The sequence below is a fragment of the Apium graveolens genome, chromosome 4 (assembly GCF_009905375.1).
Source record: "Apium graveolens cultivar Ventura chromosome 4, ASM990537v1, whole genome shotgun sequence".
Taxonomy (NCBI): domain Eukaryota; kingdom Viridiplantae; phylum Streptophyta; class Magnoliopsida; order Apiales; family Apiaceae; genus Apium; species Apium graveolens.
In genome coordinates this window covers 21,180,396-21,324,574 of record NC_133650.1, presented here as the reverse complement: position 1 = coordinate 21,324,574, position 144,179 = coordinate 21,180,396, and the positions used below count along the sequence as shown (strand labels likewise).

General features: G+C 36.7%; 3 protein-coding genes and 2 non-coding genes across 11 annotated transcripts; 1 reads left to right on the top strand and 4 right to left on the bottom strand.

The window, feature by feature from the left end:
• The first annotated feature begins 9,119 nt into the window (after positions 1–9,119).
• LOC141722907 (small nucleolar RNA R71) lies at positions 9,120–9,226 on the top strand. Its single transcript, XR_012575904.1, has one exon. It is a non-coding gene; the product is annotated as a small nucleolar RNA R71 (small nucleolar RNA).
• An 80,009-nt stretch (positions 9,227–89,235) lies between these two features.
• On the bottom strand, positions 89,236–98,708 carry LOC141717890 (serine/threonine-protein kinase 12-like). 6 transcript variants are annotated; one of them, XR_012573831.1, is made up of 13 exons: positions 97,560–97,927; positions 97,206–97,472; positions 95,339–95,431; positions 94,664–94,747; positions 93,877–93,968; positions 93,651–93,771; positions 93,206–93,285; positions 92,922–92,984; positions 91,898–91,989; positions 91,725–91,813; positions 90,997–91,103; positions 89,598–89,789; positions 89,236–89,456 (listed from the first exon to the last, which is right to left on the bottom strand). XR_012573831.1 is itself a non-coding variant. In XM_074520123.1 (13 exons), exons 2-12 carry the CDS (start codon positions 97,452–97,454, stop codon positions 90,285–90,287), a joined length of 1,128 nt encoding a protein of 375 aa, XP_074376224.1. In that variant the 5' UTR covers positions 97,455–97,472; positions 97,560–97,939; the 3' UTR covers positions 89,658–89,789; positions 90,271–90,284. The 6 variants fall into 6 exon arrangements, 4 of the variants coding, with proteins under 4 accessions (XP_074376223.1, XP_074376222.1, XP_074376225.1 ...); XR_012573830.1 differs by having other exon boundaries at positions 89,236–89,468; positions 97,560–97,926; XM_074520123.1 differs by lacking the exon at positions 89,236–89,456 and adding an exon at positions 90,271–90,342 and having other exon boundaries at positions 89,658–89,789; positions 97,560–97,939.
• LOC141717889 (protein DETOXIFICATION 14-like) lies at positions 98,597–101,368 on the bottom strand. 2 transcript variants are annotated; one of them, XM_074520119.1, is made up of 8 exons: positions 100,996–101,367; positions 100,038–100,582; positions 99,830–99,916; positions 99,685–99,741; positions 99,307–99,545; positions 99,002–99,207; positions 98,821–98,866; positions 98,597–98,733 (listed from the first exon to the last, which is right to left on the bottom strand). In XM_074520119.1, the coding sequence occupies exons 1-8, from the start codon at positions 101,230–101,232 to the stop codon at positions 98,720–98,722; spliced, it is 1,431 nt and encodes a 476-aa protein (XP_074376220.1). In that variant the 5' UTR covers positions 101,233–101,367; the 3' UTR covers positions 98,597–98,719. The 2 variants fall into 2 exon arrangements, with proteins under 2 accessions (XP_074376220.1, XP_074376221.1); XM_074520120.1 differs by lacking the exon at positions 98,821–98,866 and having other exon boundaries at positions 98,598–98,733; positions 100,996–101,368.
• A 6,951-nt stretch (positions 101,369–108,319) lies between these two features.
• On the bottom strand, positions 108,320–108,426 carry LOC141722269 (small nucleolar RNA R71). Its single transcript, XR_012575288.1, has one exon. It is a non-coding gene; the product is annotated as a small nucleolar RNA R71 (small nucleolar RNA).
• Positions 108,427–118,194: 9,768 nt separating this feature from the next.
• LOC141718411 (uncharacterized) lies at positions 118,195–118,830 on the bottom strand. Its single transcript, XM_074520792.1, has one exon. The coding sequence runs from the start codon at positions 118,828–118,830 to the stop codon at positions 118,195–118,197; it is 636 nt and encodes a 211-aa protein (XP_074376893.1).
• Between the last annotated feature and the right edge of the window lie 25,349 nt (positions 118,831–144,179).

Genomic DNA, 144,179 nt, shown 5'->3' with positions numbered 1-144,179 from the left:
CTTTTGCCAGGTAAGGATCCTGCCTCTCTTTAATTCTATTTTCACTAAATCTTTTCTCCCAGTCTCACATGAATAGCTTAGAAAACTTTGTCCTACAGAAATACGAGGTGGCTGAGAAGAGTTGTCTGTGATCGTATGACCATGTTAGGTCACACAACACTGTAGAAGAGGGTTAAATACAGTGTTTATACAATCAAATCGATTTGAACACAAGTATGTAACAAAGATCAAGTATATTTAATAAACTCTGTTACAATATGAACTGTTTTTCTCTCTCAATGATGAAAAAATATCACTAAGAGCCTTCTAGGTTACAATGTATAATCTTCTCGATAATGATAACACATATAGTGTAAACCTTAAGCTGTGTTTATATAGTACACAGTTATAAGATATATTCTAATTGATATGGAATATAATTCCGTCTCCTAAAATATATCAATCAGATATCTTCTACAAGTCTTCTAGTCTTTTAACTCTTTCCATGCATATCTTCTATTGTTTTAGTCCAGATCTTCTCCTGTAAATCAGCCGCATTCCTTATCTGAAGTCTTGCCGTACTTAAGTCCTGATATGTATCTTCTGAAATCTTAAGTTCTGATATTAAGTTCTGACTTCAGTAAATTTTGATTTCAGTATGTCCTGATATGTCCTATTGTTAAGTTCTGAAAACTAAACATAAATCAGATTAGACATGACATCTCAAATATATCTAATAGTCTCCCCCAACTTGTAAATTATGCAAAATATACAAGTTAATAGTTTTGATGATGTCAAAAACATTTTAAGTACAAATGCAATAAGAGTTTAATAAGACAACTAACTATAACTTACAATCCTTGTAGCTTTTACCAATCTAACTGAGTCAATCTGAATCCAAAGTGATTCTTGACAAAGTTTGATATCAGCTTTTCTTCTTTATTCCTCAGGACTTGAGATAGTGTAGCTTTGACTTGCTTCAATTCTTCATTCTAACTTCCATTCTGGTAAATTGCAATCCTTAGTACTGAGATGTGGTTTCTTTCTAAACCATCAACAAGTCTAATTACCCTTGGACGAGAAGATCTTCATTATAGCACATACATTTTTCTTTCAGAATTACTTCAAGTTTAGCAGGATCCTTCTTCATTGGAATTTCACTTCCATCATCTTCAACTATATTTGGAATGAATTCTGTAATCCTTGAACCAGAAATTCTTGCTTTATCTCTTATGGTCTTCATAATGAAATTTGACCATCTCCTGGTAATCTCAGACTTTATCTCTAAAAGATAATGAAAGAATTGAAGTTCTTTCAGAGATTTGTTCAGCACATCTGATTCTGACATTTGATATGTCCTTCCATCTTCAAGAAATAGAATCAGATTTTCTTTGACATTATGCTTGTCATGAGCATCCAGTACCACTTGAACAGAGATAAACTTATCAAGGTGTTTCTATGTAACATCTTCAAGAGGTCTGTTAGTCAATAGAAATGGATCTCTAGTAGCTACTTCAACTCTTGTCTTGATCTTAGCTTCATCAAAACCTAGCCCTGCTCTGTCTTCTGGTTCTCTAGCATTTAACTCAATAGTCATGAAATCAGACATCAATTGGCTTTTCTTTGGATCTGATGGTTTGACATTTTTCCATAAAAGTTTCTTTTTATCAGCCACTTTCATCTTGTCTAAATCAACTTGAGCTCTGTCAGAGGTTGATGTCTTGATGACTTTATCAAAACTTGTTGTTTCTTTTGTAGCTTGTTGTTCTTCACTCTGAACAACTTGAGCTTTGTCAGAGGTTGTCTTAGATTCTTCATTAATCTTTCTTCTTTTCAGAGTTTGAATAGATTCATCTTTAGCAAGAGTATCATTATGAACTTGAACCATTTTGCACACTGATTTCATCAGGATTTGAAGAATTTTCATCTCCTGGGGCTTTATTGGTTTATTAACTTTTCCTTTCCCTTTATCTTTGGGATCAATCTCAGTTTGTAATCTAGTCTTGGGCTTAGATGCCTTAGTATTTGATTTCTCCTTGATCACAATGCCTTTTCCTTAGGCCTTGGAGGTTTCCTTGTAATAGAAGCTTTTGACTTTAGATTTGTCTTCTCAGCTTTAAATCTAGCTTCTTCCTCCTTGAGATTTTCTAAATCCATTCCAGGATTATATTTCAGAAATAATCTTCTAGAAATCTCTTCATCAAGTGTCTGAATCTTGGGATCCTTTTAGTAGACAGTAGTCTCTTTTCCCTTGAGCTTCAGAGTTTGCAAAAACTTCTGAGAATCCTTACTTCCTCATTGAATCAGAACATCATAATTTGATATCAGATTTTGATTATCAGCACTTGCTATCAGATTTTGAGTTTGAGCAGCTTCAGAACTTGTCTTCTTTTGAGTAGAAGATTTGCTTGCATCAGAAATTAGTTTCCTAGAAGAAACTGTGCTGCTTTGCCCTTGACCTTGAAACTTGCTAGCGTTTCCCTGGTCATCTTCATTATTATCCCTTTTCTTCAGTATCTGACTGGTTGAATATTTGGACTTAACTACCTTCTCCCCCTTTTTGGCATCATCTGGTAGTAGGAGAGAGAGAGAAGAAGTTCTACTGAAGATTGAATCTCATCTAATTGAGCTTTTTGAGAAGCTTGATTCTGCAGGACCTCAGTAATTTGGGCCTGTTGTTTCTCCTGAATCTTCTCAATTGCTTCAACTTTTTTAGAAATTGGTCTGATAAACCTCTTTTTATCAAGCTTGGTCTCCATATCCAGCTTTTCAGCTTTTTCCAGAAGTTTATCAACCTTTTCATGAGTTGACCTTGAAGAGACTTGATACTTAGAGTTGTGACTTTGAGTTGAGTCTTGAAATCAGAATTTATCATCAGCTCATCAGCTTTGGCAATGTGCTATGTCAGAACTTTAGAGCTTGGAATGAAATCAGATTCATTCCACTTCTTGGTCCACTCAACACCTCTATGAGTTTCTTCCCAAGGAAAATGAGCATCCTTTTCAACAAATTTCTCAATGAGTGCCTCCTTTCCAAGAATAGGAGCCGGAGTATCTACTGAAACACTATCTCCAGAACTTGAAGAAGACTTATTATCCTCTGATAATACAAGAGTGTGTGAGCCTATAGGAGATTCTGGTACAACTTCATCTAAATTTTGATCATCAGAATTTATCTCCAGAATTGGTGTAGATGGTATCTCATCCTGTAAGATTGGAGAATTAACTGTAAATGGCTGAGCTGCTGATGGAGCTTCCAGATAAAGAACAGTTGGAATGTGCAGCCTATGGATGTCAATTTCAGGACTTAATCCTGAATCTTCAACTGTTGTTGTTTTGACTGGAGAGACATGAGGTGTGATCACTGTTTCCTGAACAGTGTCTTCAGCCTGAGTTGGAGGTGGCAAAGATTCAATTACTATTGGCTTTAAGATCAGAGATTCCTGATCCCCTTCCTCAGCTAGTATTCTCTGATGGAGGCTTAGCCATATACCTTCCCGCCCCCTGTTTCTTTGATCTCCTTAATAGTGAATGAGTTTCTTGAGCAGCATCAGAACTTACAGTTCTTTTCCTCTTCAAGTATCAGAACCCTCAGTTTAAGTATTTATCTGATGGGTTGACCCTTCAGCTTCTAGCGTCACAGGTTCTGATGCATGAACCTGTGCTTCTTCTTCATCTGATTCATCCCTTAGAATCATCATTCTTCTCCTTGGTGGAGATTTAGGAACATATTTTGTTCTAGAAGGTTTGGATCTTGATGTTGTAGCAGATGGTTGTTATTGTTTGGATTGAGCTGGTTGGTAGTATGTTCTGATGGTAGGTTGAGTTGGTTGAGGTTGCGAAGTGGTAGGTTGTGTAGGTGTTGATGGAGGTTGGGATGGTTGTACATCAGGATATATGGTAGTATAGGTGTTTGGGTCAGAGTTTACTAAGACCTGTTTGACTGATTATAGAATTTGAAGGGGTCTTAGAACAGTTTTCTTATTATCAGTAGATAATAAGTCAGTAAAAGCTCATTTAGCACGTTTAAATGGCTGAATCAACTCACTAGCTAATTGGGGCTTATCAGAGCTACAAAAACTGTAAATAAGTTGACAGAATCTAGCAAAATATACAGTATTTCTATCTTCTGTCATCCTATCACCTATGAAACCTAGTACAGCACTAGCATAATCAAAATGAGATTGAGTAATTAGAGCATACCCAATTTGCTGACTAAGGATTGGAATTGCATCAAAGTTTGAACATTTGTTTGCAAAAGTTCTGGTGATGCAGTCAAAGAAGAAACTCCATTTCTTCCATATGTATGGCCTCTTCAATTGTCCCAGCTTGGACAATGATTTTTTATAACCCAGATTAGCCATCATCTGTTGAAGAGCCGGCTCCTCAACTGTTGAAAAAGTGCAGTCTTCTGGCAGATGTAGAGCTTGGCAAACTGTAGACACAGTCACCACATGTTCAACCTCCCATGTTGTGAAAATAATACTAGGGGACCCATCTTTTCCACCATCATCATAAACCCCACTCCTCCAAAACTCCAGTATCTGAGTTCCTGAGAGTGATTGAGGTTGGGTCAATACATACCCAATCTCGCTGTTAGCAAGGAAGTCCTGAACAAAGTGTAGATCTGATGGGGCTTCATCCTTGCTAAGAATAGCTAAGTAATTGTTAGGAACAAACTTAGCTCCATTGAAAATGATGTCTTTTGGTGCCATTTCTGTGAAAAATCAAGTGAGAATAGTGTGTACACAAAGTGTTTGATAAAATGCCTGTGAGAAAATAGAGCTTCAGAGAATATTAGTGGGTGAGAGAAAATAAGAGAGATGAGAGAATGAGAAAAGTAGGTAAAAGATTAGAAAATCTTTTAACTTTCTTATTTATACGGCCCACGTGACAACAACTATATTTGTGAAGCATGTCAGACAATTTACACCTGTCAACATGTGAACAGTTAGTAAATAGTTAAAGCAGTAGTTAGTGGACACGAGAAATAAGTAGTAATTATTGTGCATATGCAGTTTTTCAAGAAAAACACGTTTCCCACTAAACAGATGATTATGACTGTTTTTATCTCACTTAAATATATTCTGATAAAATATAACTGTTCAATATTACCACAAATAAGTCAAGTAAATAAATAATGCCACGTAAGCATCAGAGTTTCCATCAGGATTTAATATCAAAACTTGACTATTATCAGATTTTAACGGTCATCAGAAGATGGCTTCTGTTCTCAGAAAGTGAATGTTTATTTCTGTGATTCTTCATAAAAAAACTGACTTATTTCTTCAGAGTTTAATCATCAGAACTTCCATCAAAACTTGTCCTCAGAATTTATGCAAATGACACTTAACTGTTTGTCAAAAACAACTTAATCACCACAGTAATTTTCATCATTCATGTGGAGTGAGAGAGTGTGTGCATTAGCAAAATATCAGATAAAGATTAAAGTCTGATAAACTTCAGTACATCTTAGAAATAAGGCATAACTAAGAAAGGTGCTTAAAATATGTCTTTACTTTTGAAGTCTACTATAGAACAAATTTATGCAAGAGTCCACCTCAACTGTTTGTGCTCATTTTATGCATTTTTTGAAATTCCTTTTTACAGTGGCTTCTCAGTGTAAGTGAGTCACAACTGTTATCATAATTTATGCTATTATCAGAGTATTTCTCCAGTAATCAGAGAATGTGAAAAGTCACCAAGAAAAATTTATTTGCTTTTCTAATGCATATAACTTAATACCAGCAATGCACTTGGGTCTTCCCTTCCACATATTTACTCTAGATCTCAAAGGAGTACCCGACTTCAATTTTCTTTTCTCTCTTTTCTTCAGATAAGTGAGGCTTATCAAGCATGTGTTTCATCCTTAAGATTTACTTACATTAGAATTTGACAGATAAGAAGCAATAATCTAGTTTATGACTTACACAAAGTAAATTTGACTAAGCTCAAAATCAGAATTTGCTTGTGTTAATGAATTTCCACATAAACAACTAATTCAAACATGGGATTTCTAGTATGTTAAAGACTACTAGGTCAGCATCTAGCACAGTAATCCTCATTGGATTGAATAGTCACAAAACATTCAAAACACTATCAGAGTATATAAAATCACATCAGATAACAATCAGTATTTAATATATTACAATTTAAGCACATATTACATAGAGATAAGACAATCTGTAAACACTGATCATAAAGTCTGATGCATGAGAATAAAAACTAAGCAGATTTTGAGAAAGAACCTGAAACCATTCTAAGTTCATTTACCAGTCATGTAAAATTAGCTTCACATAGTGGTTTTGTGAAGATATCTGCTAGTTGTTGATCTGTTGGAACAAAATACAATTCCACTGTATCTTCCATCACATGTTTCCTTATGAAATGGTACCTAATGCTGATGTGCTTTGTCATTGAGTGTTGAACTGGATTACCTGTTATATCAATAACACTTTGATTATCACAGTAAATAGGTATTTTAGAAAATTCTAACCCATAGTCCAGTAACTGATTCTTCATCCAAAGAATCTATGCACATCAGCTTCCTGCAGTAATATATTCTGCTTCTGCAGTTGATGTGGAAATTGATTTCTATTTTTTGCTAAACTAAGAAACCAATCTGCCTCCAAAAAATTGGCAGCTTCCACTAGTGCTTTTCCTGTCTATTTTGTATCCTGCAAAATCTGCATCTGAGTAACCTATTAGCTTAAAATCTGATTCTCTAGGATATCACAATCCTAGATCAGCTATACCCTTGACGTACTTGAAAATTCTTTTCACAGCTATTAGATGAGGTTCTCTTGGATCAGCCTGAAATCTTGCACAAAGACAGGTAACATACATGATATCAGGTCTACTTGCAGTAAAATAGAGTAATGAGCCAATTGATAAGTGGATTTTATATCCACTTGGAATGCTTTATTATAAGCTTAAATTGGTGTTTTGGACTCAAGTTGTTGGTATTTTGATGTGTTTTTGTGTTATTGCATTTCAGGTATCAGTTAAATGAAGAAAAGAGCTTTTAAAGGAAATATGATGAAAAGTGATCAGAATTGGAAGCCAAGGCCATTGTCAAGTTGTAGAGAATCTCAATAGCTTCGCGTGGGCAGTTGAATTGCCTAATTCTGACGAGTAGAACTCAATTTATGGTCAAAACAAGATTCATCAGAATATTTTCCCAGTCAGTAGCTGAGCGCCCGCTCAGCCCCGCTCAGGAGAGCTGAGCGGCCGCTCAGGGCGCGGCTGGTCACTGATTTCGCTGAAAAAGCTTTTTTTGAGTGGAATTTGACAATTTTAAGGGTCCAGGTCCACTAGGGGCGTATATATACTTAAAAAAAAGGGTTTTCATCATCCGGGAAGATTGGAATACCAAGGAGAAGACCTAGAAGCACAGAACAACTCCGAAAAAGAAGATCTTGTTTTCAACTTATGATTCTTTGAATTAGTTGTAACTTTGGATGCTCGTTTTCATTCTTGTTGAACCTAGATCTCGTTTATTCGTACTTTAATTATTATTCAGTTTATTAAGAGCTTGTTTTATACCATGCTTTCATTGGAACCCATGGTGACGATGAGTTCGATTATGAGCTAATCGTTGTCATGGGGTTCTAGCGGATTTACTTATGGATTTCAATAGTTAATTGTTATGATATCTTTGTGTGTGGTGATTGATTGATATCCTAGTATTGGTTGTGCTTATTCGTCTTATGTGCGTAGCTAACATATAAGATAGCATGTTAATCTCTATTGAAGCAACAGTGAATATAGAGGTTTAGAACTTGCCATGCTAGCATAGGTTCATGTATGTGTATGCATGATTAGTGGGTAACTCTAACCGTTTTACTTGCCCTCTGTAATCAAGATGGATAACTTGTGCTTAAACCGTTATGTTGTCAAATTCTATAGACATATAGGGTCTCAATATAATTGGTGCCTATTCAGCTTCTATCTCTTTTGTGGATGTCTGGTAGAATGGTACTCGTGCAACGAAAGTTGGCGTTTATCAGTTTCGTGTTATCTGATTAGTGTCCTCACCATCACATGCTAAGGTTAAGAAGGAGAAGGCTATTGAATGAAGTATTTAATGAAGTTAGAATCCCATGTTTGTCATATATATTAATTTAACCTCAATTCTCTTAGTTAATGTTATTTAGTATAATCTCTTAGTTTAATAAAAACCCAATTTGTTATTTGTCTTAGCATTGAGCGATAATCATACATTGTTGCATAGGTGCATAAATTGAACTTAACCTAAACCAGTTTCTGTGGGAACGAATCTGATTTATATCTTATACTACTTGCGAACGCGTATACTTGCGTGAATATTAGCGCGTGTTTTCGCCCTAACAAGTTTTTGGCGCCTGTTCTTCAACTTCCCTCTTGCCTGGATTTGTTTCTGTATCACTAGAAAGCGTTCCTGGTGGTCGATTCAATAAGACATTAGCAATTTACCCTATTTGGTTCTCCAGAGTCTTGACAGAAATAGCATGGCTTTGGCATATAAGAGCCTGGTTTTTGCACATAAGCCTCAACTCCTCCAATTTAAATTTTTCATTCGAAAATAGACCTGCATCATGATTTTGTTGTTGAATTTGGAGTTGTTGTTTTGGTGCAATTTGTTGCTGAAAATCAGGAGGGTTGAATAGCTTATTTCCAAACTGCTGGAACGGCTGTTGCATCACATTCTGATTATTGCTCCAGCTGAAGTTAGGATGATTCCAGTTGTTAGGATGATAAGTGTCTGGAACTAGTTGTTGCGATCTCTGAAAGTTGCTCACAAACTGAGCTGAGTCACTAGATATAGCGCATTGTTCCGTCGCATGCGAACCTGCACACAGCTCACAAACACTAATTATCTGCTTAACACCATAGTTAGCCAGAGAATCGATCTTCATAGACAACGCCTTTAGTTGAGCAGTGATAGCCGTAGCTGTATCCACTTCAAGAACTCTTGCTACCTTGCCATGTGGATAACTCTGGGTTGGATACTGATATTCATTAGCAGCCATCAGTTCAATTAGATCATAAGCTTCCTTATAGCTCTTTGCCAATAGTGCTCCGCCTGATGCTGCATCGAGTATGGGTCTTGACTGTGCTCCCAACCCATTGTAAAAACAATTGATGATCATCCAATCAGGCATTCCATGATGAGGACACTTCCTAAGCATCTCCTTGTAGCGTTCCCAAGCTTCATATAAAGATTCTCCTGATTTCTGCGCAAATTGAGTAAGAGCATTACTGATTGCAGCTGTCTTCGTCATAGGGAAGAATTTAGTAAGAAACTTCTGAGCAAGATCTTCCCAAGTAGTAATCGAACCAGCTGGTAGAGAGGGTAACCAGCTCTTAGCCTTGTCCCTCAGAGAGAATGGGAAAAGTCTCAGCTTAATATCATCTTCAGAAACACCATTGAACCTGAAGGTGTCGCAGATCTCTATGAAATCCCTAATGTGCGTATTGGGATCTTCCGTTGGAGAACCCCCAAACTGGACTGAATTATGCACCCATTGAATTATGCCAGGATTGATCTCAAAGGTATTAGCTGTGATAGCTGGTCGGATAATGCTAGATTGAATGTCATTGATCTTGGGTTGAGAAAAATTCATCAAGGCTTTCATTCGTGCTGCTGGATCTCCCATTGTAATGAGTACCTGAAACACAAATAAATAAACCGTGAAAGTAAAAGAATTCGAGTCAGTGAACTTTAACGACCACTGATGACAAGCATATAAACTAAAAATTAATACCGAGCCCCCGTGAACGCCATCACCTTAAGGTCTGGAAAGGTCGCAAGCCCCCAAGTTCAGCAAGACGAAGAGCCTGAAAAATCTCAAGTTTCAGAAAATGCAGTTGTGGCTGAAGAAGAAGTGCAGAAGGAAGTAAAGGTGGAACCAAGGAAGACTACTGTGGAACACATTCCTCCTGAGGGTAATACAGGAGAGAAACAGATATATCCTCCACCTCCTTTTCCTAAGAAGCTGTAGAAGAAAAGGCCGGATAAGCAGTTTGAGAAGTTTCTGGAGGTGTTCAAGAAACTTCATATCAACATACCTTTCGCTGAAGCTCTTGAACAGATGCCTAGCTATGCGAGGTTTATGAAAGGTATTCTCTCTTGGAAAGTGAATCTCGATGACTTAGAGACCGTTGCTCTCACAGAGGAATGCAGTGCTGTGCTGCAACAGAAGTTGCCTCCAAAGCTTAAAGATCCTGAAAGCTTCACTATTCCTTGCACCATCGGAAACTTGTCGTTCGACAAGTGTTTATGTAATTTAGGAGCTAGCATCAATCTGATGCCCTTATTTATCTTCAAGAAGCTTGGTCTGCCTGATCCGAAACCAACATACATGTCATTACAACTAGCTGACCGTTCCATCGCTTATCCACGAGGTATAGTGGAGGATGTCTTGGTCAAGATGGATAAACTCTTCTTCCCTGCTGACTTTGTAATTCTTGATTTCGAGGAAGATAAGAAGATTCCCATCATCTTGGGAAGACCATTCTTGGCTACAGGCCGAACTATGATCGATGTGCAAAAAGGAGAGCTTACGATGAAGGTTTACGATCAAAAGGTCACTTTTAATGTGTTCAAGGAAATAAAGTTACCCACAGCTAAAGAGGAGTGCTTTAAAGTAGAGCAAATGCAAGTTTTGAATGCACCTCCGTGGAAGAGGAAGTTGGATTTGCCATTCGATTCTCTTGGGTTAGCAGAGCTGAAAATTTCTCAGAAGCGTTTTGAACCATTTATTCAAGAAGCTCCCATACTTGAGCTCAACCGAAAGCCAGATCACTTGAGTTATTCATTCTTAGGTGCACCCCTTGACAAGGGGTTGGGATATATCTTTGATGATGTAGAGGGTAGCCGAACGGATCCTCCAGTGCCTATAGAGGGTTCTTCTCATGTACAACATGTAGTTGATAGAACTGGTGTTGGTGATGAGCAGTACAGGCGAGTAATTAGGCGTATGGAGGCCATGCACAACATTCACCATCATTTTGCTGAAGATTTGACACACGCTTTCGGTACTATTTTCCGAGACACTAGTGGCGAGGTTGATTGGCCACCTGATCCTCCACCCGACGAGGGTGAATCTCCCGCTAATTAGGTATGCCTGAAATCCTTATTATTACCTTCAATGAGGATATTGAAAATTTTAAGTTTGGGGGTGATAATGTAAGGATTAGTAGTGTGTGTGTTTATATAGATTCATATAGATTCATGTTGCATGTTTAGTTGTAGTTCATTCATATTTTTGCATGATTTTTCATTTAGGACATATTTGTTTATTTTTATGTGATTTCATATAGTTGCATTTGCATGCATATTTAGCATGATCCCTTAAGATGAACTATGATATTTGATAAGTTGATGTTGATTTCAGTGTGGTGATGACGAATAGAGGGATGTTTAAGTCTAAATGAATTGATTTGCATGCCAGAAACAAATATTTTCATAAAGTCTTATAGGGTTGCTTTTGATCTAGATCATGATCATACTTGTTTGTTGTTGAGATTTAATCACTTGGTTATATTTAGAATTTGTGATATTCTCGTAATGACATAAAAACACTGATTTTTTTTATTTGGAGAAAAACTTGGATTTTATTGCTAGTTGTTGTAAGGCTAGGCGTCAAATGGCTAGTAGCCGGCTCATATTTTTATGAGTAGTCTAAGGTTGAATGAGATGGAGCGAAACACACTCATTCAGAAATTGTTGAAAAAAAAAGAAAAGAGAAAAAAAAGAAAAAAAAGAAAGAAAAAAGTATGTGTTTATGCATAATTGATCAAGAGTGAGCTCTTTAATACTCGAGTTATTAAGTTCTAGGGGACTTTGTGCCTAGTGACCTAAGGCTTTTATAGTCTGGGATCCGCTAACCTAACGCTCGCTACATGGGTATTATTGTATAAGTCTTTTGGGACCTCATTCATTGCACGATCAAATAAGCATCTTTGTTATGTGTTCAATAATAGTGTGAATCCTTGTATAACTCTAGTAGAAAGGAGGTGTTGTGAGTCATAATACGTTTATTGTCTATTCTATTTATAAACTTTTGATTGTTTCGATGATAAATATGTTATGGTTATTGATCTAGTATCGAGAGTATATCTGTTAAGCATCCACACACGCACGTTTCTGGTTTGTGAGTTGGTTTGTGGGATTTATTCGAACTCTGTTTCAAGTTATTGCATTCTTAGAGGCATTGGTTTATTCATTTGGTTATGGTTATTCTGAGGGGATCGATTGCATTATCATTTAGTTGCATTCACGTAGTTGCATTCATGCATTAGGTTTGTTCTGTAGTTTTGAGTCTGTTTATGCTTGAGGACAAACATCGATTCAAGTTTGGGGGTGTGATAAGTGGATTTTATATCCACTTGGAATGCTTTATTACAAGCTTAAATTGGTGTTTTGGACTCAAGTTGTTGGTATTTTGATGTGTTTTTATGTTATTGCATTTCAGGTATCAGTTAAATGAAGAAAAGAGCTTTTAAAGGAAATATGATGAAAAGTGATTAGAATTGGAAGCCAAGGCCATTGTCAAGTTGTAGAGAATATCAATAGCTTCGCGTGGGCAGTTGAATCGCCTAATTCTGACGAGTAGAACTCAAGTTATGGTCAAAACAAGATTCATCAGAATATTTTCCCAGTCAGTAGCTGAGCGCCGCTCAGAGAGCTGAGCGCCCGCTCAGGAGAGCTGAGCGGCCGCTCAGGGCGCGGCTGGTCGCTGATTTCGCTGAAAAAGCCTTTTTTGAGTGGAATTTGACGATTTTAAGGGTCCAGGTCCACTAGGGGCGTATATATACTTAAAAAAAAGGGTTTTCATCATCCGGGAAGATTGGGATACCAAGGAGAAGACCTAGAAGCACAGAACAACTCCGAAAATGAAGATCTTGTTTTCAACTTGTGATTCTTTGAATTAGTTGTAACTTTGGATGCTCGTTTTCATTCTTGTTGAACCTAGATCTCGTTTATTCATACTTTAATTATTATTCAGTTTATTAAGACCTTGTTTTATACCATGCTTTCATTGGAACCCATGGTGACGATGAGTTCGATTATGAGCTAATCGTTGTCATGGGGTTCTAGCGGATTTACTTATGGATTTCAATAGTTAATTGTTTTGATATCTTTATGTGTGGTGATTGATTGATATCCTAGTATTGGTTGTGCTTATTCGTCTTATGTGTTAATCTCTATTGAAGCGACAGTGAATATAGAGGTTTAGAACTTGCCATGCTAGCATAGGTTCATGTATGTGTATGCATGATTAGTGGGTAACTCTAACTGTTTTACTTGCCCTATGTAATCAAGATGGATAACTTGTGCTTAAACCGTTATGTTGTCAAATTCTATAGACATATAGGGTCTCAATATAATTGGTGCCTATTCAACTTCTATCTCTTTTGTGGATGTCTGGTAGAATGGTACTCGTGCAACGAAAGTTGGCGTTTATCAGTTTCGTGTTATCTGATTAGTGTCCTCACCATCACATGCTAAGGTTAAGAACGAAAAGGCTATTGAATAAAGTATTTAATGAAGTTAGAATCCCATGTTTGTCATATATATTAATTTAACCTTAATTCTCTTAGTTAATGTTATTTAGTATAATCTCTTAGTTTAATAAAAACCCAATTTATTATTTGTCTTAGCATTGAGAGATAACCATACATTGTTGCATAGGTGCATAAATTGATCTTAACCAAAACCAGTCTCTGTGGGAACGAATCTGATTTATATCTTATACTACTTGTGAACGCGTATACTTGCGTGAATATTAGCGTGTGTTTTCGCCTTAACACCAATCATACCTCTATAGTTAGTAATATCTAATGATGCTCCAGTATCTTTATCTAACTTGGTTGCAGTGGCCATGGGAGTGGATGCAGTTGAACAATCTTGCATTCCAAATTTCTGGAGTAAATTTCTGGTGTACTTAGATTGATAGATAAAAGTACCTTCTTCATTTTGCTTAACTTGAAGTCCTAGAAAATAGCTAAGTTCTCCCATCATACTCATTTGATATCTTGACTGCATTAACTTTGCAAACCTTTCACAAAGTTTGGCATTTGTAGAACCAAATATGATATCATAAACATATATATGTACCAAAAGTAAGTCCTTTCCATGGTTGAGATAAAACAGTGTTTTTATCAATTGTGCCTCTATTAAATCCACTTTCCAGTAGGAATTGAGCTAAAGTCTCATACCATGCTCTTGGAGCTTGCTTAAGGCCATAAAGTGTTTTATCAAGTCTGTAGACATGATTAGGAAATTTTGGATCTACAAATCCTGGAGGTTGTTCAACATATACCTCTTCTTCCAATTCTTCATTGACAAAAGCACTTTTCACATCCATTTGAAAGACTTTAAACTTCTTGTGAGCAGCATAAGCCAAAAAGATTCTTATGGCTTCCAATATAGCAACTGGTGCAAATGTTTCATCATAATCAATACCCTCCTTTTGAGAGTAGCCTTTAGCAACCAGCCTTGCTTTGTTTCTTGTAATTATGCCATCACTGTCAGTTTTTTTTCTGAACACCCATTTTGTGCCAACAATTGATCTGTTCTTTGGTCTTGGCAGTAGGGTCCAGACTTTATTTCTTTCAAATTCATTTAACTCTTCCTGCATTGCTTGTACCCAATCAGCATCTTGAAGAGCTTCTTCCACTTTCTTTGGTTCAGTCTGAGACATAAAGGAATGATAGAGACATTCATTTGATGTTGCAGTTCTAGTTCTAACACCCGCTTTGGGATCTCCAATTATTAAGTCAGATGTATATGATTTGGTCCACTTCCTTGCAGATGGAAGTTAATTTCTAGAACTGGATCCTCCCTCATGATCCATGCTGTCTCCATCAGCATCTTCTGATGCCCCCCTGTAGATATGCTCTCTGAGACTTCAGAATTTGAGTTGGATCCTTCAGGATTTGAAGAATCAGAGTTTCCAGAATTATCAGAATTTGGCTCATCAGAACTTGAAGAGACAGTGACAGGTTATGATGCTTCTTGAGAGTCTTGAGTTGTGGTAGGATCTTCAGCTTGCTCCCCCTGAACAGGTGCAATTTCCCTTGGAGTAGTTATCACAGTTTCAATGACATAGAATTTAACCCATCAGAACTTACAGGATCAGGATTTAAACCATCAGAATTGACAGAATCAGAATTTAAATCTTCTTTTTCAAATCTCAGCTGATATGATCATTGAAATCTTCAAGTCCAGTAATCTTTTTATCATCAAAAGATACATTGATAGATTCCATGACAACCCTTGTTCTTAAATTGTAGACTTTGAAGGCTTTTGTGGAAAGTGGATATCCAACAAAAATTCCTTCATCAGCTTTTAGATCAAATTTTGACAGTTGTTCAGGATGAGTCTTAAGAACAAAACACTTGCATCCAAATACATGAAAGTATTTCAGATTTGGCTTCTTTTTCTTCACCATCTCATATGGTATTTTTACATGCTTGTTTATGAGTGTAACATTCTGTGTAAAATAAGTAGTCTGCACAGCTTCAGCCCAGAAGTAGGTTGGTAGCTTTGCTTCATCAAGCATAGTTCATGCAGCTTCAATGAGAGTCATGTTCTTTCTTTCTACAACTCCATTTTGCTGTGGAGTTCCAGGTGCAGAAAACTCCTGTTTAATTCTATGCTCTTTGCAGAACTCTTCCATGATTAAATTCTTGAACCTAGTGCCATTATCACTTCTTATGATTTTAACAGAATCTTTGACCAATTTATGCAGCTGTCTGACATGATCAGTTAGAGTAGATGCAGTTTCATTCTTCTTGTGTAAGAAATACACCCAAGTGTATCTTGTGAACTCATCCACTATAACCATAACATATTTCTTCTTTGCAATAGACATGACATTGACTGGACCAAATAGATCAACATGTAGTAGGTGATAAGGATCAATAATTGAGGATTCTGTTTTGCTCTTGAATGAAGATTTTATTTATTTTACCTTTTGACATGAATCACAAAGGCCATCAGGAGCAAATACTGATTTTGGCAGTCCTCTCGTAAGATATTTCTTTACTAGCTCATTTATGTTTTTGAAATTTAAATGAGAGAGTCTCTTATGCCAATTCCAGCTTTCTTCAATTGATGCTCTACTTAACAGACAGATTGCAGAACCATCGGAATTTTTTGAAAGTATGGCTTCATAAATGTTACCATGCCTGTAACCTTTCACAACTACTTTGCCTGTAGAATTACTTACAACTTCACAGTGTTTTTCAAAGAAAACCACATGATAACCTCAGTCACAGATTTGACTCACACTTAAAAGATTATGTTTAAGTCCTGAGACAAGAGTTACTGATTCAATGATGACATTCCCAAGATTGATATTGCCATATCCCAGAGTTTTTCCCATGTTGCCATCTCCAAAAGAAACTCCTGGGCCATCTTTCTCCACAAAGTCTGATAGCAGGGCTTTATTTCCAGTCATATGTCCTGAACATCCACTGTCTAGAACTAGGATGTTTTTCTGTTGCCCTGCAATCACAAAGACCACTATTGGTTAGTTTTAAGGATCCAGACTTGCTTGGATCCTTTGGACTTTTTAAGTTTTTTTAGCATTTGCAGCGGATTTAATTTCAGAGTTTATGCTAACATGTTGTTCATCAGAATTTATATCAGACTTTGCATCAAACTTTACACTAGAAGGAATTAAACTAACTTTCTTCAAAAAAGGTTTTATTTGATAATAATCATAGTACAAACTATGATATTCCTTACAAGTATAAATGGAATGCCATAAACTACCATAATGAAAATAAGGATTTTGTTGTTTAAACCTAACATACCGACTCTTAACTCCTGATTTAGGAGGTAAAAAGTTTATATCTTTATTTTTCTTGCAAAAAGAAGCAAGATGATTAGAGTTTCCACGGTTATAACATTTTTTTCTAGGAGCATTAGGAACAAGCATATAATTATTGCTTTTATTCACACCTTCCTTTCCATTCCTATTTTTCCTAGCTTCCTTTACCTTTTTCACATTTCTAATCTCTTTTAGCTTATGCTTAAGCTGCTTCTTTGTCATTAAGCCTATGTTTATTTCTAATGAACATAGTTTTAAGATATAATCTCAACTCAGTAATATCATCAGTATGAAAAGCATAAGTTGTTTGAGGTACCTTCAATTCAGCAGTTTCAGTACTGCTATTTGCATTTGCCATCAAGGCATAGTTCACCTCATGTTCAGAATATGAAGTGTCTGTCCAGTTTTTCTTCTTTGTGACAAGTGCCTTGCCTTTGTCACTTTTTCCTTTCTTGCAGTCATGAGATATGTGGCCTCTTTACCAACAATTGTAGCATTTGATACTTGAGTTGTCTCCTCTGTCAGACTTTCCTCCTTTGCCTTCAGACTTTCTGAACCCTTTCTTATCAGAACTTCCACCTTTCCTGAAAAACTTCTTGCCCTTTCTGAATTTCCTGTAGGCTATCTTTGTGATACCCTTCACCATAAGAGCACACAGTTTCATCATCTCTACATCAACATCCATTTCATTTAAACTTTCAGCTTCTGAATCATCATCATCAGAATATGATGACTCTGAATCAGACTTTATGATGAGAGCCTTCCCTTTGCCCCTCTTTGAGGCAACCACTTTAGGAGATTTCTCCTCAGCTTTAAGAGCAACTGTCCTTGACTTTCTTCCATGCCTCTTGCTCCTTTGATCCATCTCAAGTTCATAAGTCTTGAGCATGCCATAAATTTCATCAAGAGTAGTTTCAGTAAGGTCATAGTTGTCTCTTATGGTAGTAGACTTCAAATCCCAATTTTCAGGAAGAGCTAAAAGGAATTTTAGATTTGAATCTTCAAGATCATATTCCTTGTCCACCAGTGACAGATCATTCAAGAGTTTGACAAACTTGTCATATAAGTTAGTTAATGACCCATCAGCTTTTGAGTCAAAGTGCTCATACTCTTGAGTGAGTATAGTCCTCCTGTTCTTTTTGATTACATCAGTTCCCTGGCATCTTGTCTCCAAAGCATCCCATATCTCCTTTGCAGTCTTGCATCCAATTACCCTGTTTGACATGACATTATCAATGGCACTATGCAGCAAATGCCTTACCCTTGCATCCTTGGAAATAGATGAGATGTCTTCAGCTGTGTAATCACCTTTCTCCTTTGTTATGGACTTTGTTGGTTGATCAGCAACTGCAACAGAGAGCTTGGTAGGCTTATATGGTCCTTCATTAATTCTGTCAAGGTATTCTGGATCTGTAGCTTCCATAAACATAGCCATCTTCACTTTCCATATGGGATACTCAGAAGGTCTCAGTATAGGAACTCTAATAATCTCATATTGACTGTGGGTTTGAGTGTTTTGAGTTTCTTGAGTTTTGGTGAGCTTAGTTGGGGTTTGTGTTTCATCAGACATGATTGTTTGGATCTTTACCATATGTTTGTTAACAGAAAAGCTCTGATACCACTTCTTAGGTCACACAACACTGTAGAAGGGGGTTGAATACAGTGTTTATACAATCAAATTGATTTGAACACAAGTATGTAACAAAGATCAAGTATATTTAATAAACTCTGTTACAATATGAATTGTTGTTCTCTCTCAGTGATGAACAAATATCACTAAGAGCTGCTAGGTTACAATGTATAATCTTCTCGATAATGATAACACATATAGTGTAAACCCTAAGATGTGTTTATATAGTACACATTTACAAGATATATTCAAATTGATATGGAATATAATTCTGTCTCCTAAAATATATCAATCAGATATCTTCTACAAGTCTTCTAGTCTTCTAACTCTTTCCATGCATATCTTCTATTGTTTTAGTCCAGATGTTCTCCTGTAAATCAGCCGCATTCCTTATCTGAAGTCTTCCCGCACTTAAGTCCTGATATGTATCTTCTGACACCATAAGTTCTTATATTAAGTTCTGACTTCAGTATGTTCTGATTTCAGTAAGTCCTGATATGTCCTGTTGTTAAGTTCTGAAAACTAAACACAAATCAGATTAGACATGACATCTCAAATATATCTAACAGACCAGAGGTATTCCTTTGTAAAGGTCTAATCATTGTAATATCAGCAGATAAAATAGTATTTAGAGAATTTGTACCTTGTGGAGTATCAACCATTGGTAGAGCCTTGAGCAGTTGTACCAAGATTGCTTCAATCTTGTCTTGAGAAGTGATCAGTATATCTGTAGAATCAGGAACAGCTTCATCAGGAATTGTCCTTGTGTCAGGAATGTGCTGCTTGTCAGGAATTGATCCCCTAGTAGAATTTGATACTAAGTTTGTAACAGTACTTTGAACTGTTGGTTCTTGTGTGACTTGAGGTGTAGAAGCTGCTTCAACCCTTTGAATTGAAGGTTCTTGTGTGCTTCCCTCAGAGATAGGATCATGGATAACAACATCCAATTCAGCAGTGTGCTTTTGATGAGCTTCCATGTCTTGTACTATCTTCATAATGTCATCAACCACATTAATTTGACTTCCTTGGACAATGTCAGGAATAGTCAGATGTGAGAATATGCTTGCACCTACACTTTGAGCATGTGGTTCTTGTGTACTGTATGTAATATCCGGGATATGACGTGTAATTATTTTTATTAATAAATAAATATTCTGTGATTATTATGTGAATTTTGGTGAATTATCTGTTGATTGGTATTTGTGTTTGGATATTTAAATGTGATAAAATTTGAGTATTTTAAATTCTATATATCCAAAATAAAGTATAGATAATTTCGATATTTTCCTATCAATTTATATGTTGTTATATGATTTTATAAAGGATTTATGGATTTAATAAATTATTTTTCTGAGTAATTATAAATTATTTTGTATAAAAGGGAATCACCCGACTTCAACTATTTTTACAACCCAGAAGTCTCGGAAAAACTCCTTTCTAGCCTAATTTGAATATTCCGGGCATTTTCCATGTTTTGACTTTTTCGATCCGGAGTACGGTTTTACCCATGCGGGTCCTGACACAAATTTTACGATACAACTTTCATTTTGGTAAATCGATAAAACCCGTATTTTCGAGAAACGGGATATTTTGATAAAACTATTATATTATCTTCTCATAATTCGTGTAACCAAAGTGCTGAGACCAAGACTGTATTTACAAAAAGCCTGGTTTTGATAATTATCCAAAAATCGGTACCGAATTGGATCTGATCCAACGGGATACCAATATTCCGTAATTATAAATAGCCCTTACCGTATTTTATTTTGTACAAATAATCATTTACAAACAGTAAAAATATATAATTTTCAGAGAAAAATCATAATATTCATAGTGTTCTTGAGAATCAAACTGAAGTTTGAAGGTGTTATTGATTTCGGATTTTGGAGTTCAAGTAACCAAAACGAAGGTCTTGGAGAGTACTATCACATTCAATAACCTATTTCACTGCAGAATCATATGGTATTTTTCTATATTTTTCTTTAAATTCAAATTATTTCGGGTTTACATATGAATTTTTGATTTGGATGTTGTTTGTATAATTTGATGATTGCATGTTACAGATCATTTTATTAAGATCATTTTGGTATATCATATGATGAATTTGGAGTTCAATAAAATATAGAAAATTGAGTTTGATTCTCGAATTATTAAAATTAGGGTTTGAATGTTCTTGATTCTTCTTGAATGAAAATTGGGCGTTTTTAACCCAGGGGTTATTAGTTCAATTAGTTAATATCATTAAATAGATCGTTTAACAAGCAATCGACTGAGATAGGTTTCATGAACAGAGGATTTTGGGAAGGGCCTCGCCGGAGTTTGAAACTCGACGGCGGCGTAAACTTCCGTCCTGATTTCCGGCTGATTCATTGTTTGATTGCACGAATTGTTTACATGAATGTGTTTCTAGAAACCAGTAGATCATTTCCTGTTAGTTTGGTGATGTTCTGGGTATGTTGCAGGCCCCTGTAGTTTTTCCAACCTTGCAAATATTGGATTTCTGTTTCAAATTTTTTAAAAAAAATCATATTTCTATTTAATTTATTTTCAGAAAATTATTTTTAATTATTTAAAATTCCAAAAATCATTATTTTTAATTCCAAAAATTATTTTTAATTCAAAAATAAATCTGAATTATTTAATTATTTAATTTTAGTTAATAGTTAATTATTTAATTGGTCAATTAATTTAAATATTAATTGAATAATTGATTTAATTAGTTATTAATTAATTTTAAATTGATTATTTAATTAGATTTAATTGTTTATTTTGATTTAAAAATTCCGAAAAATAGTTTCGAACTTTAAAATATTATTTAAAATTATGTTCAAAACTCGATAATTATTATTAAATAATTTTAAAATTAGATTCGGGCATTCGAACCTTGTTATTTACTTATAAAATAATTCTGGTTCCCATTTTAATTCCGAAAAATATTCAAAATTTTGTAATAAATAACAGAAATATTATTTTAACCCCGAACCTTCTTTGAAACATTATTTTTATCAAATACCTTACATACTATGTGTTAAATAAATGCCTATGTGTTTATTGTTTGACTGTTTTGATCTTAACTTTTAAATCGTAAATCGGATTTGGGTGAAATGAAGGGTAGATAAAAGCTTATGACGTCTATGTGACGAATAAAATAATATGAGATTGATTATTGATAGATAATTATAATGCCTAGTGTCAGTCGCTAACACACGCTAAAATTCATGCAAGTATACGCGTTCACAAGTAGTATAAGATTTAGATCAAATTCGTTCCCATAGAGACTCTTTGGTTAATTTAAGAATATGCACCTATGCAACAATGATATGGTTATTATCCAATGCTAAGACTATGTTAGGTCACACAACACTGTAGAAGGGGGTTGAATACAGTGTTATTACAATCAAATCGATTTTGAACACAAGTAAGAGTAAACAGATATATTCAATATGATAAACTCTGTTACAATGGAACTGTTCTCTCTTAGTGATGAACAAATATCACTAAGAGCTGCTAGGTTACAATGTATAATCTTCTCGATAATGATAAGACATGACATCTAAAATATATCTAACAATCTCCCCCAACTTGTAAATTAAGCAAAATATACAAGTTAATAGATTTGATGATGTCAAAAACATTTAAGTGCAAACGAAAATAAGAGTTTAACTAGATAACTTACTACAACTTACAGTCCTTATAGCTTTTACCAATCTCACTGAGTCAATCTGAATCCATAATGATTCTTGACAAAGTTTGATATCAGTTTTTCTTCTTTAATCCTCAGGACTTGAGATATTGTAGTCTTGACTTGCTTTATCTCTTCATTCTGACTTCCAATCTGGTAGATTGCAGTCCTTAAAGCAAATATATGGTTTCTTTCTAAACCATCATTCAGTCTTATTACCCTAGGATGAGAAGAATCTTCATTGTAGTATAGACATTTCTCATTCAGTAACACTTCAAGCTTAGCAGAATTCTTCTTCATTGGAATTTCACTTCCATCATTTTCAATAATACTAGGAATGAATTCTGTAACTCTTGAACCAGAAATTCTTGCTTTATCTCTGATGGTCTTCAATATGAAGTTTGACCATCTCCTGGTAATATCAGACTTTACCTCTAAAAGGTAATGAAAGAATTGAAGTTCTTTCAATGATTTATTCAGCACATCTGATTCTGACATTTGATACGTCCTTCCATCTTTAAGAAATAGAATAAGATTTTCCTTGACATTGTGCTTGTCATGAGCATCCAGTACCACTTGAACATATATAACCTTATCAAGATGTTTCTGTGTAACATCTTCAAGCGGTATGTCAGTCAATAGAAATGGATCTCTAGTAGCAACTTCAACTTCTGTTTTAATCTTAGCTTCATCAGAACATAGTCCAGCCCTGTCTCTTGGTTCTCTAGCATTTAACCCAATAGTCATGAAGTTAGACAGTAATTAACTTTTCTTTGGATCTGATGATTTGACATTTTTCCACAAAAGTTTCTTTTTGTCAGCTACTTCCATCTTGTCTAAATCAACTTAAGCACTGTTAGAGGTTGACTTGATGACTTTATCAGCACTTGCTATTTCAGTTATAGCTTGCTGTTCTTTACTCTGAACAACTTGAGCCTTGTCAGAGGTTGTCTTTGATTCTTCATAAATCTTCTTTCTTTTCAGAGTTTGAACATCTTCATCTTCAGAAAGAATATCATCAGTAACTTGAACCATTTTGTACATTGGCTTTATCAGGATTTGAGGAATTTTCATTTCCAGTGGCTTGATTGGTTCATCAACTTTTCCTTTCCCTTTGTCTTTGGGATCAATCTCAGATTGTGATCTTGTTTTGGGCTTTGATGCCTCAGTTTGTGACTTCTCCTTGATCACAATGCCTTTTACCTTAGGCCTTGGAGGTTTCTTTGCAACATAAGCTTTTGGCTTTAGATTTTTCTTTTCAGCTTTAAATCTAGCTTCTTCCTCCTTGAGATTTTCTAAATCCATTCCTGGATTATGCTTCAGAAATAATCTTCGAGCAATTTCCTTATCAAGTGTCTGAATCTTGGGATCTTTATAGTAGATAGTAGTCTGCTTTCCCTTGAGCTTCAGAGTTTGCATAAACTTTTGAGAATCTTGACTTCCACCTTGTATCAGAACATCAGGCTTTGTCATCAGACTTTGCACATAAGAACTTGATATCAGATTTTGAGTTTCAGTACTTTCTATAAGATTTTGAGTTTGAGCAGCTTCAGAACTTGTCTTCTTCTGAATGGAAGATTTGCTTGCATCAGTAATTAGTTTCCTTGAAGAAACCTTGCTGCTCTGCCCTTTACTTTGAACTTGACCTCTACCCTTGCTAGGGTTTCCCTGGTCATCAGATTCATCATCTTTCTTCTTCAAAATTTGATCATTAGAGCATTTGGACTTAACTATCTTCTCCCCCTTTTTGGCATCATCTGGTAGTAGGAGTGAGAGAAGAAGTTCCACTGAAGATTATATTTCATCCAATTGAGCCTGTTGAGAAGCTTGATTTGCCAGAACCTCAGAGATTTAGGCTTGTTGCTTCTCTTGAGCTTTCTCAATTGCTTCTACCTTTTCAAATGTAACTCAGGATATGTCGATTCAAATTTACCATTTGTTTGTCAAATCAACACAAATTATTAGTAACCACAATTTTAATCAAAACATTCATCAAGAAATATAGTTCAAGTAGATGAAGTAAAGATTAACAGGTTTTAATGAGAACATTCACATGCATATAATGCGAGATAAACAAAGACGAAATCTTGCAATCTAAAAAAATTTCATTAAAATATCCGAAGAATACATCTTATGAAATTTGTAGATTACATGCAAAAGATTACAAGATAATCCTAGTCTAAGATTAGTTCCTCCTGCTACTGACAACTAGCACTGCAAGACGGATAATCCGTTCTTGCTGAAGAAGAGCCTCTCTCCGTTCTTCTTCCAAGCGATCAAGATGGAGTTGATAGTCCATCTCAAAGAACAAGAGATTTATCCGAACCTCTTGTGAAACCAAGTTCCATATCTCATCAGGAATGGCAGTGACGTGCCATTCCTGTTCCCAGTCACCACAACTGAACTCGACGTTAAAGTTTTCATAGTTCATAAACATGTTTACAAGAACCATTTTTATGAAGGAAGAAAATGGTGAGAATTAAAAGAGAGAGAATGATTTTGTATGAGAATAGAAGATGATTTGTCTGAGATGAAATGTCGGTTAAATAGCCAATGGAATATCAAGGGACCAGAGGACTGATTAATGATTAAGTGTAGAGTTAATGATGCCTCGTCTCCGTAGACCGATGTGTAATAATAACAGTCAGTAAAAAGTTAAAGCAGGAGTTAATGGGCATGAGAAATAAGTAACAATTACTGTGCACATACAGTTTTTCAAGACAAACACGTTTACCACTAACCCAAATGATTATGACTGTTTTCATCTCACCTAATTATATTCTGATTAAATATGACCGTTTCAGTATTTACCACAAATAAGTCAAGTAAAAATAATGCCACGTAAGCATCAGAGTTTCCATCAGAAATTAATATCATAACTTAACTATTATCAGATTTTAACAGTCATCAGAACATGGCTTCTGTACTCAAAAAGTAAATGTTTGTTACTGTGATTCTTCATACAAATACTGACTTGTTTCTTCAGAGTTTAATCATCAGAACTTCCATCAGAACTTGTCCTCAGAATTTATGCAAATGACACTTAACTGTTTATCTGAAACAACTTGATCACCACAGTAATTTTCATCATTCATATGGAGTGAGAGTGTGTGCATTAGCAAAATATCAGATAAAGATTAAAGTCTGATATACTTTAGTACATCTTAGAAATAAGGCATAACTAAGAAAAGTGCTTAAAATCTGTCATTAATAATGAAGTCTACTATAGAACAAATTTATGCAAGAATCCACCTCAACTGTTTGTGCTCATTTTATGCATCTTTTGAAATTCCTTTTTACAGTGGCTTCTCAGTGTAAGTGAGTCAACTGCTTATTAGAATTTATGCTATTATCAGAGTATTTCTCTAGTAATCAGAGAATGTGAAAAGTCACCAAGAAAATTTATTTGCTTTTCTAATGCATATTACTTAATACCAGCAATGCACTTGGGTCTTCCCTTCCACATTTTTACTCTAGATCTCAAAGGAGTACCTGACTTTAATTTTCTTTTCTTTTCTTCAGATAAGTGAGGCTTATCAAGCATGTGGTTCATCCTTAAGATTTACTAACATCAGAATTTGACAGATAAGAAGCAAGAACCTAATTTGTGATTTAGTAATAAGATACACAAAGTAAATTCGACTAAGCTCAAAATCAGAATTTGCTTGTGTTAATGAGTTTTCACATAAACAACTAATTCAAATATGGGATTTCTAGTATGTTAAAGACTACCAAGTCAGTATCTAGCATAATAATCCTCATTGGATTGAATAGTCACAGAACATTCAAATCACTATCAGAGTATATAGATCCACATCAGATAATAATCAGCATTTAATGTATTTCAATTTAAGCACAGATTACATGAAGATAAGACAATCTGTAAACACTGATCTTAAAGTCTGATGCATGTGAACAAAAACTAAGCAGATTTAGAGAAATAACCTGAAACCATTCCAAGTTCATTTACCAGTCTTGTAAAAGTAGCTTCACATAGTGGTTTTATGAAGATATCTGCTAGTTATTGATTAGTTGGAACAAAATGCAATTCCACTATACCTTCCATCACATGTTCCCTTATGAAATGGTACCTAATGCTGATGTGCTTTGTCATTGAGTGTGGAACTAGATTACCTGTCATAGCAATAACACTTTAATTATCACAGTAATTAGGTATTTTAGAAAATTCTAACCCATAATCCAGTAACTGATTCTTCATCCAAATAATCTGTGCACAACAGCTTCCTGCAATAATATATTCTGCTTCAGCAGTTGATGTGGAAATTAATTTCTGTTTCTTGTTAAACCAAGAAACTAATCTGCCTCCAAGAAATTGGCAGCTTCCACTAGTGCTTTTCCTGTCTATTTTGCATCCTGTAAAATCTACATATGAGTAACCTATTAGCTTAAAATCTGATTCTCTAGGATACCACAATCCTAGATCAGCTGTACCCTTGAGGTACTTGAAAATTCTTTTCACAGCTATTAGATGAGGTTCTCTTGGATTAGCCTGAAATCTTGTAGAAAGACAAGTAGCATACATGATATCAGGTCTACTAGTAGTTAAATAGATTAATGAGCCAATCATATCTCTGTAGTTAGTAATTTCTACTGATGAACCAATATCTTTATCTAACTTGGTTGCAGTGGCCATGGGAGTGGATGCAGTTGAACAGTCTTGCATCCCAAATTTCTTCAGTAAATTTCTGGTGTACTTGGATTGACATATAAAAGTACCTTCTTCATTTTGCTTGACTTGAATTCCCAGAAAATAACTAAGTTCTCCCATCATACTCATTTGATATCTTGACTGCATTAGCTTTGCAAACCTTTCACAGAGTTTGGCATTTGTAGAACCAAATATGATATCATCAACATATATCTGTACCAAAAGTAAGTCATTTCCATGATTGAGGTAGAACAATGTTTTATCAATTGTACCTCTGTGAAATCCACTTTCTAGAAGGAATTGAGATAAAGTCTCATACCATGCTCTTGGAGCTTGCTTAAGGCCATAAAGTGCTTTGTCAATCCTGTAGACATGATTTGGAAATTTTGAATCTACAAAGCCTGGAGGTTGTTCCACATAAACCTCTTCTTCCAATTCTCCATTGAGAAAAGCACTTTTCACATCCATTTGAAAGATTTTAAACTTTTTTTGAGCAGCATAAGCCAAAAAGATTCTTATGGCTTCTAATCTAACAACTGGTGCAAATGTTTCATCATAATCAATACCCTCCTATTGAGAGTAGCCTTTAGCAACCATCCTTTCTATATTTCTTATAATTATACCATCACTGTCAGTTTTGATTCTGAACACCCACTTTGTGCCAAGAACTGATATGTTCTTTGGTCTTGGCCCTAGGGTCCAGACGTTATTTCTTTCAAATTCATTTAACTCTTCCTGCATTGCTTGCACCCAATCAACATCTTGAAGAGCTTCTTCCACTTTCTTTGGTTTACTGAGATAGAAAAGAATGATAGAGACATTCATTTGATGTTGAAGTTGATTTCTAGAACTGGATCCTCCCCCATGATCCATGCTATCTCCATCAGTATTTTCTGATGCTCCCCCTGTAGTTATGCTCTCTGAGACTTCAGAATTTGAATTGGATCCATCAGGATTGGAAGAATCAGAGTTTCCAGAATTATCAGAATTTGGCTCATCAGAACTTGATGAATCAGAACTTGAAGAGCCAGTGGCAGGTTCTGATGCTTCTTGAGAGTCTTGAGTTGTGTAGGATCTTCAGCTTGCTCCCCCTGGACAGGTGCACTTTTCTTTGTAGTTGTTACCACAATTTCAATGACATCAGAACTTAACCCGTCAGAACTTACATGATCAGAGTTTAAGTCATCAGAATTTACAGAATCAGAATTTAAATCTTCATTTTCAAATCTCAGTTGATCATAATCATTTAAATCTTCAAGTCCAGTAATCTTCTTATCATCAAAAGATACATTGATAGATTCCATGACAACCCTTGTTCTTAAATTGTAGACTCTGAAGGCTTTTGTGGAAAGTGGATATCCAACAAAAATTCCTTCATCAGCTTTTAGATCAAATTTTGACAGCTGTTCAGGATGAGTCTTAAGAACAAAACACTTACATCCAAATACATGAAAGTATTTTAGATTTGGCTTCTTATTCTTCACCATCTAATATGGTGTTTTTCCATGCTTGTTTATGAGTGTAGCATTCTATGTAAAACAAGCAGTCTGCACAGCTTCAACCCAAAAGTAGGTTGGTAACTTTGCATCATCAAGCATAGTTCGTGCAGCTTCAATGAGAGTCCTGTTCTTTCTTTCTATAACTCCATTTTGCCGTGGAGTTCTAGGTTCAGAAAATTCCTGTTTGATTCCATGCTCTTTGCAGAACTCTTCCATGATTGAATTCTTGAACTCAGTGCCATTATCACTTCTTATAATTTTAACAGAATCTTTGACCAACTTATCCAGCTATCTGACATGATCAGTTAGAGTAGATGTAGTTTGATTCTTCTTGTGCAAGAAATACACCCAAGTGTACCTTATGAACTCATCCACTATAACCATATTGTATTTCTTCTTTGCAATAGACATGACATTGACTGGACCAAATAGATCAACATGTAGTAGGTGATAAGGCTCAAGAATTGAAGATTCAGTTTTGCTTTTGAAAGAAGATTTTCTTTGTTTTGCCTTTTAACAAGAATCACAAAGGCCATCAGGAGCAAATACTAATTTTGGCAGTCCTCTCAGAAGATCTTTCTTTACAAGCTCTTTTATGTTGTTGAAATTTAAATGAGAGAGTCTTTTGTGCCAATTCCAACTTTCTTCAATTGATGCTCTACTCAACAGACAGATTGCAGAACCATCATAACTTGTTGAAAGTCTGGCTTCATAAATGTTACCATGCCTGTAACCTTTCAGAACCACTTTGCCTATAGATTTGCTGACAACTTCACAGTGTTCTTCAAAGAAATCCACATGATAACCTCTGTCACAGATTTGACTCACACTTAGCAGATTGTGTTTAAGTCCTGAGACAAGAGCTAATGCTTCAATGATGATATTCCCAAGATTGATATTGCCATAGTTTTTCTCATGTTGCCATCTCCATAAGAAACTCATGGGCCAGCTTTCTCCACAAAGTCTGATAGCAGGGCTTTATTTCCATTCATATGTCCTGAACATCCATTGTCCAGCACTAGGATATTCTTCCTGTTGCCCTGCAATCACAAAGACTACTAATGGTTAGTTTTAAGGATCCAGACTTGCTTGGATCCTTTGGCCTTTTTAAGTTTGTTAGCATTTGCAGCAGATTTAGTTTCAGAGTTTATGCTAACATGCTGTTTATCAGAATTTATATCAGACTTTGTATCAGACTTTACACTAGAAGAAATTAAAGTAACTTTCTTCAAAGAAGGTTTTATTTGATAATAATCATAGTACAGACTATGATATTCCTTACAAGTATAAATGGAATGCCATAAACTACCATAATGAAAATAAGGATTTTGTGGCTTAAACCTAACAGACTGACTCTTAACTCCTGATCTAGGAGGTAAAGAGTTTATATCTTTATTCTTCCTGCAAAAAGTAGCAAGATGGTTAGAGTTTCCACAGTTATAACAATTCTTTCTAGGAGCATTAGGAACAGGCATATAATTATTGCTTTTGTTCACACCTTCCTTTTCATTCCTATTTTTCCTAGCTTCCTTTACCTTGTTGACATTCCTAATTTCTTTCAGCTTATGCTTAAGCTGCTTCTTTGTCATTAAGCCTATATTGACTTCAGCTGGTTTATCCTGTTTTAATTTGTCAGAAGTAGATTTTTCTTTTACTTCTATCCTAGATTCTTTCATCTTTTCAGAATCAGACTTTACAGTTTTTGCTACAAATTTAAGAGAATTTACCTTTAGCTTAGCAGTCTGTTTAACAATAATTGGCTCAATTTGTTCAGTTCCTTTTTCACTTTTATCATCTCCATAACCTAAGCCCTCTTTCCAGTTTCCACTACTTAATAAATTATGAGTTGATCTTCCAGAGTTAGTCCAAGTTCTGATAATCTCTCTTTCTTTTTCTAAGTCAGCTTTTAGAGATTCATTCAATTTTAACACTTCATCTCTAACATATAAAGCATCATCTTTTTCTTTCTTAGTTTGATGAAGAATAACTAACTCCTTTTCTAAATAATCATTTCTCTTTTTATAAGAAGAATTTTGAGATGTTAATATTTCATATGTTAAAGTCTGATCTCTATAACTAATAATCATGGTTTTAAGATATAATCTCAACTCAGTAATATCATCTGTATGAAAAGCATAAGTTGTTTGAGGTACCTTCAATTTAACAGTTTCAGGACTGCTATTAGCATTTGCCATCAGGGCATAGTTCACCTCATGTTCAGAATCTGAAGTGTCTCTCCAGCTTTTCTTCTTTGTGACAAGTGCCTTGCCTTTGTCACTTTTTCCTTTCTTGCAGTCAGGAGATATGTGGCCTCTTTCACCACAATTGTAGCATTTGACATTTGAGTTGTCTCCTCTGTCAGACTTTCCTCCCTTGCCTTCAGACTTTCTGAACCCTTTCTTATCAGAACTTACACCTTTCCTGGAAAACTTCTTGCCTTTTCTGAATTTCCTGTAGGCTATCTTTGTGATACCCTTCACTATAAGAGCACACAATTTCATCATCTCTTCATCAACATCCATCTCAGGTAAACTTTCAGTTTCTGAATCATCATCATCAGAATATGATGACTCTGAATCAAACTTTATGATGAGAGCATTTCCTTTACCCCTTTTTGAGGTAGCCATTTTAGGAGATTCTTCCTCAGCCTAAAGAGAAATTGTCCTTGACTTTCTTCCATGCCTCTTTCTCCTTTGATCCATCTCAAGTTCATAAGTCTTGAGCATACCATAAATTTCATTAAGAGTAGTTTCAGTAAGGTCATAGTTGTCTCTTATGGTAGTAGACTTCAAATCCCAATTTTCAGGAAGAGCTAAAAGAAATTTTAGATTTGAATCTTCAAGTTCATATTCCTTGTCCACCAGTGACAGATCATTCAAGAGTTTGACAAACCTGTCATATAAGTCAGTTAAAGACTCATCAGCTTTTGAGTCAAAGTGCTCATACTCTTGAGTGAGTATAGTCCTCATGCTCTTCTTGATTGCATCAGTTCCCTGACATCTTGTCTCCAAAGCATCCCATATCTCCTTTGCAGTTTTGCAATTGATTACCCTGTTTCACATGACATTATCAATGGCACTATGCAGTAAATACCTTACCCTTGCATCCTTGGCAATAGATGAGATGTCTTCAGCTGTGTACTCACCTTTCTCCTTTGGTATGGTCTTTGCTGGTTGATCAGCAACTACAACAAAGAGCTTGGTTGGCTTATGTGGTCCTTCATTAATTCTGTCAAGATATTCTGGATCTATAGCTTCCAGAAACATAGCCATCTTCACTTTCCATATGGGATACTCAGAAGGTCTCAGTATGGGAACCCTAATAGTCTCATATCGACTGTGGGTTTGAGTTTTTTGAGTTTCTTCAGTTTTGGTGGGCTTGGTTAGAGTTTGTGCTTCTTCAGACATGATTGTTTGGATCTTTACTGTATGTGTGTTAACAGATAAGCTCTGATACCAATTGTTAGGTCACACAACACTGTAGAAGGGGGTTGAATACAGTGTTATTAAAATCAAATCGATTTTGAACACAAGTAACAGTAAATAGATATATTCAACATGATAAACTCTGTTACAATGGAACTGTTCTCTCTCAGTGATGAACAAATATCACTAAGAGCTGCTAGGTTACAATGTATAATCTTCTCGATAATGATAACACATATAGTGTAAACCTAAGTATGTGTTTATATAGTACACAGTTACAAGATAACTTGTAATTGATATGGAATATAATTCTGTCTCCTAAAATATATCAATCAGATAACTTCTACAAGTCTTCCAGTCTTCTAACTCTTTCCATACGCATCTTCTTTTGTTTTAGTCTCAATCTTCTACTGTAAATTAGCTTCCTCCCTTATATGAAAGTCTTCCCGCACTTAAGTTCTGATATGACCTTAAATTCTGATATTAAGTTCTGGCTTCCAGTAAGTCCTGATTTCAGTAAGTCCTGATATGTCCTGTTTGTTAAGATCTGAAAACTAAACATGAATCATATTAGACATGACATCTCAAATATATCTAACAGACTATTAACAAATTGAGATTGCTTTTAATTAAACTTAAGCTAACAACTATAACTAAGAGAATAAGAATGGTTGAATTAATATATATGACAAACATGAGATTCTAACTTCATTAAGTACTTCATTCAATAGCCTTTTCATTCTCAACCTTAGCATGTAATGGTGATGACACTAATCAGATAACAAAAAACTGATAAACGCTAACTTCCGTTGTATGAATACCATACTACTAGACATCCACAAAAGAGATAGAAGCTGAATAAACACCAATTATATTGAGACCCTATATGTCTATAGAATTTGACAACATAACGGTTTAATGCACAAGTTATCTATCGTGATTACATAGGGCAAGTAAGATGGTTAAAATCACCTAGGAATCATACATACAATAACACATGAACCTATGCTTGCATGGAAAGTTCTAAATCCTTAAATTCACTTTCACTTCATTAAAAATTAACACGCTATCTTATAAGTTTGCGACGCTCATAAGACGAATAAGCATAACCAATACTGGGTTATCATACAATCACCATACACTAAGGCATCGAAATAAATCAACTAAAGAAATCCATAAATAGATCCGCTAGAACCCCACGATAACGATTAGCCCATAATTGGACTCATCATCAATGTGGGTTCCGATGAAAGCATGGTATAATAAACGTAGTCTTTATAAACGAATAATAAACAAGTACGAAACAAGAGTATAGGTTTAAGAATAAGAAAACTAGCATCCAACGTTACAACTTAAACAAAGAATCACAAGTTAAAACTAGATCTTCTTCGCGTTGGTTGAATTATGCTAAAATGGTCTTCTTACACCTTCTCCTTGTGCTCTGGTACGTCCCTCTATAAAAAACGAGCTTATTTCTGTATATATAGCAGCCCCATGCAGAGTAGAAGTCTTCTGGATCAAAATCAGAATAGAAACATAATTGCCTTTCTCGACCTGGCGCGGGCGCGCGCTTCAACATCGCGGGTGCGCTGGGCTTCTAGATTGGGCGCGGCTGAGCACTATCACAGCGCGGGCGCGCTGACTTCCTAATTAAAATTCTGACATCTTCTTTTTTTTCTTGCTGATTTGAGCAGGTCTTCCACGAGCTTTTATTCCAAAACCATCCTAACACCCAATTACCACTAAAACCATGCTAATTCACCTGATTACCTGGATAATGCCTGAAAATGCAAAAACACTAGAAAACACATTAAAACATCAACAACTTGAAAACAAATACACCACTTCAAAGTTTTACGGAGCGTAATAAAGTGTCATAAATGCCACTCAACATACCCCCAAACTTGAATTGATGCTTGTCCTCAAGCATAAACAGACTCAAAGAACAAGAAATAAAAATGCATGAATGCAACTAAATGAATGCAACGATCCCCAAAGAATAACTAAAACAATCAACAAGCAACATCTCAACAAATAAAGTTATTCACATAAAGATCAATCAAACCCTACAAATCAATCTACAAACCAGAGACGTGCGCGTGTGCAACTGCTTACAGATATACTATTGCAACTAGATCAATAACCATGACTCACTACTCATCAAAGTAATCACAAGGTTATAAATAGAATAAAAGCTAGACTCAAAATAACTTATAACACTTCAATTCTTATTTTGCAATTTTGCATGGATTCACGCTTTTGTTCACAACAAAACAACACAAGTATGCTTATTTGACCGTGCAATGAGTGAGGTCCACAAAAGACTTGTTTTTCCCTAACAATACAACAAGAATTACAGAAGGGGGGTTGAATGTAATTCTGGCTTCTTTTTCAAGATTTAAAAAAAAAGTTCTTAACTCGACATATATATATGTGTTTTGATTTCTAAAGTGTGGAATGAAAGGATTAAATAAATCAAACACAAAGTAATAAAAACACAAATCTTTAAAACTTTATGGTAGATTTGAATGTATCGACCAGATATATATACATATATATATATATCGATTGGAGAACTCTGTGAAGCTCAAATTGGCTCACAGCTGCTTTACAAGTTGAACAAACAGACTACAGAGAAATTCTTGACAAGTACAGCTTTTTCCATTTCTCTCCTAAAATGTGTTTGCTTAGTTATTTGTTATACTAGCTACACTTGGTTTATATATCACCAAGTTTACATGGTAATAAGACAGGATAATAAAACAAAATCTATCAAGTCTAACTTTATGCTGCTTCATTACTCTATTCCAGCATCTTTAAAAATCTTCATACCTTGCATGGAAATGGTAATGCTTCTTTGTTCTCAATTTCCTGCTAAACAAGCTGCCACATTCCTTTTACAAACACCCAACGTATGTGACTGTGTTGTCACTGTCAATAGATATTTGAATTGATCATCCGTCAGGTACATGCTTGTTATCCGTCGGGTAGCTTTGTTGATCATCCGTCGGGTAGCTTTGTTGATCATCCGTCGGGTAGCTATTTGAGACTTGACTCCATTTCACTTATGCAGAATTACAAGATATCTCATATTTATAATTAATCAACCTATTATGCATATCTACTAGTAGTCAACATGACTCATAAGCTCCTATAGAATCTACACAAAGTTGTTTGCAGAAATGTGCTACACTACTTATTATTACATAAGCTACTCACTCGATGGATGTCAAATCATCATCCATTGGGACTATATTGAATCATCCATCGAGACTATATTTGATCATCCGCCGAGTGCTACAAAATTCACTAAGTTAAATCTACTAAGGTGTTTTGCATAATTTATCATCAAGTTCATAACATATTTCTAACAATCTCCCCCAATTTATGTCTACTAGAATTATAGCCATAAATTAAGAGAAACTTGATGATAACAAAACACTCTAAGAATACAGATTGAAAATAGTAGATAAAACTGATAAGTGCTGCAATATTTACTGAAAATTGAACAATACAAAGTATACAAAGAATAGCTCACAATCATTATCAACGTGCTCCTCTAGTCTGAGCAGATAAGTCTATTTCCTTGATTTTCTAGGTTTCTTCCCAATCCTCATGTTTTTCTCTTCTATCTGGTTTTGGAGTTGTCTGTGGAATTCAAGTTCATCAGCTTCTGAGAGATCTAGCATTCCTTGCATTTCCAATAGAGTCTCATTGCTAGAGATACTCAACTGGTCCTCCAATCTGAAAATTCTTTTAACTGCCTTTTCATCCCTGAATTCCATCAACCAATAAGGCCTTAAATGCACTCTCTTTCCTGTGAAGGGAATTGATAGAGTTTTTGGAAGTGCATCTTTAGCTTTATTACTCCTCAGCTCCTCAATCTTCTTTAGAACCAGTCTCCTTGCAGTCACATTGTACCCAAAGTTCTATTTGAAGGATGAGTAGATCTTTATTAGAACAGATTGGCTTTCTAGAAGGATCCTGTGAAGTGGCCATATGATCTCTTTTCCTCCCTTGTATTTGAATACCAGCCTTTCAGGTAGATCTCTGTAAGCATCAATTCCTCTAACTTCTTCCAATTCATCTAAGTAGAGGTTAATGTCAGAAAATTCTTTGATGTCACAGATGTACAACATATCTCCTTTGTTGACCGTGGATTGAGACTTGACTAGGGTCTTGGATTTGAGAGCCACTGGTTTCACCTTCTTACTTGATCTAATCTTTGTCTTCTTTGGCTTGAAGATAGGAAAGTTCAGCTTAGGAATTGGCAAACTATCCCAGTCCACTGGCTCATCTTTCAGAATTATGGGCTCACCATGAATATTCCTAGTTGGATCCACCACCTTGAATTCTTCAAATACCACTGAGGGTTTTGATGTTTAAGTTGAAGTTATGGACTTTTTAGGAATTTTGTCTTCCATTTCTTCATCACTAAAGTCCAATTTTCTCTTGGAATGGAGCATGTATTTGAATCTTCTTTTCTACTGTGATTCTTCTTGCACTTTCTGATCCTTAGGTTTAGCAATATTGGTTGTGCAGGAATTTCTGTTGTGGTTTTTACAACTTGAAGCTTGACCAAGATAGCAGCTTCTTCTTCTTTTGTTTAAGCTTTTTAGCATCCAGAGCAGCTTGCTTCTTTTCTTGCCTGATTCTTTCTTTCTCTTCCTTCTTAGCTTCCACAAACATGGGGTGTCCAGCCACCACACAAATTTCCTTACCATTTCTGTAAATCTTGGCTAATCTTCTTTTGAGTGCAGAATCAGTTAGATCTTTGTAAAAGACAATTGACCTAGCCAACAGCTTCTTCTCATCTGACCTAGGTGTCTCATACACAATATCCATAGGATTTTTTTCTGAGAACTTTGAGTAGTTCCTTTTAGGCTTCATGATTAGACTTGCTTTTGGAGATTTGATGCAAGATGTTTGGCCTTTTTCCAGATAATTTATACTCATTTCATTCACAGAAATGTTCTTGACTTGAGAGTGATGAATGAATGTTTTGTCTGGCTTCTGAATTGGCCCAAACTTTTGTTGAATTTCTACATCTATCTTTCTCCATTTTTCTTTTAACTTCTTCTCAGCTGTTGCTACATCAAATTTTAGCAGTTTGTCATCTGTGTTTAGTCTTGCTGCTGGCAGATTTATTATGTCAATGTTGTCCATAACTGGTGGCTTTATGAAAGCAATTTTTGGCACAATTACTTTGCTGACTTGGATGTTTAGCACTTTCTGCTCCCCTCACTCCTTGATCCTTCTTGACTAATTGGGACAATAATGCTTTCTTTCTCCCTCTTTTTGTTATCAGCAAGTAGAGTAGAAGAAGAGGTTTGTGCTACCACTAGCTTTTGAAGCAAGTCTGTTTGTTGTGCTTGATGTAGATGAATAGCTATTAGAGAAGCTTCCATAGCAGTCATTCTTTTATCCAAGGAATCCACCTTGGTTGCAAGATCAGTGTTCTTTCTTAGCTGTCTTTTAATATCAATCATTGTAGCTTCTGGGAGTTTGGCATCTAATCTGTCAGAAATATCCTTTTTCGCTTGATTGATCTCTGTCTTGATATAAGTGATTTCCTGGTTGTGTTGAAGGCCTTGAATTTGATGCAGTTGCAGAGAATTTAGATGTGCTTGTAAGAGCTGCATGGTGCCTGCATCTGTTGTAGATTGAATAGTATTGTGTATTTCCTGAATTTGATGAATGAGAGTAACCTTATGATGTTGAAGATCACAGTCCTCGGAGAATGCCCATGAAGGAAGGACAGATCTAGAACCGGTGCCTGCTTCTCCCCCTATGGTCATGAGCTCCTCACTTTCACCATCATTTCCAAAGAAATCAGCAGATTCCCCAGTCCCATAGTCAACATCATCATCAGCTCTAAGTGGCATAGCTGTGATGACATCCTTAGCTATTTGCATTGACTGGGTGGTGTGCACCAAGTTCAACATTATTTCTGCATTTTCATTGCCCTGTCTGGCCAAAATTTGATATGCTGAAATAGGATGAGTAAATGCCTCAGCATCTAAAGAGATGGAACCTATAACAGCTTGATTATGCTGAGATAGTTTCTCTATGTCTACATCATTGACATTCATTGACTTACTAGCAATGATGTCCATCATTATCCCTCCTATACCTGTATTTCTCTCAATTTCTCTCTCTTTTTGCATCAAGGGCTCCCCTTGGCTCCCCAACCTCACACCCTCACCTTCACCATCTAAGGCGGGACTCCTCTCACTCACTTTTGCCAGTCCTGAAGAAATGGATTGCATTTGATCACTCTTATTCTCTCCTTTTGCATGGGAGCAACCCAGCCTCTCACTCAATTCACTCCCTTCCCTCAATCCTAAGAGTGATTGTACTACCACTAAGTCTTCTGCACTTGTAAGAATTGAAGAAATTTGAAGTTGTGTAGAGACACCAAACGGATGAGGAATATCCATCGGGACAATAGTATGGCTATCCGACGGATGACTGCTGTCAAGCTTATCCGTCGGGATACAATCACTACTCGACGGATGATGAATATCCATTGGGATAGAAGAAATGCATAAGTTTGGAGTGGAGACTATTGTAGACTGTGCAGATTGATGAAAATTTTGGCACATATGTCTCAACAGACTTAGAAAGAAATGGCAAGTGAGCCAACAAATCATCTAAAAGATGATGCTCACTTGCTTGGATTTTTGGCTTCTCCAATAGAGTTAAAAATGGAGAATTTAGAAGTGATGTATTGATCACGTCAACATCTAGTGAGTGTGTGGGTGAATTTGGTGTTTTAGGTGCTTCAATTGTTAAAGATTTTGGCTGTGACTCCACATTTATTGGAGTCACATCAACCTGACTTTGAGATGGTTCAGTGACTGGGTCTTTAGCACCAGTTTGCACTGTGTGTGTGCCCTGTGCATCCCCAAGGGTTTTTGATTTTTTCTTTCTAGCATAAGTTTGTGGTGAGCTAGTGTCCCTACCCCTCTTGGCATGTGCTCCTGGTTGAGAGCTTGTTTCAATAGTAACATCCTTTTGGGAGGATGAAACTAGAATTGAGCTTATTTCCTTATTAACAACCATAGTTTATTGGGAAACTGTGGTGTGGCTAGGTTTGGGTACACTCTTCTCACCAGCCTTATCCTTAGGGTTTCTTTGATTTTCACCCTGTCCCTCACCTTTCTCACTCACCTTCACACTCCCCTATTTTTGTTTAATGGATTTTGCAACTGGTTTTTTTGAAAGAAACTAGAGGGGGCTTTCTTAGATTTGGATTTTGAAATTTGTGATTTAGTAGCTTGGGTAGGCATCTGTTGGGTCATTGACACAGATGCCATTGCTATATTTGAAGGCAAAGAAATGTGTGAGGTTGGAAGAGTGGATACAGTAGAACTTACCTCACTTACCTGAGGTCCCTCCATAATTGGAAAATAAAAGAGAGGCACCTCTTTGTGGTGGTTTGTCCTGTTGAGATCTGCAATAATCCTTCTTTCTTGAACCCAACAATTCAGCTTGTTAGTTGGGTTCTTAATCACAATGTTCTCAATGAGATGGTTAGCAAACATCATAAAGAATCTAGCATAATAGACACTTTTACCTCTCTTATTGAGTTCTCCTAACTTAAAGCCTAACTTAAACAAGACCAAGTCACTAAAATTAAAGTAATTATCAGTAACTAGCATGTAAAGCATGTTAAGCATATAAATGTTAACATAATCAAAGTTACCAATCTTACCAGAGAATACCTTAGTTATCACATCACATATAAAGCTCCATTCCTTTCTAAGACCTAACCTCCTAATTTCACTTAACTTAGAGGTAGTAAGTGCATAGCCCATGGAATTTAGCATGTTAACTATGTCAGTGTCTGTGTGTGGAGCAGTAGCAGTATTATCAGGAATTCTAAAGCATGCTTTGACAATGTCACTATTTATGCAAAACTGCTTACCTTTTAGAGTGAATGTAATGGTCTTGTCAGTAGAGTTTTACACTGCAGTTGTCCATATCTCCTCTACAACCTCACAGTAGATAGTGGGAGATTCCAGCATAGCATAACTGAGTTTGCAGTTCTTCACAAAATCCATCATCTTGTGAAACTCACCAGACTGTTGAATCTCCTTGTTCACAAGAGTTGTGAAGTTGTTCTTTTCATAGATATATCCAGTTTGAGACATGATTTTGACGACTGGAGCCATTGTTAGAGATTGGGAAATTTACAGAGAAAGTATTTGCTTTTGAGGAAGAAAGAAGTGAGAGCAATTGATTCTTGAGAATGATAAAAGATTAGAATAAAAATGAATTTAGCTTTTATACTATCTCAGAAATAAACTGATAAAAATAATAAAGTGAAATAAAGAGACCAATAAAAATTGCCCAAAATAGCCGTTTAAAAATAAATAAACTGTAAAAATTCTGTCACTTATCCATCGTGCCATGCTTACAAACTGTAAGTATACTCGATGGATAATGTTCAGAGTTTTAACGGCTAGGATTGAGACAATTCGACGGATGAGGATAAATCAGTTATCCGTCGAGTTAAAAAATACTCCAGAAAAATATTTGATTTTTATTAACAATTAATATTCTGACGGATGATCAAACTCGATGGATAATGAGCATTCATCGGGATGTAAATTTTGACAGCCAAAATTTCATCCAAAACAGAAAAATCAATTAAATTTCTGGCTACATTAAAAACTTGCAAAAAAATCTGAAATGATTCAGGAATAATTAAGCATACCTAACTCACTTACCAACCTTGAAAAGGTGGATTCATCAAGTGGCTTGGTAAATATGTCTGCAAGCTGCTTTTAACTTGGAACAAAATAAAGTTCCACAGTACCATTCATCACATGTTCCCTTATGAAGTGTTACTTGATGTCTATGTGCTTTGTTCTTGAATGTTGTACTGGATTTTCAATGATGACAATTGCACTTGCGTTATCACAGAAAATGGGAATTCTATCCACTTGTAGACCATAGTCCAACAATTGGTTTTTCATCCACAAAATCTGTGCACATCAATTACCAGCAGCAATATATTCAGCTTCAGCTGTAGAAGTAAAGACTGGATTTTGCTTTTTACTGAACCAGGACAAAAGCCTGTTCCCTAAAAATTGACAGGTTCCTGTTGTACTTTTTCTGTCTATTCTACAACCTGCATAATCTATATCTGAATAACCAGTTAGATCAAAACCAGAATCTCTAGGATACACAATGCCAAGTTTTGGTGTTCCCTTGAGATATCTGAAAATTATCTTAATAGCTACTAGGTGAGATTCTCTAGGATCAGCCTGAAATCTAGCACAAAGAAAAGTAACAAACATTAGATCTGGCCTACTAGTTGTTAAGTACAGAAGTGAGCCAACCATGCCCCTATAGCTTGAAATATCCACAGACTTTTCAGTAGTGTTTAATTCAAGCTTAGTTGAAGTGGCCATGGGAGTTTTTACAGTTGTTTAATCCATTAGATCAAACTTCTTTAAAAGATCATGAATATATTTTGTTTGACTAATGAATATTCCATCACTAACTTGCTTAACTTGCAAACCAAGAAAGTAAGTTAGTTCTCCCATCATGCTCATTTCATACTTACTTTGCATCAATTTGGCAAACTTTTTGCAAAGTTTTTCATCTGTAGTGCCAAATATAATATCATCTACATAAATTTGAACAAGTATACTATAGCCATTAACATTTTAAAAGAATAAAGTTTTATCAACAATACCTCTTGTGAAGTGATTTCCAAAAGAAACTTTGATAAAGTGTCATACCAGGCTCTAGGTGCTTGCTTCAGTCCATAAAGTGCTTTCAAAAGATAATACACATGATTTGGAAAACTTGGATCTTCAAAACCAGGAGGCTGACTTACATAAACTTCCTCTTCCAAATCTCCATTTAGAAATGTACTTTTGACATCCATTTGATAGACTTTGAAATTGGCATGAGCTATATAGGCTTAGAAAATTCCGATGGCTTCAAGTCTTGCAACAGGAGCAAAAGTTTCATCAAAATCTATTCCTTCTTGTTGACAGTAGCCCTTAGCAACCAATCTAGCTTAATTCCTGATTAATATGCCATTTTCATCCATCTTGTTTCTGAATACCCACTTGGTGTCAATTGGATATTTTCCTTTAGGTTTGGGTACCAACTTCAATACTTTATTCCTTTCAAATTGGTTTAGCTCCTCATGTATAGCTAAAATCCAATCAGGATCCAACAAAGCTTCTTCTACCTTCTTTGGTTCTTCCTTAGATACGAAGCTGCTATATAGACATTCTTCTTGAGTTGCTCTCCTTGTTTGAACTCTAGAAGATATATCACCAATGATGAGCTGGAAGGGGTGATCCTTAGTCCATTTTCTTTGTTGAGGTAGATTAGCTCTAGATGAAGAGGCCTCATTTTTGACTTGATGTGTGACTGAGTTTTAATTATTAGAAACTCCCCCTGAGTTTATGAAACTTTGATTTGAGAAAGGGGAACTTTCTGTAAGTGACCTATTCTGACTTTCAGCCTCTCTTAATGACCCGACGAATGATGCACTTTGTGTCCCGACGGATGAAGCTGATTGTCTCCTGACGGATAAGGCAGATTGTCTCCCGACGGATGAAGCATTTTGAAACTCGACAGATGTTGAATCATGTGCTTCATTAGTTGTATATTTTTCTGCATTATCCTTATTCACTGAATCTTGATCACTTTCATCATCACTGTCATCACTAACCATCTCCACATTATCAAACTTGAGACTTTCATGGAAATCTCCATCTTACAGTCCTTCAATATTTTTATCATCAAACATAACATGTATTGATTCCATAACAATGTTAGTTCTTAGATTGTAGGCCCTATATGCCTTTCCCACAGCATATCCAACAAAAATTCCTTCATCTGCTTTAACATCAAACTTCCCATGTTGATCAGTTTGATTCCTCAAGATAAAACATTTGTAGCCAAAGACATGAAGAAAATTCAGAGTTGGTTTCTTGAACAATTGGTAGGGTGTTATACACTTTGCTTGATTAATCAAAGAAATATTCTGAGTGTAACAGGCAGTATTCACAACTTCAACCCAAAAACATGTTGGTAACTTTGATTCTTCAAGCATTGTCCTTGCAGCTTCAATTAAGAGATCTGTTCTTTCTTTCCACTACTCCATTTTGTTGTGGAGTCCTTACTGCAGAAAACTCATGCATAATCCCATTCTCTTCACAAAATGATCTCATCATAGAATTCTTGAACTCAGTTCCATTGTCACTCCTGATTCTTCTTACTTTAAAATCAGGATGATTGTTGACTTGCCTTATGTGATTGATAATGATTTCACTAGATTCATCTTTAGACTTTAGGAAATATGTCCAAGAGAACTTTGAGAAATCATCCACAATTACTAGGCAAAATATTTTCCTTGAAATGAAAAACACATTGAATGGTCCAAATAAATTCATATGTAGCAATTGCAAAGGTTCTTCAATTGTTGAATCAAACTTCTTTCTGAATGATGCTTTAATCTGCTTTCCTTTTTGGCAGGCATCACACAATCCATCCTTAGAAAACTCCACTTGAGGAATGCCTCTAACCAGTTCTTTCTTGACAAGCTCATTCATGGTCTTGAAGTTTAGATGGGACAGCTTCTTGTGCCATAGCCAACTTTTATCTTGACTTGCTTTACTGAGAAGACAAGTGACAGATTTTGCATTAAATGAGTTGAAGTCAGCTAGATACACATTCCCTTTTCTCACTCCAGTGAGAACCACTTTGTTGCTTCTTTTATTTATCACAAAACAAGCTTCTGAATTGAAGGTTACTGAATTGCCCTTATCACAAAGCTAGTTCATACTCAACAGATTATGCTTGAGACCATCCACTAGGGCAACCTCTTCAATGATGACATTGTCTTTTGAAATCAAGCCATATCCCACTGTAGAACCCTTGCTGTCATCTCCAAAAGTAATACTTGGGCCAGCTCTTTCCTTGAACTTTGTGAGTACAGTAGAATCTCTAGTCATGTGCCTTGAACAACCACTATCCAAGTACCAAAGATTCTTTCTGTTTCCTTGCACACATCAAAACCAAATCAAGTTTATTTTGGTACCCAAATTTCCTTGGGTCCTGCCTTGTTAGCTTTCTTCTTTGGTTTCTTAGGTTTCATCTCATTTGACTTGAGAATTTCTGATTCATCCTTAGTCATTTGAGTTGGACCTTTGAAACCATTCATTAGGACAGAATTATCATGCATATTTTGGTTGACAGGAAAAGGCATGATATTGGAAAATATATTATTCCAGTAAGGCATGCTAAATGGCATTTGTGGCATACTAAATGCAACATAATAAGGATTTGGTGTAAATGGCATATTAGCAAATTATGCATTCATATTCTGAGTAGACATAGCATTCATAGGCATGGTAGGCATAGCAGTCATGTTAGAAAAAGAGGGAGGCACAGACACAGGAGTAGGCATGGAAAGTTTGCAATTAACAGACAGATGATTAACACTACCACACTTAACACAGATTTTTCTTGGTGCATATTTATCAAGTGTGTAGTTGTTATGCTTGTTAATTCCTACTTTCCCATTTCTATTATTTTTCTTTTTAGTTTCTGTTTTAACCTCAATCTTTTCTAATCTGTCATTCAATTGCTTGATGGACAGATGACCAATATTAACTTTCTTCTCCTTCTTCACTTGACTTGATTCTCCTGAAACAAATTTGTTGGAAACTGATCCATATTTCTCATTTAGTTTGGCAAGCTTAGCTTTGCTCACAGGTTTACTCACAGCCGACGAATGTGGCTCTTTGTCACTCGACGGATAATCCTTTTGGTTATTTGATGGATGATTTTCATCATCCGTCGAGTCCACATCTGTCAACAATCCTTCAACCAAGTTGGATTCCAGTTTCTCCTTTACACTTTTTCCAGGCTGCATCACAAAAGGACTCAATACCTTGAACTTTGGTGATTTGAGCATGGACATCTCTGGATGATTTCCATGCTTTAATCACCTCATGTTCTCGTTCAAGCTGCTTCTTTAAAATCTCTTCTTTCTTCAAGGACTCAGTTAATTCATCATTAACAATCTTACACTCAATTTTTCAAATTCAATAAACTGAGACTCTAGCACATTGTTCCTCTCACTTAAAAACAAATTATTTTCTTTAATATTAGCATTTTCCTTAGTGAGAGACTTAATTGTAACACGCAAGTGATATAATTCTGTAGACATGTCATTGATTTCATCATTACACTCAGCTTTAGATAAATGTGCTAGGTTAGTGGCGATTACCTGATTACTTGAAGAACTTGTTTCTGTTTCATCAGACTTGGCCATCAGGGCTAGATTGACATAGCTTACATTTTCATCTTCATCCAATCCATTAGTTGCCCAGTCATTTTCCTGTGTAATGAAAGCCCTTTCCTTTTGCTTGAGCAACTCCAAACATTTCTATTTGTAATCAACAGGCTCAAACTTCTTTTTGTTGGAATCTGACTTTCTACACTCATTGGCAAAATGCCCTGTCAAGCCACATTTGAATTTGATTTGCAAAGTACGGAATGAAAGGATTAAATAAATCAAACACAAAGTAATAAAAACACAAGTCTTTAAAACTTTCTGGTGGATTTGAATGTATCCACTATATATATATATATATCGATTTGAGAAATCTGTGAAGCTCAAATTGGCTCACAACTGCTTTACAAGTTGAACAAACAAACTACAGAGAAATTCTTGACAAGTACAGCTTTTTTTATTTCTCTCCTAAAATGTGTTTGCTTAGTTATTTGTTCTACTAGCTATACTTGGTTTATATATCACCAAGTTTACATGGTAATAAGACAGGATAATAAAACAAAACCTATCAAGTCTAACTCCATGCTGCTTCATTACTCTATTCCAGCATCTTTGAAAATCTTCATACCTTGCATGGAAATGGTAATGCTTCTTTGTTCTCAATTTCCTGCTAAACAGGCTGCCACATTCCTTTTTAAAACACCCAACGCATGTGACTGTGTTGTCACTGTCAACAGATATTTGAATTGATCATCCGTCGGGTACATGCTTGTTTTCCGTCGGGTAGCTTTGTTGATCATCCGTCGGGTAGCTTTGTTGATCATCCGTCGGGTAGCTATTTAAGACTTGACTCCATTTCACTTATGCAGAATTACAAGACATCTCATATTTACAATTAATCAACCTATTCAGCATATCTACTAGTAGTCAATATGACTCATAAGCTCCTACAAAATCTACACAAAGTTGTTTGCAGAAATGTGCTACACTACTTATTATTACATAAGCTACTCACTCGATGGATGTCAAATCATCATCCGTCGGGACTATATTGAATCATCCGTCGGGACTATATTTGATCATCCGTCGAGTGCTACAAAATTTACTAAGTTAAATCTACTAAGGTGTTTTGTTTAATTTATCATCAAGTTCACAACATATTCCTAACAAGACTTATACAATAGTACCCATGTAGCGAACGTTAGGTTAGCGGATCCCAGACTATAAAAGCCTTAGGTCACTAGGCACAAAGTCCCCTAAGAACTTAATAACTCGAGTACTAAAGAGCCCACTCGTGATCAATTATACATAACACTTAAATATTTATTTTTTTTCTCTTTTTTTTCTTCTTTTTTTTTACAAATTTCTGAATGAGTGCGTTTCGCTCCATCTCGCTCAATCCTAGACTACTCATATATGAGCCGACTACTAGCCATTTGACACCTAGCCACAAAACTAGCAATGAAATCCAATTTTCTCCAATTTTTTAAATATCCATGTTATTTTATTATTAAGAGAATATCTTAATTCTCAATTTAAACAATCGATAAACCTTGACAAACAAACAAACCATGATCATGATCTAGCACTCAAGCAACCTAAAATACTTAGTGAAATACAATTATCTCTAGCATACAAATTAATTCGATAAGACTTAAAATCACTAAATACGACATCACTACACTAGCATCAATATCACAAGTCAATCAGAAAAATCATCTAAGGGATTATGTTATTATGCAAATGCATGAAACTATATGAACAACTATCATAAAAACTACCAAAAATATTATAAAAAAAACTACATATGGTAAAATATGCAACTATATGCACTAAACTATCATGAATATGCAAACTATATGCGACTCACACAAAACATATACTCCTTAACTACTACCCCCAAACTTAAAATATTCACTGTCCTCAGTGAAGGTAATAGCAAGGAAGCAGGCATACCTAATCCGAATCAGGATCATCACCCTCAACGGGCGGAGTGTTAGGCGTGTCTGGAGGTGGATACACGGAGTCCTCACCAAATACTGTCCACTGGATGTCAACTCCGGTGGCTCTGAATGCAGTCCCAAGTACCTGGGTGAGATCATGTACAAACTGACTATGGATGTCATGCATCGCATCCATCCTCCTCGCTAAACGCCTATACTGCGTCGAACTCAACCCAGCTCCAACATGTGATCCTGCTTCTTCCTGCTACTACTGCTGCGATGGACCAGCTTCTGCACCCAACTCAGCTCTCCAAGCCGCCTTGCTAGCCTGATGCGTACCACCAACATATGACTGAGGAGCTGGACGTCCTCCTGGCAGATGATCATAAGAATAACCAAGCCCCTTAGGTACAGGCTTGCCTCCATACCACTCAATCATGTTCAACAACGTAGAACTGTCGATAGGAGTACTGGAAAGCTGCAGCTGCTCATGTGCTGGCCAATAAACACCAACTGCCGTGCACAACTTTGTCACAACAGACGCATAGGGTATCGAACCCGTAGTACCTCCTCTCAAGAATCTCAAAATCTCCTGATATATAACCATCCCTAAATCAATATAATCGCCCTGAAGAATGCCCCATAACAGACGAGCATACTCCACAATAATCTCATGCACATGTGATGATGGCATAATGTTAGCACAGATAAAAGAATTCCAAGCACGTGCAAACCTGTTCATGCACGAAGTCGGGAACATGGAGTAATCAGTTGTGCCCCTCTTGAACTTCCAGTGAGTCTCAGGAACACACAAAGTAGCAACAATCAGATCCAAGTTAAAGGCTTCGGAGTCTTATCATTCCAGGTGTCTTGACCGGGCTTTCTCGCGGGCTGCTCAATCACCCTCCTAATCGTATCAGCACTATACTCCACAGTCATCCCCTTAACCACAGTGAAACCATTCTTCTCCGCCTTCGCATTAGCATACAACTCTCGAACAACACTCATGGGCACAGCAACGGGAGCCTCGTAAAATGGAACCCATCCTATCTCCAAGATCATCTCCAATAACTTGCCATCCTTCCCTGATGGCAGAAACCCTCGCTCCTTCGCTATAGGCTTCGAGAGAAGCCTCGTGTACTCCGCTTCCACCTCGGGAGTAGAGAACCTCGGCCTCACACCACCACAGATGAAGAATCGGTGGTGCTTCTACTTACTTGCGTTCTTTGCCTCTTGGGTGCCATTGGGATTGAATAAGAGAGAATAAAAGATAAGTGTTTGAGAGAGAATTCTGTTCCAGAATTTGTGAAATTATGGAGAAGTTTGTGTATAAGTGTATGTATATATAGGTGGTGAGAAGAGAATTATATATGGAAATAGAAGTGGGAATTGATTATGGGAATCGTGGGAATAATGGGTTTGATTTGGAGAGGGAAATTTGGGATTTGGAAGAGTAAAATTCGGGTAGAAATTGATTTTGTAGTAAAAATCCTGATTTTCTCTTCACAAACTGCTGTTTATTTTTTTCTGATTCGGGACCCCAGTGCGGCCGCACGCTAGACCAGTGCAGGCGTGCTCACCTTTTGCCAAATCGGCGCGGGTGCGCGCTAGATCAGCGCGGGCGCGCTCCGCTTCTGAAGTTGGCCCTGAATTTTTTTCATTTCTAATTTTTTTGTGTTTTTCTCCTTTCTTCTTGCTTTTCTACCTACTAATGTACAACAAACTTGGGTTGCCTCCCAAGAAGCGCTTGTTTTACGTCGTTAGCTCGACGTAAAAATGTGAGATCAAACGGACAATAAAACGGCACTAACCACCTCACGGTTTGTCGTGTCACCATAGTAATGCTTCAACCTATGACCATTGACCTTGAATGCTTGGCCCGGATCATTCTCAAAAATCTCCACCGCTCCATGTGGAAACACAGTTTTGACTATGAAGGGCCCTGACTACCTTGACTTCAGAACTTGTTGCACCAACACAAATGATTTGAGAACTAGACCCCTATCGTGCCACCTCTTGACTTTCTCCTTATATATTTTGTTGTTCTCATAAGCTTGAAGTTGAAACTCATTGAGTTCATTCAAGTGAAGCTTCCTCTTCTTTCCAGCTACATCCAAGTCAAGATTCAATTTCTTCAAATCCCAATATGCCTTATGCTCGAGCTCCATAGGAAAATGACACCCCTTACCATAAACCAACTAAAACGGAGACATTCCCAATGGAGTCTTGTATGTTATTCTATATGCCCAAACAGCTTCATCAATCTTCAAAGACCAATCTTTCCTTGACGGACACACAACTTGATCTCTCTATTAAATACCTCAGCTTGACCATTTGTATGAGGATGGTAAGTCGTATCAATGTGATGATTCACATTATACCTTTGCATCATATAATGTGAACTTGCGATTGCAAAAATGCGACCCCTCATCACTGATTATGACTCTTAGAGTTCCAAATCTTGTGAATATCTGCTTGTGAAGAAAATTAAGCACTACCTTCGCATCATTCATTGGAAACACCTTAACTTTAACCCATTTCGACACATAATCAACCGCCAACAAGATATACTAATTGTTACAAGATGAGACAAATGTCCCCATGAAGTCAATTCCCCAAACATCGAAGACTTCAACTTCGAGAAGCACATTAAGAGGCATCTCATCCCTCTTGGACATATTACCCACAAGTTGACATCGATCACATTTCAAAATAAACTGATGAGCATCTTTAAACAAGGTCGGCCAAAAGAAACCCGATTGAAGAATACGAGCTGCTGTCTTTTCTCCACCATAATGTCCTCCATAAGCCGTTGAGTGGCAATCTCGCAAGATCCCCCCTGTTTCGCTGTAAGGAATACATCTCCTAATGATTTGGTAAGCTCCTTGTTGAAAAGAAACGGCTCATCCCACATATACCACTTTACTTCATGCAGAAACTTCTTCCTTTGAGCGTACACAAGTCGGGAGGCAAGATATTACTCACAAGGTAGTTCATAATATCTGCAAACCACGGTTCCTCGTCTTGCACTCCAAAAAGCCGCTCATCGGGAAAAGACTCATTGATTAAGGTCTTGTCCAGTAAAGTAGCACTTGGATCTTCTAAATGCGAGAGATGATCATCGATCTGATTCTCATTCCCCTTTCTGTCCTTGATCTCTAACTCAAATTCTTGAAGCAAAAGAACCCATCTGATCAATCTAGGCTTCTAGTCCTTCTTTGAGACGAGATATCGAATTGCAATGTGATCAGTGAAAACTGTCACTTTAGACCCAAGTAGATAAGATTGAAATTTCTTAAAACCGTAGACGATAGCCAAAAGTTCTTTCTCCGTAGTAGTATAATTCAGTTGAGCACCATTCAAGGTCTTACTAGCGTAGTAGATCACATGAAATATATTTTTCTTTCTCTTCCCAAGAACTGCTCCAACTGCATAGTCACTTGCATCGCACATCATCTCAAAAGGTTCATTCCAGTCAGGTGCAGTTATGACAGGTGTCGTGATTAAACTCTTTTTTAATGTCTCAAAAGCGGCAAGGCACTCGTCATCAAACTTGAAAGGGACATCTTTTTCTAGCAAACTGCACAATGGCTTCAAAATCTTAGAGAAGTCCTTGATGAAACGGCCGCATGACCAAGAAAACTATGAATTTCCTTAACAGAAATAGGTGGAGGAAGATTCTCAATGACCCCCACCTTGGCTTTATCCACCTCAAGACCCTTACTAGAGACCTTGTGCCCAAGAATAATGCCCTGTCGCACCATAAAATGACATTGTTCCCAATTGAGAACTAGATTGGTCTCAACACACCTCTTGAGAACATTTCTAAGATTCTGCAAGCATTCATCAAATGATTCACCAAACACAGAGAAATCTTCCATGAACACCTCCATATTCTGGCCAATCATATCAGAAAAGATGGTCATCATACATCTCTGAAATGTGGCTGGTACATCACACAAACCAAAAGAAACTCGTCTGAAGGCGAAAGTACCAAAGGAACAAGTGAAGGTAGTCTTTTCCTGATATTCTGGAGCAATACAAATCTGATTATAACCCGAATAGCCATCCAAAAGACAGTAGTATTCGTGACCAGCCAACCTGTCGAGCATCTGGTCAATGAAAGGCAGAGGGAAGTGATCCTTCCTAGTGGCCTTGTTCATCTTCCTGTAGTCCATACAAAATCTCCATCCCGAGACTGTTCGAGTAGGAATGAGCTCATTCTTCTCATTAGAAACAACTGTGATACCTCCTTTTTTTTGTACACACTGAACTAGACTCACCCAAGAATTGTCAGAAATGAGATAGATAATCCCTGCATCCAGCCACTTAAGAATTTCCTTCTTCACTACTTCCTTCATGATTAGATTAAGTCTTCTGTTGGTGAGACTACGTAGCTGTATAAACAGTTACGTGATAACTCAACACGATAACAACACTAGAACATGACAGGTTAATAATACTACGTCTACACAAGAAATCAGGAAGAATGAAGACAAGGCAAATACAAAGAATCAGAAGATTAGAAGAAAGCCTGAAGTCTGTCTACAGGTCACTGAAAGAAGTTCATTCATATGTTCATGCCTCAGTGAAGAATAAAGGTTAAAGACTTTCAGGGTTTCAGAAATGATAAAGATTCAATGTATAAAGTGCTATTAGAAGATTTCAGTGTATTGGCATTGATTGAAGATAAACAGTGTATGAAGCATAGGAATCTGAAGAATTGAAGACAGGGTATAGACAAAGGTTAAAGAAGACAGCTGCAGTCTTGAAGTCATACTCACTGACAGGAGTTCATTTATATGTTCAAGCGTTAGTGAAGAACAGTAAATGAAGTATTCAAGATTGCATTAGCAATAAAGACGTTGTCTAAAGTATCAGAAAGGATTCCAGTGAAAGCACATTTGTTTGTTGACAGTTAGTATTAGAAACAATGGATATTCAACCAATCTGTATCAACTCAGAAACACAAGTTAAATTGAATTAGGTTATCTCAATGCTAGTTGTTTGTGAACCAGACCAGTGCACCAAACATCAGTATACAAGAAAAGATTTTAATTTAATTACAGAAGAAGGTGTTGATACATTGAAGAATGGTTTGACAAGAGAAAGGATATTCTAAGTCATAACAGTCTTCTACATGGTCGCCATAGAGCTATATACAAGGACAATCTATGGTCGCCGCAGAACTGGTCGCCACAGAACTGGTCGCCATAGAGAATTTCTCTAAGGCAACACAGTGGTCACCATAGAAGCCCTAGTCTCCACAGTCTAGAAATAGACTAAGTGTCTATCAGTCTCCATAGAACTCTGTCGCCACAGAGTTTTGTTTGTCACCACAGAGAAGGCACAAGTGACTCTGTCACCACAGAGCTGTCGCCACAGAGAAGGCACAAGGGAAACTCTGTTGCCACAGAGCTGTCACCACAGAGAAGACACAAGTGACTCTGTCGCCACAGAGAAAGCACAGGGGATGTTGGTCGCCACAGAGCTCAGTCGCCATAGAAATGTTATTCATTGATTTCATTGCAGGAAATGAAAAGGATTTTGTGGACACAAGACTGCCACCTGTCTAATGAATTTGAAAGTCTACACAGAGAAGCAGAATAAATAACAAGGCAGTATTATTATTGTTAAGAGTTCTATTCATCTTCTCTCTCACAAGAGCTGATGAAAACAAGAAACAAAGAGAATACAGAGAAGCTCAGCACATTGATATCCGTTTAACTTCTCACCGGAGTAACGTTATAATGCCCGATTTGACTCTTGTATATTCATAGGGGCATTATAATCGTTACCCGGTAATTAAATCCTTAGACAAACAAAAGCTAGATCATTGTATAGGATTTGATTTGTAAATCTTTGTAGTAGCTAGGAACTTTATTATTCTTAGATTGTAGCTAGTTAATTTATTTACCGAAGTTTAGCAACACCCTCGAGGATTTATATACGAATATATATATATCCCCGAATATCTTGTGTTCCTTTTTTTATCGTTCCAAACACTATTCCTCTCAAGAACACGAAAACACTAACCGAGCACTAAATATTATATCCGCTAAAGATTCGAAAGAATTTTTAATTTAGTGATTATTGTATTCAACCCCCCTTCTACGATAATTCGGGACCTAACAATTGGTGTCAGAGCTTGTTGATCGATATACAGATCAGATCCGGTGTGTCAGCCCAAACAATCAAGTTCTCATATTTTTAGATTTTTTAATTTTCAAAAATTATCAATACTTGAGATTTTTGAATTTTAAATAGTTTGGACTTAGCCATGGGTACTCAAGGATTAGTAGACTCAGGATTCCTCCGGGCTTTTTAAAGTGGATTTTAATCTTTCGAAAAAAAGGAAGACCATGTGCTATTCAGACGGAAAATTCCCGAACACGGAAATTTTAGATAATGGTTTTCTTACTCCGACAAAATTGATTTCAAGACCTACAGACGAAAATTATGGAACCTCCTCAAAGGCTTACTCCATAGGATACCACTGGGTTTTCAGATGCAGGGAATGAATGAAATTTTTATGGGTATAATTTTTTCAGAAATTTAAAGACAACTCTATGATTCCAGATTATACAGTCACACAGTGGTTTGTACCAATGCTATATTTATTCGGGAATCAATGAGATCATACAGGCATGAATTGTGGAGGTCAGAGAGAATAGGAATTGTGGAGGTCAGAGAGAATAGTAGGGACAAACAAACATCTCAGCCACATGTAGTAAAGTTAAAACCTTGAGACAGAATGTAAGAGTTACTGATAGCTGAATCAGAAGAAACTCAGGTAGAAGTACTTGAGGGACTGGACCTCAGGGAAGTGTTTCACTTATCAGGGAAGTTTAGTCGCATCAGATTCACAAGGAGTACATAAGCTATATCCAAGGATCAAGCCTATCTATTCAGAAGTAGAGATTCTTACAGATTTAGTTCAAAGGGTGTTATAAGACTGAGAATGGGACACAAACAAGATTTGATAGCTACAGTTATAACAAGACATATGTGTCAAGTAACTATCGGGGGTTTTGCTACAACTGAACAAGAAGCTTGAAAAACAAGGATGAGTAGGGATTCAGTTGAAGAGTTGAGACAAAGGTGGAATGTTTTCTTAGGGAAGCAGCCAGTCAAAACTTATAGTGCACGTGAAAGAGTTGGGATGGATCAGATCACGAGAATCATGAATATCTTGCTTTCATAGCAATCTCTGAAGATGGTTCAACTCACATATCTCAGGTTTCAATTTCTGAACCACTGCAATATTTTGTTTTCAATTTTCAATGCATGATAAGATCTTAGTGTTTAAATATTTAACACTCGCACAAGCATGATAGCATCACACATAGATAATGTTGAACTAGTTCACTAGATTATTTTCTGGTAACTAGGATTGATGTTTAACTTGTGCATGTTACTTTAGATGATCTTAAATATGTGTTTGAATACTTGTTGAACATGATTAATTGCTTTAGTGAGGTACATGTTTTTCCAGCATATAAGACCTTTGTCTATGCTTATCTTCTGTATCTTGTTACAATATGATTTGCTCATTTAATCTGAATTATTTGTTAAGATGTATTAATTTATAATTGGATTGAGATAGCTAGATGAGATACATCAACATGATTGGTCTAGATAGAATTAGTGATTTATTTGTTAATTCTGTTTGTTTCATATCATGCATGTCTTATTTAATTCTTATGCGTAATGTTTCTGAATGTATGCCATGTACTTCTATTTCAATGCTTGTTTATTTCTATGCGATGTATGCATCTCTTAGTACTTGCATTAATTGTAGAAAAGAATGTTTAGAATCATAATAGGGCAGAAACTGCTAGTCCTCCTTATGTAAGGTTGGAACCATTTATCTCCTAGCCTAAGACAAATTTGTCAAATGGTATCAAAATGGAGAAAATAGTCAGTCAAAGATAAGAATTAGCATGATAAGGTTGCAGCTGTTGTTATCTCTGTTTATAGTAAAATCTCTAACCCATCTGGATCTAAACTGATAAGTTGGGTACCAAGAACTGTTAATCCATTTGTGAGTGCAGGACATAACAGGTTAATTGATTCATATGTATTCTTGGTAATTCATACTCAAGGCATATGATCAAAGAAAGAGCCTCACAATCAAATGTGATTGACAAAAGCTATTCCGTCAACAATCTTTGGAGATTACAACAAAGGTTTTCATTACGGGACAAGCTATACAGAAAAGGGATGTCATCATGGATTCAATAATTGCTATCACTGACAACAACTAATCATTGGAGTCACTGATAACACTTGAAGCAACTTCTTACTGGAGAATCAAGGAACAAATCCTCTTATCAGACAGTTCTGCATCAAAGGACAAAATGTCAATTCAATAAAAGATTAGTGTCTCATCTGAAGCAGGAAGATTGAGAAGCTTGCTCTTCTTAGAGTAAGGAAAGGGAATGCTCATGGCTAGACTGGAATCTCAGGAAAGGTGAAGTATATGGTCTCTACTATAAAGCTTCATCTGACAGAAGTTTAGCTATGGCATTAGAAGCTCTCACCCTTGAACATCAACTCAAGGAACTCTTTTATAAAAAGGGTTTAGTGAGAGGACTTCCTCATCTGAAATTCAGAAAGATGATAAATATGAGGCATGTCAAAAAGAGAAGTCAAAGACAACATCACATCAAAGTAAAGATATACCTCAGTGATGGTGGATGACTACTCTTATCAAACAAAGTTGTTGTTCGTGTGTTCTCAAGACAAGACATCACAGATGGTGACTGATCACATCATAGAAGATCAAGCTAGAAGCAACTGTAGAAGAAATGATCCGATGATCAGATAATGGGACTGAATTCAAGAAGCAGTTCTGATTAATATCTGTAATATCAAGAATATTTTGAGACATATTCAACACTTGGAGCTCCGTGTCATAATGGAGTGGTACAAAGGAAGAACTAGAACTTGATTAAAGCTATAAGGGAAATATCAAGCTAATCAAGACTTTCTAAATACCAAAGAGCTGGAGCAGTCAAAACAGTTTGCAACAAGTAAGATCAAGCCTTGATCTGGATGTATACATGAAGACCACTAATGAGTTAATAGCCAACATAAGCAAACACTGGATAACCCCAAAGTGTTTGGAGAGAATGTTCTACAGTTAGAATATTTTCCATGGCTACTCAATGGAGTTTACAACCTACAGGGCATTTGTGGTTGATCAACAGAAGGTGATTGAAAGTCTAAGTGCACAGTTCAACAACTCAATGCTCCAAGTTGTTAAAGGAGAAATAAATGGTATTGATGATTCATATCCAAGCAGTGGAATAACAGTGTATAACACAACTCATTTCATCAATGAAGCCATTCAGCAAGGGTAAAGATTTTCAGAAAATCCCATTAATAGCTTAGGGGGAGCAAAAGAAGGATCAACTAATCAGATACAACACCACATTAAAAATCAGAGGACACTAAAGAACATATCTGCTGAGACAAAGGGTTTGATATTAATATTATTCCCAGAGTCTAGTTTTTAATTGATCCAGATGGTGGAGTAATGATTAGCAGGGTTACTGAGTGCGAATGATTATTTCTCTAGTTTTCTATCTGAAGAAGAAACTAAGAAAGTTATAGAAGCTCTGATAGATCTGGATTGATTAGGAGATTGTAAAGCAAGATGAACTCAATCAGTCAGCAAGCAGATTATAGGGAAGCTGGTATACAAACCAAATGACAGTATTGTAATTGGTACAAGGATAACCAGAAGTCAAACTGGATGACAATGGCATTGTTACGAGGGACAAGGTCAAACTGGATGCTAGGTTATTATCAGGAAGCAGTATCTAACAGATAGCACCAGTGACGAGACTTGAGGATATTACGACATATCAGGCACCTGATGCACATTACACTTGGAATTGGACTCTAGTAGATGTGTACAAGTGCAATCCTGGTTGGTGAGTCAAAAGAGGAAGTCAATGTATATCTCTTCTTTACAATCTCACTTCAGGTTGGTATGAACTAGTATACAACTCAAGCAATCGTCAAGGACATGGTATGGCACTCTAACTGAAGTTACAGTTTAATATGAACTAGTAGAGTCGTCATATTAATAACTCTCTTATCACTAGGCACAAACATAATGTTATATATGTGCTATGATATAATGATAATGTTATATGTTGGTCTACTAACAAACACTTGTGCAAGATTATTTGCTAAGTAATTGCAGAGTAGGTAGGGTCATGTTGGAAATGTTACAATTCTTTTTGGAATTACTGCAAGCAGGCCATTAAAATAATTCTTTTAGGAGCTCAAGCAAGCCAAAAGAACAATTCTTTTAGGAGCACGAGTAAATCAAAAGGATGATGGCAATACAAGTTAAGGATCTTTTGAAGATGCAAAATTTAGAATATTCTGAACATGCCAAGACTACTTACCCACAGAAACCACTATAGCTTGATCAATGCAACTCATGTAATTATTACAAGCTATAGAGGTATGATAAGCTCACTCTTTTACTCAAATGCTAATAGACAACATGTAATGTTCTCAAGATGCCAAAGTGCAAGGTTCCAAGTGGATCCTAGAGAATCCAATCGTATAGCTATTAACAAGATTATTAGATATCTTAAGGGACTATCAACTCTTGGAGTAAAGTACCCTAAAGATATTATGCTTTACATGTTTGGATATATAGATATAGATTACGCAGGTTGTAAGAAAGACAGGAGAAGCATCTCTGAAGCTGTCAACTTAAGTGACAGGAGAAGCATCTCGGGAAGCTAGCAACTTCGTGTAAGAAGATTGATTTCTTATTATGATAAGAAACAACCTCAAACCCAACAACTCTGTGAACACTCTATGACAAGGCACCTTCACACTAGGTATCATTTAATTCGAGAGCATGTCTTTTAGTTAAAGAATTACTGACAGAAACATTTATTAAATCATTTGATAAAGTTAATTTTTCAAGACTGGTTTGTAAGTGTGGGATATCATTCATTGCATATTAGTTGGAAATCTCATCTATAAGGAATTCTTAATATAAGTTCACAAGTATTAAATCTTCAATATTTAAAGGACTTGTGAATTTATCAGTAATCCAGTACCTCGTACTTAGTGCTAATATCTTGATTATCATGATTATAATGTCAGATACATTTGTGGTAGTTAAGTATTATAGCATTAAGTTTGAATATTAGTTTAACTGATTTAAATTATGACTGTAGACAATTCCATTCTATATTAGTCTCATAATTTAAATAATATTAAAATAACATGCATCATAGTTATTTGTATCAAGTATGAATAATTATGATACTTTTAGTATTAGTGATATTATTTAGAATTTTTGTTTTTTTATATGCTTAGAAAGTATTTCTAAAATTACAAATTATCCAGAAAGTGATTGTCGTGTATATAAGTCATATATCCTTTTGGTAATTATTCAAGGATAATTATAAATATTTAAGTGCTAGTATCTAATTCATAGATATTTAGTATTTATTTATTTAATATTTATTTTGGGTAGTTTGGATTATGGAAATTCAAGCAATTCAATGATTTTATTTGCTCCATAATTCAAACTAACTTAAAATAAATAAGTAGCATGATTGATTATAACTAAATTTGTCAACAATTGATATCTAGTATATTGATTGTAACTTGTGTGTTATAAGTTAATTATGACATTTTGGTTTTAGTGAATTTAGTAATTTTTATATCTCAAGAATTCACTGAAATCAGAATCATGATTGTAGCATGATTAGTTGTGTGCTAATTCTTGACTCATATCAGTCAATGATACTTAGTTAAGAGTTTAACTATAAACTAATTGTGAAGTATTAGTATTTGTGACATTACTTAGAACTCCTCAAAGTAATCAATGCTTATCTTCAGTCACTTTTACTAATATCTAAAGTGTGGAAATTTTTCTTAAGTACAACTATGGTTAAAATATTTGATTGCTTTATTAGAAGTGACCATATGTTGTCAATTTAGAATAATTTTTATACTTACTTGCAAATTCATATACACTTTGATAATAAATGCAATAGTCAATGGATCAAAGTATATGGAACTTAGAATATTTTTCTAAGATTGCAAACAAATCAATGTTGGTTAATGTTGCTTTATTTATCGAGCCAATATTGTTTGAGATACTACAGTTGTTAGGAGTTAACAATTGTATGATATATAAAATTGAATGCTAATGTATTTTTGATAGATAATTGGTATTTAATTCATTGATATCTTATTTTAATATTTAAAATAGGATGCAACATAATTATTAGTATCTAAGTACTTGACAAGTATCAGAAAATGATATATTGTTAATATTTTGTTGCAGATAATTCTGAGATTTTAAGTTCTAGTGGATTTATATGAGTTTCTACATCTGACAGATTCACTATAATTTGAAATTAGCAGCATAGTCAGTCTTATTAAGATTATTTATCAATAAACAATGTTGTTGATAATAATTTTATAAAGATACATTATGGAGCTTTTGACATGAATGAGAATTGCTTAGACTTTACCCTAAGTGATCAATGCTTTTACAAAACCTCACTCATGTTGAAAGACAAAATCTTTCTTTCTCTTCTTATTACTGCTAGGTCATTAGTCTGTGTCTTATCAAATCATTTATTTTTTTAGGCATAAAAATAGACTTGTGCGCTCGAACAGTTTTAGGAGAAAATCAAACTTCTTTCTACATTGATGATTGCTTATTTCATTAAAATCTTTTGAAATCACAATTGTACATCATTTCTCTCAAAAGATTAAATGTATAATTTTCATTCATTATAGATCTTAAGTGCATTTTATCTCTATATTGCCATATGTTCTGTGATACAGGTTCAGCCTCCAATGGCATTCTTTCATTGATAGTCATGAGGTTGAAAACCCACAACTTCTATCCCAGACTGTAAAGACAAACACAGTAACAGAACCAACCAACACTCTCTTACCACTAAATGAAGTATGAATGAGCGTGAGGGAGAAAGTGCCTTAGTGCACCACATAAGGAAGCTTCTGAAGTCAACCCAGCAGCTCTGTCTCTTACAAAGTTGAAATAAATCAAAACCGAGACAACTGCTAGCCCCCATACATCTTCTCAAAAAGATGTAATGGCTGAAAAGGCACAAAACAGTTACTAGAATCATCCTCTCAACATGGTACATCATATTTAAATTCGCCTGTCGGCCAAGGCATCCGATGTAGTGTCACCACCTCAAACATAAAAAATTCTTGATGCACAAGGAAATGTTACACACACAAAGGATGAGTTGACGGAAATAAGAGTTTCGATCATTTTACGGTCAGATTCGATTGTTCAAGGTTCTTTAATAGACCAATTGCCTTTACAGGTGTTAGGAGAGGATAATGATCCAATAGCCATCTGTCAGTGGTCAGTGTCTACCTCCCCAGGACTAATAAAACTGGATGCATCTGTGGATAGTGGATTTGATATAGGTGCAGATCGGCAACTTGTTGACAATGATTCAGATATTACCTGATGAGTCACAAGGAAATGTCTTCACAGACATTAGAAGGGAACTTTGATCTTTATGCTAAATTCTTTGGATCATTGGTTACCTTCCCAGAGTTCAAATCTGGAACCCTAAAAGGGAAACTAGCAACTTGTAGATTATGACTCAGATTCATCTGACGAGTCTAACAAGGATGGGGATTTGCGAACTCCCATTGCACCACCAGTGACCTCCTTAAGGATGGCTAAGGTGATTTTCCTTGCAGGTACAGCTGGATTTTGGAGCTATGAGAGGAGTGATACACTTGTGAGAATGAGTGTAAACACGAGTGGAGAGAAGAGTGAAACACTTATGAGGTACACGAAACAGAATCACACACTCACAGTGAGGAAGAAAAATAAAAACCATATCCCATTCCCTATCCCTAAACATGGTTCTTGATACTTTGGGTCTCGAATCTGTTTATGATTGGAACCTAACTCTTAGGGACCTAATATTTACAGATTGGATTAGAATACTTCGGGACCTTTGGGAGCTCACAATTGGTAACAATTAGTGATCTCACATTTGGGAGGTATAAGGAGTTGGGAAGATTGGTTAACAAGATGATCAACAATGAAGTCATATTTGCAGCATTTAAAGGGACATGGTTGATCAGACTATAACTTCTTATTTCTTTTCCAACCAAGTAACATATGAGAACTCCTTCAGACAACATCATACATTCCTTCTCTAAGGGGGAGATAAAAGCTTATATAATAGTTTGGAGAATTCCTCAACTAAGGGGGAGAAATAGCAGGAAGGAGGAAAAAGGTAAAGCACATGTACACTACACCACACCATTGTCATTTGTAACTATGGATCCTATTGTACGGGAGAGGTGGTAAACACAAAGGTGATTTCCTAGTGATCAGAAGAAGTGGTTTGGTTTATCACTATTCTTCATAAGGGGATAAGTTGTTTTCTAAAAGGGGAATACCATTAGTTCTTATCTGCGGATCCTATTATACGGGAGAGGTGGTAGACGAAGGTGATCTCCTTTAAGCAGTTGATTCTCATAGGGGGAGAAGCAAGAGAGATATGCGCTTCTCAACAGGAAATGTGGTTGTACAAAAGAAGCTGCTGATGATTGCTTCAAGACTGAGAAGTATTATCTGGCAGAGATTTGAAGAACCAAGGAAATGAAGATGAAACTACTTGAAGATTAGTTCAGTGCTAGAGGAACAAGCATCTTTCATTTCAGTTACTCAAGAAATCTGAAAATGCAGTATTTGATCCAGAAAACCAGTAGCATTATTTACAAGTCCCGGTACATTACTTTTTCTAGTTGTTAGTTGAGTTATCCTCTCTATTTAATTTGTTTGTTAAGTTTAACAATCAAATAGGGGGAGATTGTTGGTGAGACTACGTAGCTGTATGAACAGTTACGTGATAACTAAACACGATAACAACACTAGAACATGACAGGTTAATAATACTACGTCTACACAAGAAATCAGGAAGAATGAAGACAAGGCAAATACAAAAAATCAGAAGATTAGAAGAAAGCCTGAAGTCTGTCTATAGGTCACTGAAAGAAGTTCATTCATATGTTCATGCCTCAGTGAAGAATAAAGGTTAAAGACTTTCAGGGTTTCAGAAATGATGAAGATTCAATGTATAAAGTGCTACTAGAAGATTTCAGTGTATTGGCATTGATTGAAGATAGATAATGTATGAAGTATAGGAATCTGAAGAATTGAAGACATGATATAAACAGAGGTTAAAGAAGACAGCTGCAGTCTTGAAGTCATACTCACTGACAGGAGTTCATTTATATGTTCAAGCGTAAGTGAAGAACAGTGAATGAAGTATTCAAGATTGTAGTAGCAATGAAGACGTTGTCTAAAATACCAGAAAGGATTCCAGCGAAAGTACATTTGTTTGTTGACAGTCAGTGTTAGAAATAATGGATATTCAACCAATCTGTATCAACTCAGAAACACAAGTTAAATTGAATTAGGTTCTCTCAATGCTAGTTGTTTGTGAACCAGACCAGTGCACCAAACATCAGTATATAAAAAGGGATTTTAATTTAATTACAGAAGAAGGTGTTGATACATTGAAGAATGGTTTGACAAGAGCAAGAATATTTTAAGTCATAACAGTCTTCTACATGGTCGCCATAGAGCTATATACAAGGACAATCTATGATCGCCACAGAACTGGTCGCCATAGAGAATTTCTCTAAGGCAACACAGTGGTCGCCATAGAGCCTGGTCGCCATAGAAGCCCTAGTCGCCACAGTCTAGAAATAGACTAAGTGTCTATCAGTCGCCATAGAACTCTGTCGCCACAGAGTTTTGTCGCCACAGAGAAGGCACAAGTGACTCTGTTGCCATAGAGCTGTCGCCACAGAGAAGGCACAAGGGAAACTCTGTCACCACAAAGCTGTCACCACAGAGAAGACACAAGTGACTCTGTCGCCACAGAGTTGTCACCACAGAGAAAGCACAAGGGATGTTGGTCGCCACAGAGCTCAGTCGCCATAGAAATGTTATTCATTGATTTCATTGCAGCAAATGAAAAGGATTTTGTGGACACAAGACTTCCACCTGTCCAATGAATTTGAAAGTCTACACAGAGAAGCAGAATAAATAACAAGACAGTATTATTATTGTTAAGAGTTCTATTCATCTTCTCTCTCACAAGAGCTGATGAAAACAAGAAACAAAAAGAATACAGAGAAGCTCAGCACATTGATATCCGTTTAACTTCTCACCGGAGTAACGTTATAATGCCCCGTTTAACTCTTGTATATTTATAGGGGCATTATAATCGTTACCCGGTAATTAAATCCTTAGACAAACAAAAGCTAGATCATTGTATAGGATTTGATTTGTAAATCTTTGTAGTAGCTAGGAACTTTATTGTTCTTAGATTGTAGCTGGTTAATTTATTTACCAGAGTGTAGCAACACCCTCGAGGATTTATATACGAATATATATTTCCCCGAATATCTTGTGTTCCTTGTTTTTATCGTTCCAAACACTATTCCTCTCAAGAACACGAAAACACTAACCGAGCACTAAATATTATATCCGCTAAAGATTTGAAAGAATTTTTAATTTAGTGATTATCGTATTCAACCCCCCTTCTACGATAATTCGGGACCTAACATCTTCTTTGTTGCTCAACCGTAGGCTTGCTACCTTCTTCTAGCAGAATTTTATGCATACAATAAGAAAGGATGATTCCCTTAATATCTGCTATAGTCCAATCAATTGCCGATTTGAACTCTCTTAGAATCCTCAAAAGCTTCTCCTCGTCGCTACCTGAAAGGTCAGATGCAATAATAACAGGCAAAGTAGATGCATCACCTAAAAACACATACCTTAAATGTTCAGTAAAGGCTTAAGCTCAAGAGTAGGAGCTTCCTCAATAGATGGCTTGAGGCATTTTGGAGATTTGTTCAACTCCTCCATTCCCAGAGATTTAAAACACATATCAATCTTCCTCTTCCAGGGAGAAGCATTCAGATATTGCAATTGATCTTCACCTTCATCATCTTCACTATCGGAATTCCCCAACAAGGCCTTCTCTAAGGCATCAGACCTTAGCAATTGATAAAGTTATGAAGTAACCACAGAATCAACCAACTCCACTTTTAAGCACTACTCATTTTCCTTAGGAAATTTCATAGCATTGAACACATTAAAAGTTACATCCTGATCCAGCACTCGCATTATAAGCTCACCCATCTGCACATCTATCAAGGTATGGCCAGTCGCCAAGAAAGGTATTCCAAAAATTATGGGAATCTTCTTATCCTCCTCGAAATCAAGAATTACGAAATCAGCAGGGAAGATGAGTTTATCAACCTTGACCAAGACATCCTCCACAATACCTCGAGGATATGTAATAGAACGATCGGCCAACTACAAAGTCATGTAAGTCAGTTTTGGATCAGGCAAGTCCAACTGCTTGAAGATTGACAAGGGTATCAGATTGATGCTAGCTCTCAAGTCACATAAGCATCTGTCGAAAGATACTTTTCCAATAGTATACAGAATAGTGAAGCTTCCTGGATCTTTAAGCTTCGGAGGCAACTTCTGTTACAACACAACACTGCATTCCGCCGTGAGAGCGACAGTCTCTAAATCGTCTAACTTCACTTTCTGAGAGAGAATACCTTTCATAAACTTTGCGTAACTAGGCATCTGCTAAAGAGCCTCAAAGAAAGGTATGTTGATATGAAGTTTCTTGAACACCTCCAAAAACTTCTCAAATTGCTTATCCAGCTTTTTCTTCTGCAGCCGCTTAGGAAAAGGCGGTGGAGGGTAGATCTGTTTCTCCCCTGTATTACCCTCAGGAGGAGTGTGCTCAATAGTAGTCTTCCTTGGTTCCACTTTGCTTCCTGCTGCTCTACTTCTTCTTCAGCCCCATCTTGTTCATTCAAAACTTGAGTTTGGCCGGGATTTGCAACCTTCCCAGACCTCAAAGTAATTTCCTTCACCTGCTCCTTAGATTCCCTCTTTCCTGGTACTTCAGTGTCACTAGGTAGTGTACAGGTTGATGATTTAGCAAGGCATTGGCAATTTGTCCAATTTGATTTTCCAAGGTCTTGATAGAAACAACTTGGCTTTTGCACATAAGCCTCAACTCCTCTAATTCAGATTTTTCATTAGCTTGTTGGAGCTGAAGTTGTTGTCTTGGTGCATATTGCGGTTGCTGAAACCCAGGGGGGTTGTACCGCTTCATTGGGTACTGCTGATAAGGCTGTTGAACCGCATTTTGAGTGTTATTCCAGCTGAAATTAGGATGATTGCGGTTGTTAGGATGATAGGTGGGTGGCACAGGGTGTTGCGATCACTGAAAGTTGCTCATGAACTGAGCTGATTCACTAGAAATAGCACACTGATCAGTCTCATGGGCACCAACACAAAGCTCACAGACACTAGTGATTTGATTAACTCCATAATTAGCCAAAGTGTCCACCTTCATCATCAAAGCCTTAAGTTGGACAGCTATAGCAGTTGCTGCATCCAACTCCAGAATTCCTGCTACTTTTCCCTGAGTCAGTAGAGATGGCAATTGGGTCGGTCGAAACGGGTTTAGCAAAAACCAAACCCGAACCCGATTATTTTTGCCAAACCCGAACCCGAACCCGAACCCGGAAAAACCCGAACCACTAAACCCGAACCCGAACCCATCGAGTTCGGATCGGGTTCGGTTCGGATTCGGGTTTGTAGATCACTATCAAATTGCACCTTAATTTGCACAAACTCTAGTGAAAAATTACTAGGATCTGGTTTGAACAAATTGCTCATAAATATGACGATATTGAAATTTTTGGGATTGAATTAAAGATTTTGAGAAGACAATGGATAATATACCTCTATAAATAAAATTGTTGGTGAAATAATGCAACAATCTTGACCTTTAGTATACTTGTAGTGAAAATGCTGCTAAAAACATATTTAAACAACTATAATGCAATAGTTTGTAAAAAGTATAATTTTTTAGTACTAATATTAGTAATATATTATATTATTTATTATATTATTACTTATAAAATATAAAATATTATTTATATATTAACACCGGTTTCGGATCGGGTTCGGGTTCGGGTCGGAACAGAACGGGGTTCGGGTTTTCGGGTCGGGTTCGAAACGGTATGCCTTAAAACCAAACCCGACCCGAAAATGGTTCGGGTTTAAAAATCAAACCCAAACCCGAATCCAAACCCGAAATATTCGGGTTCGGTAAAACCCGATCGGATCGGGTATCCATCGGTTCGGTACAAATTGCCATCCCTATGAGTCAGTCTCTGGGAAGGATTCTGGTATTCATTTGAAGCCATCAGTTCAATCAATTCATAAGCTTCATTGTAGCTCTTAGCCCACAAGGCTCTTCCTGATACTGCATCAAGCATGGGTCTAGAAGTAGCACCCAATCCATTGTAGAAATAGTTATGGATAAATGGATAAAATATAAAGCAATAAATCCAATGCTAATATTATAGAATTTAGTTGCAAAAGAAAATTTGATATTCTTTTTTCTTTTTATGTAGATATGACTGGTCAGGGTAGTACTTAGTTAAACCATCCTAAGTATAGCAAAGTATATAGGAATCGAGTAAACGATTTTGTGAGAATTTCAATGTCTAAACTCAACATCAGAAATGAAATGAAGTGTCCTTGTCGTCCATATGATAATCATCTATGGTGGTGTAAAAAGAATGTTTATGATCACCTTGTCTACAATGGACCATCTGAGAGATTAGTACACTGGATATACGAGGTTTCGATCTTGATGGATTGCGAAGAAAATATTGGATTTGAGATGTTGAACATTGCATATGGTAATGTCGGATCGAATACAGATGTAAAGAAATTTCTACGTCTTGTCGAGGAAGGAAGACAACCATTGTATCTAGGTTGTAAGAAATTTTCACGATTAATTTTCTTAATCAGGCTTTGTAACTGGAAATGTCTTAATGGAATAACCAAGATGTCGTTTGGTGAAATAATAGAGTTATTAAAAGAGGTTGTTCTTGACATTAGATTGCCTAAATCTTTTAATTCTATTGAAAGTACCATCAAAGATTTAGGTCTTAACTACATAAAAATACATGCATGTCCGAACAACTGCATGCTATATTGGGGTGACGATGAAAGAGAAGTTAAGTGCAAATATTATGGTATTTCAAGGTGGAAGGCAGTGGCACAAGGGCCGAAAAACAATAAAATTGCAGCCAAGGTTATGAGATACTTTCCGCTAAAACCAAGGCTTCAATGAATGTTTTTGTGCAAATTTTCTCTAAACTAAGGAGCTGGCAGCAATAGACCAACAGAAGGACGAGAAGTTACGATATTCGGCTGATGGGGAAGCCTGAAAGAAGATGGATGCCACATATCCGTAATTTTCTTCAGAAAATTGTAATGTTAGATTGGGTGTAGCTTCTGATGGCTTCAATCCATATGGTAAGATGAGTTCCACTCACAATATATGGTCTATTTTTATCGTTAACTACAACCTCCCTCCCTGGTTGAACATGAAACCTGAAAATTTAATCCTTTCAACAATAATACCCGGTCCCAACAATCCCAAAACTAATATCGATATCTACATGCAGCCATTGATTGCGGAATTAAAAGATTTATGGAATGTAGGGGTGTAAACTTATTATACTTCGAGGGATCAAAATTTTATATTACGTGCAAGCGTCTTGTGGACCATTAGTGACTTTTTTGGCTATGCAATGTTGTCGGGATGGAGCACAAAAGACAAGTTAGCATGTCATATATATAATTACGAGACGTTGTCGAAGTAATTGAAACATAGAAATAAGGTGTGTTATATGAATCATCGAAAATTCCTTGATCCCAACCATAAGTGGATGTCTGATAAGAGAAGATTCAATGGCGGTGCAAATACAAACTACCGGTTATCCTGTTTACCTTTTTACATGTTTTTTTTAATTTTACACCAAGTACATTAAATCTATGTATTTTATTTAGTTGGAAAGATGCACCTCAAGATCCGAAAAAAGAAAGAGAGGAAATATAAGAATGAATCATGTTCATAATAGAAAGGAGAAAAAACTGATTACAATCAACGAAAAGTTCCAACCTCTATAAACTGATGACAAGATACTATCTAAGTTTAACCAATTTCTAGGGACAATGGTGAGGGATTATGTATCACTAACTTGTGTTAGTTGGACTAAAGTCCCTAACAAAGAACTCGTGTGGGAGTATGTCAAGGTAAATTATATTTTTTTTTTAGGATTGTTTATCGTATTTTTGAATTAGTTTAGGAACGTTAATTTGTAAGAATTTAATTTAAGAATCACATAATTTTCTTAGGAGAGAATGGCTGATCAGTTTAGGACGTATAAAAGTCGCTTGAAGGCTAGTCATTATACTGCTTATACATCAGATGAAGAGAGATCGAAAAATAAGCCCAGGGAAATTCCTCTTGCTGACTTCAAGATACTTCTAAATTATTGGGCTGATGAGAAAGTACATGTAATAATAACATTAAACATCAGTCCTTGTTAATGCAATATGTGTATGGTTTTAAACGCTTTATGTCCTTGTTGGTAGGAAAATGCGGAAAAAACAGACTAGCACGAAGTAAAGTACAAGACACACATACTACTGGTCCTAGGAGTTTTGACCAAATTTGCAATAAAATGCTATGACATGTGTTCTTTTTCTAATTTCCGGTATGTTATTACATTATTTATGCAAGATACTTGAAAAGGAGGCGGCGATTCCTGAGAATCTTGATGAGGAGCCACTGGTTGATCATGATGCTTATATTTTTATAGAAACCCACAAACGGAATCCCGATCGTGAGTACAAGTTCCCCACTGAGGCGGTTATGAAAAAATTGTAATTAAATCTTAATTTCTGGTTAATCGCTTTGAAATATGAATGACATGTTAGCTGGTCATAACTGTTGTTTTTTATAGTTATGGTCATTTGGGTTGCTTTATCGACTCTCTATTCTGCATTACTTTCTCCGACAAATAAAAGTTGAAAGAGTTTGTAACAAAAGGCCGTTATATTTTTGACGAGTAGATTGTTCAGGGCAGTTTAATAGAAAAATGTCTGAGCCGTTTCCATGTCATTGGAGTTCACATGTTTATGATTTATAGCACTTTTATGTCTTTTGTATTTTCCTTTCATTTTCTTTCAACTTTTTCTCCTTCACTTTTTATTTAAGTAATTAAACAAGCCTAATTATGCAATTATTTTCTACGTTTGAACATAAGTTTTTTGTATTATAATTTGGGTTGCCTTATCGACTTTTATGGTTAAAGAGTTTCTAATCTGCTTGGTCGAAATGTTTAGTGTTTTTATGTTGTCAATAATTGCTTTAAGATTTGTCATTATTTATGTGTAAATGACAATATTTGCTTTAATAGTTGTCATTATTTATGTTACATATGGATATGTTTCCCAATTGAACTAATTGTTTTTATTGATGATGTAATGCGGATATGCATGATTTTCTTATTATGTTAATTAGTGTTAATGAGAAAATTATTCTAGTCTACGTTTTAAGTATAATTGCTAAATTGGCTATTTTTTCTTTTCGTTTTCTGGAAAAACTTAGTATCACAAAATGAAGTTGTTTGCTAAGTCATGAGAATTTTGTTAAAATTTATTTGGCTTAAATTTAGTTAAGTGGAGCTTAAAATGTCTTTTTTATTATTTTTGTTAGTGTGGGGCCCTAGAGACAACACTATTATGTTTATGTTATGAGACATTTGGATTATTAATTATGATCTATGGATTATTCTTTAGAAATTTATTATATCTTATTCTGTAATAAAATGTTAGATTAATAAATGTCCTTGGAATATTATATGGAAATCAATATCTCTAAGTACATGACTTAGAAATGAGATTATGAGAATAGTATTGATATTCTTAAAGGTCCCTAGTCAAGTATTATTGTTAAGGGACGATAATAAATACTTTGAGACTAGTGTGTTTGTTGACTGATGATCACATCTTATTGATCATAGGTATGATGATACTAAAGTCAAAACACAGGCATATGTATTAGATACATGGTGCTGGATTGACCCGTTGTGAGATACTACATGTTTATGGTGTCATAAGCTAATCTCACAGTGATAATGATGTATTGGTCCTTGGACCTGAAGTCATCATATTTCTATACAAGAATTAATACACTTCGATACTATTGAAAGTTATCCTTGACCAAGTAATAATAAAAGTAGACATTAGGTATTTTATGAATCGAATGAGGAAAATGAATGATCTAGATGAGATTTAGCCCTCCTATATTAAGTAGTGATATTTTGGCCTCTTGATTGAGTAAAACTATAAAATGCATGGCCTTTCTCAAATACTGATTTGTTTAATAGTTAACTCATTGATCAAGGAAATAAGGATTAAACGTTAACAGAGGATGACACAATGCATGCCTCGAGTTTGATCTATAATATAAGGCTAAAGGGATTATATTATATTATACATTATTCATGAAAGGTTTAATTGAATCACCAATTATTATTATTACTTGGGTAGCAATGATGTATTACTAGATGTCACTCATTGTTTATAATTTTATTATTAGAAAATAAAATTATTGTCAACGTAATAATAACCTAAAGGGTCACACACAAAGAACGTTTATAACGAAGTGTTATTTAAATTATGAATTTAAATATTTTATTATTATTAAATCGAATTTAATTATCAAATTAATTAAGTGAGACTTGATTAATTATATATATATATATTAGAATTAGAATTTAACAGTAATAAAGAACCGAAATCAGAATGGGTTGTTTTTAGAAGCCCATTAAGTTAGGGTTAAGGCTTATTATCTCTCCCCTATATATACATTATGATGTATAGTTTTAGAGTTACTGGTGATATTTCGTTTTAAAGAAAAACCCCAACATCTCTACATTTTAGAGAGGCTAGAGAGAGAGAGAGAGAGAGAGAGAGAGAGAGAGAGAGAGAGAGAGAGAGAGAGAGAAAGAGGTAATCTAATCGGCTAGTACCGGATCAGGTGATCGTTAGATGACCGTACATTCGTGTGGATATCTTTGGAGAGCAGATCTTTGTAAGGAGGGCTTTTGTGATTCATCAAGATCAGGAATTCCATTACTATCATACAGAAAGCTTTATTAAGGTATATGATCCTATTCTCCATAATTATCCAATCATAATACATAGATCATGCGATACATATTCAATTTTTTTTATGGAAATTTTCGTTGCGTTTTGTGCTCGAATTCCTAAAAAATGTGACCTAATAAGCATACCATATATAATTTTTTAACAGAAACATGTTAATTTTATATACATAATAAGGTGAACTTTTCTGCACGTGAAAGTGGTATTCAAGTAGAAATATGATTGATATGAAATTACGCAGGTGATTTTTTAGCCGAGTGATGGAGCTATTTGTCAGATTATTTTATGTTTCATTTACGAAAGTCGGCTGGTTATATTAAAGAGTTTTTAATCTTCTTGGCCGTAATATTTTGTACAAGATGACAATAACAAGATTCTCAAAGGTGGAGGAAATGTTGAAGCTGCGAATAAACTGGTTTATGGCAGCAAGGAGCACGACCCGTCTTTTCTTGTTGGGAGGGTTTGTAAGAAAAAAGAAGCTAAGGCAAAGGCATCAACTTCAGTCATGATTTATGATGATCAGTGTGAGGCACAACTTACAACAAAGATCCTTGCTCAGCTAGAATGAGAGATGGAAAACAAATTTGACAGAAAAATTCAGGAGACGATGAGAAAGTTGGCCGAGAAGAATCCAGAACTGAAGGTTAACTTTGAGAAGGGAAACTCCAGTGGAAATGGCAACTCTGGCAACTCAGTGCTAGAAATGGCAACTCTAGTGGAGATAATGGCAGCATTAATGTTTGATCGACATGTTTCTTAATTAGAATAAATAGGTTTTTATTTAAGTACGTACGAAATCTTTTGGGAACTAATTGATGCATGGTACGCAGTAACTAGTTTATAGAAAATTTTAGAATATTTCACTTATTTCAGTTAGCTGCAACCAATACAATGGTGGCTTTTGGATGGAATTGAGAACTTTGGTTATTTTGGTTGCTTGAACTTTGTACTTGCTGTGATGAACTTGTACTTTTGTCAATAGTTCCCAAGTTCAAATATGTATTCAAGTCTTAATGTTGCAAGTTGATTAAGATTTTATTACATTTTGAAAATTAACAAGTGTAACCAATTGATATTTTAATGTTGGAAAAAATAGAGAAAATTATAACAATAAATGCAAGAGTGTTACAGTAGATACAAGAGTGTTTTTAAAAAAAGTGTTACAATAAGTTACATACCTATTACCAAAAAAATTAATTATTTTACAATATTGTGTTACAATAGCAAAAATGGCGTTGTAAAAGAGTTTGATGTAACATGTTTTGTAGTGTTACTAAGGGTTATGCATGTTGCAATGATTCCGTGGTTACGCTTTATTTAATAACCATAGATACTGAAAGTGTAACCATAGGGGTTCTATTGTTACATTTACAACTATGTTACCAAATGGTAAAAAAATATTACCATAGACCCCCATTTTAGCACGAGCAAATCCAACACCACGAAATTTGATAAAGTGAAATCATAGCCCAATTTTTACTTTAGGTAACATTTTTGGCCACTTTTACACTTTTTTTGGTGTTTCTAGAGGCCAAATATGTTAATGTTTGTAGTTTGTACCCTAGAGACAACACTATTATGTTTTATTTATGACATTTGGATTATTAATGTTTATGTTCTATCGATTATTTTTTTATAATTTATTATGTCTTAGTTACTGTAATATAAATATTAGATTAATAAATGTCCTTGGAATATGATATGCATTCTATATTTCTAAGTACGTGAATGAGATTTTGTGAACTTTATCGATATTCCCAAATATCCCTAGTCGAGTATTATTATTAAGGGACAATAATAATGCATTAAGACTAGTGTGTTTGTTGATTGATGATCACATCTCATTGATCATAGGTATAGTGATACTAAAGTCGAAAAAATAGGAAGATGTAACTATACATGGTGTTGGACAGACCCAATGTGAGATTTTACATGTCTGTTGTGTCATAAGTAATTCTCACAGTGATAATGATGTAGTGATCCTTCGACTTGAAATCATTATATTTTTATAAGATGATTAATAAACTTTGATTAAATCAAAAGTTACCTATGACCAGGTAATGATAAAAGTGGACTCCAAGTATATTAGAAATTGTGTGCGAAATATGAATGATTTATAAAGGATTTATCCCTCCTAATTTTAGAGAGATATTATTGGCCTCCTGTGTGAGCTAGGCTATAAAATGCGTGGCGCCATGCTCAAATGTTGATTTAAAATAATAGTCTACTCATTGATGGAAACCTGGATTAAACCATAAAGAGGATGACACATAACATGCTTTGAGTTTAATCTATAATATATGGTTAAAGGAATTAAATTATATTCTACATTATTCATGAAAGATTTAATCGATCACCGATTTAATTGTTATTAATTGAGTAGCAATGATATATTACTAGATGCCGCTCATTGTTTACGATTTCAAATTAGATATAAAATTATTGCCAATGTAATAACCTAAAAGGTTACATAAAGAATGATTAGAGGATTATTTAATTTAAATTCGAAAATTTAAATTAAATGTAAGTAATTCAAATTATTTGTATTAATTAAATAAGACTTAATTAATTAAATAAATAGGAAATTCGAATTTACTCTTAAATTCGAAATTGAGTTATTAGATGATTAAGTAAGACTCAATTAATAATAACTAGGATTTTCAGATTTATTAAAATTCTAAATTAGTTTAGGGTTAGAAGTCTTTTTCTCTTGCCTATATAATATTTTATTGAGCCTCAACTAGAGTTTTACGTTTTTATAAGATAAAACACAAACCCTAGCAGCTTGAGAGAGGGGGGGGGGCGAGAAAGAGAGAGAGAGGGGGGAGCTTCTGATTTACGAGTACCAGTACAGGCTCATCCTCCGTTCAATCATTCGTGTGGATACCTTCAAGGCGTAGATCATTTCGCGACGGGATACGTGGTGATTGTTGAAAGCTTGGACCTCCATTGGACAACCAAAATCGTAAAACTTCTCAAGGTAAACATCTTAACCACGAATTAAATATTGTCTTTCGCATGGATCCTGCGATGAGTTTCGATTTTTCTGATTTTTATGATTTTAAAATATTATTTCCGTTGCGTTTAATGCCTCAAAAACCCACCAAAATATATATCATTCTCACTTGTACAGATGCAGTTATTTATCCTCGATTTTAACTCCAAAATATCTTCAGTAACCTTGTCATCCTTGAAAAAATCAAGCATCTGTTAAAAAAATAGGAAATATTTCAATTGTCATTATTGTGTAGGGGAAAAATGATGGCTGGTAAATATGACAATTAATTAGTGTTATAATTTATTTTTTACTTACCATCACATAATCAACACTTTGTGACATAATGTCGAATATCTGTGAGGACGTATGAGCTTCTACAACCACGTTTGAAGGAAAGTAGACAATATCGACCATTCTGTCTAACTCTTCATTCAATTACTTTACAAAATTAACCCATACTATAACCTTTAAAGTTACACCGCAAGTATATACGGTCTGATATTTTACTCCCTTCTCAACTAACTAACTTCTCTGATCATGTTACTCACTCATCTTATTTTCTTAAACTACATGTTACGCCCAGATTCCTTTGTATTGATGAACAGGCTTTGACCTCCGTAAAGTTGCCTTCGGCTGTGACCTGAAAGGGAAGAGAATGCGAGGGATTGTTCCCCCGATTCACCTCCAGTGTGAGAATAAGAATCTGGTTATAAAATGGGTAAAGAAATACAAGAAAAGTAGAGTGTTTGAGAGAATGAGAATGTTATATTTATTTCTTACTTTCCAAGGGGTTTTATACCCAATTTTACTATTAATGTTCTTCCGTTACTAATTGTTAATGGAGGAGTGAAAAGGGGGCGTTATGCCTCTTCTATTTCCAACAGTTGGGGGATAGATGGGCCTTAGCCTGTGGCACTCCGTGGGCCTTCGGATCATGGGCCTGGTGGACCTTTGGCCCAGTAGCATAATGTTCAAATGGACCTTCATTCGGTGGGCCTTATTGGGCTCATATTCAACATGTCCCTGTCTTTTTCCGGGCCTTCGGTCGGGCCGATGGGCATCCGTTTTGGTCTATATTGGGGTGAAGAAACCCTAGGGCGACTGCTCCAGTTTTGCCTCGATCTTCGTTCGTGCACGTGGCAAGTTTGTGGAAGCTTGTGGGTGCATTAATGTGACAGCTGTTGGCACGTCGTTTCATGGCTCAATCTAAGCCGTTGAATCTTAACCGTTTCAATCTGGGATGTCCATTTCAAAGCTCCCCAAACGTCGCCCCTTTTGGCACCTAAACTCATTTTTGGGTGCCTATATAAGAGTCACAGTGTATTTCATTTTGCCTTTATCATTTTCTGGCTTCCAAACACAAACAACAACAATTCTTGTCGAGTTCTCCAATCACGGGCATCAACCACTCCACATTCCCAGATCATCCCATCTCAGTCAAACAACATTTTCAAATCAGTAAGTCTCTTTTTCCATTTTTGTGCATTTTACATTTCCATGCAAGTTTAACAGTTTTGTTGTTTTTGCATGTAAGTCCAAAGGCTCTTTCCTGGGCTTTGTATGTGTTTTGAGGTTGTTTTTTGGTTTATGGGATGTTTTCTGGGTAGTTAATAGGAGTTTTATGGGGTTTTGTTTGTTTTAGGGGCGCCCAACGGGTTTAAAGATGGCATGCGAGGTGTTCTTTAGTCAAGAACTCTCTTCTGGGGGTTCTTGGCTGTAGAACATCCTTCGGGAGCCGACCCAGGGTGTAGGTGTTTTTTCTGAAGTTTAAAGATGGAAGGCGAAGGGACTCTCGGCGCAAGAACTTCCTTCAGGAAACTTGTCTGTTAGAACATCCTTCGGGAGCCGACTCCAGGCACCTTCTTTGTTCGCTCAGTTCTAGGACATGGACTCGGTTCTTCGTCCCTTTTATTTTTCTTTTTGGTTTAATCCGAGTACATGGATTATTGTTCTCTATTTCCGAATACAGGGACATGGACCGAGCGAATCCTACGGCTGAGACTTGGGACCCGAGGTCAAACAGTTTGGTTGAGACATCTTCTATCCGTCCAGAGAGGACGGGGGGAGATCTCTACGGTTCCGTGGAGAACTACCCGGTGGCGAACAACCGACCGGAATTGTCGAAGGAGCGGGTAGATCATATGTATTCTGACTTCTTCGTTCCCCGGGGCTTCTTCTGGATTTATGCTGCCAAGGAGAACGAACGGATTTACGATACCCCATGAGTGCCGAAGGGATACGGCGACTGTGCGGTCGGGGTTTTTGAAGCGGCGTTCAAATGTGGCTTCAGAGTATCGGTGTTGAAGATTCTGAGGCATCTCTTCATCCAGATGGGGATTGCCTTGGGACAGATGGACCCCAACGGGTTCATTCACATCAAATGTTTCCAGAATAGGTTCCTTCACGCCATAATTCATCCCTGTACTCGGCTATTCTGGTATTACTATGATTTTCGGAAGAATCCGAAGAGCCTGGGTTTCTACACCATCGCTCGTCGGGCTGGCAGAGCGGAATGGACGGCTACCAACTCTAGCAACAAGACCACCCACACCCACTGGTGCTTCTTCAGTCGGCCTAAGCTGGCCGACATATCGGTGTAGCGTGATGTCAATGCTTCGCTTCTCCTTATGCCGAACTTGACGGACGAAGAGAAGGACAACTATGCAGCTTTGGTGGATGTTAATGTGGGCAAGCTCGGTCCCGAGGAGTTTCGGGACATGGACCGGCTCCTGAGTTTGTGGGGTAGGGGTAACAAACTCTTCCTTCATCTGTTTCCTTTCCCTTGTGGTTTTATTATACTTTTATCATTTGCATAATTGCATTCCTTTGTTCGTTCGTCATCGTATTGCTTTTGTCTTCCTTATTTACTTGGTATACTGTAACATGTGTTGAGACTGACTTTTTTTTTGTTGGTCGTTTTTCAGTGTCTTCTAGAGAGGCCCTGATTGAGAGAAAAAAGTCCAGGGCGGCCGAGAAGAGAGCTGCAGAGGAGGCATCGAAGGAGAAGGCTGCTGGAAAGAAAGCTACTCTAAACCCCTCCGAGGAGACGGAGGAGTGGCCCCAGTCTGAGAGGGTTTCACCGCTTCGCCGGGTCCCGCCTGCTTCGGAGGGTGGCAAGGGGGATGAGTGGGAGTTTATAGGGGAAGGGGCCCTTCCCAAGAGGACCCGAAGCCGTGATGGGGTCGTTCAGACGTACCTCCCTGGGTGGGGTGTTTTGACGTCCGACCATACTGTCTATCCGGCTAGGCGGTCAACAAAAGAGGTGGCTTCCGACCTGTGCCACGACCTTCAGCTCCCTTCCGACCTTCCTGCCTTTGCATCGGCCTCTCCAACCGAAGCTTGTACTGAGCTTCTGTCTTTTCTGTCCCTAATATGTAGTTAATTTACATTTATTCGTCTTTATCCTTCTGTTGGTTTCTCTTCTTTCATTTGACACTTTTTCCTTGTGTATTTTTTGCAGGATGCTCCTTGGGCTGCGGCCGTGGAGGAAAAGTTAGGGACATGGAGACTTGGATGGCCGAGGTGAAGGAGTTGGAGAGGAGGGCCATGACGGCGGAGGAGGAACTCGAAAGGGTGAAGACCCAGAACGAGGTGCTAGATGGTCAGGCCAAGGTGTTGAAGGGTGAAAAGACAAGGCTGGAAGGGGACCTTGACAGGGAGAACATGAGGATTTCCCACCGAAATATTCAGCGGAAGAAGTCCTGAAAGGAGCTTCGGAAGACGAAGAAACAGCTGGAGAGGACGGAGGAGCGCTGCTTCAGTTCGGCGCTGATTATGTCCTGGAGAAGGCTCATGGCCTTAACTGGAATTATAATCAGTTGCTGGACGATAGCCTGGAGGATCCCATTGGCCGGCCGGCGGTTGAAGCCCCTCATGTCTCCTCCGGTGAAGACGAAGAGCTCTCGGATGAAGACATTCAGTCTTAAGCTTTCAGCCCCGAGGTGCTTTATATGACTGAAGATGATCTTGTGGCGAATTTTGCTGTTGGTGTTTCCATGGTCATACCCAACTCTTACAGCCGCTTCATGCATTCATCTTTTTTACTTGTAATTTTTTTTGTAATTTATACTCCTACCTTCGAGCTTTTGTAATTTAACTAGCCTTCGGGCTTTTATATTTTAATTCATCTTTCATCTTTTGTCAGCACTGTTTTTATTGCATCTTAGCAAATTTCTACATTTTATTGCATCTTCGGCTTAATCTTTTGCCTTAAAAATATTTAGCAATGTTAATTTTATTATCGCATCTTCGGCTTAATCTTTTGCCTTAGAGATTTTTAGGATTTTTACTCATGGCCTTGTTACTTCTTATATCCTTCTTCGGCCCCAAGTGTTAGAGGCCGAGGTCTAAGTTCGAAGAGAAACTCGGGCTGTTGACACTACTAGGGGCTTCCGCTGGGCGTAGGAACAAGAATGATGGTCGTCTTCAGATTGCCCTTTGACCAGCGTTTCTTCGTTCCTTCGTTCCTTTGGTACTTGTAAAAAGTAAAAGAAATATTAAGCCAGGAAGATGCAATTTATTGTATCTTCAGCTTAGTCTTTTGCCTTAGTAATATTTAGCAATATTAATTTTGTTATTGCATTTTCGGCTTAATCTTTTGCCTTAGCGATTTTTAGGATTTTTACTCATGGCCTTGCTACTTCTTATATCCTTCTTCGGCCCCAAGTGTTAAAGGCTGAGGTCTAAGTTCGAAGAGAAACTCGAGCTGTTGACACTATTAGGGGCTTCCGCTGGGTGAAGGAACAAGGATGCTGGTCTTCAGATTGCCCCTTGACCAGTGTTTCTTCGTTCCTTCGGTCAACATTGGAAAAAGTAAAAGAAATATTAAGCGAGTAAGAGGATGGGCTTGTCTTCTTCGGGATCGCCCCTAAAAAAGACCTTCATCGTTATTCAGTTGTACAAAATATATGCATGATTTGTGGACGAAGGATCATGTCTTCTTTGGGATCGCCCCTAGACAGGGTCAGCTTCGTACTTCGGTAGTATTGTTTTTATTTGAATTATAAGGGAAGGTCGAAGGAGTAAGTCTTTCGTAAGGATTTCCCCTAAAGATTCTTCATTCCTCCTTGCCGTGTGTTCATTATAAGTTAGATAATAGTAGTGGAGTGGAGGAATTTGACTTTTAAAAGATTTCCCCTAGATTTTAATCCATTCACCCTTTATGTTAAACCAAACGTGTTGGCCGAAGGGTTTATCTTCTTCGGGATCGCTCCCAGATAATACTGCTCCGGCCACTCAGTTTGAATTTATTAAAAGAAATATGAAAAAGAAGTGTGTTTTTATTCATCATTAAACTTTTACACTTTTCATATAAAGCTCAAAGGGAAAGTACAAAGTAACAATAAAGAAAATTTCTTACTGATAAAATTTCCGAAGATGACTGGCGTTTCAAGTGTTTTTGATTGCTTCGCCGGTTAGTGTTTCTAGTTTGTATATTCCCGGACGAACAAATTCGATCACTTTGTATGGTCCTTCCCAATTCGGCTGGAGCTTCCCTTATTTTGCTGGCATGGATGCAGTCAGCTCTCTTAGGACTAGGTCTCCTACTCCGAACAATCTCTTCTTGATGCTGGAGTCATAATGTTGGGCTGCCTGTAGCAGATATTTCATGTTCCTCTGGTGGGCAGCCTTCCTTTCTTCTTCTAAGAGGTCCACATTCACCCTTAGTCCGAAGTTATTGGCCTCCATATTATAGACCTCGATTCTGTATGATTCCAGGCCAATTTCAACTGGAATCAGGGCTTCTGTCCCATAAGCCATCATGAAAGGAGTTTCCCCTGTTGAAGACCTACGGGTCATTTGGTAAGCCCACAAGATCCAAGGTAGCTCTTCAGATCACCTTCCCTTAGCTTCGCCCAGTCTCTTCTTTATTCCTTGAAAGATTATTTTGTTCGCTGCTTCGATTGCCCCATTCCCTTGTGGATGGGCGACTGAGCTGAATCTCTGTTCGATCCCGAAGTGGTGTAGAAACTTTCGGAACTTGTTTCCAACAAACTGAGTTCCATTATCAGAGATGCAAATCTTCGGAATCCCAAATCGGAGAATAATCTGCTCTAGGAAGAATTTCTTAGTTGCTTTCTCGGTTATAGCCGACAATGGTCGGGCTTCGACCCACTTGGTCATATAGTCGATGGCAATTATGCAGTATTTTGCTTGTTTTGTGCTGGTAGGAGAATTCCAACTATGTCAACAGCCCACATGGCGAAGGGGATAGGGATGAGGACAGAATTCATCTCTTCAGGGGGTTGCTTCGTACGCACTTCTTGGCATATTCACTGGAATCGGCTTTCAAAGTTGGCCAAAAGAACCCTTGACAAAGGATTTTTAAGGCGAGGGACCGACCGGTCAAATGTTCTCCGCAAATTCCTTCGTGGATTGCTTCAAGAGCTTGGTGTTGTTCTTCAGCATTCAAGCATCTGAGGAGGGGCTGGCTGACAGCCGAAGCTAGCCTGGAGAGGGCATCTGCCCATCCATTGTTCTCCCTGCCAATTTGACTTAGCTTAAAAGTTTAAAAAGACAAGCATCTTTTACCTTGGTGGCATAAGCCTTCGTCCGGGGATCCCTTTGCTCGTATTCTCCTAAGAAGTGCTTTACTACCAGCATGGAATCGCTAAAGGCCCGCAGGTGCTTCGCCTCAAGGCTTCGGGCTAACTCCATTCCTGCAAGGAGTGCTTCGTACTCTGCTTCATTATTGGTGAGGGGAAAGTCAAATCTTATAGTCTGGCATATCTCAAACCCTTCGGGGCTGGAAAGTATTAAGTCGGCCCCATATTTTTTCCTTGTGACTGATCCGTCTACAAAGAGTTTCCATTTCCCAAGAGCCCGAATGAGCTGTTTTTCTGGGGTGAGATCCTATAGCCCTGAAAACGTGCATTCGACCATGAAGTCAACCAAGGCTTGAGCCTTAATCGCCATCCTGGGGATGTATTCAAGATCAAACTCCCCAAGTTTGATGGACCGGGCTACCACTCTTCCCGAGGCTTCGGACCTTGTCAAAATCTTCTTCAGAGGTTGACTGGTGACAACTTGAATCGTTCGGCTTTGGAAGTAATGTCGCAATTTTTGGGAGGCCATAACCAGCCCATATAAGAATTTTTCAGCATTGGGATATCTTGTTTCTGCATCCTTTAGAACATGAGACACATAGAACACATGATGTTGATTGCCTTCATGATTTTTCACAAGAACTGCCCCTACCGTTCTGTCGGACACGGCCAGTTAAAGCTGAAAATTTCCTTCGGATCGGGCCTCATTAAGAGTGGTGCTTTAGTGAGGTATTCTTTCACATCTTCGAACGCCTTTTGACATTCAAGCCCCCACTCAAAACTTTTTGACCACTTAAGTACGGTGAAGAAAGAAAGCGCCTTCTCGACCGATCTGGAGATGAAACGCCGAAGGGAAGTGAGCCGACCGGTCAGCTTTTGGATGTCTCTGATGCATCTAGGGGCTTCCATGTTAATGACTACTTTGATCTTCTCAGGGTTCACCTCTATCCCACGGGCGCTAACTATATAGCCCAGGAATTTGCCGCTGGATACTCCGAAGGTGCATTTGTTCGGATTGATCCTCATGCTATTTCTTCGGAGTGTCTCGAAGCACTCCTTCAGATCTTCAGCATGGTCTTGGAACAATGACTTTACAATCATGTCGTCCACATATGCTTCCATATTCTGACCGATCTGTTCTTTAAATACTTTGTTCACCATTCGTTAGAATGTGGCTCCAGCATTTTTTAGTCTGAAGGACATTTTAATATAAGCATAAGTCCCCTTCGGAGTTATGAACGCTGTCTTGGGCACATCCTTATCATTCATGGTAATTTGATGATAGCCAGAAAAAGCATCAAGAAAACTAAGTACCTGGTAACCAGCCGTTGTGTCTATCAGTTGATCGATGCTAGGCAGGGGGTAGTGGTCCTTCAGACATGCCTTGTTAAGGTCCATGTAGTCCACACACATCCTCCACTTCTCATTTAATTTTTTGACAACCACCACGTTGCCTAACCAGTCTGTGCATTCAATTTCCTCTATGAACTTGGCCTCTAACAGTTTTTCTACTTCGGCCTCTATTACCTTCTATCGTTCAATTGCAAATGTCCTCTTCTTCTATTTCACTGGTTTAGCCTCGGGCTGCACATTCAAGCAGTTCTTAGCCGTCTTGGGATCTAAACCAGGCATGTCTTCCGCCCCCAGGTGAACACATCATGGTACTGCCGAATCACAACAATTACCTTTTCCTTTAGACCCGATTCCATATTCTTCCCAATCCGAACCATTTTTCCCGAATGGCCTGTGTATAGCTCTACTTCTTCGGTTTCCGCCGCGGGTTCGATGATCGGACTTGAAAGATCTGCCCCAAACTTTTCCAACTCAATATTCAATGTTTCTCTGCTTCCACTGAGCTCTGCTTCGGCCTTTTTTCTCTTTCTGGTTTCGTCCGGCTTCTCATAGTCATGATCTTTCTCCAGGTCTTCCAACATTATAATTCGGGCAGTTTTTTGATCGCCCCTCATTTCTCCTACCCCTTTCTCGGTTGGAAACTTGAGTTTGAGGTGAGGTATAGACTCCACTGCTTCAAAGGTTGATAGGAATGGTCTTCCGAAAATGGCATTGTATGGACACTCAATCCGAAACACGTAAAACTTCACAGGCTTTTCCACGGTATACGGTAATTTACCCAGTAGGACGGGAAAAGTGATTGTACCCACAAACTGGATGGGGTGTCCTCCGAAGGCGTAAAGAGGGGTTTCGTTACAGGGCTCTAACTGGTTTCATCTTGCAGTAGGTCTTGTGGAACAGTATGTTGGCTGAACTTCCAGTGTCCACCATCACCTTCCAAATTTTATTCTGACCAATGACAAGGTTAATGATAAGGGGGTCTTCATGTGGGCGAATGACATCCTCATAATCCTCCGTGTTGAAAGTCATTGGCATGTGGGGCTTCGCCTGGCCGAACTGATAGAGATTGTATACTGGACGGGCATATTTTTTCTTCGTTGTCTTGCTATCCTTGTCTAGGATACTGCCTCCAGATATAGTTTTTACTTTGCCCCTTATCCTATCTCTTCGCTCTGGCTCTTCAGCTTCTGCTTCTTCTTGGTTATCCTTCGGTCCCAGTCTGTCCCTCGGATCTCGGACGAACTGGTTAAGTTCGCCTTCTTTGATCATTCGCTCAATCAGCTTTTTGAGATGGCAACATTCATCAGTATTATGCCCTTTGTCCCTATGATAGTCGCAGTATTTGTCAGGGTTCTTCTTGTGATTTGGGACCTTCATCTTGGCAGGCCAAACGAACCCAGGCTTGCCCTTGATCTCATGGAGAATCTTGGAGATTGGCGCATTCAGAGGGGTGAATACGGCCGAATTTCTATCTCGGCGTCGTTCGGCCCCACGATCCGTCTCCTTTCTCCCTTCTTTCCTACTATCCCTTCGGTCGGAACCAGATCTCGAGCTTTCGTATCTGTCGGCTCGCTTCGATCAGTTATCCCTTCGGGAATCCTTATATACCCCGATACTTTCCATTTTTCGGTGAATGTTCTCACCCCTCACATATATATCATTTAGGGACTTGGGGGGAAAATCGTAAAGAGAAGAGCGAAGCTTTTTACCTTTGTAGGGGTCTAGCCCCGCCGTCAAGAAGCCCATTGTTTTGACCTTGTCCAGATTAGTGACCATTCCAGCTTCCTCCTTAAACCGAGCCAAATAATCCCCCAACTCTTCATTCGCCTTCTGTGTGCAGTGGACCAGGGCTTCGGTGTCCTTCGCCTTCTGACATAAGTGTGAGTAGTACTTCAGGAACTTCTTTTCAGGTGTTCATACGACCCGATGGACCTGGGTTTGAGGGACTTGTACTACATCGAGGCTGATCCCTTCAGATAGGTCTTGAACATTTTGGCAGAGCATGATATCATTATGCCCCATTCCAATCATCAACAACTCGTTTTTTTCGCAATGGTCCTCGGGGTCTCCCTTTCCGTTAAACTCACTCATCTTGAGGAACTGCCTCTCCTCGCCGGGCGGGGGTCGATACTGTTCAATTTCTTCTGTCACCGAACATGGACTTTTTTAGGCGAGTAATCCTGATTCGAGACCTGTCGGGTTCTTCGTCCGAATCAGATGAAAAGGGTTGCTTCGTCCTCTTTCTTCGGGGATGCGAATCAGAGTCAGACTCATCTTCTTCGTCATGCACCCTACGGTCTTTCCTGTGCTTAGTCGTTCTTTCTAGCTCGGTCTGTGCCTCACGCAATGCTCTTTTTTGTAGCTCAATCTCTTCTCTCTGGAGCTATAAGGCTTTCAGTCGTAACGCATCAGCCTCTCTTCGCTTTGCGCGGGCCTCCGCCTCCTTCTTTGCTTGGTCATCTTTGGCCTTGCCCTTCTCCGAAGCTAGTTTTTCCGCTCGGATCTTCAGGAGCAAGGCTTCTTCCTCGGGGGTTAACTTGATGACTCCATCGGCGTCCACCCTCATGAGTGTTCGTCATTGTCTCGATATCTCATCCTGTGATTCTCGTATTTCCCACAGACGGCGCCAAATGTTACCCCCAGATTCCTTCGAATTGATGAACAGGCTTCGGTCTCCGTGAAGCTGCCTTCGGCTGTGACCTGAAAGGGAAGAGAATGCGAGGGATTGTTCCCCCGATTCACCTCCGATGTGAGAATAAGAATCTAGTTGTAAAGTGGGTAAAGAAATACAAGAGAAGTAGAGTGTTTGAGAGAATGAGAATGTTATGATTATTTCTTAATTTCCAGGGGTTTTTTTATACCCAATTTTACCACTAATGTTCTTCCGTTACTCATTGTTAATGGAGGAGTGAAAAGGGGGCGTTATGCCTCTTCTGTTTCCAACGGTTGAGAGGAGAGATGGGCCTTAGCCTGTGGCACTCCGTGGGCCTGCGGCTCATGGGCATGGTGGACCTTCGACCCAATAGCATAATTGTCAAATGGGCATTCGTTCGGTGGGTCTTATTGAGCTCATAGCCAACATTACAAATTCTCTATGTTTATCTTTTAAACTCCACACATATACTTTTTAAATTATCTTGCTAATTTTCGGGTTTCATAAAGAAAAAGTTAAGTTTACAAGGTGTTTACGAGAATGTCCTGGAAAGTCATTTGGTAAAATACATTAACTTTGTTACTCGTTAAGCAGTAACAGAATGAATAGGCCGAATGCACGAAATATCTCAAGTTTCTTTACAAAAGAATAATGAAGAAAATGATTTTTAAGTTCAAGTAAATGAACCGCGTGTCATGAAATTAGTCTTTTTTTAAATAGACAATGAATTGTTTCATATTAAATTTCTCTATTAATTTATTAATATTAAGTATGTGACACATCATATACAAAATTTTATCTTCACTCTTACAATTATATGAAACCAATAGGGCTGTAGAAGATATACATTGATATGGTTGCTAGTTGTTAATATTTTAGGGGTCGTTTGGTTCGTCACATTCTGGAATTCGGTATGAACTTCAGCCATTCCAACCTTATATCTCGCGTTTGGTTCAGAAAAATATAATTTCATACCAGTTCCTCAAACCTCTAAGTTATGAGTTTTTCAGACCCAGCTAGGAACTTGCGTATGGGGTAGCGGTATGGGTATCAATTTGTATTTCACTATTTTAATTTTTTTTGAAGCAATTAAATATAAATATTTAGTACTAAAAGAAATCTATGAACCTAAAATATATTAAAATAATAATAAAATTAATATATTAAATAAAATTAAAATTATTAAATAAAATTAAAATTATTGACTTAACATATTTTAAATTAAAAGTATTTATTACAACACTCAATCAAACACATAATATCAGATATTATAACTCATCCCCATACCACTAACCTAATTCCCGATTCCAACCTATATTACATCTTGAACCAAACGACCTCTTAAAAAGCGTATGCTCTAACAGACTTCTGCCTAGACATGTACAGGTGGGTTAAGAAAGTACACAGACTAAATTAGTCAAATTTTTCGTGAGCTATTCGAATTTGGCTTGTAAAATAATTTGAATTTGATTCGGTAATAATCGAGTCAAGCTTTAACTCGAGGTATTCGAATTCTTTACCGAGTCGAGTTTGTGCTTCAAATTACTCGAGTTATAAGATTCGGGAGCCGTATCGAGTCTTTTCTATGTTTAATTTTTTTAAAATAAATATATTTTTATATAAATATTCATTATTATATATATTTTAATCGAATCAAACTCGATCCGGACCAATCATATTTCGAGTTTTTGTCAATCTTTGGTAAATTCGATTTGAGTTTTCAATCTGAACTCGAAATTATCGAAATTATTACAAGTCGAGTTTCGAGTTTGAAATTTAAGATTCAGTCAAATTCGAGTTTGAAATTTATGATTCGGTCGAATTCGAGTTTGAACTCGAACATTTTTAATCGAGTTCGAGCTGACAGTGTTAAACTCAGCTCGGTTCGAGCTGACAGTGTTAAACTCAGCTCGATTCGATTTCTTCTCGCTCATCCCGAATTTGAACATATATTCAATGGTAAGGAATACAAGTCTAATTAAAAAAAATATGTAAATTGATAACTAATGAATGCACAAACACGTCAACAATCTGTATTGAATAATACTCCTCTTTCGGAGGAAAAAAATTGCATTTACATTTTATAATTTCTCCTTTGCAAAAAATTAAGAAGAGAAAAATAAAAAAATAATAATTGTAATATGAAAATAGTTTTGAACCAGCTTCCGAGTAGGTTTACTGGATATGTTCAGACTTCAGACCGGTTAGATTTATTGTTTATCTCAAACCAACCGGTTCTTCTTCTGCTATTGTTTCCAATACAGGCTTCTTAGACCTGCACAAAGACAATCTTTGGCTGTACTCTGGTACCGAAAAATCTTCTATATCATCGAAATTCAGCTTCGGCAAAGCTTCTTCACTGCTATGTTCAACCGTTGGCATCGAAATCTCGGGCAAAATCCTAGCATTTCCAATTGAAACGCGCTTTGCAGTGAGAAACAATGTAGCCATATCAGCTGATGTAACAACAGAATTAAGTCTCATCATTGGAAAGAGTACATACACGGTCGCCACCTCGAGGTCTTCATCAGCATTCAGGGCGGAGAATCTCCGCCCTATTTGAAGAGCGTTCGAGTTTACGAGAAAAGAATTCGGACATTCTAACATGAGTTCAGCAGCCTTAACGGGATCGTAAAATTGTCGAATTTCGCCTGTTGGGAAAATGACTTTGGTTGCTCTTGATTGCTTCTTGCCTCTTAGAGGGCTAGATAATGTGCATGAAACGTAGTTCCCCATATTATCAACTCAACAAGTATAGCAGTAACAAGTTTTTGTTTTCAAAGACTTGCAGCGTAATTTGATATTAGTAAAATGATTCGCATTGTAGTATATATAAGATGGGGATATGATAAAGTCGTTTGTTACAGAAAAAAGATTGACAGTTGTATTTTATTAGTGGAATGGCTAATTTTGTAAAGTCCGCGTCTGATAAAGCGGGAAGCATGTTATTTTACAAAGAAATTCGCTTGTAATTTACAGATTTCTAACGAACTAATTATTAAATTTCGATTCATTGGCAGTCTGTATTAGCGTGTGGAGCCCATTATTGTGCTAATCCCTCTGTTTATTCACGGTTTATCTGATGTACTGTTTCCGTACCTCCCAAATGTTTATAAATTTAAGAAGTAGTGGAGAAAAGTTAAAAAAATGAGTAAAATTATGGGATCGATTAATATTATATGTATAAAATAAGTATAATGGAGAGAAGTAGTGGGTGTAATTATTTTAAAAAATATAAAAACTATACTATTTTTATAAAAAAAATTAATTTTTTTTTAAATTTTCTTTTTATAAATAAAATTTTAAGATTTAAATTTTTATTAAAAAAAATAAATAAATAAAATGTATGGTCAAGTAATGTTAAAATGGCCGTAAAAGTGAAAGAGAACAATTAATTTGGGAGGTGGGAGGGGGTAATATATATAATAACTGTGAACCGGAAAATATGAACAGCTGTAGGTGGGGATGTCTTAATAGAGTAAAGATAAAGGCATGATTATCCTTAAAAAGGTGAAGTTTGGTGTGAAATGGTTTGGTAATCTTTTCTCTTGGCGATGGGGATTACAATGAATGACAACGAGCAGCGCATCAATCATGCATTGCCGCGTACAAGGATCATTTTAACCGTTCTCTCCTTACATTCTGTCACCCTTACTATATGCATAAATATGTTAATATTATGATGACTCTTGTACACTATCTATATCAATCATTCATTGGCATCTTATATGACCCTACCATTATTGTATATAAGTTTGAACTTGTACATCTCTGTCAATACTGTATCTCACAATTTAATAGTATACAACTTAAATCTTAAGTAATTAGGATGTTAACAACAGCAGCCACGTTACACCACTACACACAAAACACTGCTTTGACTAAATTCGATTGTGTATATAATAATACACTTATCTTAAAGGAATAAAATGATGTTCAAATGTACTGACTTATGATTAATCTTTATTTAATTGCAGATTGCGTGCACATTATACTACGGCCATATGTCACGCTAAGCATCCCTAAAAAAAAAATTATTTTGGTAACACAACCCTCATCTTGGTGACATTTAACAACAAATTTGTACGCTTGTGATCAACTTAGACCCCTACTATATACTATGCTGGTTGGTGCACATTTCTCATATACACTACCTACGTTCTTAGTAGTGTTTCAAATCAATCACATATAAGCCCGACCACACTATGGCAAATGATATTAAGTTGAATGTTCTGATATATAGTCAGATCTCAGAGCCATCCTTCTCCGCGCAATAAAATGTTCTGATGATGACATGACTTGAGCATAACTTAATTATCAGCCAACAACCAATGTCATCAAGTGTGTCCATCTCTCTAGAGTACTAGAGTGTTGTTGCTACAACATGCCATTAAACCAGAACAAAGTTTAGAAACCTCAGCATGTCATATAGGGTTCAGCTTAAGGTTTTTAACCATCTTTAAATTCAGGTTTTACATGCAATCGGAGCACTCTAACATTTTTATGATATTTCATCACAATCAAGGGTTCAGACAGAAGTATTTGGTTTCTGAAAAAAAATGCTAGTAATTAACATAAATACAAAATAAGGATATGACTTATTTGCTAATACTGACCTATATATTGCCCAGGTACTAAGCAACATGCTGCACATATATCGTTGCAGCATTCTAATAAGATTGGAAAGGATAATAGAGATAGCATGGTGCAAAGAATGGCAAAATGGAGACCTCTAGAAGCAAGCTGGTGAAAGGCCTAATTTAATAGATGTGCTTCATTCTACACATATTCCGAACTCTATGACCACTGATCTTGAAAGTCATTGCTTCTGCATAAATTTCTAACAATAATATGACTATATTTAATAACTTTTTATAAGTATATAAGAATATCAACAGTAAGCAAGAGTTTATTAGACTACTAAACAAAGCAATATTCACAATGTCTTGAAAGTTTACTAAGTAATAACCTGATAGGAGTTCAAAGAAAGCTTTTAGAAATTGTCTAACTTATTTGATCTGCTCCACACAACTAAAATGCTCAGCAGACAGGACAAGCACCTTTTCCCAGTCGTAGTGAGACTTCTTCTAGCATGTCTATGATTACGCCAAATGTAGGTTTCACTATAGAAGGATCCTTTGTAGTACATTTCTGAATCATCCTGCAAAAGAAACATCTCTAATTCATAATCTCAAAATATGGTGTACATATGTAGAAGTGATCACTCTTTTAGCGCAGGTGATTAACTTTGTAATGTGTTCACTGCTTCCTAGTTGTAATGTGTAGATATATGTTTATTATGTCAGAGTTTCTAAGGGAAGATTATTGTCTAAAATATGTTTTTGACAATGATGAGATGTAACTGCAAAAGAAAAATAATAAATACAAGGTGGAAAATGTGCGCATACACACACAAATGCTGTAGAAAACCATTTGCGACTTTGGATAGCCATTATTCAGCTATCTGTGATAAACAACCTAAATGATGCAATCACTTTAATTAGAACTAATGTCGTTTATTTGTCTTTTTTTGCCAAGCAAGCAAGACTCATCTTTACCTAGCATCCTCCAATAGATTTGCTGTCTGTTCTGTTTTATTCCACTCAAATCATATTGTGTCCTATATTACATCAGTTACTTACCAGAAAAACAGAACTCAAGTTTCTCTGAATAGATAAAGCCTGACTTCAGTACCAACAATAAAAGCAAAACAACTGCAGTTGGCACATTTATACATAAGCAGGTTGTCATACAAAAATATCATTAAAAACAGCATAAAATGATCAATACTTTGCGAGCCAAGGCCCAAGGCTAACAGCCTTAAGTTAGTAAAATTCCTATTTTATCGTTTGCCTGCATTATCTGGTGGTTCACATTTAAGAACATATACATTTTTAGTAAAAAAAAATCACTTTGAATATAAGCTTTCAATCTTTTATAACGTTGACAACTTATTATTTATTTCTATGTGTTGATTGTAATGGATAAATTAGATTTGAAGAACAAGCACATGTACTAGATACCGAAGCATTAAATAATAGGAATCAGTTTCACATCCCCAAAGCTTGTGTACATTCTTTAGCTATAGCAATAGCCATGACAATTTCTTGCGCGGGGCTAAATGTTATACATCATGAAAACTTAATTCATGGTGTTTTTTTATCAATGAGGAACATGACACAGCAATCCCGGATACTGTAGATTTGTACATTCACCGTATGTACTCGAAATGATACAAATTGTTTGAATGAAGTCATAGTGGCTGTCCTAAAAAAAGCTTCTTTACATGGGTTTATTATAATTTGAATATATAATTTATAAAATAGCATCACAAAATGAAAGTAGTAGAGCGGGGAACTAGTACTTACTGTTGGAGTCTTACAGGGCACCGACTTAAAGGGAATTTCAATTCATCAGCAGACATGAGATCAATCAGGCCTGAGTTTGATCTTTTAAGATGTCTTCCCTCAAGCATCTGAAAAATTCAATGCACTTATAGTAAGATATTACCTAATTTAATACCGAAGCCAATATGCAATACGACATGAATATATGGTCATTCTATCTGTCTTTCCATTCCTTTACTTTTTAGTTTTAACATGTTTAAGATAACTACTTACAAGGTACACATCAATCTCTTAACAATATTTTTAGTGACAATTCAGTGCTCACATTGTCACACCCACACTTTTATAGAATTGAAATTAAGTTTCTTTGGAAGTATTGACAATGGATTATAAGTGAATGTAAAGTGTCAGTTAACTACCACTTTTTCGAATGAAAATAAGCACTTAAATTATGTTTCGTAATTCAGAAATATTGTCAGATAGAAATTCTAAATTTTGTGTCTCAGTCCTCACTCCTCAGATTGATCTTCTTAATCCTGCCAAGCTAACATTGTAACTTTGTAAGGAAGCCTCTGAAAGGTCGAAAACATCTCAAGGTTTTAGTTATCTACGTCTTTTCTGTTCACTGTATTTGTTAACTGAGTTTTGATGAGTGAAAAAAAACTCCCACCAAACACAGTGTTCATAGGTTAATCCATATGTAACTAAAAAAGAATATGCAAAAGGCATCATGTAAATAACTGCATTACCTCATAGAAAATGAATCCAAACGATTGAATATCTCTCTCTGTATTATTTGATGAATTGTTAATGATGCCAGAAATATTGGTCCTCTGGGCTGTAATACAAAATAAAATAAATTATTGGATGGTGAAGTTATGGTTCAAAAAAAAAAATAATGAATATAGAAATGCTAGCATACAGCTATCTTGATTAGGCGGTATCCGTTTATAAACCATCTGGACCCAATATTCACCAATTTTTAGATGGCCACCTTCATCTTGCAATAAGTTTCTGTAAGAAATTAATAAAATGATTAATCAAATCTTATAGTAGCTTGACATAACCATTTATGTATTTTGTAAATTGTCTTTTGCTACACCTGCTTGCTGAATATTCTATGCTCGGGCTTTTGTCACAGCTATTTGCTAATTTAATTGTTTTAACAAGACAAGAGGGGTATCCACTAAGTAGAAACTAGAAAATAAATGTATAGGTTTCTTGATATCGAATTGCAGCTCTAGAAACATACATAATTAGAAAGGGATGCCAACAAAGTTTCATTTCAACAATTTTCTGCAAGAATTATTTTCGACCCGATACATATGCTAAAATGATTTTACACTAAAAGTAAGTGAAAGATTATCACATTTAGAGCACTAAGCATGCGTAAGTTTAGAAATTCTTCTAAAAATAATATCAGGACTGCATGATGTTTGTCCAGCTAATAAAAGGCAATGAAATGGAGAAGCATTTGACTTTGCTAATGAAATGTCACATGTTAAGCATGCTCATGTTACTAGTGGTCAACAGGAAAGAAAAAGAAAGTAACGCGCAATTTTAAGAGAAAATAAATACCTTTTAATGCCACAATTTGCTATTCATATAACGACACGTCACAATTAAAATTATAGGAAACAAGTATTTGAACATGTTAGCACAAAACATAAATACCGCGTTAAATCCTTCAGGATTAATTTTTTATATCTAGAAATTTGATTTCACTTTTTATTTCATAGAAAAATAGAATGTAAATGCTAACAGAGATGGTTAAAGGGTAATCAAAGAGAAAATATGACTACTTTTAAATAAGAAAATCAAGTATTCAATATATTAATGATATCTACAAGAATTCTAAAGCATGAGAACTCATATACTTGGAATGATATTTTAATATAGTTCATATAAAGCCACGCTAAACAGGAATTTAGTTCAGTAAACCATACCTTGGATCCAAATGATTGTGCACAATAGGAAAGGGCTTGTGCCCATGAAGATAATTCATTCCCCTGCCAACTGATACGCAATATTAGCAGCTCATCTTTTTGAGATTTGCACAGGAAAATTACTGAAAAACATATACTTAAAAAATTGAAAATATAATTGTGAAAGTTGTTGTCTCGCACATACACTCTGACTACCCCAACTTAAATATGTTGCTGAGATTTAATTTCTCAATGAAGTAATATCCTAGCAATATATTCAAATGCAAAGGACAGAAGCACATTACCGAGCAATGTCAAGTGCATAGCGCATAGCCGTAACCAGGTCAAGCCGATTTTTCTTCATCAAAATGTTATCCAGATTTCCCTAGCAGTCAATAGATAGAGATGGTTTCATTTATAATCATACAACATTTCCGGATCATTATAAAACAGAACAACTTAATGCATTATCTGTTTACAAAATTGACATAATTTCACAATTTTGACAGCAGATGTTGTGATACATCATATTTGGTAGAATAAAAGATCATGGTTTGTTTGAGTTTTAAAAGCTAGCAAAAGGGATACCTACTCAGAGTAGATAATACTACTACAACTCAGAGTACCTAACTGCCAATGAGGATAACATTATGCATTGATATTGTTTTGTAGTATCTCAATAGATATGTGTTTTCTAACTCATCATAAGTTCTTAAAAAATACAACGGACAAGAAATCAGTACTGCTTACTTCTGATAGATGTTCTGTGATAAGGATCATCTCTTCACCGTGCAAAATAGATCCAAGAAACTGCAATATATTAGGATGGCGAAGTTCCCTCAAAGTAGTGTTATCCGTTGCAGTCAACACCCTAAATCAAGTTTGAAGCACAATATAATTAGTAAATTAAACTATTTAATGACACCTGGTAAGCTAAGAAACAACCAAATTAATTCACAAGCCATGAAGGACAAACATGTTAACAGGGTGAGATATCTCTCTTTTGAATATTGTTTTTACAACCCATGTTCCACGCCACTTGACCTTTTCGGACTCGCCGTACACGCCCTGATACGAAACACAAAAGAAAGTTATCACATGCAGGGTCTGGGGCAGTTGTGACACGAAGGTACAACTCTCCAGGCATTTAAAAACAATATAAAATTATCAATACTATCTATTGGACTAAAATTTAAAAAGGTTACCCTGACAATTTTTTTTTAATAAAGGTTACTGCAGAAATTTTATTAACAACAAACAAAGCCAGCTCCCAAATACGGGTATTAGATATAGGATGGCATTCACACTTCACATATTGATTTAAGATTACTTTTACATGACGTTGTTGACAGCATCTTAATGGGGCTGAACAGGGTTAGATAAATGATACATCCACAGAGTTCGTTTTTGGGGACTACTATAAGTAAGTGGAGTTTAATTGGAGTGACGAAACAAGGATATTATGTTGGCCTGAATGTGACTGTACAATTTTAGAGAAAAATTTAAGTTATTCAGCATTCATATTTCTTTTTTGTATATTTATATATATCCAGTACTGCAATTATCACATTGATCTCATGACCAGAAATATATATTTCTGCTACTTAATTATTAAGGTCAAAGAAAGTACCACTAAAGAAAATGCGGGAGCAGTACAGCTAACTGACAGACTCAGAATATGAAGTGAGCATGTCAAAGACTGGCTTAATTATCCAGTAACACTTTAACCAGAAAGTCTGATGCAATTACTATATAGTTTATACCTGCTTGATTGATGTCGAATACTGCATATTAAGTTCTGACATGTCAATATCCACTTCATATGATCCTTCTTCTGGACGAACTGTCTGAAAAAAAGATTGAAATACAGATAGGTGATAATGGGATAGCCATGTTTTCATTCCATTGAAAGCTGCAAGCCCAGAAAATAGCTGCCAAAATAGAGAAACTAAAGTGATACATGAGGTTTGTCTTTAGTAGTCTAAGAGCTACTTGTATATTTATACATCGAAAAGTATACATTCTTCAGCTTAGATTCTGATACATTTGGGAGGAATTTTATGAATCAGAGGTTCATCTACATGCAACAGGTGGCGGAAAGTAAGAATTACTTTTAATTTTCAATATTACCTATTAATCTAATGCTATGCCAAGATCTCTCTTGACTTCAGATAAACTTTCACATTTTTGAAGGCAAACTGTAAACTGACAAACAAGCAGCCTTATCAAGAGACAAAATATTGCTTACTAATCTCTTGACGGCTGGGACATTCCATCTCCCCACACATATATATCATGGTTGGAAAATGGAAAAAGTTGCATTGTCATAACAGCCCTTCAGATTAGTTGCATATATTTAGCACTTTAACAACTTACATCATCTCATAGCTTTAATTGTTATACCAAATTGTGAAGTAGTAACATCAAATTTCATATACCATTGAATGATGATCGATAGTATCTTTTCCACCATTCACTTCAAGGATTCTGCATATGTCACGGTGTCCATATAGCCTTGCATCTGTCAAGGGCTTGATGTTAACAATAAAGAGCTGCTACAATTAGTATTCACATTTTTTTGGTTAATTTGTGATAAAAGTATAAGGATGCCCAAAATATTAAAATGAACACACAACTAATTAAACTGTTAGGGGTCTTTGACTCAAGAAAGAGGCATTGGTCCTACCAAGTGTCCTACTAGGAATATAGGAAGAAAACCTATTCTTCTTAGCAATTGAAGAAGTGAATTTAATCACCCCGAAAATCTAAGATGCATATGATAGAAGAAATTAAAATGTTTTTGAAACGTATTAGTTCAAAAATAGATCTCTAGACTTCTGTGGCTACTTTAAGTGGCATTGCTGCTCAGCAGGAAATTGGCATAAATCTACCAGAGAGCCAACTCGATAGTGTTCCATACTTCCATAGTCCATCGACAATTAAATTATATTAAGTTCAGTGCCCAAAATATCTAGGGTCTACTGATCCTAAATAAGTAATTGTTGTGCATATGTTGTGTACTTAATGATTTCATAAACAAAACATCTAAGTAGATTTTACTTAGTGAAATAATGTAGCACTCGACGGATAAGAGTTATAGTCCCGACGGATAACTCATTATAGTACCGACGGATGTTAACTTATTATCCATCGAGTGAGTAGCTTATGTAATAATAAGTCTGTAACTCAGTTCTGTATACATCTTTGTATAGATTCTGTAGTAGCCTATAAGTGATGTTGACTTTAACTAGATATGCAGAATAGGTTAATTAATTGTATATAAATGATGTCTTGTAATTCTGCATAAGTGAAATGAAGTCAAGTGCCAAAATAGCTACCGACGGATGATTAATAAAGCCATCGACGGATGATTAAATGACTATCAACGGATGTTTAATATAGCAGTCGACGGATGATCAATGAAGCCATCAACGGATGTTCTGAAAGTCGACGGATGATCATATATCCAACGGATATTCATAAAGTCCAACAGATGATCATATAAAGAATTCAAACAGCAGTTGAACAGTGAATACTGAGCACAGCCGTCGAGATGTATACAAATCTACTGTGGAAGCCCATTAACTGGGTAATAGAGGATGAAAAGTAGCAAAGCTTAAGACTGATAGTTTTTATATTTATTTAGTCTTTTTGACTTTGTAATTTTGGTAATATATAAACCAAGAACGTAGCAAATAAAAGAAGTTAACTGAGATACAAAAAAAGAGAGAAATCTTTGTAAGCAAAATCCTTAGCATTTCCCTGTATTCTCAGTAGTTCGATTTGTAAGCAGCTGTGAGTATTCTTGCACACAGAGTTCTCTCGATATATAATATATATCTCTGGTGGAATTGTTTAAATCCACCAGAAAGTTTTTAAAGACTCTTGTTTTTAATTACTTATGTTTTGATTCAATTAAGTTTTTATTCCGCATTGTGCTAATCAAAACACTTATATCTATATTCGAGTTGAACATTTTTATTTCAAGAAAAAGGTTCAAGAATTCCATTCAACCCCCTTCTGTAATTCTTGTTATATTGTTAAGGGACTAACAGTAATCCAATAAACATTCCTATCGAAAAAAATTATCACAATAACACAATACAGATTCGAGCACCATTACACTGGAATATACAACAAATAATGCAGAATATAAAGCAACTAAAAAAATCGCTAAACTAGTTAATTCAACTGCAAAATTTAATATTTGTAGTAATTAAGTTTTGTGAATTTCACAATTTAATACACTAAACATAATTACATTAACGCGATCAAACATAAAATTTGCAATAGTAAAATCCTTACAGTTCGTTGCCACCGATCTTCCAGGTTAACATCAGCTTTGTATTGCACGAGGAGCTCGACAATGGAGGCATGTCCTTCACTAGCTGCAAGATGCAGAGCAGTTCTCTTATCATAATCCTGGACATTAGGAGAAATGCCTTCTCTCAGCATCATGTTAAGTCCAACTCTGTCTCCTCTCGAAGCGAAACTCAGGAAGTTTCCGATTAATTGCATGTCAAAGTCGTCCGAGAAATCGCCACGACTGGACATGATGATTTCGTAAGATCGCTAGAAAAGAAAACCACATAAATGAGTACAGATCAAGTAATTGATAGGGTGTGAACTGTAAATGTAAAAGAAGTTGTGATTGCTTACCTGAATTTAAAATTGTAAATGATGTGAGAGAGAGGAAAGGGGGAGACAGATAGTTGCATAGTTGCATTAGTAGTATATACTTATGTGACCATGTGTGCAGTGAGGTTCAGACAAGAAGTGGCGGGTATGTCAACGAGGTTTTGGAATTAATGACCGGTTGTGACACTTGTGCTCAAATCTCACGCCTCTCAGGATTTATTCATCTATTTTGCTAGCGGGGTTTTCTATCACGTCTATCTTATTTTCTTAGCACTATTTTGAGAGTTTGTAACCTAAAAAAATCTAGAGAAACGGGTACCAGAGGCAAAAAAAAAATCATTTATTTTTCCAGATTTTAGTAAGAATCACGGGGATAATTCTTTCAAAGAAATAAGGGCTAATTTTGAAAGAAAAAAATTTAATCAGTTTTTTAATTTCGGCAAGAACCGTGATAATAATTCTTTCAAAATAATAAGAATCATGATAATAATAACTAATAAGAAGAAATATATCATTAACGTGAAAAATAATAAAAATAAAATAATAAAAATGTGATTATTTTAATTTAAATACATTTGAAGTAAGTTTAAACCATGGTTCATATTACTCTTTTTTTTTTTTGCTAAATCATTTTACTCATTTTTTGTCTCAAAGTTATAAATATTTTTTTTTAATATTTGATGCTCTTGTTACTGTATTATTCTCATGTATGTAAATTTTTTTAGTAGCTGGAGCCTGGAGATAGTTGGGCAATGGCAGGCATGCTTTTAAGTTTCTTCAACCAGGGCAAACAAAGAAGGGCCAAAAGAGCTTAGCAAAAAAAGGGCTAAAAGACAATAGGAAAAGAGAGAGTAGAAAAACAAGTTACTACTTCTTGTATCTGCAACTTCAGGACAATCAGTTTGCCACAAATTATTCCTCTCTTCCTTTTGCTATCGTTTCTCTATATGATAATATCATCGTCAAGAAGGCCAATAAACATTTACAATGTTTCTGCATTTAGATGGCCGAATCTAGAGGTTTAAAATACCTAATAGTTGAGCCAACTTTTCCAAATCAGAGCTTTGATGTTGAGTAAGCAAAGAGTCTTGGCCTTGTATCCTATATGCAGTTGCTACAAGTCCTCTCAGTTACTGAATGTCATCTCAAAATTTCTGTTGTGCACCGTGACGTTTGATCAGCTATTGAACAAGTCCTGCACTCACAAAGAGGAATTCTGGTGAGACAATGCTAACGTAGCATGCAAATTTAAGTTACGAACTTAAGCTAGTGTAAACTTAACCGTTTGTTAATTCATTCTCAAATATTCTTTCCCTCGCCTTCCTTGCCTGTAATACCATTATCAACATCGGTACAATTCATCAGGCATCACTTTTTTCCATAAAAAAATCCAAAGAACTGAGAATTTTAAATTATTTTATGCATCAACGGAAATACAACTATGCTGATAAAATAACAAAAACCTGTTTTCGCCAGTCTGTGCAACTCGTTATGACAGAAAGCATAATACATTGCACCAGTGCTCCTCCAAGAAAACCTAACCAAAGGCCCTTTCCTCCAAATTGCAGAACGAAACCAGATATCAGGGCTACTGGTATCCCAACTACATAATATGCTCCAAGATTTACATAGGCTCCAATATGTTGCCAACCTGTTCCCCTAGCAATTCCTAACAATGGAAAATTATTGTGTTAAAATACCTTAATGACCATAATTCTGTACTAAAAAAGAAATTTGTCCTTTTACAGTGTTTGAGTGAAAATATTACCTGAAACTACAGCTTGTAAGCTGTCCATTATCATGGAAAGACATATAATTGGTGTCATATCTTTGACATAGTCCACAACTTCCTGTTCATAACCAAATGCATATCCAAGAACATCACGGCAGCAGTAAAGAACTGAAACTGCAGCAATAACCTCTGCTGCTCCAAGAACCATTACAGTCATTGTCGCTTTATGAGCAGCATTTGGATTTCCAGCGCCAAGTGCATTCGACACTCGAGTACTGCATAAAAGCAACAAGTAAATCCATAAGTGCAGAATTTAGAAACTATGTAAACACATTGAAGACGATAAAAGTAAGCCATTTGTATGACATTGTAAGCTATCATACATACAACTTGAAAAGGGTTTTCTGGACCAACCTGGCAGCAGCCCCAAAAGAATATGGTATATAATAGTGTAGTGCAGTCACCGTAAAGCTGTTACAATAAGACTAGCCATTAAACTGTGAAACTCTTATGTATGAAAACAATTATAAAATTGTAAATTATAGATATACAAGCCTACCATATTGAAAGAACTGAAGTCTCCAGTTGGGGATTTTCCAATTTTCCAGCAAGCAATATTATTAGCTCAAATGACCACCATTCTAGACTGTTACAGAGCATCCGGAAAATTTAAAGCGGCCAAGTGGATCATGAATGTTAAGTAAGATATTATTGCAAGAAATGCTAACATACTTAAAGATCACAAGAAGATGAATTGAGTTTATTACCAGACCATGACAGCAGAAGGAATAGCAAAGCGAAAGAACTCCCCGATATTCAAAAAAACATCATTTGAGAAGGAGACACGAGTCTTTTCACAGGACGACGAGTATTTCACATAAATTCCAAGCAAGATTACATTCAGCCAATGTGAAAAACCAAGGGATAAAGCTGCTCCACTGCTTCCTAAATTAAACTTGAATACTAATGCCCAACAAAGAGGTATATGTAAAACTAGAGCAGCAATTGAGCTCAAGACCATTGGGAGGATCAGACTCTGTGACTGCAAGTAGCGAACAAGTAGTTGAAGTATAGCATAGGGAAACAGTGTAGGAATTAGCCACATTGCGTATTTGCCAGCTTCAAGCGAGATTAAAGGGTCTTGGCCAATCAATACAAGGAATTCATCCATGTATAGCCATAAGAAAGATACAGGTATACAAAGTACAAGGAGAGAGATAATGGCACCGTAGGTATAAACTCCAAGCTTTTTAAATTGCTCTGCTCCATAAGCTTGTCCACACAATGTCTCTGACGCGCTAGCCAGTCCAAACTGTTGGCAAAATTTAACATTCAGTATTTAGACCTTGATTAAAATTTACTAGGGAGCACTATGGTGGTACACATAATTCAACAACACATTCAATTGGCGCACACACACAGACAGAGGCATAGAATCTCTACAAACAGACAGACCGCATTTTTTGTTAAGGTGTTAGAGGAAGGCCCCAACAGGATCATATATTTAACACTCCCCCTCACTCGAAAGCCCATTTATGGGTCGAAGAGTGGAACACCATTGTGAGAATGTTGGGGGTGGCTGGGAATCGAATCTTAGTTCTCCCGCCAGCCTAAGATGTTAGAGGAAGACCCCAATAGGATCATATATTTAACAACGAAAACAAAAAAGAATTTACTTAAGTAAAACAATCAAGTAAAAGATATAGGAAGAAGATTTAAAATTACCATAAGGCTAAAGCCGGTAACATTAGTGAGAGAAGTAGCGACGGCAGCGCCAGAGAGCGAAAGTTGACCGAGGTGACCAACCATCATCATGGAAATGACACGCAACAGGTTCTGAGAGACGGTGACCAGCACCATAGGCATGGCTATGTAACTCATCTTCTTCATCTCTTCAACAAATCTATCCAACTTACCATTCTCACTTTCATTTTTCACACTTACTAACAGCTCTTCTTCCATCAACTTTATCTATAAAACAGTAGTAGTAAGTATCTTTAAGCACTTCTGTTGAATCTCAGCAGCAGCAACGGACAGCAACTTGTATGTATACACACGCTCGTGTATTTGTAAGAAAGACACGGGTTAACGTGCTCCTCGAAATGCGTTCCTCTTAAACCTTAACCAAATTTTAACAAATTTTAAAATAAGTAATTTATAATTTAAAATGTATAAGTGTATTATGATTTAAAATACATGAGTGACTTATAAGTGATAAGTAGATAATAAGTGTTTGAATAATTTATTTATAAGTCATATTTTTTTAATTAAATAAACTAAAATAAATAATTTTTAAATATAATTTTCTTGATTCGTGAATTTTAAATTATAAAAATATTTAAAAACATAGATTTTAATATTACACTTAAGAAAAAAAAAAGTAAAAAAAATCAAAATAAGTTAAGAAAAAAATACGTCATTACTGACACTCAGCTTATAAGTTGTAAATTCGACTTATAAATTGGCTCGAACAACACTCTCGATAAGCTGTTACGAGCTGATAAGTCATAAGCTGACTTATAATTTGTCAGCCAAAGAGGCCCAATATATTACCCCCTTCGTCCCTTTCAATTGTTTACATTTTTTAGTGAGTGTCCGACACGTATTTTAAGGTGCATATAAAGTATAGTTCTGTAATTTTTTTTTATAATTTTATTTTTCTGAATAAAAATTAAAACAATCAACTTTTATTCAGAAAAAGAAAATTGTAAAAATAAATTACATAGTTATACTTTTTATGCACCTTAAAATGCGTGTCTGACACTTCCTCAGAAATGTAAACAATTGGAAGAGACCGAGGGAATATATGTTATTAATGTCATCAAAATATTCACCGAGGCAAATGTCCAAAATATTATTCGACGGAAGTATATTTTTAATTTTTTTAGTAAAAAATACGTATATTAGCTCAATTTTAACATGCGGTATACAGGAACAGAAATACGTATGTTGCACATAAATACTGTAAATATTTTTGACAATCTGTCCCGTCAATTGAATGACATTCTGAACACATAAATTGAAAGTAAAATTAATATATTTTGGATATTCTTTTTCTTTTCAAAAACTTATATTATGGATTTTGTAACTGATATCGTAGTAGAAGATTAGGCGCATGTGATATGACAACACAAAGTGTACTTGTTGTGGTCACACAGCGTTTTTATTATCTTTTCTTTATTTATCTTTTTCCTACTTTATTTTATCCTTTCCAAAAGAAGGCTACAAGTAAATTTATTTAGTATATAGGTTGATTCAATTTTAATATTTTTTATGTCGAGTCAATTATAAAGTTTGCAACTCATTTTGAATATTTTGTTCGATGGAGATGGAATAATATATTCATATGGTAGTGAAGTTAAATATTTTATTTTTTAAGAGCAGGTAGTGTGCGAAAAATAGTCGATTGACTGGTAGTTGAGCAGAGGGATAGTCGATCTTTTAATCAGTGTCGTCCAAATGATCACATATTCACATTAGAGGCAATCAGAGCAGGTATGTGCCTGTCAAACGGCCAAAAAAAGAAAACTTAGTACAAAAAGTTAAAACTTTTATAAAATACTGGTTATAGTAATAAAAAAGCTGCTAAATAACTACTATATTTAACCGGAGAGAGAGCAATATAAGAAGGAGTTGAAACAGAGAAAGAATCGCTAGGTGCATTTTTCATTCACTGATTCAAGTTATATTTATAGCAAATGAAAGGAGACATGCAATTAATACAAATTGTAAAAATTCTACACCTAAGTTTAGCCCTACTATTACATATTTGACCATGTGACAATCAATTCACAACACTTCCCTTTGATTGTCAATGTGGTATGGATCATAGACTGCCTCTTTAAAACCTTGTTAAAGAAAAACCCAGTGGGATAAAAACTTTAACGAAGGAAAAAGAGTACAATCTCCCCTTGGAAAAACAAATCATTCGCTGAATTTTGTTGAAACAAATTCTTGAGTCGGCGCATTCCAATGTTATGTCGTAACTTCCCAAATGTTAAATTCGGTAATGATTTCGTGAATAAATCAGCAAGGTTGTCACATGACCGAATTTGTTGTACATCAATTTCACCATTCTTTTGAAGCTCATGAGTGTAGAAGAATTTTGATGAAATGTGTTTCGTCCTGTCCCCTTTGATATATCCTTCCTTGAGTTGATCAATGCATGCAGTGTTGTCCTCAAACATGACAGTAGGACTTCTTGTGATGTCTGGCAATCCACATGATTCTTGAATATTCTTGATGATAGACCGCAACCAAATACATTCTCTACTGGCTTCATGAATTGCAATGAGTTCTGAGTGATTTGTTGAGGTTGCTACTGTAGTTTGCTTCGTGGATTTCCAGGAAATGGCTGCACCGCAATATGTAAATACATATCCAGTTTGTGATTTGCCAAAATGAGGATCTGACAAGTATCCAGCATCTGCATATCCGATCAACTGAGATGTTGAGTTTTTCGGGAAAAATAATCCAAAGTCTGTTGTTCCCCGAAGATAACGGAATATATGTTTAATCCCATTCCAATGTCTGTCCATCGGAGCAGAGCTAAATCTAGCCAATAAATTCACAGCAAATGCAATATCTGGCCTTGTATTATTTGCAAGATACATAATTGCACTAATTGCACCTAGATATGGGATTTCAGGACCAAGAACTTCTTCATCATCTTCTCGTGGTCGAAATGGATCTTTATCAGGCTCTAAAGATCTAACCACCATTGGAGTAGTCAATGGATGAGATTTATCCATGTAAAATCTGTTTAAAACCTTTTCTGTATATGTAGATTGGTGGAGGAAAATTCCCGATGACAAGTGCTCGACTTGTATACCAAGACAATATTTTGTCCTTCCAAGATCTTTCATTTCAAACTCTGTCTTTAGGTATATGACAGCTTCATCAACCTCTGTAGCTGTTCCTACAAGGTTTAAATCATCCACATATATAGCAATAATCACAAAACCAGATTGTGATTTTTTGATAAAAACACATGGAGAAATTTGGTTACTAATATACCTATTCTTTTGTAAATAACAACTAAGTCTATTATACCACATACGACCAGATTGTTTAAGTCCATACAATGATCGCTGAAGTTTAATGGAGTATTTATGACGAGGTTTCTTGAACTCATCCATTTTTAACCCTTCTGGGATTTTCATAAAAATTTCACTATCAAGTGAACCATACAGGTATGCAGTAACGACGTCCATAAGGCGTGTTTCCAATTTTTCTTTAGATGCCATACCTAATATAAAACGAAAAGTAATTCCATCCATCACTGACGAGTATGTCTCTTGATAATCAATGCCAGGCCTTTTGAGAAAACCCCTGTGCTACAAGTCGGGCTTTATATCTGATAATTTCATTCTTTTCATTTCGTTTTCTTATGAATACCCATTTATTTCCAACAGGGCTCACACTGATTGGTGTTTGGACAACAAGTCCAAATACTTCTCTTTTACGCAATGAATTTAATTCTGTTTGGATTGCGTCTTTCCATTTTGGCCAGTCTTTTCTTCGACGGCATTCATCCACACTTTGTGGTTCAGGATCAGAATTTATGTCTACATCCAATACTGCAGAATACACAAATACATCATCGATTATGGCTTTACTTCGATCCCATAATTTCATATCATGCACATAATTTATTGAAATTTCATGATTGTTTAATCCCGTATCTTCGAAGACTGGAATCTCTTCAGAAGATAATACCACTTTAGGGGTATTTGCTTCTTCTGGAGCATGTGCCACTTCAGGGGCAATTTTCTTTATTTTTCTTTTTTGTGGTGCAACATCTTTTGCACCGACCGGTCTACCACGCTTCAGGCGTGGCTTTGATTCTGTAACTAATTCTTTTGTATCTGATTTTTGAATTGGTATATCTATTCTAGTTGGAGTATTTACTGCAGGTATTTGAGATTTAGTTATATTTCTAGAATCGTTAAATGCGTCAGGCTTTTGGTTTGCGATATTTTGCATATGAATAATTCTTTTAACTTCAAGTTCGCATTGACCGGTACGTGGATCTAGAAAATATAATCCTGATGCATTCCATGTTATGTCAGGATTAACCTTGTTTGAATGTTTATCTCCACCTAAAGGAGGAAACATAGACTCGTCAAAATGACAATCTGCATATCTTGCGGTAAATAAGTCTCCGGTTAGAGGCTCCAGATATCTAATTATAGATGTGGAATCAAAACCAACGTAGATACCTATTCTTCTTTGAGCTCCCATCTTCGATCTTTGTGGTGGAGCAATCGGCACATATACAGCACTTCCGAAAATTTTGAAGTGAGAGATATTAGGAACTTGACCAAGTACCAGTTGTAGCGGAGAATGTTGGTTGTAGAAAGTTGGTCTAATCCTAATAATATTAGCAGCATGAAGTATTGCGTGACCCCAAATAGATGTAGGTAATTTTGCTTTCAACAACAGCGGTCTTGCAATAAGTTAGAGTCTTTTGATAAAGGACTCGGCTAACCCATTTTGTGTATGTACATGAGGAACTGGGTGTTCAACTGAGATTCCTACAGACATGCAATAGTCGACAAAAGTTGCAGATGTGAATTCGCCGGCATTATCTAAACGGATTGACTTAATGCAATGATCTGGGAATTGAGCTCGTAATTTGATTATTTGGGCAAGTAGTTTTGCAAAGCATCATTACGAGTTGAGAGAAGACAAACATGAGACCATCTAGTTGAGGCATCGATTAATACCATGAAGTACCTAAATGGGCCAGATGACGGGTGTATAGGTCCACATATGTCCCCTTTGATCCTTTCTAAAAAAATTGGGCTTTCAAGCTGAACTTTAGTAGGGGATGGTCGAGTAATCAATTTTCCTAAAGAACATGCTGAACATGGAAGGTCATTGTTGGAAAGAACTTTAAAATCTTTAAGAGGATGACTGATAAGTGGCATTTTATACCACTTAGAACGTCTTAAAATGGCTTAAATTGGTGTCTTGAAATCAAGTATTTTATGTATTTGATGCGTTTTTCTAGTGTTTATGCATTTCAGGGTATTAGTTGCATTTCGGGGGAGGAATCATCAAGAATAAGCCTTGGCATGTGTTCACCATTGCGAGAGGAAACGAATGGGCAGATTACGGCGAAGAAACGGAGCAAACCTGAATTTTTTCCAGTAGAGGCCTGCGCGCCCGCGCAGCAATGCTGAGCGGCCGCGCAGCAACCTGCGCACCCGCGCAGCTATGCTGAGCGGCCGCGCAGGGTCGGGGAAAAAGATAAATTATTTTAGACTTCTACTTCTGTTTGGCTTCCAACTTCTATGTAATCTGAGTTTTATGGGACTATTATATAGGTAGATTTGAGACGTTTTCACAGAGAGTATTAAGGGGATTATGTTTTAGTTTGTGTTTTACGCAAGAAGCGAAGGAGATAAGGAAGAAGACCGATTTAGCACACCGCAACGAAGAGGAAGCATATTTTCTTGTGATTCTTGTTTCGTTGTAACGTTGGATGCTAGTTTTCTTGCTTGACTTATTTACTCTTGTGACGTACTCTGTTTTAATATAATTAGTTTAGTTATTATTTTCTTGTGTTTGTTTATCATGATTTCATATGAACCCATGATGGCGATAAGTTCTATTATGGGCTAATCGTGATCATGGGGTTGCAACAGATTTATTATGGAATTCTTTAGTTAATTGTTTAATACTTTAGTGTGTGATGATTGCTTGATATCTAGTATTGGTTGTGCGTATTCGTCTTATGTGCGTCGCGAACATATAAGATAGGGTGTTAATCTCTTGTGAAGCGACGGTGGATCTTGAGATTTAGAACTTGCCATGCTAGCATAGGTTCATGTACGTTGAGCATGATTAGTGGGTAACTCTAACATTTTTATTTGCCCTATATAATCAAAAAGGAATAACTTGTGCTTAAATCGTTGTGTTGTCAATTTCTGTAGACATATAGGAACTCAACATAATTGATGACTATTCAACTTCTATCTTAATTGTGGATGCTTGGTGGAATGGTATTAGTACAATGAAAGTTGGCTTTTATCAGTTTTGTGTTATTCGATTAATATCATCACTGTCACATGCTAAAGGTAATAACAATGGCTATAGAAGGAAGTAATAATGAAGTTGTGATCTCATGAGTGTTTCATTATTGATAAATTGAAGTGTTAGTTAAGTGGTTAATTAAGTAGTTAATTATAGTTAATATTTAATCAACAATTTTAAGTGTTATTATCTTAACATTGAGAAGTAATCATACATTGGTGAGTGAGTTTAATTAGACAATAATTTAGTCTGAGTCTCTGAGGAAATGAACTAGAAAGTATTCTATATTACTTGCGAACGCGTATACTTGCGTGAATATTAGCGCGTGTTTTCGCCCTAACAAGTTTTTGGCGCCGCTGCCGGGGACTCGGCGTATTTGTTTAGTTTATGTACTTACCATCATTGGTCATTAGGACTCAGTGATTAGGACGTAGTAGTTACTTATTTTTTTCTAGTTGTGTTTCAGGTACTTTAGCAAGCGTTTATGCAAACTCGTTCTCGTGCTCGCAAGAGGACTTTAGATACAGCTGAGGAGACAGACGAAGTTCTTGATATTCCGGAGAAGTTAGATTTTGAGGATTCGGATTCAGGAACTGAGCAGAAAGAACCAGTAAACATGGGAGATCGTATTGTTCAAGCTGATCCAGCTCTTATGGATTTTTTTCGGCCTAAAATTGATGACATTCAGTCAAGCATCCTTCATCCGGCTATTCAAGCTAACACCTTTGAAATCAAGCCGGGAACTATTCAGATGGTGCAGAATTCTGTTTCTTTTGGAGGAGCGGCAACTGAAGACCCCAACATGCACATAAGGAATTTTGTCGAGATCTGCAGCACTTTTAAGTATAATGGCGTGACTGATGAGGCTATCAAGTTGAGGCTTTTCCCATTCTCACTAAGGGACAAGACTAAAGACTGGTTACATTCTGAACCAGCTGGGTCCATCACTACGTGGCAAGATCTTGCGCAAAAGTTTCTGGTGAAGTTTTATCCGATGGCAAAGACTGCTGCTATGAGGAGTGCTCTTACTCAGTTTGCGCAGCAACCTACAGAATCTATGTGCGAGGCTTGGGAACGCTACAAGGAAATGTTGAGAAAATGTCCACATCATGGAATGCCGGATTGGATGGTGATAACTGGTTTCTATATTGGTTTGGGGGCCCAATCTCGGCCCATGCTCGATGCAGCAGCTGGAGGCGCCTTATGGGCTAAAAGCTATACTGAGGCGTATAATCTTATCGAGACGATGGCTGCAAATGAGCATCAAAACCCAACTCAGAGGATGACGTCAGGCAAGGTAGCAGGTATTCTGGAAGTTGATGCAGCCACCGCTATTGCAACCCAGCTCCAAGCGCTATCAATGAAGGTTGATTCTCTGGCTACGTATGGAGTTAATTAAATAGCTATGGTTTGTGAGCTTTGTGCAGGTTCTCATGCTATGGATCAGTGTTCTCTTGTAAATAAATCTGTTCAGTATGTGAATAATTATCAGCGACAACAGCAGCCTGTGCCAGCGACTTATCATCCTAACAACAGAAATCATCCAAATTTCAGCTGGGGGAATAATCAGAATGCTATTCAGCCACCATATCAGCAAGGAGTGAGTAAACAGTTTAACCCACCTGGATTCCAGCAACCACAGCAGTATGCTACAAGGCAATCATATCCTCAACAGGGAAGTGCAGCTGCACCTACTAGTGCTGATTTTGAGGAACTTAAGCTGTTGTGCAAGAGTCAGGCGGTTTCTATCAAGACCTTGGAAAATCAAATTGGTCAATTAGCCAATGCAGTGCTCAATCGTAAACCTGGCACTCTTCCCAGTGACACGGAAGTACCAGGTAGGAAGGAAGCTAAAGAGCAAGTCAAGGCTATTACCTTAAGGTCTGGAAAAGTGGCTGATGCTGAAAAGGCAAAGGAAGTCGAAGCTGAAATTAGAGGTGAAGAATCTAAGCAAAAGGAGAAAGCGGCGGAACCAAGGAAGACTACTGTTGAACACACTCTGCCTGAGGCTAATACAGGGGAGAAACAACTCTATCCTCCACCACCTTTTCCTAAGAGATTGCAGCAACAAAAGCTGGATAGACAGTTCGGGAAGTTTCTGGAGGTGTTCAAGAAACTTCACATCAATATACCTTTCGCTGAGGCTCTGGAACAAATGCCTAGTTATGCGAAGTTTATGAAGACTATTCTTTCAAGGAAGGTGAAACTGGATGACCTTGAAACCGTTGCTCTCACGGAAGAATACAGCGCTGTTCTGCAGCAAAAGTTACCACCAAAACTGAAAGATCCAGGGAGCTTCACCATTCCTTGCACAATTGGCAATCTGACGTTTGACAAGTGCCTTTGTGATTTGGGAGCAAGCATTAATCTGATGCCGTTGTCGATCTTTAAAAAACTGGATCTGCCTGATCCAAAACCCACGTACATGTCACTACAATTGGCTGACCGTTCCATTACTTACCCAAGGGGCATAGTTGAGGATGTGCTCGTCAAAGTGGATAAGCTCTTCTTTCCAGCAGATTTTGTTATTCTGGATTTTGAGGAAGATAAGAAGATTCTCATAATCTTGGGAAGGCCTTTCTTGGCTACTGGCCGTACCTTGATAGATGTGTAAAAAGGGGAACTTACTATGCGGGTCCAAGATCAGGATGTGACCTTCAACGTATTCAAGGCAATGAAATTCCCTACAGAAGATGAGGAGTGCTTAAAAGTGGATGTGATTGATTCTGCGGTTACTTCGGAACTCGATCACATGCTAATGTCTGATGCCTTGGAAAAGGCCTTAGTGGGGGATTTTGACAGCGATGATGAAGATAGCAACGAGCAATTACAATATCTGAACGCTTCTCCCTGGAAGCGAAAGCTGGACATACCATTTGAATCTCTTGGTACTTCTGACCTCAAGAACGCTGAAGGGAAGCTCAAACCATCAATAGAGGAAGCACCTACCTTGGAGCTCAAGCCATTACCTGAACACTTGAGGTATGCTTTTTTAGGTGATTCATCTACGTTACCTGTTATTATTTTATCTGACCTTTCAGGTAGTGAGGAAGACAAGCTCTTAAGGATTTTGAGAGAATTCAAATCGGCTATAGGATGGACCATAGCAGACATCAAGGGGATAAGTCCTTCATATTGTATGCATAAAATTCTGCTAGAGGAAGGTAGTAAGCCAACTGTGGAACAGCAGCGAAGATTGAATCCCATCATGAAGGAGGTGGTGAAGAAAGAAATTCTGAAATGGCTAGATGCAGGCATCATTTAGCCTATTTCTGACAGCTCGTGGGTGAGCCCCGTACAATGTGTACCTAAGAAGGGAGGTATCACTGTGGTCGCAAATGAAAAGAATGAGCTCATCCCTACTCGAACAGTTACAGGATGGAGAGTATGCATGGATTATAGAAAATTGAACAAAGCCACAAGGAAGGATCACTTCCCCCTTCCATTTATTGATCAGATGCTTGACAGATTGGCGGGTCATGAGTATTTTTTTCTTCTGGATGGTTATTCCGGGTATAATCAGATTTGTATTGCACCAGAGGATCAGGAAAAAACTACCTTCACTTGTCCATTTGGCACATTTACTTTTCGCAGAGTTTCGTTTGGGTTATGTGGCGCCCCGGCCACCTTTCAGAGATGTATGATGGCTATATTCTCTGACATGATTGGAAATAATGTCGAAGTGTTCATGGATGACTTCTCCGTCTTTGGACACTCATATGATGAATGTTTGAATAATCTGCGCGCCGTACTCAAAAGATGTGTGGAAACTAATTTGGTGCTTAATTGGGAGAAATGTCATTTTATGGTGCGTGAAGGCATTATCCTTGGGCATAAGGTCTCTAGCAAGGGTCTGGAGGTGGACAAGGCCAATGTGGGAGTCATTGAAAATCTTCCCCCACCTAATTCTGTGAAAGGAATCCGTAGTTTTCTTGGTCATGCGGGTTTTTATCGGCGATTCATCAAGGACTTTTCAAAGATATCTAAGCCGTTGTGCAATTTGCTTGAGAAAGATGTGCCGTTCAAATTTGATGATGAATGTTTGGCAGCATTCGAGACTCTCAAGGAGAGTTTGATCACGGCACCAGTCATTACAGCACCAGATTGGACAGAACCGTTTGAGATGATGTGTGATGCGAGTGATTATGTGGTAGGTGCAGTTCTGGGACAGCGCAAGAAAAATCTCTTCCATGTGGTCTACTATGCGAGTAAGACTTTAAATGGTGCCCAATTGAACTACACCACTACTGAGAAGGAGCTTTTGGCTATAGTCTTTGGCTTTGAGAAATTTCAATCTTATCTGCTTGGTACGAAAGTAACAGTATTCACTGATCATGCAGCTATTCGCTATCTGGTTTCTAAGAAGGATTCGAAGTCGAGACTCATTCGTTGGGTGCTTTTACTTCAGGAATTTGAGTTAGAGATCAAAGATAGAAAAGGTACTGAGAATCAAGTAGCTGACCATCTCTCTAGGTTGGAGAATCCCGATTCTACTTCACAAGATAAGACGTTAATCAATGAATCTTTTCCGGATGAGCAGTTGTTTGCAATTCAGGAGGAAGAACCATGGTTTGCAGATATTGTAAACTATTTCGTCAGTAATATAATGCCTCCTAATTTGACATCCGCTCAAAAGAAGAAGTTTCTGCATGAGGTGAAGTGGTATATGTGGGATGAACCATATTTGTTTAGACAGGGAGCTGACCAGATCATCAGGAGATGTATCCCGTTCTGTGAGACGGAGGGGATATTACGAGACTGCCATTCCACGGTTTATGGGGGACACTATGGAGGTGAGAAGACGGCAGCTTGTATTCTACAAGCAGGTTTTTTCTGGCCTACTTTGTTCAAGGATGCTCATCAGTTTGTTTTAAGGTGTGATCGTTGCCAAAGAGTGGGAAATTTGTCAAGGAAGGATGAAATGCCATTAAATGTGATGCTTGAAGTCGAGGTCTTTGATGTATGGGGAATCGATTTCATGGGGCCTTTTATCTCGTCTTGCAATAATCAGTACATCTTGCTGGCAGTCGATTATGTCTCAAAATGGGTCGAAGTTAAAGCTTTACCGACAAATGATGCAAAGGCAGTGCTAAATTTTCTTTATAAGCAAATTTTCACAAGGTTTGGAACACCTCGGGTAATCATAAGTGATGAAGGATCGCATTTTTGCAACCGTAAGTTCACTTCTATGATGCAGCGTTATAATGTGAATCATCGAGTAGCTACTGCCTATCATCCGCAAACAAATGGTCAAGCGGAAGTGTCTAACAGAGAGATAAAGCGCATTCTAGAGAAGGTTGTTTGTTCGTCAAGGAAGGATTGGTCTTTAAAGCTCGATGAAGCTGTTTGGGCTTACAGAACAGCATACAAAACTCCACTTGGGATGTCACCGTTCCAGTTGGTGTACGGTAAGGGATGTCATCTACCTGCGGAGCTTGAGCATAAGGCCTACTGGGCATTGAAGAAGTTGAACCTGGATTTAGATGCAGCTGGTAAAAAAAGAATGCTTCAGCTTAATGAATTGGATGAATTTCGACTTCAAGCGTACGAAAATAACAAAATGTATAAGGAAAAGGTGAAGAGGTGGCACGATAGGAAGCTACATCCAAAGTTATTTGTGCCAGGGCAACAAGTTCTCTTATTCAACTCTCGGCTCCGACTTTTTCCTGGGAAGTTGAAATCAAGGTGATCTGGACCTTTTATTGTCAAAACTGTGTTTCCACATGGAGCGGTGGAAATTTTTGAGAATGATCCGGACCAAGCATTCAAGGTTAACGGTCAGCGGTTGAAGCACTACTATGGGGACATGGCAAACCGAGAAGTGGTTAGTGCCATTTTGTTGACTACTTGAGCAGGGTACGAAATGTCAAGCTAATGACGAAAAAGAAGCGCTGCGTGGGAGGCAACCCATGAATTGTTGTTACAGGAACCCTTAGAAGTTAATAACCTATCCAAAAACACAAAAAAAATCAGAAAACAAGGGCTGAATTTTTTTTTTCCAGAGACCCTCTGCGCGCCCGCGCAGCTATGCTGAGCGGCCGCGCAGGGGTCGAGTTCCAGAAATTTTTTTACAGTTCAGAAAAAAAAAAACAAACAAAAACATAAAAATAGTTTTAGCCCATAAACCCACGAATTGTTCCCACTACCCCATCATTTTATCCCTTAATTCCCAAACCCTAATCTAATCCACACCCTATATATACATACACCTATCCTACATATCTCCCACAAAACTTCCTACACTTAACCCCTCTCACAAACATCAAAAATCAGTTCTTACACACTTTTATTCACGAATCAATGGCACCCAAGAGAGCACGCACTATTGACAGCAGCAGCACAGTTCCTACTGCTGATTCATCGAGGGGTACTGCTGCAAGGCCTCGGTTAACTGACAGAGCTGCGGAGGAGGAGTACACTAGGCTGTTGGGGAAGCCGATTCTGAAGGAGAGGGGGTTTTTACCATCAGGGAGGGATGGTGAGTTGTTGCCCATGATTGCAGAGAAGGGGTGGATAGCTTTTTGTGAGTCACCCGAAGCAGTACCGATGAGCGTTGTTCGCGAGTTCTACGCGAACGCGAAGGCTGAAAAGAATGGGTTTTCTGTAGTCCGTGGGCTGACGGTTGATTATCATCCTGCGGCGATTCACCGTGTGATTGGACAGCGAGAGAGGAAGCCCGAGGAGGAGAACTGGAATGAAAAGACTGCTGAGGATTTTGACTTGGATTTGATTTGTGCGACTCTCTGTCGACCGGGCACAGTTTGGACCCGCAGTCCAGGCAATAATGAGTATCGTCACTTTCCGGCGATCGCCATGAACAGGTATGCCCGTGCATGGAATGCATTTATATGTGCTAATATTTTGCCTTCTTCACATGCACACGAGGTCACAGTTGAGAGAGCACAGTTGTTGTGGGGAATTCAGCATGATGAGTACTATGTGGACCTTGGTGAGTTTATCTACCAAGGAATTCTGAAGTTTTTGAGGGGAGCAAAGCATATGAACATCCCTTATGCATCCACGGTTACGAAGCTATGCCGAGCAGTGGGAGTGAACTGGCCGGCTCATGAGCAGTTGCAGTTGCCAGCCACTTCGATTGATTCTGGCACTCTGAATGGGATGCAGGAGTGGACCGGTGGTGAGCCTGAGGAGCATGGGCTGGGTTATCATCTTCCAAGAGGGCGTCCAGCACGAGGTGCTACTATGGCTAGGCCAGGGCGTGATGAGGCTGGTTCTTCGAGAGCTCAGGAGGGTGCTGGGATGGGTGATGCCCAGTATAGGAGGCTTTCACGGCGGATGGATGCCATGTATGAGACGCAGAGTAGGTTTGCTCAGGAGCTCACCCTTGCGTTAGGGACTGCTTTTCGAGGCCTTGGAGCTGATATCCAGTGGCCAGTTTTTGGTGAGGACTCTGCATACCCACCGCCTGATACTCCACCCACTGAGGGTGATGATGATGATGACTCCGAGTAGGTATACCCTGTGTTCCTTTCTACTACTTTCATTGAGGATAATGAAGATTTTTAGTTTGGGGGTGGTAGTTAAGGAATATTGTGTGTGTGTCATTTAGTTGCATATTCATGATAGTTTAGTTCATATAGTTGCATAATTTATGCCATTTAGTTTTTTTTTTATGAATGTCATGTAGCTCATGCATTTACCATGATCCCTTTTGCAATAAGTTATCGACTGAATTGTGATATTGATGCGAGTGTAGTGATAGCATTAAAGTGATATTAAGTTATGTAGGTTGATATGCATGCTAGAAACAATTGTAAGTCCACTAAGTCTTAAAAAATGCGTAAGGGCTAGATTGTTGTTATGATTTGGTTGTTTTCAAGGTCAATCTACTTATTATGCTTAGAATTCGATTATAGGTTCTTAGTGATAAAGACATGAAAAAGAAAAAATTTTGGAGAAAAAAATATGGAAGTTGTTGCTAGTTGTGGCTAGGCGTCAAATGGCTAGTAGCCGGCTCGCATATGTTGCGAGTAGTCTAGGGTTGAGCAAGATGGAGCGAAACGCACTTGCTCAGAAGTTATTAAAAAAAAAATTGCATAATTGATCAAGAGTGGGCTCTTTGGTATTCGAGTTATTAAGTTCTTAGGGGACTTTGTGCCTAGTGACCTAAGGATTTTAGAGTCTGGGATCCGCTAACCTAACGCTCGTTACATGGATACCATTGTATAAGTCTTTTGTGGACCTCACTCATTGCACGGTCAAATAAGCATTTGAGTTGTAAATAAAAAGCACGATTCCGTAATAAGCTCCAGAGTCTTGTAGTGTTGTATATCACTTTGTGCCTAGAATTTTTATTCTTTGTATAATCGTAGGATTGCCTTGAGGATAGTCTAGTCATAGTAATTGGTCTAGTTCCGAAGCATATCTGTTAAGCATTTGCACACACCACGTTTCTGGCTGTATGTCCGTTTGCATGAGTTTATTGATCTTTAGTTGTCTAACTGCATTCGTTGAGATGTGACAATTTGGTTGGTTAATTGTAGTAAGGGGGATCGTTGCATTTTCATATAGATTGCATTCATGCATATTTTTATTTGTTTTTGAGTCTGTGACGCTTGAGGACAAGCATCGATTTAAGTTTGGGGGTGTGATAAGTGGCATTTTATACCACTTAGAACGTCTTAAAATGGCTTAAATTGGTGTCTTGAAATCAAGTATTTTGTGTATTTGATGCGTTTTTCTAGTGTTTATGCATTTCAGGGTATTAGTTGCATTTCGGGGGAGGAATCATCAAAAATAAGCCTTGGCATGTGTTCACCATTGCGAGAGGAAAGGAATGGGCAGATTACGGTGAAGAAACGGAGCAAACCTGGATTTTTTCCAGTAGAGGCCTGCGCGCCCGCGCAGCAATGCTGAGCGGCCGCGCAGCAACCTGCGCGCCCGCAAAGCTATGCTGAGCGGCCGCGCAGGGTCGGGGAAAAAGATAAATTATTTTAGACTTCTACTTCTGTTTGGCTTCCAACTTCTATGTAATCTGAGTTTTATGGGACTATTATATAGGTAGATTTGAGACGTTTTCACAGAGAGTATTAAGGGGATTATGTTTTAGTTTGTGTTTTACGCAAGAAGCGAAGGAGATAAGGAAGAAGACCGATTTAGCACACCGCAACGAAGAGGAAGCATATTTTCTTGTGATTCTTGTTTCGTTGTAACGTTGGATGCTAGTTTTCTTGCTTGACTTATTTACTCTTGTGACGTACTCTGTTTTAATATAATTAGTTTAGTTATTATTTTCTTGTGTTTGTTTATCATGATTTCATATGAACCCATGATGGCGATAAGTTCTATTATGGGCTAATCGTGATCATGGGGTTGCAACAGATTTATTATGGAATTCTTTAGTTAATTGTTTAATACTTTAGTGTGTGATGATTGCTTGATATCTAGTATTGGTTGTGCGTATTCGTCTTATGTGCGTCGCGAACATATAAGATAGGGTGTTAATCTCTTGTGAAGCGACGGTGGATCTTGAGATTTAGAACTTGCCATGCTAGCATAGGTTCATGTACGTTGAGCATGATTAGTGGGTAACTCTAACAGTTTTATTTTCCCTATGTAATCAAAAAGGAAAAACTTGTGCTTAAATCGTTGTGTTGTCAATTTCTATAGACATATAGGAACTCAATATAATTGATGACTATTCAACTTCTATCTTAATTGTGGATGCTTGGTGGAATGGTATTAGTACAATGAAAGTTGGCTTTTATCAGTTTTGTGTTATTCGATTAATATCATCACTGTCACATGCTAAAGGTAATAACAATGACTATAGAAGGAAGTAATAATGAAGTTGTGATCTCATGAGTGTTTCATTATTGATAAATTGAAGTGTTAGTTAAGTGGTTAATTAAGTAGTTAATTATAGTTAATATTTAATCAACAATTTTAAGTGTTATTATCTTAACATTGAGAAGTAATCATACATTGGTGAGTGAGTTTAATTAGATAATAATTTAGTCTGAGTCTCTGAGGGAACGAACTAGAAAGTATTCTATATTACTTGCGAACGCGTATACTTGCGTGAATATTAGCGCATGTTTTCGCCCTAACAATGACCAGTAGAATTCTCTATAATACGACGCATCATAGAGACGCCAGGTTGACCTAATCTTTCATGCCAAAGTGTAAAAGATTTTGGATCTACGAGTTTGGAAGCAACGACATTGTGTGACTCAATAGTTTTAATTTTCATTATATATAATCCTGAGGAAAGTGAGTGAAACTTTTCTAAGATTTTCTTGTTGCTAGGATTAGCGGAAGTAATAAGAAGATATTCTTTATCAGCCTCAGAGGTAGTTTTGATGTGAAAATTGTTGAGTCGGATATCTTTAAAACTAAGAAGATTTCTAGTAGACTTACTAGAATATAATGCATTTGAAATGTGTATGTGGGTACCGTTAGGTAGGACGAAACTAGCTTTTCCAAAACCTTCGATTATATTAGATACGCCGGAAATCGTTCCGACTTGAGCTTTGGTTTTGGTTATTTGGGTAAAATACTTTTGGTTCTGTAGAATCGTATGAGTTGTACCACAATCAGCAATGCATATATCTTCAGAGTCCATTCTGTATATAATTAAGAAACATAATTTATTTGATAAGAACATAACACACTACATAGTTCAAACAAAATAAAGCACACAATACACACTACTATAATAATTATATGAAACTAATCTTCAGCCTCCCATATGGGAATTTCGTTAGGTTCATTCGGACCATTAATGCTTATTCCTCCAGTTGTGATTCTTGGGAAATGATCTATGTTATTGTTGGCAAAATTTGTTTCTACCATTTTCTCTTTTGATTTTTGAGAAGATTGGTATAACTTAACAAGATGATCTGGTGTATGACAATTACGTGTTCAGTGCCCATTCATGCCGCACCTATAGCAAACATTTTCAGTTTTTCCTCCTCGTGGTGCCTTTCTTTTACTCTGTGATTCAGATTGCCACTTCCGGTGACCAGAGTTGTTATATGGACGAAAATGCCCGTGGCTCCGACCTCGTCCACGGTACCGCCCTTGGCCCCGTCCACCTCTATACCTTTTTCCACGTACATTCTGCTGGAATGACATGTTATTTACTTCAGGTAATGGGGCAGATCCTGTTGGACGGGATTGATGATTCTTAATCACCAATTTATGATTCTGTTCAGCAACGAGGAGAGTTGATAGAAGATCCCCGAACTTAGTAAATTTGCGCTCCCTGTACATCTCTGCTAAGTTGATATTGTTGGGGTGAAAAGTTGATAGTGTTTTATCGATTTTTCTTTTTTCCGTAACTTTCTCACCACACATAATAAGCCTATAACTTATTTTGAACAAAGCAGAGCTATATGCTCGGACACTCTTAAAATCCTGAAGTCTTAAATTAGCCCAATCATTTTCAGCTGCAGGTAGATAAACTAGTTTCTGGTGATCGAACCTATCCTTTAGATTTTCCCATAAAATAAAGGGATCCTCGACTTCTAAGTACTCAGATTTTAAATCTTCATGCATGTGGTGTCGGAGAAAAATTATAGAGGTAAAGTTTTCTTCGGCTGTGGATTTATTTTCTGCCTTTATTGTATCGCTTAATTTCTTTGAACCCAAGTGCAACTTTACATCTTGTACCCATGATAAATAATTATCGCCAGAAATGTCCAAGGCAACGAACGACAAGCTTGTAATATTTGTCATACTAAATCTGAATTAACACGAAAAATTATCTAATTTTAATTCATCAATGTAAATATTACATAAAATCCTAGTTAATCGAGTGCGTTAATAAATACGCAAGAATCAATGTATATATCATTATTATCATTGATATTATAAATAAATCTATATATAAAATGACAAATGGATTTTCACCCGCCATACGGACGTCTGCGTATGCAGATTATCTCCGACCAATAATAAATTAAAATGGACAATCCTGCATAAGTTAGTTAGGGGCAAAAAGTTATTATCCGATAGTTATGCAATTTATAAATTAAGGTTCCCACTATACTTCGGTATTACCCAAAATTAAATGGTACCGTAAAATAATTTTAATAGGCGGTGCTCCATCCATATATATTTAAATTATTAGTAGAGGGTATAACCACGTCTACTTCGGTCATAGATATATAAAAATTATATGTAGAGGGTGTAACCACGTCTACTCATATATATGCATATTTAAATTAAAATTATACCTTCTCAGTTTCGACAGGGCTTCGTGGTGATAACATGTTATAAAATACTGGTTATAGTAATAAAAGAGCTGTTAAATAACTACTATATTTAACCGGAGAGAGAGCAATATGAGAAGAAGAAGAAGCAGAGAAAGAATCGCTAGGTGCATTTTTCATTCACTGATTCAAGCTATATTTATAGCAAGTGAAAGGAGACATGCAATTAATACAAATTGTAAAAATTCTACACCTAAGTTTAGCCCTACTATTACATATTTGACCATGTGACAATCAATTCACAACAAAAATAACATTATTAGACAACTCGCACTCGTTGGACAAATCAAGCCGACCACTGCGATTCCTATCACTTCTATATTAATTTACATGAAAATGTTATGAAAAAAGTTATCTATAAACGCAGGAAATTATAAACGCAGGGAATTATACGAATACACAATGTATTTTATTTAAATTATTATTATGGATAAAAACACAATTTATTTTATTTAAATTATTGTTATGGATAAAAAACATGTATTTCTTTAATGCAGATATTTAATGTCAGAGTTTGATAAGTTTCGAGTTTTAATGGCTGCGCTTGTGTTTTGTGCCTTGAATTTGCCCTCACAAGATGCCTACGTACCTTGATGTATGCCAAGAATCAAGTCAAAACGTAGTTCTTGGTGATTCATGCCCTCAAGGCTATGACAGCACGATCTCACCAAGGACGTAGTAACTTTCATGTTCTTCGAGGACTAAGTCTAAAACGTCGTTCTAGGTAATGACCTCGTGGCTTGAAGGATGTCTTCTCGACTTTGTGACATGTGAAACTCTTATTCAAAACGTTCTTGGTCAAGTTGAAGGGGTAAAACCCTTTATATAGACGTTGAGAGTCTAGGAATTAAGGTAGAATTGAGTGACTTGATGGGTAAGTCTCCATCTCAGATTGGATTTTGGAGTCCTAAAAATCAGGAATTAGTTTTCTTCTGAATTTGGGTTGCTTGGAAGCTACTTCTTGTAGAAGTAGTTACTTATTTGAACGCATTTATTGGGTCGTTTAATTAGCCCATTTATTAATTACGAATTTAATAAATAGTTAGGGTTTTGGGCCTCATTATTTGGGCATTCCCCTTTGACCAAATTATGTCTAATTAATGCGACATTAACTCCGCAATTAGGGTTATTTTTATTTCCTATCATTTGCCCCCAACTTCTGGGAAACACACTTGATGTTTCGTAGAAGTTATGTTATCTCTTACTCTATCCGGGTTATCATTTTTAGGTAAAGTGTGGAGCGATCTACACATTTACAACGATTTGCCTTATCCGAGGCTTGTGATATTTTTTGGAATTTATATAATTTTCCATACTCATTTTCTTACCTTATTTCTATTTTTAGGAATTTTCTGGTATTTTTTCTTAATTTTCGGGGATTATCTTGTATTTACATGTATTTTTCTAAATTTTCAAAAAGTTTCCCGTACTCGCAGATATTTTCCCTAAATTTTTAGGAATTCATCCGTACCTCCTGGTATTTTTCATAATTTATCCTAATATTTTAGGAATTTTTCCGTACCTCCGGGTATTTTTCATAATTTTTCCTAATATTTTAAGAATTTTTCCGTACCTCCGGATATTTTTCATATTTTTTTCTAATATCTTAGGAATTTTTTCGTACCTCCGGGTATTTTCTGTAATTTTTCCTAATATTTTAGGAATTATTCTGTACCTCCGGGTATTTTTCGTAATTTTTTCTAATATTTTAGAAATTTTTCTATACGTCCGAGTATTTTTCTTAATTTTTCCTAATATTTTAGGAATTATTCTGTACCTTCGGGTATTTTCTATAATATTTCCTAATATTTTAGGAATTATTCTGTACCTCCGAGTATTTTCGTGATTTTTTCTAATATTTTAACTCTGATCTAACTATAGGTCATTCCTTCATCCTGGTCGAATTGATTTTAGACCAGGATGCATTCTGGTCGAACTGATTTTAGAGCAGGATGCATTCTGGTCGAACTGATTTTAGGCCAGGATGCATTCTGGTCGAACGAATTTTAGGCCAGGATGCATTCTGGTCGAACTGATTTATCATCCTAGTCGTATGGATTTTCGACCAGGATTCTCCTCTTTTTCGATGAACACTCTCGTCGGATTATGGGCTATTTCAACACTCTGGTCGAATTGATTTTCGACCAGGAATCCTGACCCCGTATACCAGGAATCCTAGTCCTTTAGACCAGGAATCCTGACCCCGTATACGAGGAATCCTATTCCTTTAGACTAGGAATCCTGAACCGAACTCTGGTCTAACCATGAGCTGATTTGTCATCTTAGTCATATGGATTTTTGACCAGGATTCTCCCCTTTTCGATGAACACTCTCGTCGAATTATGGGCTATTTCAACATTTTAGTCGAATTAATTTTCAACCAGGAATCCAGACCCCGTATACCAGGAATCCTAGTCCTTTAGACCAGGAATCCTGACCCCGTATACCAGGAATCCTAGTCCTTTAGACCAGGAATCTTGACCCCGTATACCAGGAATCCTAGTCCTTTAGATTAGGAATCCTAAATTACGGGTTACAAGCCTTTTAATGGCCATAACTTTTCGCTCATTATTCTGATTTGAGCATATAATATACTGAATCGAAGCCTATTACGAGCTCTAACTCATGATGGCATGTTCATATTTTTTTATATTCCTTGATCCCTCAATTTGGACGGAAAGTGGCCTATACGAGCCTTCAATCGATGTGGCCTCTACGAGCCTTATTTCTAGTTAGTCCAACCAGGTGAGTTGTCTAACTTAGATTCTCAACTAGATTAAACCTTGAGGTTTAAGGTATGTTGAGCCTGAGTACCTTATTTTCTCAAAAGGTTTCCAAGTTTGTGGGATCCTTGTCCCAAATATGTTCATATTTAGGGAAAACCCTTCGAAAATATATATTGCCTTTCCTTTCTGCCCAACTCAGGACGCCTTGATCTTTTCGAGGACTAAGTCTCTCTATCGAAGAAATCTTTCTTTTTCTCTTACAGTTTCGTCATTGAAACTTGTTGCAGATGCTCAACAATCCCGGTGTTAGCTTCAGTGAATCTAAAGTATGTGTCATGTCTTCCTCGTTCTCCCCGGGCTCAAAGACCTTAACCTTTGGAGCTTTTTGAGTGATTCATAATGGCATCACAACCTCCAGCTTTATCAACCAGTAATAATGGAATAACTCCTATCATTTCTTTGCAAGTGGCATGTCTGCCTAGTCATTTCTCGAGTATTCATCCCTCTTTCAGTCCATCATTACTCGACTTCCCGTGGAGCAGAATTTACTATCGCTCTTCTCACATCATTGATGTTGTACTGTCTTCTATCACCCGTCACTAGGATTCGTAGGAGTTCATACCTTTATATCGTACTTTCTACGGGAATTGTGTCACTTGGATGTTGGTTATACAACTAAGGGTTTTAGCCTCAATCCTCTTTGTGTCAATCTACTTCCAGGAACTGGCTATGGGAATGTATCAAGAGTATCAATCTTATACATTGTAAATGAGACATGGGAATTGGTTAAAACCAATATCTCATAAGATTTCCTAACTACATGTGTGTGCTTCCGAAATCAAGTATACTTTCCTATCACAATCTTTGGCATCAGCCATCATCTTTGGCCAATATAATCTAAATAGGATAAGTTTTGAGTGACAACCTTGCCCCCCGAGCGTAGCCCATGGTTCTCTTCACGTACTTCTTTTAAGGCCAATTCCGTTTTTTGGGGGTTCAGGCATTTCAAGTAAGGAATCACAAACTACTCCTTACATAAAGTCTTTGCAATCAAATTGAAACTCAAATCTTTTCTAGCGTTTTTCATGCTCCCTTGGCATCTTCGGGTCACCGACTAGTTTCGGATTGAGTCACCTAGGTAATAAGTTCTTACACGTATCGGTGTTATCATTTTCATATTAATTTTTGGGTCTTCGAGACTTAGAAGTAAAAACTTCCCGTATAATTTTTTATCTCTTGAGTCACGGCCTTCATGTCTTCCTCCCTCAGGATGTAGAATTCATCAAATTCAGTCATGACTTCACAAGTCTCTCATATTTTATTGACGAATTTATTGTTTCTAAAATTCCAGGGAATGTGCTGCAAAGCTCGTAGAACCTTGGGCACTAAATTGCAATTTTTCCAAATAAACCCCCTCGACTTGCCTTCTGGTCGACATATCTTGATTTAAACAGCCTGGTTGAACCTTATTTTGTTCAGGATTCAGTCTCCTTTCGAGCTGAATTCTGCTCGTCTACTTTTTTGTGTTAGCCCTGCCCCCCGGATGCTGTTCATGGATAAACTTCCTACGAGGTTAGTTCCGCTTTTTAGGGTCCCAGGTATTCCAAGTTTGGAACCATAAAGAATTTCTTATGTAACATCCCCTCAATCAGAGCATATATAGGCTCTTTTCCAATGGCTATCATGCCACACATGCATTGGGCAATCACTAGTTTCTAGGTAAACCTTCATAAAATTAATCCAACAATTTTCCACACCTACTGATGGTATAATTTATAAATCTCTATATTTGAATATGCAAACTCAAATAAGACATTATCCTTCATGATTTCCTCCACTAGGATGTAACTTTACATAATTTATTCACGGCTTCACAGGCCTCTCCCATACTTTGTTTTGAATTCCTGATTTACTTGAGAAATCACCAACATTGAATCTCCATAGACTTTGAGGTTTTTAAGCCTCAAGGTCCGAGCTAAGCCAAGTCTGGTCATCGAGGCCTTAGTTTCGACTTCGTTATTCGTTATTGAGAAATACGATGTCAAGGTTAACTATATCATTATTCTGTCATGAATTTACAACACTCACTTTTGTTTTGAATGTTCCATCAAAATAGAGAACCAAATACTTCAATATCATCTCTTTATCTTGTCCTACATGTTTCCTTGCCCTCATAGGGTATCTCGTCCTGCCCCCCGACTTCATGGTTGTCAATGGGACATTCAACCATGAAGTCGGTCAAATCTTGAACCTTAAACATGGTATATGTTTATACTAAATTCGTCAGGCTCGGTTGTCCACTTAAACAACCTTCCACCAGCCTTATGTTGTGCATTATGCCCCCCGGGCTAGTTTTTTTTTAATCTTAAACAATTGGAAATACAGTTTAACTTCCTCATGTCGTGGTCATGGCTAATGCAAACTTCTCAATACTGGAGTTATTCACACAAAATTTACTGTCCTAACATGTGGGTTGCTGAACCTCCATGTCTTTTCTTACAGGGGCAAGTCTTAATTACGCAATTGAGTTTTCCATGTATAAATTTAGTACTTCTTCTAGTGTTCTGGTTTTCTGTTTCTTCAATTTCTCAAAGATTATACGACTTTCATCAATCCATAAAGGGTCCTTTACTTCAATATCGTGAAGAAGGGCAAACATTTGTCACTGGGTTCGGAGATGAACCTCTCCAAAATTGCACTTTTTAGTTTCTCTATGTTCTTAATGAAAGATGAGGGTTCCATAACCAGGAATCTTATCAACATTGGCCTTGATTCTCCACTCAGAGATGTGGCCCAAAAATTTACAGATCCTGCCTCGAAGACACACCTTGTAGGATTTAACATTACCTTGTGGTGCATCAACACTTCAAATACCTCTCGGAGGTGTTTCATGTATTCTGCGTTGTCTGGGCTCTTAATTATATTATACCATAGACTCTCATGGTCTTTCAATAGAGATGCTCAAAAATTTTTACTTACTAACCTTTGGTAGGTGGCATCTGGTTTCTCAAAATAAAAGTAGCAAAAAGATACATAGTATTATAAAGTTAATGATGAGTGGTACCTTATAAATGTCATCATTATAATTAGCTTACTATTTTTTGGTTTCTCACCTGCCAAGGGCAAGAATTCCTCTTATTTTTTCTCACTGTACTCCGGTTACAAGTGGATAAGAATCGTATTTGCTGTTGAATTTCCTCATTGTTCGTCGAACTTTCGGAATTCCATGTCTTCTTTTGGGAGGACCTGCCCCCGACTCAATCGGGCCTTTAAATATGGCACAACATATCACAAAAGGAAAGTTGGGAATTAGCGAGTCCCATTTGCCAAGAATCTTTCAGATTTTTATACTATAGTATGACGATCATCAGGTCTTCATGGAGGAATTTCATCCCTTCCGAATCAGAATCATCAAAGTTAGTGGCCATTTCCACTATCGCTCCTTGCGGTGTACTATATTTTGGGCACAATCTTTCATTGAGCTTCTTGAAGTCCCATCAGTCGTTAGCCTTCTAAAGATCATTTTGATAACTGGCACTCAGGGATGCGTGTTTCTCTAGAGTATCTTGTTCACCCCTCTATTATTTATAATCTTTCACTCTATTGCTTCCTTCACTATCTTGGTGAACCTGTTCGGTATTCCTCTCTGGACTTGGAACTCAATTTTATTCCTTAGCTAACGGCAATCGTCGATGTCATCTTCATGAAATCTTGGATATAAATTCTTGTTCCTCTTTTCAGGGTTGGTGCGCAGTGGCACCGGCCATCGAAAGTCTTCATCTTTTAATATTTATCAAGGCTCGGCTTCTTGGAGCATTAAAACGTGCATGCTTGGTGAACTTCGATTCGCTGTTGTTCTTCCTTGGGGGGAGAGTCTCCATCAGGGATACTTATCCTTAGAATCACACTTTTGATCCTCCTGTTGCTTCTAGTTGTTATCTTCATCGCCTCCTATCAGGGGTCAAATTCTTCTTCATGTGATTTATTTTCACCTCCCCGTTGTTGCAACCTATGTATGCTTTTCATATGGGTTTCGGCCAATGATAACTTAAAGTTAACATGTTAGGCTCCTTTTTGGACTATCAATGACATCCTATCATTCAAGTATATGGTGATCTAGGATTTTCTTTGAATCGGTCTAGGTCATATAAGGATTCTTTTTATCCCCATTTCATGTTCTTGGGGGATGCAAAATAGCTCATACAATTTTGCACCAATATGGCCTATCGCAACGCCCTCCCTAAAGAATGTTACCTAATATGTTACCCTAGATATGCTACACATGAGCTAATTTAATATTGTATTTTTTATCTTACCTTAGCAAAAAATGTAGTGTTACATTAGGTGAAAAGTGTTGGATTTTAATCGCAGCGAAGGCATGGTAAAACACTTTTAACCATATAAAATCCAAATAAAAGCATATAAATCGTGGTAAAAACATATGAATCGATTACTAACCTTTAATATGCGATCCAAAAGCAACGATCGGAGATCCTTAGCAGCCGCTCCTCAAACGTGAAGCACTCCACCGGTATCCACCAAGAAAATGACGTTAAGGAGGAGGAGGAGGTGGAGAGAATTAGGTTTTCTAAAAATTGGGGTTGGAATAAAAATAGGGTTTATAATAGTATATTTATAGGCAAAATTTTCAGCTGAAATTTTCCATAAAATATTATTATTATTAACCCATTTATTATTCTTATTAATAATTAAAACACCTTTTAATTATTAATCCTTTTTCTAAACACTTTAGAAATAATTCTCTCTCTTGATTTAATTTCCAAAAATTAAATCCTTTAATTAATATTATTAAGAACTTTTCTTAATTAATTTATAATCAATTAAATCTCATTTAATCAATTATTAAATTTGCCAATTAATTATTTATTTCATAAATAAATAATTATTAGCCATTATTAATTAATTCCTCCGCCATTAAATCATTCTCTTTTTATGGTGTGACCCTGTAGGTTCAATATTAAGCCGGTAGTAGAAATAAATAATAATAAAACTATTTTATCATTATTTATATAAATTCTCTAATTTATTAAATATGATTAATTAATTAATCACATTTATTCTACATCGTGAGGGATACTTCTCAGCATATCGCGACTATCCGGATAATACGAATTCACTGCTTAGAATACCAAGAACCTATTCAGTGAATAGTTACCGTACAATAAACTCCTTCTACCCTACAATGTCCCGATTAAATATAAGGAATGGATCTTGTGTCAAGCCTATTAATTTAATCACTTGCTTACCATTTACTATGCTTAGTTCTATGCAAATTAGAAACTCCTTTCTAATTTCATTCACTCTGGCCAGAGATTCCTGAACTAGCATAAGTGGATCAGCCTTGAACATTCGCTTCCTTCACTAGAAGGGGTAGATCCTTTATTGATCATACACTATCTTCGTGTACAAATTCCTATACCCAGTAGAACCCTAATAATTGTCCCTGGAGACTAAGAACTAAACCAAAGCATAGTTCAGTGTACACAAGTTGACTATGATGACCTCAAGTCTAAGGATACTTGTACAACTATCACTATGTGAACAACTGCTGACACGTGAGTGAACTCCATCAGTTGTTCAGCTGGGCGAGTCATGTTCAGTGAACTTATTCTATAATAAGCACCTACATACTAGCTATAGTGTCACCACACAAATGTCTATGAGAACAGACATCCTTCATAATGAAGCAAGCATAGTATGTACCGATTTCTGCGGATTATTAATTACCAGTTAGTAATCCTACGACCAGGAACTATTTAAGTTTAGAGTTATCATCTTTTAGGTCTCACTATTATGATCTCATCATAATCCATAAAAAGCTTTACTCTAAACTATGGTATATCTTATTTAAACACTTAAATAGATAAAGCCCGTAATAAAAACAAAACAAGTCTTTTATTATTATCAATGGAATCAAAACAGATTACATAAAAGGTCATTCCTAAATCCTTATACCTGATTGGACTTAGGACATATTCCTTTCAATCTCCCACTTGTACTAAAGCCAATCACTCTGGTATCTAATACCCATCTTGTCTTTATGACGATCAAAGTGACTTTCATAAAGTGGCTTTGTGAGTGGGTCTGCTATGTTGTTATGCGTGTCAACTCTATTTCAATATAATACAAGAAATGTTACCGCGCTCCCACTAACCCTTTGTAGACGCATGGTTCATCTACGTTTTTGATAAAATCAAACTCTTTGATTGTCTCATCAAAACGAATGTTCCATCTTTCGAGAAGCTTGCTTTAAACCACATATGGTTCGCAGTAGCTTATACACTAGGTTTTCATTTCCCTTGGAAAGAAAACCATCTGGCTATATGCCAGATCTCATAGTCGTAGTAAGCAGCAATCGTAAGCAAAATCCGAACTGATTTTAACAGGGCTACAGGTAAAAAGTTTCATCAAAGTCAATCCATTGCCTTTGTTTGAATCCTTTTGCCACAAGCCTGGCCTTATAGGTCTCCACCTGGCCATCTGCTCTAATCATTCTTTCGTATACCGTATACATAGATTCTTTTTCGGATTTCATGGCACTATGCCATTTCTCCGAGTCAACACTACTCATAGCCTCATTATAGGTCACAGGGTCGTCATCATCAATAATCGACAACTCATTGTCATTCTTAATGACAAGGCCATATTACCTCTCAGGTTGGCGAGACACTCTCCCTGACCTACGAATGGGCTGTTCCACAGAAGGTTGTTCAGTCAGAACAGGTGTTTCCACTTGATCCGTAGTAGTTTGTGCTTCTTGAACTTCATCAAGTTCAATTTTGCTCCCACTATTTCCTTCAAGGATAAATTCCTTTTCCAAGAAGGTAGCATGTCTGGAGACAAACACCCGATGATTGGTGTAAAAGTAATACCCTAAAGTTTCTTTAGGATATCCCACAAAACTATATTTTACGGATCGATATTCCAGCTTATCTGGGTCAACTTATTTGACATAAGCTGGACATCCCCAAATCTTAACGTGTTTAAGACTCGGTTTCCTTTCTTTCCATATCTCATACGGAGTTTGAGGAACAGATTTGGAAAGCACCTTATTCAGTAAATATGCTGAGGTTTCCAATACATAACCCCATAGGAATACTGGAAGATTCGCATAGCTCATCATGGACCGAACTATGTCTAACAAAGTTCGATTTCTCCTTTCAGATACCAATCTGGAGGCGTCCACTGGGAGACTATACCATTTACTTTAAGATAATCCAAAAACTCCCCATTCAAGTATTCACCACCTCGATCTAATCGAAGAATTATAATACTATGTTTGGTTTGTTTCTCCACTTCATACTTATACTCTTTGAACTTTTTAAAGGCTTCAGAGTTGTGTTTCATCAAACACATATCCGAATCTAGATCTATCATCTATGAAAGTAATGAAGTATGAAAATCCACCCATGGCTTGCGTAGACATTGGTCCACATACATCTGTGTGTACCATTCCTAGCAAATTTGCAGCCCTCACTCCATGTCTACTAAATGGAGACTGTAGTGCCACAATAAAGTGAGATTTTCATCATCCCTTTTCTTTTATTGGTTTGTTCAATCTAAAGTAAATTATGTCACATATATACAGACCATTATTTAAAGCACCACGTCCATAATTAATATTATCTCTAAGAATAGAACATTCATTATTCTCAATAATAAATAAAAATCCAGCCAAGTCTAACATGGGAATAATATTCCTCACAATCGAGGAAACAAAATAACAATTATTTAAAACAATAGTCTTGCCCGTAGGCATATGTAAATGAAATGATTCTACATCTTCAGCAGCAACTCTTGCTCCATTTCCCATCAGTAGAATCACCTCCTCTTCCTCAAGAGTCCTACTTCTCCTTGGTCCCTGCAACAAATTGCAGATATGAGAACCACAGGCGGTATTTAATACCCAAGTAGAAATTTGATTTAATGACATATTCACTTCTATCATGAACATACCTGAATCAGAAGTGGCAGTCTCACTACCCTTCTTCTTCTTCAATTCTGCAAGGTAAACCTTGCAGTTTCTCTTCCAGTGCCCCACCTTGTTACAGTGAAAGCAAACAACTTTGCTCTTGGGGTCTTCAGCTTTTGGTGGAACCGGCGTTTTCTCACCTACTTTCTTCTTCTTGGAAGGGTTCCTCTTCCTTTTCTTAGGATTTGAACCTTCACCAATTAGAAGAACAAAACTCTTCTTAGGAGAAAATTCGATTCCGCAGTCTTCAACATGTTATGGAGTTCAGGCAGGCTGACATCCAACTTATTCATGTGAAAGTTCACAACAAACTGCGAGAACGAACTCAGAAGCGATTGCAAGACCAAGTCTTGGCTCAGCTCCCCATCCATGGCAAAACCAAGTTGTCCAAGACGTTCAATCAAATTGATCATCTTAAGTACATGGTCATTCACAGATGATCCCTCAGACATCCTACAACCGAACAGCTCCTTCGATATCTCATATCGAGCTGTCCTCCCTGCCACATCATACAACTCTTGTAGATGCATGAGGATAGTTTGAGCATCCATATGCTCATGTTGCTTCTGTAGCTCAATGTTCATGGAAGCTAGCATGATGCATTGAGCAACATTTGCATCATCTATCCACCTACGATACACAACATGTTCATCATTATGTGCATCACTAGCAGGTTCAGTAGGATTAGGTGAGTCAATCACGTATTCCAGCTTCTCAATCCTGAGAACAATTCTCAAGTTTCGAAGCCAGTCATCATAATTATGACCACTCAATTTGTGAGCATCCAGTATGCTCCTGAGTGATAGTGTAGAAGACATAATGTATATTGTAAATCTGTAAATGATAAACACATAACAACACTTAGAAAATATTCGATTTCATTTTAAAACACTATATGAATCGGGTCTTTATTCATAAGTGGCTCCCACTAGTTTATCTAATTTATTCAACCCCCTACATGAAAAATTAAGCATTCATAATGCTAGTGGGAATAGGGATCCTACATTCCATTACACAACCCCGGCTGTGGCACGAAACACCATGTAATGTTCAATAGGCAGACAACTCTTGTCAATTACATCTAATGTTATTCCCTAATCAAAATTTAGCCTCTTGAATAATTGAGTCACGGCTGTGGCACGACAAACTCAATATTCTAAGTCAAGTCTAACCCAACATTCTGTACAATTGAATCAGTCCCCAAAGGCCCACGGCTGTGGCACGTAACGACCTTTAGATTCTTACTCAATGTACACATCTCTATGTAATATACAAGTATTTCTTATTTCGAAATCAAAGCCCTCGGCTGTGGCACGAAACGACAATGATTTAAAAATAAGAACTACTTTCTATCATGTTGGAAGGCTATGACCGACACAAACCCGTTGTGTCATTGGCCAATTACTACTTGATATTATTTAATTTTAGAGGGATTATATTACGTTACAATCATAATCATATTATAAAGAGATTCTTCCTTTTAAATTAAATATTTCAAATCAATAATCAATAATCAGATGATTCCCAGATCGGGTGGAGCATTGTCAAGAGGCGTCACTTAATAACCCTTTCTTACAGATAGAAATCTGTTGTTGACAGAATCATCCTTTCTCTCATATCGAAAATTCATATTCAATTACGTGTTTCATAAACACAAGAATCTCATGATTGTATTCATAATATTATTATTAAGGTTATGAAACAATTTCACTATACTAGGTTATCTAACAAACGCCTTATGTTCATAAATTTAATAAATGAGATACATTGTGATACACGAATTTTTTACATAACAAAATTAAAAAAAATCATTTAATGATTTTTGAAAGTAAAAAATTGAAAAGTTTAAATTAGGAATTTTAAAACTAATAAAAAGTCAAAAGTGTAAAAAAAAATTTGTATTAATATGAGAACTAATATAAAAGTATTTTAAATAAAAAATATAAGAGATGTAATATACAAATTTTTTAAAGTGATAAAGTAAATATTTTTTCCTAAAAAATATTTTAGTTAGTGTCGTTAATCGATTCTTCTTCCACTACCTTGTCAAGTATCTTTATGATAGGAATCAGAGCAACCTTGTCTGCTTTATATGTGGAAAGTTAGACTTCCAACAAGGCTTGTTGTATTGCTTTTGGTTCGCTTGCTCTAAAATCCTTGATCTTAATCTTCATTTTATTAATCTCAAAGACTAGATCCCCTTCATGATCAATGCTGATGATAGGTTTACTATCTTTTAGATGATTAATTTCTGCCTCTCCAATTTTAAGTACCATCTCATGATAAGCTCTGGTTACCTTCTTCATGTCCCTCTCTAAATCTCTGATCATCTTGTCATTGAGCCTGTAAGCATATAGAACTTCAACAGATTTTAAGTCTGCTTCTGATCTCTTGACTCCTGGTGCCTCCAGTTTTGCTCTTTTGCTCCTCAGTTGACTTTCCAGGAAAGTAATTTGTTGAAAAATGAATGGATTTTATATGTTGATCAGATATGGTGATGTTCTATAATCTTCCATCTGCAAATACTTTGATCACAAATGGATTAAGAAATGCTTGAGGAGACATATCCATCATCATCTTCCGAAGCTTGTATCTGAAGTTTTCATTCTCATTCGATTTCAACCATGGAATCTTTGATGTAAGGACAAATAGTTCAATAAAGTTTAGCTTCTTTATGACATTTGTGGAGATCTTCATTTGTAGTCCATCAATATGATTAACAGTGTTCCATCCATTCTTTAGAATATTTACAGTGGTGCTAATGATTATTCTATTGAACTGATCATGGAACTCATGAATATTGAAATAATCTTCTCTGTACTTCTCCACAATGTTCAGAAGATTCTTGTTTTAGGGTTTAAATTATGATAGACTTCAGGTTTGTCTATTTTCCTTTTTATCTCATCCCATTCACTTCCTCTCCTGTTTGCCCGAAGATATGATTCTCTTGCTTCTCTGGCTTCCTTTCTCTGGACAGCTCTTTGTACTGTTGCTCTTGATCTTTCTATCTATTCTTAAATTTCTTCATAAGATCAGTTGAATTTTTTCGGCAATCCATAAAATAAACAATCATCCGAGAAGGCATCTTCATCTTCATATTCCTCATCCTCGGAGATAATCTTTCTCTCCTCCATCACCACCTCTTCAAATCTGGGTTCACACCCCTAAGGAACGTCGCTCTCATCTATCTCTCCTTCCTCCAGCTCATACTCTGAGAATAGGGGCTTTGGAGCATATATCTCTGATAGAAGATTCCTCTGAGCTTTAATGACTTGGCTCAGATGATCTTGTTTCTATATTGATTGCTCCCCCTGAGTTGTAGAACTCTTCTCAGCAGGTGATCTGAGTAGCACCCTTTAATCCATCTTCTCCTCTTCTTCTTTTAGTTCATCTCCAAACTCATCATATCCAGAGCCAGCTGCTTGAAAAGCATCTTGAATTAAATCCACAGCAGCAACTACTTTTTCTTGCTCCACCTTTTTTCCCCCTCAGTTGTGTTATCCTTCAGAGCTGGGGTTGATTGATCAGGCAAGATCAAGTCATGGATCTCTTGAATAGATGGTTCTGAAATAGACACTTGCTTGCTGACTGAGGTCTTTAGCCCAGTACTGGAAGGAACTACTCCAGTAGAGACAGGGATTGGTGTTTGCTTGCTAACTGAGATCTTTGGCTCAATATTGGCATTTGCCTTTCCCTTCTCTGATTGTGAGAGATATTACTCTACGAATTCCCGCAAGCTTGCAAATGATGCTTGTTGAAGTTCAAGCTGCTCAAAAAGATGTGCAACCTGGTGATCCCTGATCGGTAATTCATTCTTGAGATATTGATCCTTTAGAGCCAGTTGTTCTTTAAGATGGTTGTCTTTGAATGCCAACTACTCTTCAAGATAAGATTTTGTTATGTACTGTGACATGTTTATAGGAAATTTTTGGAAGGTAGGTGTCTCACGGGCTTCTCGCAGTGTTTCACTCAACATTCTGTCACTCAGTTCAGAGATTAGTATTTCACTCATCCTCACGGATTCAATCCTCTTATAGCTCCGAGATCCAGAGGAAGTACATGCAAGAAATAATGGATCCATACTAAAGTAGGTAAGCATTGGTGTATTGGGAGTTCGCAATTCCCGATCCTTTTTCAAGATAAGTTGCATGTCATAATGAGACAACTGATTCAGAGTTGGAATCTCTAGAAGGATCACTGAGGTTGTCAAATCTGGCATATGTTCCTAAGCTTCCTCTAGTGTAGGTGAAGACACTTTTCCCTTAGGCTCGCCAGTTGAATCTGGTTCATCGCCAATGGGTTGCCGATCCGTACCTATGTCGGATCCCCTATCCACAGATGCATCCAGATTTATTAGTCTTGGGGAGGTAAGTGTTGTGCTAGATGTGGCAGCAATTACAACACTATATCCTAACACTTGTGAAGGTAATTGATCCATTGTAGGACTTTGAACATGATATTCTAACCTTAAAATGGTTGAATGCCCTGTTACCATCAATCCATCCTCACCAAATAACGCTCTTATAATTGACTCATTTAAAGCTTCAAGAGCTTGAATATTGGAGAGTGGGTTTGACTCAATACAGGATGTCGTGGCCGACGGGAAAATTTCAATAGACCCACCTTGTTGAGAAGATGGATCTAGTAATTGTTTATTTGCCTTTTCATCCATTGTATCCTTTTAAGAAGATACATGGGAGGTTATAGTTATCTCTGTGGGGGTACTGTTTTGCTTCGTTGGAGACAGAGCTGTGGGTTCACTCATATTTCCTTCTTTATTTGCTCCATCGAGTGTAGTTTCTTCCGATATACTCATAGGATCATTATATTCCATGGATTGTGCTAAGAGAGTTGGACTTGTGTTTATTGGCTCTAGAGGGTGGTTATGAATTTGCGGGGAAACAAACTCACTGCCTCTTGTAACTATTTGCTCTTGGGCAAGTTGTGTATGAAAGCCACCAAGGTGAAGTGAATCAATATCAACTAAATCATCATAAGTAGTACTCAGAGAAGATTCATTCATACTTGTGAGATCTGGACTGTAGATATCTGCTTCTGATTGAGTTGGCATAAAATCTTCTTGGTATTCAAGAGCTTCAGGTTGAATAACCTATCTGGTTGTTCAGCAATAACAGGTTCTTAGTCAATATATATAGGTTGAGCCTCAGGTTTAGGCTGTGGATCAACTTCATGTTCAGCTTCAGCTTCTGGATAATCTTCATTTCTAGCATCAGGTTCTTGATCATTGTCATTCTCATCTACAGGTTGTGGAGCAATGGAAGCAAAGTACTCTTCTATGAAGTCTGTCAAATGAATGGGGTTGTTGTTGCCATAAGAAGTCTATCTAAGCAGCTTAATCACCATTTTGGATTTCAAAACTTGAGAGTCTTCCAAATTATCCCTGTGAACCATGACCTTTTGATCTTTTGTCAGCTTTTCATTTAGAACAATCTGGAGAAACCTGACATACAAGATGTGATCTTGTTTCTGAGCTTGGTTCTCTAAGATCTTCTTCATGAACAGATGACCAAAGTTGATTTGTAGATTGTGAGCAACAGCTACTCTAATTTCTTCATTGAACTATGTCAGTCCATGAAATCCACCGATCTTGGGAGCTAGACAATAAAAAAGAATGTTAAAGAACAAGTGTCATGGTTTTGGTAGATGGCTTTTGTTGAAGTGCTTGGGAAATGTGTCATTGGGCATGCTGCTCTTGATGGTTTCGAAGAAGCTGTACAGTTCCCAATCCTGTGGTAAGTCATCAAAATTATCCCGGAGATGGAGATGCTCATTTAAATCATCATCTGTAATTTTTACTGTTTCATCACCAATTAGGAATAAGAAGGATAGCTGATTGTCATCTGATGTGTCCTAAGCTGTTGTGTGCACGTAACTAAGAAGCTCAATATTTAACTTGACATTAGTAATTAAAGCATAGTGCATAATCGAGTGCTCATTCAGAAAATGAATCCATTTTTTGAAATCACCTATTTTAGATGGATTACGTTCGATGACCGAGACATAATTTGTTTTTAGTATCTTAATATTATCCGCCATTTTAATTAAAAAATGAGAAAAAAAATTAATCGTAAAATAAATTAATCATGCACAAAAATTAAAACAGATAAATTAACTCTAACACATAAATTAACAAGGAATAAAATATTCAAAATAAACCCTAGAGAGCAAATAAAGAGAATAACCAATTAAAACCAAATAGAACTTAGCCAAACAGAGCCATAAGTCCAAGAAAACCGCGGTTTTGGATCTCAAAAAGTACTCGGTGAAACTCAGAGAAATTACTATCAAAATGTTGTCCTTGTCCTGGGCTTTAAGAATATCTGATTCTTAAAAAATTGGCAGAGTTTTGGTTGAGTTTCAATCGATTAAAAAATTGCTCCCTGTTTTCTCTCTTGCTTGCGACCTGTTACTTGTGACCTGTCATCCACTATGGTCGCAAGTAAGCAAGATTGTAACTTGCGACTAGTAGGGGGAACAGGACACTTAGAAAATTTTCTAAGTTTTAACTTACGACGAAAGCCCCCTCTTAGTAGTCACTTGCGACTACTGGTGAACAAAACATAAAAGAAAACTAAGTCCATGTAGTTCCCTCTAGTCGCAAGTCAGATTTCTTTAGCAAATAAAATCTTACTTGCGACCCCAAGGTAACAGACTTGAACTTAGAAAAAATTTCGAATTGTTCCACAATATTTATTTTGTTTAAATAACTTATTGATCCTTTTTCATAAATGAAATAGATTAATAAATCCAAAACAAATAATGTCCGACTAATATATCAATTGGATGAATTACTTAAATATTGATTTATTTAAAACCTTTTAAATTGATAATTCACAATTTTATTCATAATTATACAATAATTATCATTAACTTGATAATATTATATTTTTATGAAATAAATTATGCTGCAATCTATAAATTAATTTCAATGAACTCCTTTAAATATTGAATTATTTAAAGTCCACTAAAATTAATAAATCACAACTTTGATTATTAAGATTGGAATTTTTATCATTAAATTAGTAATATCTCAATCTTATTAAATCAAAATTGTGCTGCATTATTTTACTCATAACTTAACCAATTATGATTAAATTATTTTCAAACAAATTATAAATATAAATGTGCTAAAATATTTATCAATTAGATACAAGCACACAAATATTTGAAATACGAGAAATAAATAATGGCAAATAATTTCACATGTCCTTAAAATATTAAAATTAAATAAAAAGTGAATTTATCCAAGGCAAATTGCAGCAACTGGCTTCTAATTTATTAATTAGAAATATTTAACATCCCAAGTTCACTAATAAACTTAGAGAAAGTGTTTTCATCAAGTGGTTTTGTGAAAATGTCTGCAATTTGATCCTCTGTGGGTACAAAATATAATTCCACAGTGCCATTGGTGACATGCTCTCTGATAAAATGATACCTGATATCAATATAATTTATTTTTGAGTGTTGAACTGGGTTGTTGGAGATTGCTATGGCACTAGTATTGCCGCAAAATATTAGAATCTTTGACATCAACAGACCATAATCCCAGAGTTGGTTCCTCATCCACAAGGTTTGAGCACAACAACTTCCAGCAGCTATGTATTCAGCTTTAGTAGTTGATGTGGATACTAAGTGTTGCTTCTTGCTATTCCAGGATACCAACCTTCTTCCAAGAAACTGACAATTTCCTGAAGTACTTTTTCGATCAATCTTACAACCTGCAAAATCTGAATCTGTATAGCCAACTAGGTTAAAAATTGTACCTTTGTACCAAATACAAAGATTTGGAGTCCCCTTAAGATACATAAAAATTCTTTTAACATCTATAAGATGAGATTCTTTAGGGTCATCTTGAAATCTAGCACGTAAGCATGTTGCAAACATAATATCTGGCTTACTTGTTGTAAGATATAGTAATGAGCTTATCATACTTCTGTAGCTTGTGATGTCAACTTTCTTACCAGTTTTGTCATGATCAAGCTTAGAGGTTGTTGGCATTGGAGTCTTTGCCGGAGTTGAATCTTCCAGATTGTACTTCTTAAGAAGTTCTCTGATGTACTTGTATTGACAAATGAATATGCCATCTTTCCTTTGACTCACTTGTAATCCAAGAAAGTAGTTCAACTCTCACATCATGCTCATTTCATACTTACTCTGCATTAGCTTAGAAAATATCTTGCAAAGATCATCATTAGTAGAGCCAAATATAATGTCATCAACATATACTTAAACTAATATCATATCAGATTTATGCATTTTATGAAACATAGTTTTATCTACAACACCTCTAGTAAAACGAATTTTAAGTAGAAATTCTGAGAGAGTGTCATACCATGTCCTTGGAGCTTGCTTGAGTCCATAGAGGGCTTTGAATAGAAAGTATACAAAGTCTTCCAGATTTGGATCTTCAAAACCTGGAGGTTGTTCCACATATACTTTTTCTTCTTCTAGCTCCTTATTCAAGAATGCACTCTTCATATCCATTTGATAAACTTTGAAGTCTGAATGTGTTGCGAATGCCAGAAACATCCTGATTGCCTCAAGCTTAGCTACTGGTGCACAGATTTCATCATAATCTATACCCTCTTCTTGAGAGTAACCTTTAGCTACCAGTCTGGCCTTGTTTCTCGTTACAATGCCATCTTCATCTAACTTATTTCTGAATACCCACTTGGTGCCAATTACTGACTTGTCTTTTGGTCGGGGTACCAGCTTCCATGCCTTCCGCCTCTCAAACTGATTGAGTTCTTCTTGTATAGCAATAACCCAATCTGGATCTTCAAGTGCATCATCCACTTTCTTAGGTTCTATTTCTGAGAGGAACCCTGAAAAGTAATATTGATTCTGTGCGGCATGTCTAGTTCTCACTCATGTGTCAGGATCACCAATGATCAGTTCAAAGGGATGGTCTCTGTTCCAAACTCTTTGTCTAGGAAGATAAGATCTTGATGTTTCCCCTTGTTCAACATGATGTTGAGTGTGAACTATAAATCCTCTTCCTGCCCCCCCTGAGTTGCTGCCACCATGACTTGATGATTATGATATTTGAGTAATAGTTCTTGAAGGGGTTCATGTATGGTTATCATAACCACCATTTCCCCCATTACCAACACTTGATTCAGGATCATCATTTCCATGTACTGTAAGTATAACACGAGCAATCTCAGGTTCTTCTTCATCCAAAGGATTATCTGAAAGATTTTCAAATTCCATAGATTTAGAATCATTTTCTCTTTGCAGGCTTGCTAACTTGGTGTCGTCGAACATTACATTAAGGCTTTCAATCACCTTCTGATCAACAATCACATAAACCCTGTAAGCTTTAGATCCATAGAGTAGCCAAGAAATATGCCTTCTTCCGCCTTATCATCAAACTTTCCCACATGCTCATTTCCTTTCTTAAGCACAAAGCACTTAGCCCCAAACATATGAAAGTATTTTAGTGTTGGTCTCTTGTCATCCATAATCTCATAAGAAGTCTTGTCATGATCTTTATCAATCAGGGTACGATTTTGAATGTAACATGTTGTGTTAACAGCTTCCGCCCATAAGTAGGTAGGAAGTCTTAATTCACTTAGCATAGTCCTTGCTGCATCAACCAAGGTACGACTCTTCCTTTCTACTACTCCATTTTGTTGTGGAGTTCTTGGTGCTGAATATTGTCTCGAAATACCTTTCTCTATACAGAATTCATTTAGAAATACATTCTTGAACTCTGTTCCATTGTCTGATATGATCTTTCTGACATGTAGTTTCACTTCCATCTCAATCTTCTTTATGTGATCAACTATCATCTATGGTGCTTCATCCTTTTATTGTAAGAACAACACCCATGTGTAATTGGAGTAATCATCGACTATCACCAAAGCATATTTTTTCCTTGATAGTGACAATACATTCACTGGACCAAATAAATCCATGTGAATTAATTGAAGAGGTTCAGTTATGCTTGTCATTTCCTTGCTTCTGTGTGATGCTTTCTTTGACTTCCCTTTTTCACATGCTTTACAGAGTCCTTCTTGACAGAATTCCATATGTGGTAAACCTCTCACCAATTCCCTCTTTACCAAAGAGTTCACTATTTTGAAATTCAAGTGCGCGAGCTTCTTATGCCATATCCAACTTTGTTCTGATGAATCTTTGTTGTAGAAACACCTCATTACTCCATCAAGTCAGCTATGAAAAAATTACCTTTTCTCATTCCCTGTAAAGAAATCTTCTTATCCTTCATTTGAGTGATCAAACACCTGTCTGGTCTGAAGTCAACGTTGTATCCTTTGTCACAAAATTGAATGACGCTCAGAAGATTATACTTTAATCCTTCCACAAGAGAGATGTTTTCAATGATGACATTCCCAATTTCCAAATTGCCATATCCCTTAGTAAATCATTCGTTGTCATCTCCAAAGGCAACTATAGGGCCAGCTTTCTCAACCACACCTGTGATCAGGGACTTTTCTCCTGTCATGTGCCTAGAACACCCACTGTCCAGAATCCACGTGACCTTTTCCTTTTGAACCTTACCCTGCATATACAGATTGATTAAGAAGACTTTGGTACCCAAGTTTTCTTGGGTCCTGAAGGTTTAGGGGTAGAAACAGAATCAATAAATGAAACCTTAATAGACTTAGCTTTCACCTTGACTGACTCTTTCTTAGTGTTAGTCTCAACAGAGTTTTCAGACTTAGAGACAAGAGGTACTATAGTCTTTTCCTGTTTGTGCTCATAACTCATGTTTGTCTTGAAGGGTTTTTAGCACATAAACGCAACGAAAACGTAAATTTAAATCTTAAAAAAAACGAAACCCTCCGCAAGATCCATGCGAAAAATAATATTTAATTCGTAGTTCAGTATGTTTACCTTAAGAAGCTTTATGTTAAAGGAAAGATGGAGGTCTTTAATGGCGATCCAAAAATGATGAACGGAGATCCTTAACAGCTGCTCCTCAAGTGTGAAGCACTCCACCGGAATCCACCAAGAAAACGATATAATGAAGGAGGAGGAGATGGAGAGAATTAAGTTTTTGTAAATCTTTTTGGTTGAGCAAAAATAGGGTCTATAATAGTATATTTATAGGCAAAATTTTCAGCTGAAAATTTTCCCATAAAATATTATTATTATTAACCCTTTATTATTCTCACTAATAATTAAAACACCTTTTAATTATTAATCATTTTTCTAAACACTTTAGAAATAATTCTCTCACTTGATTTAATTTCTAAAAATTAAATTCTTAATTAATAATATTAAGAACTTTTTCTTAATTAATTTATAATCAATTAAGTCTCATTTAATCAATTATTAAATTTGCCAATTAATTATTTATTTCATAAATAAATAATTATCAGCCATTATTAATTAATTTCTCCACCATTAAATCATTCTCTTTTATGGTGTGACCCTGTAGGTTCAATATTAAGCCGGTAGTAGAAATAAATAATAATAAAACTATTTTATCATTATTTATATAAATTCTCTAATTTATTAAATATGATTAATTAATTAATCATATTTATTCTACATCGTGAGGGATACTTCTCAGCATATCGCGACTATTCGGATAATACGAATTCACTGCTTAGAATACCAAGAACCTATTAGGTGAGTAGTTACCGTACAATTAATTCCTTCTACCCTGCAATGTCACGATTAAATACAAGGCATGGAACTTGTGTCAAGCCTATCTTATTTAATCACTTGCTTTCCCATTCACTATGCTTAGTTCTATTTAATGTAAATTAGAAACTCCTTTCTAATTTCATTCACTCTGGCCAGAGATTCCTGAACTAACATAAGTGGATCAGTACTGAACATTCTCTTCCTACACTGGAAGGGGTAGATCCTTTATTGATCATACACTATCTTCGTGTACAAATTCCTATACCCAATAGAGCCCTTATAATTGTCCCTTGAGACTAAGAACTAAACCAAAGCATAGTTCAGTGTACACAAGATGACTATGATGACCTCAAGTCTAAGGATACTTGTACAACTATCACTATATGAACAACTGTTGACACGTGAGTGAAATCCATCAGGTGTTCAGCTGTGTGAGTCATGTTCAGTGAACTTATTCTATAATAAGCACCTACATACTAGCTATAGTGTCACCACACAAATGTCTATGAGAACAGACATCCTTCATAATGAAGCAAGCATAGTATGTACCGATCTTTGCGGATTATTAATTACCAGTTAGTAATCCTATAACCAGGAACTATTTAAGTTTAGAGTTATCATCTTTTAGGTCTCATTATTATGATCTCATCATAATCCATAAAAAGCTTTACTCTAAACTGTGGTATATCTTATTTAAACATTTAAATAGATAGAGCCCGCAATAAAAACAAAACAAGTCTTTTATTAATATTAATGAAATCAAAACAGATTACATAAAAGTTATTCCTAAATCCTCATACATGATTGGACTTAGGACATATCTCTTTTAATCTCCCACTTGTACTAAAGCCAATCACTCTGGTATCTAATACCCATCTTGTCTTTATGAAGATCAAAGTGACCCTGAGAAAGTGGCTTTGTGAATGGGCCTGCTACGTTGTTATGTGTGTCAACTCTCTCGACGTTGACATCTCCTCTATTTTCAACTCAGATTCACCACCAAAAACAAGAAAAATGTCCCGAGTCCTTCGCAAGTACTTAAGGATGTTTTTCACTGCTTTCCAGTGGTCTTCACCTGGATTGGAGTGATATATGCTCATCACACTAATTGAATAAGCAACATCAGGCCTTATACACAACATCGCGTATATGATAGATCCTATTGCTGAAACATAAGGAATCTTACTCATACGCTCTCTTTCCTCAGGTGTCTTAGAATACATTTTTTCGGAAAGGGACACTCCATGGCTCATCGGTATGAGACCTCTTTTGGAGTTTTCATGCTAAACCTTTTAAGCACTTTCTGGATGTATGTACCCTGGGTAAGACCTATCATTCTTCTAGATCTATCTCTATAGATCTTCATACCGAGAATGTAGGATGCTTCTCCCAAGTCCTTCATGGTGAAGTTCTTTGATAGCCATACTTTGACTGATTGTAGCATCGGTATATCATTTCCTATAAGAAGTATGTCATCCACATACAATACAAAAAATGTTACCGCGCTCCCACTAACCTTCTTGTAGACACATGGTTCATCTATGTTTTTGATAAAACCAAACTCTTTGATTATCTCATCAAAACGGATGTTCCATCTACGAGAAGCTTGCCTTAAACCATATATGGTTTACAGCAACTTACACACTAGGTGTTCATTTCCCTTGGAAAGAAAACCCTTTCGCTGTGTCATATACACTTCCTCCTCAAGTTCCCCATTGAGGAAGGCCGTTTTCACGTCCATTTTCCAGATCTCATAGTCATAGTAAGCAGCAATCGCAAGCAAAATCCGAATTGATTTTAACAGGGCTACAGGCGAAAAACTTTTATCAAAGTCAATCCCTTGCCTTTGTTTGAATCCTTTTGCCACGAGCCTGGCCTTATAGGTCTCCACCTGGCCATCTGCCCCAATCTTTCTTTTGTATACCCACTTGCACCCAATAGGCTTAACACCTTCAGGCGCCTCAACCAGAGTCCATACTTGGTTGGTATACATAGATTCCATTTCAGATTTCATGGCACTATGCCATTTCTCTGAGTCAACACTACTCATAGCCTCATTATAGGTCACAGAGTCGTCATCATCAATGATTGACAACTCATTGTCATTCTCAATGACAAGGCCATAATACCTCTCAGGTTGGCGAGACACTCTCCCTGTCCTACGAATGGGCTATTCCACAGAAGGTTGTTCAGTCTGAACAGGTGTTTCCACTTGATCCGTAGTAGTTTGTGCTTCTTGAACTTCATCAAGTTCAATTTTGCTCCCACTGTTTC

What these genes read in the sequence shown, in the direction of transcription:
- LOC141717890 (XM_074520122.1), bottom strand. Translation starts at nt 97,454, where the DNA reads ATGTCCAGTCGTGGCGATTTCTCGGACGACTTTGACATGCAATTAATC. An exon ending in ACCGCCTAATCAAGATAGCT is followed by an intron (nt 91,814 to 91,897) that starts GTATGCTAGCAT and finishes TTTGTATTACAG; the next exon opens with CCCAGAGGACCAATATTTCT. An exon ending in TTGGATTCATTTTCTATGAG is followed by an intron (nt 91,104 to 91,724) that starts GTAATGCAGTTA and finishes TGAATTTTTCAG; the next exon opens with ATGCTTGAGGGAAGACATCT.
- LOC141717889 (XM_074520119.1), bottom strand. Translation starts at nt 101,232, where the DNA reads ATGGAAGAAGAGCTGTTAGTAAGTGTGAAAAATGAAAGTGAGAATGGT. An exon ending in ACTTCAGTTCTTTCAATATG is followed by an intron (nt 99,742 to 99,829) that starts GTAGGCTTGTAT and finishes TTATTGTAACAG; the next exon opens with CTTTACGGTGACTGCACTAC. An exon ending in TCTTTTGGGGCTGCTGCCAG is followed by an intron (nt 99,546 to 99,684) that starts GTTGGTCCAGAA and finishes GCTTTTATGCAG; the next exon opens with TACTCGAGTGTCGAATGCAC.
- LOC141718411 (XM_074520792.1), bottom strand. Translation starts at nt 118,830, where the DNA reads ATGCATGAAGATTTAAAATCTGAGTACTTAGAAGTCGAGGATCCCTTT.